The sequence below is a fragment of the Ailuropoda melanoleuca genome, chromosome 4 (assembly GCF_002007445.2).
Source record: "Ailuropoda melanoleuca isolate Jingjing chromosome 4, ASM200744v2, whole genome shotgun sequence".
In the NCBI taxonomy this organism is placed as follows: domain Eukaryota; kingdom Metazoa; phylum Chordata; class Mammalia; order Carnivora; family Ursidae; genus Ailuropoda; species Ailuropoda melanoleuca.
Window position 1 is genome coordinate 55,225,717 of NC_048221.1, and position 109,640 is coordinate 55,335,356.

The following is a 109,640-nucleotide window of genomic DNA, read 5'->3' on the forward strand; positions in this document are numbered from 1 at the left end:
ATTGTTTTTGTTTTTTTAAGATTTGGGAGAGTGAGCAAGTGAGAGAGCGGGGGAAAGGGCAGAGGGAGAGAATATCCAAGCTGACTCCTGCTGAGCATACAGTCTGATGTGGGGCTCGATCTCACAACCCATGAGATCATGACCTGAGCCGAAACCAAGAGTCTTACGGACTGAGCCACCCAGGTGCCCCAGTTGTGAGCGTCTAAAAATGCTATCTGTAACACACAAACTGAGCCAAGAGCAGCCAAGAGGAAAGAATCCAATTGAGGAACCTGAGAAGTGGAAATGTGGAAAAGTGGAGCGAAGTAGAATCCAAGAGCTTGGTCAGTGGTACTTCTGGAAGCAAAACCTACACCAACCCTCTGACTGAGAAGCTTCAATTCTGTAAATTTGGTTCTAGGTGGCGGAGATACTCAGTTCCAGCCGATGACCTGTAATACTGGAATAAGGGCCCTCTGCTGCCACCTCTTCCTTTCTGTGAAAAATCAGAAATCCAGAACTGTGATATCTAAGTACTAGCAACTACAGCAACCACACAACAGAGAAGAGCACGGAGGCTATGCTCCACTCCTATCCGGCAGGCTGTGCGCGGTCCACAGGCACAAAGAGCTTATCGCTGCTCCTCCACAGGGACAGTTTTCTCCACTCAAGAGTCCCCACACCCCATCACTGTGACTAAAAAACCAAAACCAAACACCAGGGGCAGGCACGCAGGGCTGGATGTGACAAGGCCTTTGTGCCTCGAAGGCACCACGTGTGCCCAGTTACGGAGGGCTCTTTGGCTTGAAACGCGGGCTATGATTAGCTAGCATGGTCTCTATTGAGCCAAGGGTCTAGAAGAAGGAAGAAAGACAGGGCAAAGGCAGATGATCTTTGTTGTTACATTTTATTGGCATCACGTTCATCTCTTTACAGAAGAACTTGGCCCACACCCTAGAATGTAGACCTTTGGAAAAAGGGGAAGTGCTCCGTTAAGCAAGCTAGAATGCAGGGGCAGGTCCTAGGGAGGGGACAGAACTGCCAGGGCTCCATACCAAAGAAACAGGTTAATGAATAGTGGGCAATACTGGGAGTTGGTGGGGAAAAGGAGAAAAAGGTTTGCTAACCTAAGGATACCACAACCCTGAAAGGAGTGCCTTCTAGAACAAAGGTAAAATCACTAGGACAGATCTGTTAGGATTTTCCTTTTCCTCTTATCAGTAGGATGCTGACCTAATAGGGGAGTTTCGAAGTGTGGAGCAGTGGGGGTGGAAAAAAAGGAAAAATGAGAATTTTAATTTCTGAAACAACAGCCATTTATCCATTGCACACACCACTGTATTATGCAAATCAACCTTTTGGAAAATTTAGACACAGAAGGGAACTAGACAGTTTTCCCCCTGGAGAGATGAAAAGCTTTTTGGCTCTTAAGTCTTTGATAAAAGGCGTACATAATTCTTGTGTCTACTGTACAGAATACTGCCTCTAGCTGGATTTCTGAATTCTGAGTTGCTAACACTCTGCAATCCAGACAGGGTTCAACCCTCCATCTTACATGCCTGCATTACAGGACTTAAACACATAATCCAAGAATTTCTTACACTAATTTATACATTTTTAATTGGTTGCATATATTAACATGTACTATAAGATTCTTTTCTAAGAAGCATTACATAATAAATGGATACTGTAAAAAGATCTGATTAGTTAAAAGTAACAAGCATTAACAGATACATACAAAACTCAGCCTGATCAGACTGGGTGTGAGCCTGTAATGAAGCATGGGGCACCAGCCTTCCCAAGTGGTAGCCTTCACAGGAGGGAGGGGTGGGGGTGACGGGTAAAAAGACCACAAGACCGTTAAAAAAATCAGATAACTAATTAGACACAGATTAACTGTAAACAGTTCTCTCTCCCCAGTGGACAAAAAGAATAAGCTTCCAATGCCGACTCCACACCAGAACGATTTCTACAGCTTGCCTGTCCTGCTGCCATACGAGGGCTGATGTGGTGGGTGGGCAGAACCCGATGGAGTCATCACAGGCCTGGGCTGGAGTCTGTCTGCTTGTATCAGGGGTGTGTGTGTGTGTGTGTGTGTGTAAGGGGGAGTGTGTCTGATGGGGTTTCTTTTGGCAGCTGGATTCGAGAGATGACTTTATGTTTTGTTTGGAAGAGGAGAGGGGGCTTGTGTTGGAAGGCCTAAGTGTGTTCTTTGTTTGTGAAGGACTCTGTGCTCTGCTCTCACTGCCCCTTCAGCAACTGCAGCTTTCCGCCGAGGCCTTGGCCCGGTCGTTCTTGTCCAGTTTGATGGGTTCGGGGAATTCATTGTACAGCTCCACCTCTGTTTCCTGGGCAGGGAGAGAGAGAAAGGTCTGTTACTCAGGGTATGGGGAACTTCCGAGCTCAGCGGCAGCCTCAGTGGAGCTCTTCCACGGCTCTCAGTGCACAGGCAGCTGGGGGACAGACGGGACAGTGAAGGGAGGGCTCTGGCAGAAGGTGCTCCATTCTCAAGGGCCGAGCAAGGGGAGGACAGGTTTTGTGATAACCCTGGGACAATGTGGAGAGAGAAACCAAGCAGGAAGAGCAGCAATCGACACGGAGCAGTCAGGACGCAGCTGACTCACGCTCTCCACCAGGACGGAAATCTGGTGGCTTGGGGACCACAGCCAGCTCACAGATGCTTTCTGAGTGCTCCGCATCATACCATCGCCAACGCTTCAGAAGTCAGACTCCAACACAGGCTGGATTCTGGCAGCTCTTACCACTCCACAAGGCAAGTGTGGGCTGGGGCATGAGTACACCTGCCCTCAGTCCCAAGACTATTTGCCATTCATTTGTCTGGACTGACGGTCCATTTTCTTTTTCTCTCAAAGGTTTAGGAGGGTTTTGCCTCTAAATGCTGCATACTTAGAAACCAGCTCTGGATGAATTCTATCACCAATTGTGGTGGGAGGTCACAGGAGATGGACTGTGGTCAGTTTAGTATGACTTTCTGCTGAATGACATGTGTCCAGGGAGGAGCAGCTGTCCACTTCCTGGTGTAGGATAACAACTGTCACTTCAACACTGAGCACCTATGTGACAGGAACTGTTCTATAAAAGTAAAAACCTCTATGAACACACAGGAAAAAAAAAAAAAGCAGTTTATTGACATATATCAGAGAGTGTACAATTCAGTTGTTTTTAGTGTATTCGCAAAGTTGGGCAACCATCACCATTAATTCTACAAATTTTCTTCACCCCACAGAAACCCTGCACCCATTAGCAGTCACTCCCCAGCCCCATCAGACACCCTCAAGCCTTGGCAACCACTGACATCTACTTTCTGTCTTAATGGATTTGCCTGTTTGGGATATTTAATTTGATGGACATTTGTTTGTTTTGGCTACTATGAGTAACGCTAGTATGAATATTCATGGACAAGACTGTGTGTGGACAGGGTTTTGTTCCTCCTGGGTATACACCAAAGGAGTGGAATTGCTGGGTCACATGGTGACGCTTCGTGTTTAACTTTTTTGAGGAACCGCCAGACTGCTTTCCAGAGTGGGGGCCCCATTTTACATTCCCACCAGCACCCAGGAGTGTATTTACTATGAAAGGCAAAGGATGTGAAAAATGATAGTTTTACTGAAGGACAGCACACAAGACCTAAAATAATAGCTGTTATGGACTGAATGTTTGTCTCTCTCCAAAACTCCTACGTTGAAGTCCTAATCCCCAGCGTGCTAGTATTAGGATTAAGAAAGTACTGAAGGTGAAATGAGATCCGAAGGTGGGGCCCTGATCCCACAGGATCGGTGTGTCCTCATAAGAAGAGACACGACAGAGAGGGGTTCCCACTCGCTCTGCGAGCACAGAGGAGAAGCTGCGCACACAAGGAGAAAGATGGCAGTCTGCAAGTGGGGAAGAGAGCCCTTAGCAGAAACTGACTCTGCTGGCACCCTGAGAAGATAAAAGCCCGCTGTTCTGCCAGCCAGTCTGCAATACTCTGTAATGGGACCCAGAGCACACTAGTCAGACAGCTCTACTGAGCAATCCCAATTAGAGTCTCAGTGAGATTTTGTATTTGGGAAGGGTGAGGAAGGAAAAAGGTGGAACTGGAATAAAACCTCAGTCCAAATGGAAAATGCACCAAAATAGCCAAGGGAAAGAAAAACACAAAAAAGTCTTTTTGTCAGTCACTAGTCACTTGTCTGGGGGAAACTTGCCCAGCCGAGGTCAGACTACAAGAGAAAGGCAGTCAAATCAAGATGGTCCAGGCAAGGAACGTGCACGCTGCCGAACAGACTGGGGAGACCAGCAACCGATGCCGGTATACACGAGCATTTAGTACACAAAGGTAATGCTTCAATCCACTGGGGAAGTGGTTTATTTAACAATTTGCTACTCATATATGAAGCAACTGGCTATCCCTCTAAAAGAAAAAGGTGAGTCCCTATTTCCTGCCATAAGCCAAAATAAATTCAACTGAATTGGACAACAAATAATCTAGACACAGGAAACCTAGACATTTAAAATGACATACCTAACAAAAATTACTTTTAATGCCTCAGGGAGACAGCAGAGTTGGAAAAGTCACTTGCAATACAGGTCAAGTTAACTCCCGGTCAAAGGAGGCTCACGGGAAGTAACGGGCACCCGGGCTAGTGCCACGGACTGCTGGTGCGCAGCAGGGGACCCAACGACCGGCAGCATGGCAGGAGAGTTCCAGATGGTGCCGGCCACGTGCTGGTGAGCAGGGAAGAGAAAGGACTGAAGTCCTCCTGCCCTCAAGGAAAGCGATCTGGCACCATCTTCTGAAAGCACACGCACCTTTCATCTAACACTCTTACTCCTGAGAGGCTGGCGTGTAGGAACAAAAAAACATCATAATAAGGCTACAGGGACAGCAATATTCAGAGAGAAAAGGTGACGGTGATGCCAGTCAACAGGGACCTGGTGGAAACAATTACCCAGACCTGCTTAGATTTGCACCCAAGTGCAGGAACATGAGGAAAAGCATACTCGGTTACTGACCTAGGTGCGAAGGTGGGGGAAAGGGCGGGAGGCAAAGGCCTCAGGCCTGCATCCTGTTATCAGTGTTGCTCAGCAGAGGCTCTCCAAGCGTTTTGGGTAGATTGATTCCTTTCATCACAACACTCAGTGCAGCCTCCAGCCCTTGGAACAAGCCATTCTAGTTATTTCCCTGCCCACAGGTCCAAATGCCCTGTCCTGATGAGAACTGGTGCTTTCTATAAACCCGGTTTCCTGGATCAAGCAGAACCTGACTTGCCGTTTACAGCCACCACGTGCTTCCTCAAATGTCCCCCGCAGCTTCTGGCCTGCACACCTCACCTCTGACGCTCACCCACTCCCCAAGTCTGCCCGTCACAGATGACTGATGGTGCCTCATGATCTGTCTTAACTCGCTGGCCCCAAAGCTGCTGATTCAAAAAAGCCTTCAACTCCCTCATACCAACAAGAAGCAATGGTCTCTTTTCTGGAACAGTTGAGAAAACGACATAAATCAGAAAGAAAACCTCACTCAAGGAATATAATTCCTAGAACTTCTGGTTAAGCTTTCCTTCTGGTGATCAAATATAACTAGTCCTGAGAATGCCAAGAGTGAGCCCATCTCATTCCACGCTCACAACCATCCTGCAAAGTATTACTTGACAGACGAGGATACGGAAGCTCAGAGACAATCAGAAAACAGGAAACTAGAGCTAATGCAGGGTAGCAGGCCTGGGATCTGAATTCAAGCATACCCCCTCCTTCAACAGAAGGAGCCATCTGACCGAGGGCCCCCTAGTGGTCCCACTCCTAACAGCATGCAAGGAGAGTAAGAACATACCCAAACAAGGGTGGCCTCAGCCTGTCTTCATGCCCTTGCATTGTATAGGTTATTCACAAACACGTGGAATTTCTGGAAGCTTTAGCAGAATGCCTCATTACCTTCCCAGATAAACACATGGGTTTTCCTAGTTACACAGAAAAAAGAGCTAAGAAAGATTAAGGACAAGAAAGCCAGGCAGAGCCTAGGTCAACGGTCAGTCACCAGAGGGAGCCAGACAGCTGCCAGAGACCCACCTGTTTAAGTGCATTCCGTGCAATTGTCTGGAACGCCTGCTCCACGTTGATGGCCTCCTTGGCACTGGTCTCGAAGTAGGGAATGTTGTTTTTGCTGTAGCACCAGGCCTGTGCCCGCTTTGTGGCCACCTGGAAGAGGAAGCAGCAAGCACAGGTGAGGGAGCAGACCAGGGATGAGGGCGTGTAGGGGTTAGAGGAAGGGAGCTGCAGACCTGTCCAAGGTCACACTGCGGGCTCTGTGTAATACAGCTAGGCCTCAAACCCAAGCCCACTCTACAATCCATAGTTTCTGACCCTTAGCTACGCTTATAGCCGGACGACGAAAGGAGTAAGCGGCTAGCCCGGGAAGTACCGAATCGTTTCTCTTGGGACCTCAGAGGTCCCAGCCCAGGGAATGCCTGGCAGCTTGGTCTTAAGGTTTGCAGTCCCTTCCCCATTACTGCTAGTGTTACATCACCTGTGCCACAGCATTCTGCAGCTCTCCCCGACACCTCTGCCTCTACCCTAATTCTTTCCCCCACCCCTAGCCCACTTTCAGGCACGAGAGGATTGTCACCTAGGAAAGGGAGAAAAGGAGATCAATGGCCAGAAATAAACCAAGCTATAATTAAGAGTCTATGCTCCCAAGAGAAATGCTATTTCAAAGTAAACCAGAGCATTTTACTCAAAGCCCAAAGTGCAAACTTCTGCACACACGGAGATCCAGGCAGGTCCCTGAGGTGCAGGAGCACTCAAGAATGACAAAACCTAATTCCCTCCTTTTGAGAGCAGAAGGAGAACGGAGGCTCAGAGGGCAAAGACAATGGCCCAAAGTCAGAGCTGGCCCGAGACAGCATGAGGACTGAAACCAGGTCTCCTGGGCCCTGGTCCTCAAAGGCAGCTGAGTAGAAGGTAGTTCACGTTCCCACAGGTACCTTTCTGGAGCCAGTCTGGGCTTCGCACAGAACCCGCCAAACCACAAGTCACCTTACACGCCAGTGTCTCTCAGTGGAGAGGAAAACAGCAACGGGCCAACCAGAAAGCCACCATTTCCCAAGCTCCTCCTGGGTGCGAGGGCTTTTGGGTACACCATCATCCGGGCCCAGAGTATTCTTGTTATATAAGTCAAGATTCAGACTCCAAGAAATATTCCCACATTAAAAGTGTATGAGCCAGGCTTTAAATGCAAGTCTGCCTTTATATGCAAAAGACCAAAATGCAGACTTCAACTGGCCTCAAGTCAAATTATTTCGTGGGGACCAAAACGATGGGCAGTATAGACAACACCATAAAATGGACTTGCTACTCCGTTGGCATAATTTCGAAGGGAATACCACTGCAGATTTTCACTGTCCTTGTTTTGCCACAGGGGAAGCAAAAATGGTATGCTTTTACTAGATTAGGAAACTAGGCCCAATTCCTTGGGCTGGGCAGGTAACTAGTTAGTTATCCCTCCCCTCTACCCCACTACGGGGGCGCGCGCACACACACACAGATATACTGGGTACTGGTCCTTAAGGCACATGGCTTTTTACCAACTGAAACTAAAAACAGTACCTGTCATCTGAAACTTAGCTGCCACTTTTACAAGGCCCAGTAGCCACGACCTAAATGAGGGTAGACTCATAAGCCTCCACATTGAGGATTCTATCATTAGCACTTACTTGTCTGTTTTCGAGGTCAATCTTGTTTCCCAACACAACGAAGGGGAAGTTTTCAGGATCCCGGGGACTGGCCTGGATGAGAAACTCATCTCTCCAGCTATCAAGGGTTTTGAACGTGTTGGGGGCAGTAACGTCAAAGACCAGAACGCAGCAGTCTGCGCCTCTGTAGAAGGCCACGCCGAGGGACTGGAACCGCTCCTGGCCTGCCGTGTCCCAGATCTGCGAGAGACGACACATTATTCCCTGGGGGGCACAGCACTAGGACTGGGGGACGCCAGAGGAGCTGCTGAGAGACAAGCGACTTCAGATTTCAGAATTCAGGAAGCTGAGCGCAGCACCAGAGCACCCACAGAGCCCTGACGGACAGCATGTATGAGTGCATGTTCTGTGGAGGGCTGACACCGAGTCTGAACTCTTCTAGAAAACATTTTTTATCTTGATCTGGGTGGTGGTCCCATGCATGAATAGATATTTATGTAAAATTCATGATGCAAACTTAAGATTTATGTACTCTGGGAACTTTCTGGGGGTGATGGAAATACAGGGAGGTGATTACACACTGAATTGTACATTTAAATCTACGTATTTTACTGTATATGAAGTTTACCTAGAAAAAAAATCAGTATGTTTTATTTATATTATGACTCAATTAAAAAAAAAAAAGTCAAACAAAACCCCGGACACACAGAGATGAAGGGAAAGACAAGAACATACTTTAAAATAGAGGAGAAAGCCAGCTTTTAATCAAAAGAACACCAGGTACTACTGACCATCTCAAAGAACGTCATATGGTTCATTGCCACGTTAGGTTCAAGAACAAGGATGGATTTCCTTACTGCCCTAGATCCCTAACAAAGCCACCGTGCTCGGCCTGTGAGACGGTGTGTGTTCTGAGGAATGGCCCCATACCCTCCAGCAAGTCACCTGGTTTAAGATTTGGGTCAGAAGCAGCACACCATTACTTCTAGCTGACATGGATGGGTCTTTAACTGCTGGAGTCGCTGTTTGCCGGGAACCCCCTCAGCTTCAGAACAACATTAGAACCTGGACCGTCCTTTATAACCCAAATAAATGCCAACTCTACGTCCAAACCACCAGCCAACTACTCCAAAGGCTCAGAGTTTGAACCAAAACGGGAGTGTGGATCGGGAGTCCACACTCCTGTTTTATCTCCAGAACCAAATTTTACAGAAGGATGGCTGAGCTCCTCTGTGCAGCCCTTCTCACGCGGTCAGTCCTGCCTCCCTCCAAGTAATCTGGAACACCTGGGGAACTGTACCAGTAGATAACCAGTGGATAACCAGTAGGACTGCTGGTGATGTTTGCTCTTGTGCTTTCCTGGTTTCCAATGCCATACCATGAATATGTGTCTCTGTGGAAAAAAAAATGAATTCTTTCTAACAGGGAGACTGATCGATGGAGTGGGACTCAAGAGCCTGGTCATACAATAAGAAAAGTAGAAACAGACAACTACTTCTATAAAGAGAAAGTAGGGGAAAAAACCAGAACTTAAAACTAGGCTTGGACAAATTAAAAAAATTTTTTTCCATTAGAGAAAGTTAACACTGTTACTATGTAAACATTTGGGTAAGTAAAGCCAAAGCCAAAAAACCCCCGGAAACACTTGGCACCCCCCCCTCCGCCCGAGGCCATCTTCATTAGCTCATCTGTTATTCTAGGTACCCACGCTGTGGTTTTAGGAAGCTGAAATCTTACACCACGGATCACTCTGCGCTCTCCTCCATCGCCCCTCTCTGCCCATGTGAAACATCACAGCACTCTGACTGAAGCTGACACCTTTATTACTGCCCAACAAACTCAACGAACAATTTTATTCTTGTTTTTTAAAAACATACTGCTGTCAAATTTCCACAATTGTAAGGATCTCAGTAATGAATGTTAACTTACAGAGCCTCTTCTCTATTCCCGATTGCTTGTTTGGGACAGAATCCCAAGAGGAGATTACGTAAGAACTCTAGGACTCTTGATGGAACCAAATGGGTACTTGCAACTCAGATACAGAGAAGGCAAAGCACGGCATTAAGAAGTCAAACTGAAAAACTACACAGTTATTCTTAGCAACTTTCAAAAATTAATTTTTTAAAAAAGATTTTATTTATTTATTTGACAGAGAGAGACAGCCAGTGAATGAGCCTGATGTGGGGCTCGATCCCAGGACTCTGGGATCACGTCCTGAGCCAAAGGCATACGCTTAACGACTGAGCCACCCAGGCGCCCCTCAAAAATTAATTTATCTTCACATCTAGAAAAGTACAGTCCTATGACTGTGATCTTTTAAAATTTTTAATATTTTAATTGAAATATTTTATTTTCTAAAGCACACCAATATATCTATTTACCCGTACTCCAATGTGACAAATGTTAACACTGCCACTGTTAAGTCAGGTGTTTTTTGTTTTGTTTTTCTGTTTATTTTAAAAAAGATTTTACTTATTTATTTGAGAGAGAGAGAATGTGACAGAGGGAACATGAGAAAGGGGAGGGTCAGAGGGAGAAGCAGACTCTCTGCTGGGCAGGGAGTCCAATGCGGGACTCGATTCCAAGACTCCAGGATCATGACCTGAGATGCAGGCAGTCGCTTAACCAACGGAGTCGCCCAGGCACCCAGCTGTTTGTTTGTTGTTTTGTTAAAGAAACATAACCCTTCCTCACAGCATTCCCTTTCCTTCCTCCCCAGACGTAAATGGCTCCTGAAGAGTTAACTGTCTGCATAAATAGTATGATCCTATACATCTTTTTGCAACTTGCTTTTTTTCTTTCCCAAAAGTTAATGGCTACATAGCATTCTACTGTCTTAGTATGTACACTCTACTCCCTGGTCATCTCAGCAGCAATTAGCATTCTTCCTACACTTCTCTTCCTGTGCCCAGAGCTAAGTTTCACCTAGGCTCCCTTTCTAGACAGAGAACTGCGCATGCTCAACGGAGAGCACAATGGGAGTCTCTACTGAAGAGGGCTGCACTGACACACTACCGCCATCGGCTTGAGAATATTCTACTCCCTATATTCCAGCCAAAGCTTGATTCTGTTAGCCTTTCCCCCCCATGCCTGTACATTTACAGCAGCATGTTTTATTAACTTTAAAGTAAAATGTGGGGCGGATGGGTGGCTCAGTCGGTTAAGCGTCTGCCTTCAGCTCAGGTCATGACCCCAGGGTCCTGGGATTGAGCTCAGAGTCTGCTTCTCCCTCTGCTCCTGCTTCCCCATCCCCGCTTGTGCTCTCTCTCTCTCACTTGTGCTCTCTCTCAAATAAAATCTTAAAAAAAAAAAAAAGGAATGTCTGTGTTATACATTTAAATCACTTTAAAGAACTCTAGCTATGTCAAAAGGTATCTATATAAAATGAGGAATATGTTAGAATTAAAAGGCTATCTGGTTTGCATTTTTCTTAAAATGTACATAAACTCTCACTTCCAACTCAGTAACTTTAGTGTGTCGTGTCTGAATATTTACTTTCTACATGAGGGACTTTTTGCTTTTAAAATGTTGTGGTATGATCACCCCTTAGTTCTATTGATGATAAATATATCTGTTGCTGTTTATGATCAATAATTTTAAATGATACTTTATATTGAAATAGGACACTTTTTCCCCCATATCCATGATTTACTTACTTGATAACCACAAGTTTGTTCCTCTTAATCCCCTTCACCTGTTTCTCCCATTTCCCACGCCCCACCCCTCTGGGCACCACCAGTTTGTTCTCTGTACTGATAAGTCTGTATTTGTGGTGTTGTTTGTTCCTTTGTTTTTAGATTCCACATTAAGAGAAACCATATAGTATTTGTCTCTGTCTGACTGAATTCACTGGGCATAATACTCTCTAGTCCCATCCATGCTGTTGCAAACAGCAAGATCTCATTCTTCCTTATGGTGAGTATCACATCTTTATCCACTCAGCTGTAGATGGACGCTTGGGCTGCGTCCATATGAAACAAGACACTTACTGAATATTATTGTTTTACTTCAAGTCTAATTTTAGTTCTAGAGAAGGTGGTGCTATCTCAAAGGCTTGGACAAGGTTTTCTTTTTCTCTTATTCCAGGAAGATCATTTAACAGCAAACATCTGAGGTTTCTTAAGTGACGCGGAGCTACGATGCCTCTGTCTGTGATACACCCACATGAAATTTTTTCCATTTCCAACAGGCTTTTATGTAAATTTTCAAGTTTACAAAGTCTCTCTGAACAGCCAGGCTCAATATGATGACACTTGAATGACCCTGTTTTTCCAGCATGCTGTTAGCCCTCCATGGGATCAAATCCAACGCTCACGATTTAAAGCCGTAGCTCAACTGCCTGAATTCTGTTTGTCCAGAGGCCCTGCGGAGAGGATGCTGTATTCCTTCTGCCAACTCTCCTGGCCCTGGTAGCGCAACACAGCCCCACAGCGCAGGGCTGACATCCACTTTATTCAGCCAGCCCCACAAGCATCTGGAGTCACATGACCATGGGAGTTTCTTTAAGCCACCCAACTGCTGGGGAATTTTTCCAAAGAACATCTTTTGATAGCACTGGAGAGGGAGGGAGGGAGGGAGGGAGTGTTCCCCATGTCTGTAGCAGTGCCACCCTGCCCCGTCACCTTTTTAAATTTGTAATTCCCTGAAATCAAGCTACTGGACATTAAAAGTTTCTTCTGATAGTTGCCTGTTGATGTCATTTGTTCAGTTATCCAGGGAGTTGCTGACTGGATACTATTATGCATTACCAACGTTTTTTCTGGTCTATGGTCTTTGTTATTTGGGAATCTTGTTATTCAAATGTTTAATTTAATGTGGTCTACTATTGGATCTTTACTCTTCTATGATTTGTGCTTTCTCTATTTTAAACACCTTAGGTAAAACAATTATTTTCATTTCTGAAGTTTCATTTTGTACTTTTTTCATTCAGGTCTTGGACCTTCTGGTTACTCCCCACTCAATTTACTGGGTAACTCCCCTTCCCCTACTCTTCTGGAAGCCGCCTCTCTACTCAGTGTCCACCCAGGTGTGCCCTGTCTGTGTGTCCTCTGTTCCCTTGATCCGCATGTCTGTGACAACATCACACTGTTTAAATTACCATAGCTTCATAGTAAGTTACCTTTAAATTTTTCTTGCGTACTTGATTCCATCTAATGTTTAATACTGATGATTTCTAGCTTCTTCCTGAACAATGTAAGGAATTAAATATCCACAGCAACCACTAATCTTCCCCAACACATTAAATTACATAGGTCTAATTCTGGTTTTCTGTCATAGTTTGGAAGTTACATACTCCTACTATTAGGGTCATCATTCTAACAATAAATATATGCATACAATTAAAGTCTATCTCACTTTATCTTCTTATCTCAGAACTTTCTAAATGGAATCACTTTCATTCTGCCTGAAGTACATCTCTTAGAATTTTTGCCATAGAACCTAAGGATGTATGCTTTCATTCTTCGAGGATATTTTTAGCAGGGACATAACGCTGTGCTGCAGGTTTCTCTCAGAATATATTCCACCGCCTGTTGACTTCCACTGTTACTGCTGGAAGTCAACTGTCAGCCTCATTCCTGTTCCTTTTTAAGGTGATCTTTCTCCTCTGGATGCTTTCGAGTATGCCTTGTTTTTGCAATTTCATTATGGTATGGCGAGATTTCTTTTTTATTCATCCACCTTGGAATTTGGGCTTCCTTAATCTGTGGACTGATGCCACATCAATTCTGGAAAATTCTCGGCAAATACCGTCTTTGATCTATTCTCTTTCGAGATTAAAAGGAGGTGTGACCTGTCTACTGAATCCTGTTTGTACCCCTCTTTCCTACCATTCTTCCTTTCAGCCCTCTTCTGGCATGTCTTATCTGCTACTAAAAACATTCTTGGATTTCCACCTTTTGGTTACTGTATTTCATTTTTAGAAATTCTGTTAACCTACACCACCTGTTTAGTTTCTTCTCTCCAGATATGTACGAGTGCCTTATTTCTTTAAATATAAAAACCACTCTGAATGATCAAGGAGCTTTCCATTGGTTCTTGCCTTGTTTTCTTATCTGGATCATCTTACTAACACTGCTAAAAGCCTGTGAAAAATACGCGAGGATTCCTCAAGATCTAGAATGATGATGCCTCTGTCCAGAGATCATGGTTTTCATTTACTTCTAGTCTTTCAAGCTGGTTGCAATAGCATGAGGGCCAGCCTTTTGTTCCAGCCTTTCAGAAACATGCCCTCTCCCCTACTGTTTTCTGACTCCAGTGACCTGTGGCTCTCCAGATGGTGTTCCCCCCAGCAGTGCAGCACTGCAGGGTCCCAGCCTGGTAGGGTACATGGGGCTCTCCGATAATGGCCCCACACTCAGGAGGAGCTAGGCTGACTCTGGAGTCAGCCCACACTGCTGTCGAAGCCACAGCCTGGCCCTACAGCTGTTTCTCCTGGTACACGAAGCAGCTTTTGGTCTGGCTGGTGCCATGTAAAATCGGCAGGTGGTACTTCACGTCAGCATCCTGAAGCCATTCCATTCCCTTCTGCTTCCTGTTGTCCCTGAGAACTCCTCTAACGGTTGTTCCTTTGTAAGGAATCTTCCTTTTCTCTCTAGTTGCTCTTACAGTTTTGCTTTTGGTGTTCTGCAATTTTGAGTCTTCTGGGTCATTTGCTCAGTTTTCACAGCTTAATATTTTCTTCAGTCGTGTTTAATCTGCAGGTTAACTGTTCATTTGGTTTATCGCAACGACCACATTTTCACTTCTTCAAGTTCTAAGTTCTCCATATCCTCATTTTTTTATAGTATCTTTTTTCACGATGGTTTCTATTCCTTTTTTTTTTTTTTAAAGATTTTATTTATTTATTTGACAGAGATAGAGACAGCCAGCGAGAGAGGGAACACAAGCAGAGGGAGTGGGAGACGAAGAAGCAGGCTCAGAGCGGAGGAGCCTGACGTGGGGCTTGATCCCATAACGCCGGGATCATGCCCTGAGCCGAAGGCAGATGCCCAACTGCTGTGCCACCCAGGCGCCCCGGTTTCTATTCCTTTAAAAAAAAAAAATCTCTAGTCATTGTGAACATTTTTTTTGGTACATTATTTCCTCATGTGGCTACGAGCTCATCTTCTGTCCTGAGGTGGCAAGTCTATAGAATGGTCTCTTTCTCTGCTTTTGTCAGGAATGACAGGGATTTATGGGTTTATGTCAAAGGCTTCACCATTTCTGTCCCATGCAGAGTAAAAGCTCAGAACCCAGAGAGAAGCACAGTGGGACTGAGAGTCTCCAAAGCCCCAAGCCTACTTCACACATGAGCTTTGCCACTTCCTTAGGTTGAGGGTATTTGGTCCTGTTTTGGTCCATCTTTCCAAGGTCTTGGGTGAGTGTGAGAGAGAGAATGAGAGAGTGAGAGAGTGAGAGACAGAGAGAGAGAATGTGTGTGTGTGTCCCCCCAGGGGGACTCTTCAGTTCTAGCTCCCCTACCTTTTGTAGTCACATCTCCTGCCCGTGGTGAGTGATGAAACTCTAGTCCTGGTTATAAAGTTGCAAAGCACCATGGCAGATGCCCCCGAGCTTATCACTAACTTTTGGTTCCCTCTTCTTTCCTGTAACCTGGAAATTTCTTTTTCTCTCAAGCTTGGCTTATTAAAACTGTAGTCATATTTTGAACATCTCTATGTGTATGCGTGGGGGAGGCAGGAGGCGAAATCCATATTAACTCCACCCTGAATGTGTGAGTCAAGAAGCATCAGGATGGGGCGCCTGGGTGGCTCAGTGGTTAAGCGTCTGCCTTTGGCTCAGGGCGTGATCCGGAATTCTGGGTTCGAGCCCCACATCGGGCTCCTCCGCGGGAAGCCTGCTTCTTGCTCTCCCACTCCCCCTGCTTGTGTTCCCTTTCTCGCTGGCGGTCTCTCTCTCTGTCAAATAAATAAATAAAATCTTTAAAAAAAAAAGGCGTCAGGAGTCCTTATCCTCTGTGAGCATGTCACAGCTTGAGGTCCATGTATGTAAAAACTTCTACCTGTAACACCTGGATCATTCAAACATCTTGGCGAGCCTGGTGTCTGCTACGACTATAGTGGGATAAGAACTATATTTGTCTCTAGAGGCCTAGTCTGCCAGGGACCTCATTTAATATAGGAAGGAACAACTGCTGTGGAGGTAGGAGTTTAAGAAGACAACACCTGGGCTAAAAGTTGGAGACTTCGGGATGAAGACAAAAATGGGACAAAAGGGCCGGAATGGAAGCAGACGGGTGTAAGGACAGGTCTGTGAGAGCAGCACAAGGTTTGGAAGGACTGGCAAAACACAAAAAAGTGAAGAATGTTTGTAGCCAGAATGCAAAGGCTTTCAAAAGATCATATGAAGGAATGTGTATTTTAGCCTAATTGTTGCAAGGGAAAACTTTGAAAGATTAAAGTGATAACACAAAAAAGCTAGGCTGGCTTAACAGAAACACAACTTTGGTGGCTACAGATAGAAGAGGTTAAAAGCCGCCAGAAAAATAGGTTAACTACAAGAACAGCTACTGTAAGAATCTAGGAGAGACCCAAAGATGTTTTGGCCTAAAATACTATGCAGGGATATTAAGAAAGGAATGAGTTAGACATCTGGGAGACACAACTAGACAGAGGCCTGTATGTTGTCAAATTCAGCAAAAACCAAAAAAAACAAACCAAACAACAACAAAAAAAGGAACTCCAATTAAATTTGAACTTTGGAAAAACAATGAAAAATTTCTAGTATATCTCATGCAGTATCTGGGTCATACTTGATGTCCTTGTATTTTATCTGGCAATCCTACCTGTGGCCAATTATCCATGAATATGGTAGCAGGAAATGAAGAACAGGGAGGGAAAATGCCTAGGCATGAACAAAAGGGTTCAGACTGAATGAACAAGGCTTTGGTTGGCCACGTGGAGACGTGTGCTTACCTGCATTGTGACTAGTCTGTCATCCACCATCACCTCCTTTGTCAGAAAGTCTGCTCCTATTGTAGCTTTGTACTGATTACTGAATTTCTTGTTCACATACTGGTTCATGAGTGATGTCTTACCAACTCTGAAATTGGGAGAAAAACCACAAGTATGGGTCAACTAGGAAGGGACAGAAAACAGATTCTGATACTTGCAGCTCTGAAGATACCTATCTTAAAGAAGAACATGGAACTGTAATCACAAGAGAGCGGTGCCAGCCAACTGCCCAGCGGTACTCATTCGAGGTTTTATTTTCTCCTGGGATAAAAATATGGGGTACAGATGTGGGCCAGATGTTGAAAAGGTGCTTGTAAGTTCTGGTACAAGCAACTCAGATGGTAGACTAGTATTATTTTTTTCCTTCCAGAAAGATGTCAGCAAATACTCTCTTTCTAAAAGGAGCTACAGCAATAAGATCGCTCCACCATTCCAAAAATATCTCTGCTGTCTTGGGTGTCTCTCCATTTAGGGGTTGCTATTCGGTCCAAGAAAGTAATCGCACGGGAGGAAGTCACTGGCTGCGAACAGACACACACACCAGTCAGCCACCTGCTGCTTCAAAGCTTAAAATCTGAAGCGGAGAAAGCATCACTATTCCACCAAATCAGAATCTGCCTCAGAGTAAGCTCTCTAGAGATGTTTTCCAGTAAGAAAACTCAGCAAGAGACAATGTGTGGATTTTTTTGATGATGAGATTAGTTAGGGCAGGCTTTAAAGCCTTCTTTAAAGTCAACGGGAATGCCTTCCTTTCCCACTAAGGAACACATTCATTTTCATATGCAGAGGACCTGGAAGTACAGTTATGGCTTAAGGCAGTGTTCTCCAACCCGGGCCACCTGGATCTGAATTTTCTGGGGAGAGGCCAGGAGGTCCGTGATCAAATAAAGGCCTGGTGATTCTTTCCAGGCAAGTTTGGGCCTAAAACAGTATCCTTCAATCGTGACAGCATACTAGAGTCACCAGAAGTAAGGTCACTTCAGATGTTGAGTCTGAAAAGCCTCCCACAGAACTGGAACAGCTACTGAAGAGCCGGTTACTTACTTAGCGGCAGCTCTAGGAGCAAAATCCAGCCCCCAGCCCCAGGTTCTTTTGAACATGCACCCGAATCCAGCACAGCAGTGGGAGGATACGGCACAGCACACCCCAACCCCACAACTGGTAGGCATGAGGTCAGCGGCAACAAATCTACATAAACACAACTCCCTTGTCTAATCAGCTTGGAAAAATTCCATGAAACTATTGAGTTTAAACAGCTACCCCTTCCCCCAAATCTTGCCAAAGATCAGGGAACGAAGGGTTACAGAGCAAGAGATCATTCAAATTTCTGCTGTGCCCGAAACAGGAGGAGACCTAGGGCCCTACTGCCACTGCTATTAGAGAAGGAATTGCCAAATGTCAGCATGAAGGGCACCGGCTTCAAGGAGGTCACGTTTAACCCAGGCCAACAAGTTAGTTCAAACGGTGAGAACCACTTACCCAGAATCTCCCAGGATGATAACCTTCAGCAACACTTTCTTCCTAGAGGTCATCCTTCAAACTAAAAGGAGAAAGGAGAAAGGAGAAAGCACTGTGAGCGTGACGGAAATACCAAGGCACAATGTCCCCCAGTGTCAGGATCGCCAACAGCCCCAGGAGCACTGAGCCCTGAGCTTTCCTGCTGGCTATTTCCTTGCCATCCAGGGGGACTGGACAGAGAGCAGCATCAGTCATTAGAACTCTGGACCCAAACTGCGCAAAAGAGTGAGGCAGGCTCATTCCGCCCCTCGGAGTAGTCTAAAAGAACAGACTCCCCCTCCTAGATGCTGGATCAGTGTGGATTAATGCTCCAACTTATTCAACAGCTCAGTCCTGCTTCATTCAAGTCTCTGCTCACACAGCACTTCCTCAGAGGTGATCACTTTATCTAAAAGTAGCACACCCTCTCCCCATCTGCTCTCTATCCCTTTACATTGCCTTAGTTTTCTTCAAGAGCACTGACCACTACCTGACATCTGAATCTATTACATTTGTCTTCTCCCTTTTCGAATAACCTCCACCAAGACAGTTTTATTCCCTACTGCATCTCCAGTGTCAAGCAGAGAATGATTAAATATTGGGTTAGCGGGAGAATAATACTTGACCTGTAGCTCTGGGGATCACCCTTTCCTAGAAAACCTTTCAGGCAGCCTTCCCTACCCCTGACCAGACAATATGTAAGATGACTAATATTTGCTCATCTCTATTCCAGAAATTTCCCCTATTTACTTATCAAGACAGGGTTCCTGTCTTAATTATCCCTTAGTCTCCTGAACCTGACTCAGTAACTTTCAGAAAAGTAGGAGTCCGAAATTCTGGACCCCAATGTTAGCAACGTATCTGATACCGCTGGACGGTCACCCCCGAGACAGGTGGAAACCCCAGTGGGAGGCCTGTGCTCAAGAACCAGGCATTCAAGATTGAATGTGTGAGCCCTCTGAGACTGACACCTACACCCGAGAACCCTTAGCTCTGGCCCATTATCCTCAGGAGACAGTGAAACAGCCAGGGCAGGAGACTACAAGTAATAAGGCAAGAGTCAATATCTACCTCCTGCCTTCAGTGGAGCTGGGGGAAATAAGTGTTTACATACAAAAAAGGTAGGTAAGGAAGTGGGTTCAGTAAAGCCTGTTGTTACTCTTGTACAGTTTGGGAGAACAAGGCAGTCAGAACTAGGTCTCAGAAAAGCTACTACTTAGTTTCATTTTTATTTATTTTTTAAAGATTTTTATTTATTTATTTGTGAGAGAGAGGGAGGGTGAGCGCGCACAAGCAGGGAGAGCGGCAGGCGAAGGGAGGAGCAGGCTCCCCACTGAGCAAGGAGCTCCATGTGGGGCTTGATCCCTGGACTCTGGGAATCATGAACTGAGCTGACGGCAGACACTTAACTGACGAGCCACCCAGGCATCCCTTAGTTTCATTTTTAACCACCTAGCTTCTAGAAGGTTGAGGCTGGCTATAGTGGCTGTGACTTTGTCCTTGTCGCTAGTACTTGCTTCTGTTAATAGTCTTAACATCAAATATTCCTTTGACTGTATTAATGTTTAAGTAGTCATTTCTGCCTTTTACTTAATATACCAAAAATCTGGGGAAAGTAATGCTGTAAAGAACATCCTTGAACTTCAGTTTGTGGGACCCAGCAACAGCCATGGAGTGTGTGTGTGGGGGTAATGACCCTCTTAGATTCAGACTCACAAGACCATCACAGGCCATACCTGGCACATGTCTACTGAGGAGGACTGGGACAGGAACGCAGCTTGCTGGCTGTTCTTTCAACAGTGCACACAGCAGATGGCTCAGGTATAGGGAGACAGTGTGGGTTCAACCCGATTTAAAACCCTCATTGTTGAGGGGATGCAATCATCTCTTTTAAGAGCTCTGCTGGCTCCTTGCGAGGAACACATCCAGCACAAGAGCCACTGTGCTCTGTGAGGCCCAAGCATGGGGCTCTATCGGGTACTGACAGCCTCTCCCTGTCCAGATGCAATTACCAACCAGGAGACATTTTACCATAAGCCACAGTGCCCAGCAACAGAAACTGCCTTTATTGGGTTCCCAAGAAACAAAGTTAACCATAGGGCAAACTCTTACACAGGCAAAAGGGTTTTGTTAAACTTAACTTACAGATATTGTTTAGGAATGGGGTTACTGAATCAAAAGTATAAACATTTTCATGACTTTCACTACTTCACTTTCTTGAAGGATTTCCCAAATTCACACTGCAGCCACTGTCGCAGTGGCTACCAGCAGTGCAGGACTTCAATTTAAAACCGACAGTCTTACTGAGACCAAGGAAATCTGAATAAATGAAGAAATATCTCCAACAGAAGACTAAATGCAAAGATGTAAATTCTCCCCTACTGAAACAATCCCAAGGACTTTTTTTGGAACTTGAAATAATTCTAATTTTATTCATCAAAATAAATTCACAAGAGTCCCTCCCATTCCTCCCCCAAAAGAGTAATGACCAGAGGACAGAGGACTTGCCTTAACAGTCTTGGAAAGTATGTTATAAATATACAGTATTAAAAGTATGGAGCTGAATAAGACTAAACAGAAAAATAATCCAGAAATGAATATGGACAAATATGGCATTATAAAATTCAGTAGCAAAAGGATGAAAAAAAAATTCACAAAGTGAAGGCAGCCAGAAAAATTCTGAGAATTAAGATCCTTACACTTCATGCTCCAAAAGAGATTCCCAAAGGAGTAAAGATTTAAATGTAAAAATGAAGCTGAAAAGAATACAATATTAGGGGCGCCTGGGTGGCACAGCGGTTAAGCGTCTGCCTTCGGCTCAGGGCGTGATCCCGGCATTATGGGATCGAGCCCCACGTCGGGCTCCTCCGCTGTGAGCCTGCTTCTTCCTCTCCCACTCCCCCTGCTTGTGTTCCCTCTCTCACTGGCTGTCTCTATATCTATCGAATAAATAAATAAAATCTTAAAAAAAAAAAAAGAATACAATATTAGCAGGTTTTTCCTGGATGGTGGAATTACAAATAGCTTTGTTTTCTTTATATTATTTTATTGTGACCTTTGGAGGAACACATTACCCTTAAACTGAAAAAGCTATTTCCATTTTGGAGAAAAATGTTAATCCGCTGATTTTTCAAGTAAGTTTTCTCATTACAAAAACAGTTCGTATGCATCATGAAAGATGAACTACACACGGATGAGGGTTTTCATTTCCACTTACGGTCTGTCGAACATTCAACGAATGGTACTCAACAGTGGATCTGAAGAAACCCCACACATGGTTTCACCAGGATGCTGAGCGCTTTAAACTGGCAAAGTTTAGAGCTATGTTTTTGTACTTACTGTTCTCCAGGATCAAGAATGGAACACCTGTTTCTAGAAAAGAGCTAAGAAACAAAACAAAACCTGAGCACAACTTTTGCTACAAGAAGCTGCCCAAGCTGCAATGGCTTTAAAACCTCCACTCGCAGGTTCGTCTGTTACTGATTTCCATCATCACCTTTATGGATTTCTGAAGACCGAAATCACTTTTTGAAATCCTACAAACTTAGGGGATGCCTGGCTGGCTCAGGAGAAGCATGAGACTCGATCTCAGGGTTGTGAGTTCTAACCCCAGGCTGGGCGTAGAGTTTACTTAAAAAAAAACCAAACAACCCTACAAACTAGAAACTTCTAATTGGAAAACAGTTTCTAACGGAGAGACCACTCCTTTTACAGGAGAAACTGAAGCAGGCAAAGAGGAAAAGAAGAGTTGTATAAGGTCCCTAGCCCCTGTGTTCCTTGGAAATGAACGTTTTCAATAACATCCATTAATCCATTTATATCTGATATCTTCTAAAACCTTTTTATTTTTATTTTTATTTTTTTATTTTTTTTATTTTTTTTTTTTCTAAAACCTTTTTAGAATAAGGTGTATTCAGAACACATTTCCTTCCTTCTGCTTTCAAACCAAGCCTCATCAGTGTGCTTTGGAACGATTTCCTTGGAAGAACAAGCAATACTAACTATTCCATATGCTGAATCAATTCTTTCCCTCAAAGGTAATTTTTCCTTGCATAATAAATCAAAAGCTAGAATTTTCTTCTTAGCCTGGAGTTATCACTTTCTTCATCTCTGAAGCAGAGAAACCAACTGGCCATAAAGGCAGACACAACAAAGAAACCCCAAGTAGGTAGAAAGGTCAGGAAAATAATACCCAAGGGTCCGGGCTGGGAAGGGCCAATGAGGTCAGAAAGGGCCCGACAGAGAATGGTCAGGGGGAGGGCAGCGAGAACAAAGAACTGGTATGGGAAAAACTGGAGAAGCAGGGAACGGGCAGAAGTCGGCAGTCAGCAGGCCACTGCAAAGTCTGGCCAAGGCAACTTTGTGTGGTGATCACAAGCTCAAGATGCCTGCGCTCAAGTGGAGGTGAGACTAGCGCGTTGCGTATCAGGTAGTTGAAAGCAAAGCGTTTGCAAAGCCATCAAGACAACAGTGTAAAACACAGGGAACGAAGGTGAACCAGGTGTTGTATCATGTCCAAGATCATGCAACAATTGAGTGGCACAGCTGGAACTGTCAGATGTGTCAGCCCAGGCCCCAATACTCAACAATCAGGCCATTCTGTATACCAGCTCTCACCTCAAAGAGGATTCTAAATCACTAGAACTGGGGATCAGTCTGCAATCAGGCATTCTGAAAAGTTCCCTCTGGCAACTGAGGCACACACACCACGTTTGGAAACTACTGACTTGAGGTCCCTAACTGCTGTTCTGATTTACATGTATGTCTGATACAGTGATGGCAGGAATGTTAGAGGTGCAAGGCTGGGGCAGTTAAACCAAGTGGTTTTCTAGAGCCCATTAAACATTTTTATTTGCTTGGTGTTGCCAAGTTGCCTACCTCTCTAATAGCTAGAACCTAATAAAGCAATTGGCTTTTCTCCTACCCTGTCTCTCCCCCACCCCCAATTCAAGTACTGAATTATAGAAAATTCAGAAAGGTACACAAAAGAATGAAGCAAAGACAAAAAAGCACCCACAATTGCAACTTCTAATTCTCCTTCAAATGGTTGAGATTATACTGTTGCATCCTGTTTTTTCTATATTAAATATCATTCCGTGTTACTGACATTAAGGTTGCATGATACTGCAGCATATGGATAATCCCACTATTATTAAGCATACAATTAAATTATGTATATTATCTGATCAGACACACAAATGTGTTATCACTCAGCAAAATAGCATGAATATTTAAAGGACCTTGAAATATACTGATAAAATTATTTTCCAGAACAGCTTTATTAACACCCACACCATCAGTGAACTAGTATTTCCATTTCACCATACCCCAGCTATCATTAGCACAAATCACTGTGAATCATACAGCTAGTAAAGAGGGTCAACTGGTTCCATGTGCACCTCTTAGATCAGCAGAGATCAAACATTTCAACCAGGTATCTCTCAGTTGTCTCATGGTCTTTACCTATTTTACCTACCATAATGTGATTTACTGGGTACACAGTCTAAATATAGTATTGAGAAGGCAGCATCGCGGGGACATAAATTTCAGAAGTTGTAGGCTTCTGAGCAGATTCAAAAGTACTATTCTAAACTATAACCAGCATGAAACCTCTCCATCCCATTTTCTTCCAAGACTCTGTGCTCTGTACCTGACCATTACAGAAAACCCAGCAGGGGCACCTGGGTAGCTCAGTTGGTTAAGGATCTGCCTTCCACTCAGGCTCATGATACCAGTGTCCTGGGATCAGGCCCCCACCTCCCCCACATCTGGTTGCCTGCTCAGCCGGGAGGCCTGCTTCTCCCTCTCCCTCTGCCCCTCCCCTAGTTTACACACACACACTCTCTCAAATAAATTGAATCTTAAAAAAAAAAAAGAAGAAGAAAAAGAAGAAGATGAAGATGACCACGACCACCACCACCCAGCAGTCATCTTGTCCTCAAAACCAATGAACTCAAGGCTCAGAGTGAGGTAGGCAAGCAACACGTGCTGATAAGGTTTTGGAGAGGGTCACAGGGGAGGGACCGGGAAGGCATCTACTACCACCACTGTGCTGGTCGCCAAGCTGAACAGTAACGTCTGCCGTAGGTAGATTCTTTAGAACTTTTCAAACCGAGGTATCTGATTAGGGCCTAAAGAGCGAAAGAGCAGAGGCCTAAGAAAGAGGAAGAAATAAAGACCACTTCCTAAGCGCACACTGCGCCAGGCACACTACACTACAGGTCATGCGTTAAATCCTCACAACGAACCCATAAGGTCGAATTCTCATTTAACAGATGAGGAAACAGAAGTTTGTAGGTGGTCACTGGATTTGTAAAAATACTCAAGATGTGAGATGGGAGCCCAGGACCAATTACAGAGCGCTTCATCTCAGCCCTTACATTGGGTTGATCACAAGATCAAAAAGCCACGTCATGCTTCAAAATAATCCACAGGGTGAGATGGAGTGCGCAGCCAAAACAAGACGCGCACGAGCTGGTAACAGGCTGAGGGATGGGTGCGGGGGGGTGCACAGCGCTGTTCACGCTACTTTTGCACATATTTGAGATTTTCCAGAATAAACTATTGTAAATGCAATTTGTATTTTTAACAAATTAGGAATATCTGTGGGAAAAAAACATCAAGAATGTATAAATTTATTTTCATTAATAAAAATACTGTGACAAACTTTTATGGCAAATGTGTCCCAGATTCAGGCTTGATAATCATCTTTGGTTATCTGTGATAATCAGCCTTTGGTTTGAGAGCAAACATACTGTTAGTTTTGCCATGATAGAAATCTTAGGTTAGAAACATCTGGCACATACCTTCTAAAAAGGAAGCCTAAATAAAAAACTAGGTTATTGGGGCACCTGGGTGGCTCAGTTGTTAAGCGTCTGCCTTTGGCTCAGGGTGTGATCCCAGGGTCCTGGGATCGAGCCCCACATCAGGCTCCCTGCTCTGCTGGGAGCCTGCTTCTTCCTCTCCCACTCCCCCTGCTTGTGTTCCCTCTCTCACTGGCTCTCTCTCTGTCAAATAAGTAAATAAAATCTTAAAAAAAAAAAAAACAACCCAAAAAACAAAACTATGTTATGACTTTGGTAATAACTTTTTTTTTTTTTTAAAGATTTTATTTATTTGAGAGAAAGAGGGGGAGAGATTGAGCAGGGGGAAGGGCAGAGGGAGAAGCAGGAGGCTCCCTGTTGAGCAGGGAACCTGTCGAGAGGCTTGATCCCAGGACCCTGAGTTCATGACCTGAGCTGAAGGCAGCCACTTAACTGACTGGAGCCAGCCAGGCATCCCAGAAGTAATTTTTTTTTTTTTTGAAGAGGCTCTGCCCAACATGGGGTTTGAACCCATGACGCTGAGATCGAGTCATGTTTTACTCACTGAGCCAGCCAGGTGCCCCAGAAGTAACTTGTTTTAAGATCAGATTCAGAGAGAGAGAGAGGGATAATATGAATTTGGATTCCCACAACAGAGCAGCTCAAGATGGAAAGAGAAATGTTGGAACGAGAGAATTTTCTGGGGCGCCTGGGGGGCTCAGTTGTTAAGCATCTACCTTTGGCTCAGGTCATGATTTCAGCGTCCCGGGATCAAGCCCTGCATCGGGCTCCCTGCTCAGCGAAGAGCCTGCTTCTTTCTCTCCCACTCCCCCTCTGCTGTGTTCCCTCTCTAGCTATCTCTGTCAAATAAATAAATAAATAAATAAATAAATAAATAAATAAAATGTTTTAAAAAAAGAAGAAAAAAAAAACAGAGCGAGTGAGCATTTTCTTTCTTTTTTAAAGTAAACTCTACCCTCAAACTCATGATCCCAAGATCAAGAGTCACATGCTCTGCTGTCTGAGCCACCCACGTGCCCCAAGAGCAGAACTTTTTTTCTTTTTTTTTTTTTTTAAAGATTTTATTTATTTATTTGACAGAGAGAGCCAGTGAGAGAGGGAACACAAGCAGGGGGAGTGTGAGAGGAAGAAGCAGGCTCCCAACAGAGCAGGGAGCCCGATGTGGGGCTTGATCCCAGGACTCTGGGATCATGACCTGAGCTGAAGACATATGCTTAACGACTGAGCCACCCAGGTCCCCCCGCCAAGAGCAGAACCTTCAACAAATAATATCACCCAGCCAATTCCAATGGCTAAAAGGCACTATACAAGGGTTCTAGAGTAGCAGGAGACAGCCATAAAAGGTCATAAAGGTAAATAAAAATTCTCAACAGCACCTCTAGTGGAAGTAAGGAAGTTTGCAGAAGGTAGGTTTACTTGATGAGCACAGGAACCACAGATAACAAGTGAAGGAAGACTAGTTACAAAAAGGCCTAAGATCAAACGTTACCAAGGGGATCTCTCGAAAACTCACTGTGTGCTTGTCATCAGGCTAAGCATCTTATCTGTATCATCTCATGTGGGTATGCATGAAGATAAGGATAACTTAGTGTTACTTATGGGACAGTTTAAGTGTGTCCTTTGGGGATGGGAGCTGGAGCGTGACTACTTTAACAATCCAAGGGTTCGCAAATCCAGGAAATACTCTACTAAAAAAAAATTAAAAAAAAAAAAAAGGATAAAGGACAGGGGCGTAACAGATTGCCTGCGTTAAAAATAAAAATGCCTTCAAAAGTCTAGGCCCAGAAGAAAGGCAAGAAAATAACACCTCGAATGATGTTTTGAAAGCTCCAAAATTAAAACTGAAGCCGTAATTTCAAACAGTAGCAAAAATGTCCCTCCAATAAGGAAACGAGAAAGATGGAAACTGGAGTTGTTTGGAAACCCCATGATCAGATGGTGCCAGAACCAGGTGCAGGTACGGGAAAGTGAACAGTAGAAGAATGTAGGCCAGAGCCGCACGCTTCCAGGAGGGGACGCAAGGCGCAGGAGTGGAAAGACTGCCAGCTTGGGAAGGAGGAGAGAAGGGGATGAGTGGGAGGTCTATGACCAAAGCCCTTTGTGTAGAATCATGAAGTCACTTTGGGGGAGCTCAGCATAGTGCTGGTGTTCTAGAAACTCAAGACAACAGGATTAGAATGGAAAGCAGAATTTAGGAACCAGTCAGTACGGACAATCACTATCTCTGAATGTGCAACACGCATTTAGGCAAGTAAGTTACCTTTTTACTTTCAACTAGCTTTTGTCTTGTTTTTATTGAATAAAGTCACTTGCCTGGTCTGGAACACCTTCCCTGCCCTTCAACTGGCTAAGTTCTTAATACACTTCATTCAACACAAGTGTATTGCAGAATAATCCTAAAATCTGAAATCTAGGTTCTCTGCTCCCAGGGCACCAGAGTCTGTAGTTCAGTTTTTTCTTTCCCTTTCAGGCCCCTTCCCTTCAGCAGGAAGCCTCCTCTAGCCTCCCCAGGGCCCAAGAGAGACTCCAGCCTTCCTTCCACCAGTTTCCATTACATCCACCCAGTAAATGAAGAGATACTGTGGGTAGGAGTAAGCTGTGACCAACCCAGAGTGGAATCTGTCCGAAGAGGAAGCCCACACCTGGGACACGGAAGGCTGGGGGTAGTGGGCAGGGCCTGTGGAATTTCTTGCCGTGCTGAAGCAGTTTGTACTCTGGAAAGTTCAAGAGCCACTGGTTTAATAGAGTCAAGAATGTGGTCAGGAACATGTATTTCCAAGTCAAGGAATAATACGAGCTCAGTTGAATTTTATCATATTCCCCTTTCCTCCTAGAGGGCCTGGAGAAATATTACAGTCAAATCTTTAAAAAAATTTTTTTAAGTAAAGGGACGCCTGTGTGGCTCAGTTGGTTAAGCGTCTGCCTCCGGCTCAGGTCATAATCTCAAGGTTCTGGGATCGAGTCCCCCATCAGGATCCTTGTTCAGCAGGGAGCCTGCTTCTCCGTCTCCCTCTGCCTGCCGCTCCCCCCGCTTGTGCGTGCTCTCTGACAAATACATAAATAAATACAATATTGAAAAAGTAAGTAAAATAAAAATTCTAAGTAAAATCTACCCCCAACGTGGGGCTTGAATTCACAACCCTGAGATCAAGAATCATGNTGGTTAAGCGTCTGCCTCCGGCTCAGGTCATAATCTCAAGGTTCTGGGATCGAGTCCCCCATCAGGATCCTTGTTCAGCAGGGAGCCTGCTTCTCCGTCTCCCTCTGCCTGCCTCCCCCCGCTTGTGCGTGCTCTCTGACAAATACATAAATAAATACAATATTGAAAAAGTAAGTAAAATAAAAATTCTAAGTAAAATCTACCCCCAATGTGGGGCTTGAATTCACAACCCTGAGATCAAGAATCATGTGCTCTACCAATTAAGCCAGCCAGGCACCCTTATTTTTTAAAGATACACTGTATTTAGACATATCTCAAATTTCACTGCTAACTGAGGAATGCTTGTTTGTGCTAGATTTTATGACTTCAGTCTAGATGCCTGTGCTAAAATGGGAATGTCAGCATTCACCAGACACACAGGGCAGTACAAAGAATAATAAGAGATGGCTGGCCTTGCCTTCTAGAGGTTTGCTGTCTGGTAGGCAAGAAGACCTAATCATTCCACAGGGCAGTATAAATAACAGTACTTTAAGGGAGAGAACACTACCAGCAGTAATACTGGAACATTTTCAAAAGCAAGACTGAACAGCTGTATACACAATGCCTAAGAAGCAGCGTCCAATGCGTCAAAATTAATTGGTCAGGATGTTTTACTTGTTTTCCATCTCTTACAAGCTTCAGAGAAGTTCTCAGGAAGCCCAGGGGGAAATGTTAAAGGACTGAAATGAGAAAGAGCAGACTTTGAAGGGTCAGGTCTGAGGAGCAGTTGGACCACCAGAGGGAACAAGAGGAGGTGTCGGGGGCCAAGACAGCTGGGATGCCCACAGGGCCCGAGAGCATGAATCCACCAAGGCTGGAACTGGCGCCAAGAGCTAAAGCCCAGCCTGCCACGGGAACTCTAGACAACCATGCGAGGTAGCTATCTAGTCTAGCCTTATGGTATATTTCTCTAGAACATGCATCATTTCTACCCCCATATGCCCTGTATCTCGGGCCTGCTTGCCACTCCTCCCCCAGGGTCCCACCCCCTTCCTGTACCAGGAGGCTGCTCCTCTGGGAGAGGGCAACGTCTAGGCAATCTGGAGAGCCTGTCTTCCTGGACAGCACTCCCCACACTCCAGAGCATCTGGGTCCCAGGGCCCCCTTTCATCACACTGAACCGTGACTTGCTGCACATCTGCCTGCCACCCAAACGGGGACAGAGGAAGAGGAAAGTTCTCCTTGAAGGCAGTCTCTCCTCCATCCCTGAATCTCCAATTCCAACAGCGTGTGCTCCACATGAGGGCTCGGTAAGCTACTGACTGGACAGTGTACATATACTGTATGGTGGTGACTAAGCACAGGTGGCTATTTAAATGAAACTAAATGAAGTCAAATACAGTTCCTCAGCCACACTACCTACATTTTAAGCGCCTGACAGTCACCTGTGGCTGGCACCCACCATACCGGACATACTGCAGATAAGGAACATTTCCATTATCACAAAAGTTTTATCGTGCAGTGCAGGTCTAAACAATTCTGGAGTATTTCACTAGGAGATGTTCAACTGAACATCTCAATTTATGGCCATTCTTTGTTTCTTTACCAGTTTAACTTCTGTCTTCTTTCATTCTTTTTTTTTTTTAAAGAAGTTATTTGAGATACAGAGAGTGAGAGAGACAGCCTGCGTGTGCATGAGTGGGGAAGGGCACAGAGGGAGGAAAAGGGAGAAGCAGAAGCAGGCTCCCCACTGAGCAGGGAGCCCCATGCAAGGCTCCATCCCGGGACCCTGAGCTGAAGGCAGACACTTCACCGACTGAGCCACCCAGGAGCCCCGTCTTCTTTCATTCTTGACAACACAATAAAAATACTGGTTCTTCAACAGCAAACTTTATTATTTTTTTTGAGATTTTATTTATTTGTCAGAGAGAGCAAGAGAGCGAGCACAATCATGTGAAGGTGCAGAGGCAGCAGCAGACTCCCTGCTGAGCAGAGAGCCTGATGTAGGCGGGAATTGACTCCAGGACCCCAGGATCACAACCTGAGCTGAAGGCAGACACTTAGCCGACTGAGCCACCCAGGCGTCCCAACTGCTAACTTTAGATACTACTTAACGTCTGAATTTTTCATTAGATACTACAGCAGGATAACACTGCATCATAACTACTTCAAAATACCTGTAGCCGTTTGTCTTGGCAGACCAGGGGTGCGCAAACACTATACTAGGTTCTCTGCAACCCACTAAAGTGGAGGTTCAGTTAATGGTTTCACATTCACTGGCTTACAAGGAAAGAAGTGAGTACAGGAGCAAAGGAACGTTCAAATCAAAACACGCAATACTGTCAATAACATAAGGAACACTAAGGACCAGAAACCGAGGGCAATGATCGACTGGAACAGCTCTTACAGATTCCCTGCCTGTATAAGGTGAAATTATGAAACATCAATCAAATCTTAAAACCCTTCTGTGAGAAGCTGGGAAACTTTGGCAGTGACAGTTTAGACAGTTTCATCAGATCGGAGAGGGTCCTATTAGTTACTGTATACAATTCCGTGAGGCAGTCACAAATGTACTCTCAAGCACATTTATAGGAACCATGGTGCACTGAGGTGCTTCATATGGCTGGATTTATATTCCAAAACAATTTCTTCCTAACCACTTCCTGAAACAAGATGTCAAAGTAAAAGAAATGCAGTTTGGTAAATGATAAACTGTCTCCACACTGGAACTTTTAAAAAATTAATTTATTATTTGAGAGAGAGAGAGAGAGAGACAACACGAGCGGGAGGGGTAGGAGAGAGACAAACCCAAGGAGACTGTGCTCAGCGCAGAGCCCAACTCAGGGCTCAATCTCAGGACCCTGAGATCACGACCTGAGGTGAAACCAAGTCGGATGCTTAACCAACTGTGTCACCCAGATGCCCCGACATTGAAATTTTTTAAAGCTCTAAAATAAGTATAACAAATAATGTAAATGTAATATCATACCTGTTCAGGTTAGATGCCAAAAAGTTAACTCCCACCATTCATGGGACACACGACCCAGAGGTCCCAAATAGGGAAGCCTAGGCAACGTTGTACGGTACTGCCACTAAGAAAGAAGGAAAGAAGTCAAAGAGGCAGGGTGAGTTATATCAGATGGAAAGCAAATGTATCCTTTTCCCTCCCAGTAGAGGAAGGGTGGAGACCAATGGCAGGCAGATTCCACCAGAACTGACCAAGACACTATTCAAATGAGGGTGAGGTGAAGAGTCTCACTAAAGCCAGGCAGTCTGCCAGTCCCCATCTTAACACGAGCTGTGGCCAGAAATCATGGCACACTACACATGTCAAGGCTGCATTAGTACCATCTCTCCACTCTTGCATTCGAGCTATTCTCCGATGGACACACCCCAATCAGAGCTCTCCCTGCATGGCAGCCCACTCCTCACACATTTAACTGAAGGTTATAAGGACTCTCAACGGCTGCTGGGTCTTCAGGATATCTAAGAGCCCTTTAGTTCCAAAGGTGTTCCAGTTTCTCTGAAAAAGTAAACTTCCATTTCAACTTTTTCATCACCATACCACACCAATCCCACCTCTCCAAAGAATAAGATCTGTTGAAAAACAAAAGCCAAAAGGCACAAAATGAAGTCACTTATGCTAAGCCCAGCATCACCAAACTGAGACATAATTACAGTTCTGGCCTCTCCCAGAAATGGAATCTTAAACCAGTCAGTCAGGAAATACCTGGTCAACACTGGTGAGGTAATCTGTCTGACAGACCCCTGCCATCCCCCACAGGAAAGTGATCTTCTCACAACCAATCCACTCATTACTAGTATAACTTCCCTGTCCCACTCTCTTCTGCCTATAAAAGTCTTTTCATCTTGTACAGTTCCTTGGAGTTCCCTTCTCTGCTAGATGGGATGCTGCCTTACTCATGACTTCTTGAATAAAGCCAGTTAAGATCTTTAAAATTTACTCAGTTGAATGTTCTAATAGATAAAAGGAATAAAAAACGGTGGCTATATAGCATTTCTCTCTCTGATATTAGAAGGAGGGAGGGAAGTTAACTCTATGGAAAACACAAGTTAGAGCAGCACTCTTACAGAGTTTAAGGTTCTATAGACTTCTAAACCCTTGATTCTTTCTTCAAGTCAGATGCTAGGGATGCAGGAGTACTGCAAGTCTGACAACTTGTCTGAAGGGCTGAAGCTCAGCAGCTATCATCCTCAGAATAGATACTCAAAGTAGAAAATGCTTTTAAGTACATCAGCTTTAAGGGGCATCTGGGTGGCTCAGTAGGTTGAGCGTCTCAGGGCATTATTCTGGAGTCCTGGGAATGAGCCCGGCATTGGGCTCCCTGCTAAGTGGGGAGTCTGCTTCTGCCTCTGCCCCTCCCCTTATGCTCTCCCTCTGGCTTGCTCTAATAGATAAAATCTTTAAAAAAAATTAAAAAAAAAGATATTTCATATCATGTCTCCAAAATACATGAACAGATTAAGCCTAATATGTAATCACTGGGACTTAAATTCAGAAAGCCATTTTTAAGCAAGTATTTAAAAACTTGAATATGAAAGAAAAGAAAGTAGAACAGTATTATAGATTCTGATATTCTGTAAGCAAACCTGAAATTAAAAGCAGCATGGGATGTCTCCAGTGGGAAACTACGCATTATTTAGACACTAAATCTAGAGCACTTCCTTTTGTGTTGACTCTAGCCTTCCACTGCCTGTGACCCAACTGTAAGTTGTAGAGAACCCTTGTCTGTGGATACGCAAATGAATTCTAGCTGGAGAATTCTCTTTCTCCTGTAGAAGAGCCAGTTTTATGTTCATGTGCATGTTCCTTTCAACTTTACTGACCTACACTTAACATCTGTTCTTTGTATTCTTTGGTTGTAACATTTTCCCCATTTTCTTCAATTAATGAGTTAAAATCTTTGACGTGTTCATTTTATATTTAAATGACAGTCATGATCTTACCTTTTCTTGAAAAGGACCATAGATTTACCAGCTAACATTTTTTTTAAAAAGACTTTATTTATGGGGCGCCTGGGTGGCACAGCAGTTAAGCGTCTGTCTGCCTTCGGCTCAGGGCGTGATCCCGGCGTTACGGGATCGAGCCCCACATCAGGCTCCTCCGCTATGAGCCTGCTTTCTTCCTCTCCCACTCCTCCTGCTTGTGTTCCCTCTCTCGCTGGCTGTCTCTATCTCTGTCGAATAAGTAAATAAAATCTTTAAAAAAAAAAAACCAAAAAAACTCTAAAACTCAGCAAGAAAACAAACAGCTCAATAAAATAAATAAGCAAAAGATTAACCAGATACTTCACCAAAGATGAATAAACATGTGAAAAGATGAGCCACATTATTACTCATTAGGGAAATGCAAAAACCATAAGCTTAAACTACCAACCTGCTTGAATGACTAAAAAAATTTTTAATGACCATACCAAGTACTGGTGAAGATATGGAACAATTGGAGGACGTGGAGCAGTATTGCTGGTGGGAATGTAAGACAGAAAAACCATTTTATTTTTATTTTTTTTAAAGATCTATTTATTTATTTATTTGACAGAGATAGAGACAGCTAGCGAGAGAGGGAACACAAGCAGGGGGAGTGGGAGAGGAAGAAGCAGGCTCATAGCGGAGGGGCCTGATCTGGGGCTCGATCCCAGAACTCCGGGATCACGCCCTGAGCTGAACGCAGACGCTTAACCTCTGTGCCACCCAGGCGCCACAGAAGAACCATTTTAAAAATTAAACATACATTTTGGGGTGATGAAAATATGTTCTGGAATGAAATAGTTGTGTTGGTTGCACAATCTTGTGAATATACTAAAACATGGATGCCCGGGTGGCTCAGTCGGTTAAGTGTCTGCCTTTGGCTCAGATCATGATTGGGATTGAGTCCCACATCCGGCTCCTTGCTCAGCAGGGAGCCTGCTTCCCCCTCTGCCTGCTGCTCCTCCTGCTCGCACTCTCTCTCTTTCTGACAAATAAATAAATAAAATCTTAAAAAAAAAAAGAGTACTAAAACGAACCTTGAAAGGATGACTTAACAATTCCCCTCCTAAGTATCTACCCAAGGGAAATGAAAGCATATGCCCAGACAGACTTGTACACAAATGTTCATAGCAGGTTTATTTGTAATAGCCAAAAACTGGAAGCAAATGTCCATCAAACTGGAGAATGGAGAATTGTGACCCGTCTATATAATGGAATACCATTTGGCTATAAAAAGGAATGAACTATTCATACATTTAACATGGACGAATCTCAAAATAATGCTGTTGAGTGACAGCAGTCAGACACCTCTCCCCCAAAAGTACATCCACAGTATGTGCGTATACATAAGTACATACACAGATTCCACTTAAATGAAATACCAGAAAATGCACACTAGAAAGGAAGTCAGTGGTTGCCTGGGGATGGGTAAGGAAGGGGCAGTAGGCAGGAAGGAGGATTTATAAAGGGGCATTAGGAGACTTTTGGGGTAATGGATTCGTTCATCATCTTCATTGTTTCACAGACACATGCATACATCAAAACTCAACATGTAGAGTATAAACACGTACAGTTTACTATATGGCAATTATACCTCAATTAAGCTGTTCTATAAAAAAGAGAAGGTAATCAGAGGCTATTCGCAGAAATTTGAGGGGATGACGTGGAAGAAGCAGTGACCCTGCGATGCTGCACTTCTTACTTCATTCAGGATTTCGAATCTGGGTTCCGGTTTGGGCTTTTCTCAATGTTCTGCTGTACACACGTTTGTCACGTGTTCTGTTAGCACCTAGAGTCACATTACATACAGAAACCTTCCACCCACCCAAATCTGCCCAAGGGGAACATTCTCTTCTGCTCTCAGACTCAAAACTATTTCCTATGTTCCTCTACCCAACCCGTTACATCTGGTCTAGTCCTACCCATAACTAATCTTCCCCAAAACTCTTTTTTCCATCTGCACAACCCCAGTTTGAATCCTCATTACTTCCTGCCTCTTTATTTCCTCAGCTTCAGAGTCACCCTGCTCTATTTAGCTTGCTTTGCTATAAACACATAGTGTTAGCTACCACAGTCAGAGCTCCTTGGGCTAACTCTTCCAGCCCTCCCAGGCGTGGCCCCAGCTCCCTTTTGATCTATTTGTTTACGACATCCAACTTCCCCTTCTATTGTAACCTGCCTGTCCGTACTTTTCCAGGCCCAGCTCCTATAAGGAGCATCTCTGTTGCACTATGACCCAAACCCAGCGACTCCTGATTAGACTAGAGGCAAACAACTGACTGAAGAGAAAGTCAATCCACAGTGGGGGCTGAACCACTCAAGATTCTCAATGGAGGGGCGCCTGGGTGGCATAGCGGTTAAGCGTCTGCCTTCGGCTCAGGGCGTGATCCCGGCGTTACGGGATCGAGCCCCACATCGGGCTCTTCTGCTATGAGCCTGCTTCTTCCTCTCCCACTCCCCCTGCTTGTGTTCCCTCTCTTGCTGGCTGTCTCTATCTCTGTCAAATAAATAAATAAAATCTTTAAAAAAAAAAAAGATTCTCAATGGAATCTGAATGCCACCATGCAGCGTGGTTAAGCTGTGCCACACACTAGGCACAAGAACTGCAGCAACCGATTATCAGGGAAGTCAGACCCAGCTGGAAGTTGAAAGAAAAGAAGAACCCGTTTTATACCCACTAGGATAACTATAATCAAAAGGACAGATGGTAACAAGTGCTGATGAGCATGTGGAGAAACTGGAACCCCATACACTGCTGGGCCAAGGTGAACTGGTGCGGCCTTCTGCAAAGTCCGGCAGTCCCTCAGAAAGGTAAACACAGAGTCACCTTATGACCCAGCAATTCCATGCCTAGAGATGAGCTCAAGAGAAATGAAATGAAACATACATCCACACAAAAACCTGAACACAAATGTTCACAGTGTCAATATTCACAATAGCCAAAAAAGAGGAAACCACCTAATGTGTACCGACATTTGGTGATGCACAGAGAACAAGCTCTGAGTAAGCAAAATCATTTGGACCCTTAGGGAACCTGAAGAAATCAAAACGGGAGAGATGAGAACCCAGGAGGTGTTCCACAGAGATTACAACCTTCCCCCTCCCATTAAGCTGGCTGGAAACGAATTCCCTAAGATTCTCTCCAGTATCCTTCTGGTAATTCTTCCCAGCCAGTCCACGTGAGTGATGAGTTGTGCAGAGACAGCCTGGACTGCACGCACTGTTCCCATCCCCGGAAAGAAACAGCTCTCTTAGCCACAACTTTCTCACTTTGCCAAACTCAGTTCCTTTTCAGTGCCCTAGACTTTTCTACTTCTGACTCTGCCGGTGACACTGCTTTTAACCGGAATAGCCCTCCTGCCCTTTCTTCCACCTACCTTCCCTAACCCAACTCGAAAAACACTTAAAAATAATGCCTCCTAAACTGAACAAATCCGTCTTCAGTTGGCCTCTCCACCTACACACAAAAAATTAACATCAACACTGATGTGCTCCACTGAATACAGACACTCAAAAACAGCAGCCTCAGTATGTAACAAATAAATGTTTGCCAAATTGCATTACTTCAGAGGACAGAACCTGAACTAGCTGTTTAACAAGTTAAGTTTTGAGGGGCCCCTGGGTAGCTCAGTCAGTTGAGTGTCAGACTCCTGATTTTGGCTCAGGTCATGATCTCAGGGTCGTGAGGTCAAGCCCCACACAGGGCTTGGAGCCTACTTTTAAAAAAAAGAAAAAGAAAGAAGAAATACAGAAGGAATGACTGAAATAGAAAAAAATCATTTTGCAACCCTTAATGAAAATGAAAGGTTCAGGTCAAGATCATCAATGATGCTAATGCCACAGGTGAAAGGTGGGTGGGGAACTAAAGATCTACATGTCACCAGAACAGCACCTCACAGATCACTTCTCATCACAGAGGCTGGGAAGGAAGAGCCATACACAGCTGTGACCATCTCAATATAGTGATTAAACTTATCTTCACTAATAGTGGGACAATCAGACATTATGAAACATTCTCATCAAAAACATATAACCTAAATTTACCCAAGCTGCACAAGAAATATCAGGGGTAGAGGAACATATTAAATATCAAAGGATGCAACCTGCCAAATCCAAAATGTCGAACATTCTGTTAAGACAAGTGGCTCAATCTTTACAAAGTTAAAGGTAATGACATAAAAGGAGGGAGAGGGAAGGGACCACACGCTAGATGAAAAGACCTGAGCATTTAGGGGTGAATTTACTTTGTTTCTTTTTAAAAAAGCTTTTATTTATTTATTTGAGAGAAAGAGCGTGTGAACAGGGGTGAGAGGGAGAGGGAGAAGCAGACTCCCCACTGAGCAGGGAGCCTGATGCAGGACTCGATCCCAGGACTCCATGATCTGAGCCGAAGGCAGTTGCTTAACTGACCGAGCCACCCAGGTGCCCTGGTTAAAGAGTTTCTGATACTGAATCCCCAAGATCCCCCAACTTTTTTTTTTTTTTAAAGATTTTATTTATTTATTTGACAGAGAAAGACAGCCAGCGAGAGAGGGAACACAAGCTGGGGGAGTGGGAGAGGAAGAAGCAGGCTCCTAGCAGAGAAGCCTGATGTGGGGCTTGATCCCAGAACGCCGGGATCACGCCCTGAGCAGAAGGCAGACGCTTAACGATTGAGCCACCCAGGTGCCCCGAAGATCCCCCAACTTCACCATGGGCTGTTAGACCTGTCAGGGAATGTCAACATGCAGAAACCAAACCTTCTGAAGTAGTTCAAGGTGTGCTGAACCAGTTGTCAGTCCTCCCCAGGCAAGAAGGTCCTCACTACTAATTCAGATTTAAGTAATCCTTCACACATCATTATGTTATTCCCTCCTGGTTTGTTTGTTTGTTTTAGAGGGTTGCAGGTGTGTAAGACTTCAGACAGTTAAGGAGAATGGGAGAGGTTTGTAATAAAGAATACATTAACATGGTTTGCTTATTAGTTTATTGTGTTGGGGAAGAAGGGCCTGAAAGGGAATGAATACTAGTAAACATTCTAATTCTTGGGGAAGGGTGAGCGAAACCCTTAAGTTTCCATTTTTTTTCCTTCCCTTGTCCTTTCCCCTTTCCCTTTTTTCATCTTTAATCTTTCACACAACAAAACCTAACTGTAGCCTAGAACAAACTGCCCCATCCTTTTTAGCTCAATATTTCCAGAAGTATCCACACCCCAAAAGGTTTTCAAATTTACTAGCATAAAGTTAAAGAAAGCATTCTTACTGCATTGTATTTTATATTATTACTTACTGTGGTAAAATATGCATTAACATAAAATTTACCATTTTAACCTCCTTAGCTTTATAAACAAATTCTCACATCTACAATTTCATTTTCTTCCTCACTTGTAAGATAGACTTCCTGGCCAACTCTTAGGGTTGTAGGGAGGATTCTATGTGCAAATAAATAGGTAAAGGAGCTTTGTAAACAATAAAACACTTTACACAGATACATGACTTACCCGAAGTCACTATGGGACTGACCGTAGGGAATGACATGATCTTGCCTTGCGCCCCCCCCCAAAAGAGGATTAGATTTAAAAAGATTTCAGTTACCACTAGTTCAAAATGTTTTTGAGTCTGTCAACCTAGAAACTAAGTGTTTTCCTGTAGCTCTCAGTCACCCCAAAGCTACCCATCCTTTCATTTCTACATCTCACTTCTGTTATGGTTGCTGGATGAACTTCCTCACTTTTACTCAAAGGCTTAACCATCAAAAGCCTGTTGGTTAGGTGACTAAGCTGACTTTCTGCCAGAGTGCATCTGGCTGTTCACAAACCAGACACTAGTTCTCTGAACTGTAAGAAGTATCTGAGAAACATGGGACGCCTGGGTGGCTCAGTCGAGTAAGTGTCTGCCTTTGGCTCAGGTCATGATCCCAGGGTCCTGGGATCGAGCCCTGCAGTGGGCTCCCTGCTCAGTGGGGAACCTGTTTCTCCTTCTCCCCCTGCTTGTGCTTGCTCTTTCTCTGTCAAATAATAAGTAAAATCTTAAGGAAAAAAAAAAGTATCTGGGAAACAGAGGTATGTAAAGGATCAGTTTAAGGATGCTCTGGGACCTGTCCTTAGGAAAGAGTGACTCTATTATTAATGCCAAGTTTATTAGTCAGGGTTGTCCAAAGAAACAGAACCAAGAGAACCACTAAGATGGAGGAAGAGAACCTAATGGCTCTTTGGCCTCATATATAAGCTCATATTTTGTCAATTACCTTCAAGTGAGATTTAAAATACGTTGTTAGGGGCGCCTGGGTGGCACAGCGGTTAAGCGTCTGCCTTCGGCTCAGGGCGTGGTCCCAGCGTTCTGGGATCGAGCCCCACATCAGGCTCCTCTGCTATGAGCCTGCTTCTTCCTCTCCCACTCCCCCTGCTTGTGTTCCCTCTCTCTCTGGCTGTCTCTATCTCTGTCTAATAAATAAATAAAATCTTTAAAAAATAAATAAATAAAATATGTTGTTAAAAATAAACTTCATATACATAAGATTTACACATGTAACAATGTTTAAGATCTCATAAATATATACAGGATCATATATATAAACATATGGAGGCCAAGAAGTCCCAAGATCTGCAGTCTGAGGGCCTGACAACCAGGAGAGCCAATGGTATAAGATCCAGTCTGGGTCTGAAGGCACGAGAAAACCTCCAAATAGAGTGAATTCTCTCTTGTTGAAGCTTTTTGCTCTACTCAGGACTCTTAACAATTGGATGAGGGAAATCTGTTCTGCACAGTCTACAGATTCAAACGTTAATCTCTTCCAGAAAGACTCTCACAGATATATCCAGAGTAATGCTTTAACTAAATAACTGGGCATCCCCTCCCCAGTCAAGCTGCCACATACAATTAACCACCAGGCCAGGGCTAGATATGAAAAGCTAACAGCTCACCCACTTGAGGTTTCAGGTAAAATGGGGAACTGTAATGCTTAAGCACAGGCCCATCTCTTTAGGCTGAAAAGGAAATGCTAAACGAACAGAAATGTCAAAAGTTTCACAACACTTTGCTTCTATTTCAAAAGTTACCAAAGAGAAGGTTTAACGGGACTGAAACTGTGCTAGTTATTAAGACTCTGGCAAAACAAAGGTCCGCCTGCCAAACTGGATCATCAATGCACAGCTTGCTTTGGACCACATTTGAGAGACACCGTTGCTAAATACTAATTCAAGGTGCAAACACAAAACTGCGGTAACAAAAAGGAAAAGGGACGAACACTCCATATTCCATAACTACACAAGCTTTTCCACCACACTACACTATGAGGTGGTAATATATGATTTATGAAATCACATTTCAACGTCAGATCTGTCAGTTAAGATGCAGTTTGGTTTTGAGAGGAGAGTTTGTATGAAGTGAAGGTACTGATCTTAATTTCCTCATTTGTAAGAACATCACACTGTGGTGCAACATCACCATCTATTTCCAGAACTTTTTTTCAACACGGCAAACAGAAACTCCACACAGATTAAGCAATGATTACCCAGGTCCTGCTCCCCCAGCTCTTAGTAATCCCTATTCTACTTTCTGTCTATGAATTTTCCTTCTTTAAATAGCTCATGGGAGTGGGATCATACAATATTTGTATCATGTATGGCATATCTCAGCATGATGTTTTCAAGGATCATCCACATTGTAGCAAGCATCAGAACTTCATTCTTGGGGTGCCTGGGTGGCTCAGTCATTAAGCGTCTGCCTTCAGCTCGGGTCATGATCCCTCGTCGTCGTCGTCGTCGGGCTTCCTGCTCAGTGGGGGGCCTGCTTCTCCCTCTCCCTGCTGCTCTCCCTGCTTGTGCTCTGTCAAACAAATAAAATCTTACAAAAAAAAAAAAAAGAACTTCATTCTTTTATATGGTGAATAATATGCTGTTGCGTGTAAACAACACATCCTGCTTATCCTTTTTAATTAATTTTCTTTAAATTGAAGTTAGTTAACATCTAGTGTATTTTGCTTATTCTTTTATCTGCTGATGATGTGGGTTGTTTCTATTTTTTGACTCTGAATAATTCTGCTATGAACAACAGTGTATCAGTATCTGTTTTGAGATCCTGATTTTAAATCTTTTGTCTATATACCTAAAAGTGGGTTTGCCAAGACATACAGTAACTCTGTTTAAACTTTTAAGGAACAACCAAACTGCTTTCCACAGCGCCAGCACTGTTTCAACTTCTTAGCAGCAATACACAAGAGTTCCCATTTCTCCAGATCCTCACCAACATGTGTTTGATTTGACAGAGAGAGAGAGAGAGAGAGAGAGAGAGCGCGCGCGCGCGCGCGCGCGCACGAGAAAGCACAAGCAGGGGGAGTGGCAGAGGGAGAATCTGAGTCCCTGCTGGGCTCAACACAGGCCTTGATCCCAGAATTCTGGGATCACGATTTGAGCTGGAGGCAGACACTAACGCTTAACTGACTGAGCCACCCAGGTGCCCCTCACCCCTTTTAAGTAACAGCCATCATAGTCAGTGTGAAGTGGTATCTCACTGTTGGTTTAATTTGCATTTCCCTAATGACTAATGATATGCATTTTTCTGTGTACGAATTAGCCATTTGCATACATTCTTTGAAGAAATGTCTATCCAGGTCTTGTGCCCATTTTGAATCGTGTTTTTATGTTGTTGAGTTGTAGGAGTTCTTACATATTCTGAATATTAATCCCTTATCAGATATATGATTTACAGGCATTTTCTCTCATTCTAAGCACTGTCTTTACTCTCTTGATACTGCCCCTTGAAGTACAGTTTTTAATTTTGATGAAGTCCAATTTACCTGTTTTTCCCTGTTGTTGCCTGTGCTTTCAGTATCGTATCCACAAAATCACTGTCAAATCCAATGTCATAATTTTTCCCCTATGTTTTCTTCTAAGAATTTCATAGTTTTTTTTTTTTTAAAGATTTTATTTATTTATTCGACAGAGATAGAGACAGCCATCGAGAGAGGGAACACAAGCAGGGGGAGTGGGAGAGGAAGAAGCAGGCTCATAGCAGAGGAGCCTGATGTGGGACTCGATCCCAGAACACCGGGATCATGCCCTGAGCCGAAGGCAGACACTTAACCGCTGTGCCACCCAGGTGCCCCAGAATTTCATAGTTTTAACTATACAGATTTAAGTCTGGTTTTGATCTAATTTTTGTACATGGTGATAGGTCAAGCTCATTCTTTTGCAGGCAGATGTTTTCCCAGTACTATTACCATTTATTGAAGACGCTGTCCTTTTACCACTAAATGGACTTAGCACCTTTGTGGAAGTTCAACTGATCCTATATGAAGGTCAATTTCCGGGCTCTATATCCCACTGATCTGCACATGTATCCTTACGCCAGTACCACAATGTTTTGATCATTACAGCTTTGCAGTAAGTTTTGAAAATCACGAACTGGGAGACTTCAACTTTGTTTTGAGTTTTCAAGATTGTTTTCACTGTTCAGGGTCCCATGATTTTCTGTATGAATTTTAGGATGCATTTTTCTATTTCTGCAAAAAACAGTCATTGAAATTTTAATAGAGATTGCACTGAATCTGTAGATGGCTTTGGGTAGTAATGCCATCCTAATAAAATTAAGTTTTCTAATCCCAAAACGTGACATGTCTTTTTATATCCTCTTTAATTTTTTCCAGCAGTTTTAGAGTTTTCAGTTTACATCTTTCACACACCTAGTTAATTCTTTAAAATCAGTTTTTTAAATTTTAAATCCAGTATAGTTAACACGCAGTGTTACATTAGTTTCAGGTGTACAATACAGTGAATTAACACGTCCATACATCATCCAGTGCTCATCACAAGTGAGCCCCTTAATCTCCATCACCAATTTCACCAATCCCCCTGCCCACCTCCCCTCTGGTAACCATCAGTGTGTTCTCTATAGTTAACAGTCTGTTTCTTGGTTCGTCTCTTTCTTTTTTTTTTTGCCTTTGCTCATTTATTTCCTAGATGCCATATATGAGTGAAATCAGATGGTGTCTGTCTTCCCTACCAAGCTAATTTTACTTTTTTTGATGTTATTTTAAGTGGAACTCTTTTCTCGGTTTCCTCTTTGGACAGTCCATTGTTAGTATATAGAAATGCAACTGGTTTTTGCATGTTCACTTTCTATCCTGCAACTTTGCTCAATTAGTTTATTAGCTCTAACAGGTTTTTATTTTTTAGTATGAAATCTTTAGATATTCTACATATATAAGATCATGTCATCTGCAACACAGATAATTTTACTCCTTACCTTTCCCATTTGGATGTCTTTTATTTTTCTTGCCAAACTGCTCTGGTTAGAACTTCCAGTACTGTTATGAATAGAAGTGGTGGCAGTGGGCATCCTTGCCTTGTCCCTGAACTACATCAGAGGAAGAGTTATAAGTCTTTTACCACTGTGATGTTCACTGGGTGCTTTTCATATATGGCTTTTGTTATGTTGAAGTAATTGTCTTCTATTCCTAGTGTTTGGAGTCATGAAAGGCTGCTGAATTTTGTCAAAGGCTTTTTCTGCATCGAGATGATCATGAGTTTTTCTTGTTCCTTTCATTCTGTTAATGTGGTGTACCATACTGATCACTTTTTCGATGTGCAATCATCCTAGCATTCTAGGAAAAAATCCCACTTGCTCATGGTGTATAATCCTTTTAATAGGCTGCTTAATCTGATTTGCCGGTATTTTATTCAAGATTTTTGAATCATTGTTTATAAGGGCTACCAACCTGTAGTTTAACTTTTTTTGTAGCGTTTGCCTGGCCTTGGTATCAGAGCAATGTTGGCTCACAGAATGATACAGTAAGTGTTCCCCCCTCTTTGATTTCTGGCAAGAATGTGAGAATCGGTGTTAGTTCTTTAAATGTTAGCATTCACCACTGAAGACATCAGGTCCAGGGCTTTTCTCTGTCAGTAGGTTTTGGGTAACTGATTTGATCTCCATACTTGACAAGTATGATTTTTATTGAGTCAGTTTTGGTAGTTTGTGTTTCCAGGAACTTATTAATTTCATCCAGTTTATTAAATCTGTTGGTGTACAAGTGTTCATAGGACTCTCTTATAATCCTTTTTTTCCCTGTAGAATTGGTAGCAACATCCCCACAAAGTTCATTTCTGATTTTTAGAAATAGGAGTTATTTTTTTCTTAGTCAACCCAGAGGGAAGTCTGTCTGCTCTGATCTTTATCATTCCCTTTCCTTCTACTAGCTTTGGGTTTGGTTTGTTCTTTTTCTAATCCCTTAGGAAGTCAAGTTAGGCTGTTGATTAGAGATGTTTCTTCTTGGGGCACCTGGATGGCTCAGGTGGTTAAGCATCTGACTCTTGGTTTCGGCTTAGCTCGTTAATTCTCAGGGTTGTGAGACTGAGGCTGGACTGGGGCTCTGTGCTCAGCCTGGGGTCTACTTGAGATTCTCTCCCTCTCCTCCCTCTCTACCTACCTACTCGCTTGTGTGCGCTCCCTCTCAAATACATAAATAAAATCTTAAAAGAGATGTTTCTTTTTTTTCAATGTTAGCATTTATTGCTGTGAATTTCCCACTTAGTGCTTCTTCACTGTGTCCCTTAAGTTTTAGTATATTGTGTTTTCATTTTACTCATCTCTAAGTATTTAAAAACGTCCCTTGTGATTTTACCTTTGGCCCCACTGGTTCTTTAAGAGTGTGTTGTTTAACATCCACAAATCTGTGAATTTTCCAGTTTTCCTCCTGTTACTGACTTCTAACTTCATCTTGTGGTGGTCAGAAAAGAAATTCTGTATGATAACTATCTTGCTACTGAGCTTTAAATTGTGACCTAACACCAGGTGTGTCCTAGAGAAGGTCCCCTGTGCACTTGAGAAGAATGAACGTGCTGTTATTGGGTGGGGTCCTGTATGTGTCTGTTAGATCTGGTTGGGTTATTGTTATTCAAGTTCTCTATTTCCTCACTTCTCTGTTCTCTACCCACTCTCGAATAACATTGTAAAATCATCTCTCTCTCCCTTCAGTTCTGTCAATTTTTGCCTCATGTATTTTTTTCATTGTAACAGTTTTTACTTATTTTTTTTTTTTAAAGATTTTATCTATTTATTTGACAGAAAGAGACATACGCAGGGGGAGTAGCAGAGGGAGAGGGAGAAGCAGGCTCTCTGCTCAGGGACTCAATCCATGGTCCTGGGATCATGACCTGAGCCAGAGGCAGACACTTAACTGAATGACCACCAGGCGCCCCTTAACAGTTTTTACTTAAAGTTGCATATAAGATTACTCCTGGGGCGCCTGGGTGGCTCAGTCTTAAGCATCTGCCTTTGGCTCAGGGCGTGATCCTGGCGTTCCGGGATTGAGCCCTGCATCAGGCCCCTCTGCTGGGAGCTTGCTTCTTCCTCTCCGACTCCCCCTGCTTGTGTTCCCTCTCTCTGTCAAATAAATAAATAAAATCTTAAAAAAAAAAAAAAAAGAAAAAGATTACTCTACTCCTGCATCTTCTCAATTGTTTCTTCCTTATATATGCCCTTTTCCTTTCCTACTTGGCAAGACTTGGCTTTATGTTCAAGCATCTTTTGGCGGTCTTTGTCCAGTTTTAGTCTAGTAATAACCACCTTGCTAGAGTGAATGCCCACATGGACAGCTGTGCCATTCACCTTCTCTCACCGTACTCGTTCGGTGTAGATGACGTACTTCTTCCTGTAAACCTGGGCTACTCTCTCAATTTGCTGACCTTTGTAGTGTCCTCATGCAATCTGCACTTCATCATCCTTTCAGAAAGATGGACATAGATTGAACGTTTTACTTCTGTCTCAGCTCTTTGAAAAAGGGGAAAATATGATCTTCCTGCGAACATGGGAAGGTGCACCGAAACGCCGTTCGCGGTTCTTGCTCCAGTCAGAAGTCACAAAGGGCTGAACTTCATTTTGGCCGCTGGTGCTTCAGCCATGGCTACAACGGGAAGGGCTGCTTCATATAATTTGATGACATGTCATTAGATGTGTAAACGTTTACCATTATTTTGTCTTCTTACAAAATTTTTTTGATTTAAAATCTATCTTCACTCATCTTCTCAGTACAGCCACCCCAGCTCTCTTTTGGTTACTATTTATGTGAATTATCTTTTCCCACTCTTTCATATTAAAATTTTTTGTGTCTTTGGATCTAAACTGAGTCTCTTGTAAATAAATAGTTGGATCAGGTTTTTCTATCCAATCTGTCAATCTGTCTTTTCGGAGTTTAATGCATTTATACTAAAAAAAATTACTGATAAGGAAGGACTTATTTCTGTCACTTTGGTGACACTTTGTGTTCTACAGGCCGAATAGCTTTTTTGTTATTTTGCACGACTATCTTCTTTTGTGTTCAACTGATTTTTATGTAGTAAAACATTTTAATTCCCTTCTCATTTCCGTTTGTGTGTATTCTATAGCTATTTTCTTTGTCATTATCCCTCAGCTTTACAGATGTTAATAAAGTACCTTACTGTGTTGTATGCAACAAAACCCTTTCCTATAGTATTGTGATGCCAACAGACTTGTATCATCACTTTGAGACCACAGTTTAAGCAAAAGGAAATGAATACTCTTAAGTGTAAACACTGAGGTCTTTAATGCCAGAAATTATTAGATTTCCAAACTAGAAAGGAAAAGCCCATTGAAGCACCACAGATTTTAATTTTCAATAAAGTAACATTACTCTCTAGTAATCTGCCTAAACAAAGAGCTTTTTGGAGTTCCTTAAGGAAAAAAAAAAAAGAGCAGGTACCTGGGTGGCTCAGTTAGCTAAGTTTCTGACTCTTGATTTCAACTCAGGTCATGATCTCAGGGTTGAAACTGAGCCCTGCACTGGGCTCCTGAGTCTGCTTCGGATTCTCTCGCACCTTCTCTCCCCACTCTCTCAAATAAATAAATAAATAAGTCTTAAGGGGGGGGAAGCAAAAAGTCTTAAGACCAAAAAGTGAGAAAACCATTGTAGATTATCTCAACCATTAGCAGTCCATTCCTTGCCCTGCACCATTGTGATGGAATTACAAACATCCACTTGGGCCCCTGGCTGGCCCTAGGTTTTTAGTTCTTATAGCTCAGAAGGCTGATTTTTGGTGACCTGATGGACTTTGGTAAACTGACAGACTGTTTTCTCCTTTTTTTCTTTCCATCTTGTTTCTTTTTTCTTTATTCTACATTCTTTTACTTTTCCCATTTTTTTCTATTTTCCTTTTTCTTATTTTTCTTTGTTCTATTTTCTTATTTTTCTTCATTGTCTTTTCTCATTTTTCTTTTTTCAATTCTTTTAGTAGCAGTTAGTAAGCGTAATTATTGTTTTACATCAGTATTAATGTCGTTAGCACATCAGCATTGCCAATTAGCACGGTTAGCAGATCACCATGCAGCAGGGCGCTGCAGCCATCTCTGCTACCAAATTACCCGTATCTACGACTATGAGCTCCTCCAAGACCACTGGTCAGGGTAACTTCGCCAATGGTGAGGTTGGCCCAGCACATCCTGACTGGGACAGAGGCCGTGAAGGTCATTAGGAAGAGTCAGCAGAGCTCCTCCAGTTTCCAGGGACTTTTCTATGAAGCACACAGCACAAAGGCCTTGAATCACACCAATACTGTAAAGCTGAGGTGACTGACACTGAGGAAGCACTATGCCTTGTCTCGGAGTATGTCAGTGGAGACATGTTTGGTTATTTACAATGGACCATGGCCACATGACAGAGAAAGAGGCCAGAGGCAATTCCAGCAGCCAGTATCCACTGCGTAGTACTGCCACCAGAATGGTATAATCCACAGGGACCTGAAGCCAGAGAACCCACTTTGTGACACTCAGGTGAAATGTAAAAATTACAGACTTTGGCCTCAGCAACGAGTTCACCACTGGCCATAAGCAGAACACCTACTGTAACAGCCTCCCTTATACTACCCCAGAATCCTTCCTGTGCCAAAAGTATAATGATCCAAGGTCACCTGGGTGGCTCAGTCGGCTGGCTAAGTGTGTCCAACTCTTGATTTCAGCTCAGGTCATGATCTTAGGGCTGTAAGATCGAGCCCCACATGCCCAAGCATGGAGTCTGCTTAAGATTCTCTTTCCCTCTCCCCCCGCCCCCTCCCCCCCCCAGCAATTACAACAATCCACTATAGTGGATGTGTGAAACACAGTAATCATTGTCACCATGGTCACTGCTGTCCCTGCCTTTTGTGGGAGAGGACTTCAGGGAGCTATGGAAGCAGATCCTGAGGGGGCAATACCACATTCCAATATTCTTATCTCCTGAATGTGAAAACCTCGAGAAAATTGATGACCCTCAACCCCAGTGATAGAGGAACGTTAGAAAATATTATGAGGGATCCATGGATAAGTATGGGCAAGGAGAAGAAACTCAGATCTTACACAGAGTGCCTCATGACAATAAGGACCCCCAGGGTGCCCAAGGTGATGATGAACATGGGCTATGGGTGGGACCAGATCCAGGGCTTATGAACAGCATGGAGGTATGACAGTGTGATGGCCGCCCATCATACCGGGTAATCCCAAGCTCAAGAAACTCAAGGTGAAGGGCCACCCCCTGTCATAGTAAGTCCCTCCTCCCCTTCTGTAGGCCCTAACAGCTGCATTCTTTCCCCAACTTAGAAAGTTCAGCAGATGTCTGACAATGCAGTAAAAGCCTGCTATTCTCACCTGGTTCTTCAAGGCAGAAGAACAGTGGCTGGAGGAGCACGAGAACTCAAGAGTAGAAGGCCACAGTGCCTGCCAGTCCCCCACCCAGTCTGGAGTCAAGGACCACCATCCCCAGCTCAGCCCCCTAGCAGTGGCCCTGGGACCTCCTCCTCCATCCCCAGCACCAGAGGAAACCAACTGTCGTCAATGTGTGTCCTTAAAAGGAAATCCTCTGCAAACCAGGCAGCCTGATGGTACCACCCAAACCTCTCCCTCTGGTCACAGCCAGGGCCAGTGGTGATGGCTGGGGTCCTCAACTTAGAGACACTTCTGTTTTAAGCTGCCCAGCAAGAATCAGAAAGGCCAAAAAAACAGAGTGAAGCCCATTTAATCTCTCATGGTAGATGGCCAAGGCAGAAATCAAATCAAAGACCATGGGGAAGTCGAGGTGCACTCCCTGAATTTTAAATGAAGAGAAAGAAGATGCTGAGCTCCAGCGAGCCTGACAACACAATACAGATTAGCCAGAGACTAGGCACAAAAAGCTGCAGATGGGAGCAACGTAAGAAGTACATGCTGTGTGTGCAAGATGCTTAGGGAAGAGGGCTTGGTTATTACTGATAAGGAAAGATTTACTTCTGCCATGTACCATGTTTTCTGTATGTCTATTTTCCCATTGTTCAGTTCTTCATTTACTGATATTTTTTTGTATTTAGTTGAATTTTAATGTAATTTTTTTAAAAAAAGATTTTATTTATTTGAGAGAGAGAGAGAGAATGTGCATGTGCATGCAAGTGGGGAGAGGGGTGGGGGAGAGGGAGAAGCAGACTCCTTGCTGAGCTGGAAGCCAGACATGGGGCTTGATCCCAGGACCCTGAGATCAGGACCTGAGCCGAAGGCAGATGCTTAACTGTCTGAGCCACCCAGGCGCCCCAATGTAATTTTTATGTATCATTTGGTTCCCTCTTCTTTCCTCTTCTGTATATTTATATTTTCTTAGAAGTTACCTTGGGGATTACAATCAACATCTTAAATTTATAATAATCTAGTTTAAATAATATCAATTTAGTTTCAATAGTTTATACTCTGTTCCAATCTGTCCTTTCTCCTTTACGTTGTTATCATAGATTACATCTGTACGTGTTGTGTGCCTATTATGAGAAACTTAAAACTTTATTTTATTTATTATTTAATAATAATTAATTATAATATAATTAATAATAACTAATAATTAATAATAATTAAAAATAAAGTATTATTTAAAAATATTTTACTTACTCATTTGAAAGAGAGAGTGTGAGAGACAGAGAGAGGGAAATGGCACAAGTGGTGGGGAGGGGCAGAGGAAGAAGCTGTCTTTTAAATCATATATTTAAAAAAGGACCAAACAGGCACTGGGTAACTCAGTCGTTAAGCGTCTGCCTTCGGCTCAGGTCATGATCCCAGGGTCCTGGGACTAAGCCCCACGTCCGGCTCCCTCCTCAGCAGGCCTCAGTCAGGAGCCTGCTTCTCCCTCTGCCTGCTGCTCCCTGCTTGTGGCTGTGCATGCATGAAGGAGCGCACTCTCTCTCAAAAATAAATAAATAATTATTTTTTAAAAGGACAAAATAAAAGAGAATATTGACTTTTATACTTACCTATACCAGTATTATTTCTTCTTACGGCTTTGAATTAGTGTCTAGTGTCTTTTCACTTCAGACTGAAAAACACTCTTCAGCATTTCCCATGGGGCAGGAGCAATGGTAATGAATACTCTCAACTTTTGTTCATCTAGAAATATCTCAATTTCTCCTTCATTCTCGAAGGATAGTTCTGCCAGATACAGAATTCTTAGTTGGTAAGGTTTCTCTCCCCCCCTCAGGACTTTAAAATATGTCATCTTTACTGTCTTTCAGGCATCCATGACTTTTTTTTTTTTTTAAGATTTTATTTATTTGAGAGACAGAGAGAGCCTGAGCAGGGTGGAGGGTCAGAGGGAGAGGGAGAAGCAGACACCCCACTGAGCAGGGAGCCCGACGCAGGCCTGGATCCCAGGACCCCAGGATCATGACCTGAACCGAAGGCAGACCCTACATGACAGACCCACCCAGGTGCCCCTGGAATCCATGATTTCTGATGAGAAATCAACTTTCAAAATCTTATTTAGAAACCCTTATATATGACAAGTTGATTCTCTTGCTTTCAAGTTGTTGCTTTGCAAATTCAAGTTACAACTTGACTGTAATGTGTCTTGGCGTAGATTTCTTGTTTATCCTCCTTAGAGTTCATTAAGCCTTCTTAGATGTGTAAATTCATTAAATTCTGGAAGTTTTGGACCATTAGATTTTCACAAATGTTTTGTTCCTCTCTATACATTCTCCTTCTGGAGCTCCTATGAACTGCATATGGCATGCTTGATGATGTCCTGCAGGTCCCTCAGGCTGTGTTCACTTTTCATAATTTTTCTCTTTCTGTTCCTCAGGCTGAATAACTTTGATGGTCTTACCTTCAACTTGCTGATCTTTTCTTCTGTCTGCTCACATTTGCTGGCAAACCCCTCTAATAAATTTTGTTTCAGGGGCATCTGGCTAGCTCAGTCGGTTGAGTGTCTGACTTGATTTTGGCTCAGGTCATGATCTCAGGGTTGTGAGACTGAGCCTTGTGTTGGGCTCCCTGCTCAGCAGGGAATCTGCTTGAGATTCTCTCTCCCCCTCTAAAATCAATAAATAAATCTTAAAAAAAAAAGCAAGGAAAAAAAAAAAACTTTCATTTCGGTTACTGTGCTGCTTTTTCTGTTCCAGAATTTGTTACCTTCTTTTAATTTCTTTCTTGATGGTCTCATTTTGTGCAGACATTGTGTTCTCAATTGCCTTTAGTTCTTTGTCCATGATTTCCCTTAGCTCATTGAGTATATTTAACACAGTTGATTTAATGCTTTTTTTTTTTTTTAAACAAGGTTTATTTTAGACAGAGAAAGCATGGGCAAGCAGGGGAACGGGAGAGGGAGAGAGAGCAGCAGACTCCTCGCCGAGTACGGAGCCCAAAATGGGGCTCTAGCCCACAACCCCAGGATAATGACTGGAGCCAAAATCAAGAGTTGAATGCTCAGCCACCCAGGCACCCTGATTTAATGCCTTTAACTTATAATTCCAATGTCTAAGCTTCCTCTGAGATGGCTTCTGTCCAATTCTTTTTTTTTTTTCCCTGTGAATGGGCCACACTTTCCTCTTTCTTTATATGTTTCATATTTTTTTTCTTGTTGAGAAATGAACATTCTGAATATTATAATGTGGTATCCTGGAAATCTCACTCTCCTGTACCTCAGGGATTGCTGATTGTTGTTTGCTGAGAGCTGGAATTGTCCATTTGTGAGCACAGCACTCACTTACGAAAGATCAGCAGTCTATCCCTTCATGAAGCACATCTCCATCCAATCAGGTTCCAGAGTTCCAAGATAGTTGATTCCAAATACTCTTTCCAGGTCAATGGCTGACTTGGTAGAGGGACTGACCTCTAAAGCTCCCCACTCAGTCTTTTTGTGTGACATTACTGTAGACTACAGTCTTTTAATTTAAACATCAGTGAACTAGTCCAATTTTCAGACCTTGACCAAACTCATTCAAGCCCTTGAATCACTGCTAATTCTCTCAGCAGAAAATGCCAGGTACGTGCGTATTTTTTGGACCTAAGTATGATTTGTTTTCTAGTTTTGGTAAAGGATTAGGATGAGTCATTCCTTCCTTAAATTTAACATCTTTCTTAAATCTCTTGTGACCACAGAAGACCATCACAGGAAAGGAACTGATATGTGGCAGAAGGCAAAGATAATCTAATAGCATGGACTTAAAATATCAAACTAGTGGTTCCTGGGTTTAAATACCGTTCAAAATACAAGTAGTAGTATGTAGTGTTAAGAAGTGGTTGACTGGGAGTATGGCATAGAATTTACTTCAAGAGTCTTTACTCTGGGTACAACTGTCCAGTGTTCTGAAGGTACAGCTGGAGTTAATACTTCTAACTCTGTGCTCAGAACACATTAGGGACTTGAATATTTGCTAAAATATTTAGCTTCCTTTGTATTAAAAGAAGTATCTTTCTGAAAGCATACATAAGGAAGGATAGAATGCTCCATATAGGTAAACTACTTAGCTCTCACTCCAGAAATCTTCTCTCTCTAAAACATGCCTTTTTTTTTGGGGGGGGGTGCCTGGGTAGCTCAGTCAGTTGGGCATCAGACTCTTTTTTTTTTTTTTTTAAGATTTTCTTTCTTTATTAGACAGAGAGAGAGAGGGAGAGCACAAGCAAGAGGAGCGCGGCAGGCAGAGGGAGAGGGAGAAGCAGGCTCCCTGCTCAGCAGTGAGCCCGGTGTGGGGCTCGATTCCAGATCACGACCTGAACCAAAGGCAGACGCTTAACCAACTGAGCCACCGGCACCCCGGGGAATCCAACTCTTGATTTTGGCTCAGGTCATGATCTCGGGCCCCATGTGAGGCTCCATGCTCAGCACAAAGTCTGCTTGTCCCTCTCCCTCTGCTCCTCTCCCTGCTCTCTCTCAAATAAGTAAAATCTTTAAAACATATATTTTTTGAAGCAATAAATTTGTATCAGTAGGATAAGCTGGGAGTTTACAATGTTTGGGAAATCAATGTTCTAACAGTGAGCAGTTCCCACCAAACAAATTCTTCCTCCAAAAACAGCCAAACTACCTCAACAATTAACCTGCCAATGGCTGTGAATATGAATGAGTTCACTATGAATATAACATAATCAACGGTTAAGAGCAGTAGGGGAAGTTGGGAACTTCTATTCAGTATCACCAGAAATGGATACAAATCAGGGTACCACACCATGCCAGCACTGCCCATAATCTTTGGTTAATGGGTAATCCTACTTTTTCAGGAGCAGTTAGCTCTGTTTCCTCTTTCAGCGTCGCTGCTGTGCTTGCCCATGCCTATCCCTATCTGTCTAAAACCTGTCAAATAGGTGTCCCTGCTTTTAGAGCCATAGTCACCATCTTGGACCAGGCTTGCACATATCCTACCCATGCTATTTTAGCTGTAAATCCTTTCCACTAGAATAATGCCCCTCATATTTTTGTCATTTCCTTTCAAATATGTAAATATGGACAGATTATCATGATGAAATGTGGTCAATATGAAAATGAGAGTACCACAAATCTGTTTGCCTTTAGCCACATCACAATACTTCCACCTGGGCTCTTGAATAGTGACATACCCGAAAAACACAAAGCCTGTCACACTGAGAAGCAGTGTATACCATGCCACCTTTCTTACTGTATTCAGTCCCAATCTGTCATCCTCATTTTCAAGGCCTACCATCTTACCATCTTCTCAAATCTATCACCTCAAATCAATCTCTGCCAAGAATCTAGACACCCTACTTCCAAGTTCTCCACATTAACATACTGCGAAGGTCATGGGTCCACTTCTCTCCTTTCCTTGATGCATCTCTCAGCCAAGAAAACCCAAGTAGTGAAAAGAACTCTGCGCCTACTTCACAATGCACATGCAAAACACATAAATGCACATAGGCACATTCTAAAATGTAGTTAGATTTTTTTAAAAGTACGGTACAGAACAAGGTATGTTCCCATTTGTGTTTATTAGCTTGAATCCTATGAAAATGTCATTTTTGTAGGTCAAAACCAAGCAATTTTATGGAGTTCACTGTCTCTAAGGTAGGAGAGATTAAGGTAGAAAAATATTTGTTTTCAAGGTTTCCGTGTGTAACAACTGGATGTATGAAGTTTATCACTACCTCTTCACATCCAAAAACTGAAAACACCTGTCCAGAAGCCTACTATCAAATCTTTGCCACACGACATCATCGCCTTTTGTGGGTGGCTCCTCGTGTGTCACACAGTCAAAAAAAAAATTCCTCCAGGACAGAAACTATCTTACTCCTTTGGCATTTCCTTAGCATAGCACCCAATACAAAGCAGCCTTTGGATGCTTGCATGTCTGAATGACTACATGTCCACTTCCCCTGTCACCAGGGGTAGACCCTGTTCTCTACCACAATAGTGGGAAGCAGAAAAACCAACTCACTTCTCAGACTCTGACATGCACTGTTTGATTTTGGCCTGTGAACAAGCACAGGTGAAGTTATTCATTAACTGTATACACCATCTGTCTAGGGAGGGGTACATTACAAGGGTGACCAACATGAGCTCCTCCTCACTCCCAAACTCACAAGGGGAATCTTGCTACTATCTCACCTCTCCAGTGGGCTTACAGAAGTTTGGTCCCAAGGTTCCACCCTTCACAGAAACAGCACACCTTTCTCTCCCCCAGGTAGATCACGGGTGCTTTTTATCTCCAGATGACTTTATGGGCACACAGAACTGGCAAGGCACAGAAGACTGCCATTTGGCAGGGGCAGGTAGCCAGTCACATGTAGACAGGATTTCATGTTGTTGTCATGCAGAAATGATTAGCTACAACTTGAGAAGGTAATAAGCAAGGGGAAAAAAGGAAGAACCGGCTGACCAAGTGTACTTTTTTCCCCTTCTAAAACACAATCGTTTCTCCCAATTCAGACTGCTAACATTCTTTCAACAGCCCCAAAAATAAAGACTGGCCCGATGGTCTACTCTTTATCTGTAAAAATTGACTAACTCCCTCCTATTAGTTTGTTACAATTAATTAAAAAAAGGAAAAAAAATTTAATTCATGCCAAGTCTGGGACACTCGTATGGAATCTGCTATTACAACCTCCACTAGAAAATGACAAAGAAATCTAATTTGTCAAAGTTAAACAAGAAAAGTTGGTAAAAAATCCATCTAGAGTGCAGATTATGAACTGTTATGTTCAGAGCTGCAAGCAATGATCACAGAAGGCAAAACATGAAATGCATAAAAACTTCTTCATGAACATAATTTAAAACCTAATACTTGCTTTCCAAAGTCTATTTTCAACTCATCACTTAAGGTGGTTGGGTTACAAGGAATGAAAGATATGTACCACTGCCCCACCAAACCCAAGGCTCCTTGGGGGTCAGAAACCAGGTTTTCTACTGTTTGTCGACCTACTACCTTGCACAAGGCTTGGGATGTGGTGGCGCTCAATAAAACCTACTGACTGTATAAACAATTATACGGTATTTGTCCCAGATACAAAGGGGAGAGATTTTAGCTGCCTCCTTCTGCTAGGGCACCTTAGAAATAGCTTCTTCTAAATTTCTTGGTGGATGAAACCGCCAGACAAACTGATTAGGGGACCAGGCAAAGGGGTAGAAAGAAAACCGATTTAATGAGAAGCAAACATACTTTGAGCCTAACTCTGACAAAGTTCTATGAAAAGATGGAAAACTGCTGAGCTTATCAAAATGTATTATGAAGCAGAAGCAAGTAAGGCAGTGGTACTGTCCCAGAGACAAAGAATGGATCAGAATATTTAAAAAAAGATACATGTAGGTGGGTAATTAGTGTGTGATGAAAAGATTTCTAGTCAGTGAGAAAAGGACGACAATATAACGAAATGCTGGCACAACCATACCTTTGGAAAGATTCTGATGTCATACTGCATCACACATAAGAATTCCAATGTGCTTGGTACTAGGGAAAAACATTGTTTTTATTGCCCCTAGGATGGGGAAAGCCTAGTACATTAACATGAAACCCCAAAACCAAAACAAATCAACAATGTTGACTACAGGGAAGTTTCTTTACTACAAAAACACACCATTAACCAAACCAAGCCATGATAAACAAGCCTGGAATGTTTACAACACAAAAAAGGGTCAATATTCTTGCTATATAGGAAGTTTAGGTTCAAACAAACAAAAACCCACCTCATTTGCGCTTTAGAGAAAACAGTCAATTCACAGAAGAAAAATAAACGGCTAATATTTTTTAAAAGCTTAATCTATTCATCAATAAAATGGGAATGAGGTATCATTTAAATTTTTCCCACTAGTTAAACTGTCAACCATTAAGAAAATTGACAATTGGCAACTATATAAATAGAATTCTCAAGCTACAAGCTCCTCTTGGAGGCAGTATGGTAATGAATACCAAATTTTAAGTATAAACAACTATACCGTAAGGAAATGATCAAATAAGTGGCTTTAAAAAAAAGATATTATTTTTAAGTAATCTTTAGACCCAGTGTGGGGTTCTCACAACCCCAAGATCAAGAGTCACATGCTCCACTGACTGAGCCAGCCAAGAGCCCCTTAAATAATTTTCTTAAAGAGAAAAGTTGGAAGTAACTGATACATTCATTTAGAAGATGGTTAAACTTGGTAAATGCAGTATCACACAGCCATTAAAAAGAGTAATGTACTGGGGCCGCCTGGGTGGCGCAGTTGGTTAAGTGTCTGACTTTTGGTTTTGGCCCAGGTTGTGATCTTAAGGTCATGAGATCGAGCCCTGTGTCGGGTTCTGTGCTCACTGCAGCGTCCGCTTGGGTTTCTCTCTCCCTCTGCACCCCCCCCCACTTAAAAACAAAACAAAACAGTGTGTACTGACAAGGAAAGGTGAGTAATACATACAGTAAAATCTTTAAAAAACAAAGTTATAGAAGAGTGTACTGTATGATCCCATTTAAATATAAACATGTAAGTTTGGAAGTATAGTCATCAAATTATCCAGAAGGGTAATAGAGAACTATTCACTTGCTTCTGTAATTTAGAACCAAGTCCATTTTAGGAAAAAATCTAACCACCTAGGGACGCCTGGGTGGCTCAGTTGGTTAAGCATCTGCGTCCGGCTCAGGTTGTGATCCCAGAGTCCTCGGATGGAGTCCCGCATTGGGCTCCTTGCTCAGTGAGGAGCCCTACTTGTGCTTGTGCTCACACTCTCTGACAAATAAAATTTTTTTTTAAAGATTTTATTTACTTATTTGACAGAGAGAGACAGCTAGTGAGAGAGGGAACACAAGCAGGGGGAGAGGGAGAAGCAGGCTTCCAGCAGAGGAGCCTGATGTGGGGCTCGATCCAGAACGTCAGGATCACGCCCTGCGCCAAAGGCAGATGCCTAATGAGACTGCGCTACCCAGGCGCCCCTCTGACAAATAAATTTTAAAAAATTTCTAAAGAAGAAAAATAGAACCACCTATACTGAGGTTACTCTTGCCCCTCATAAAGTGAATGAGCAGGGCTTCGTGTGGGTGATAGCTTTTGAAATGGCTTAAAGGGTCCTCAAAGTTTCTGATTGTGTCCTCTTGCCAGTTGGGATTTTGCAAAAGCCACTGAAGAATGATCAAGAGCCAAAGAAAGCCAAAATATGAAAGGATCTTGAGGATAGCCAATCCGCTATGCTCATCTTTCAGAAGTGGAAACGGAAGCTTAGTAACTTACTTCAGAGCCATACTGCGGCCCTGCTTAAGGAATTCTCCAAAATCCTACTGCTTCTGGCCTACTGATTTCAAATAATGTGAAGAATTCACAGGTATTTCTTTCTTTCACCCAGAGAACACAACACAGGAGTATGCATGCGTACATCTATAGATATATCCATGTATCTATATGGCTATATACATATATCTCAAAAGCCACTTGGAGAATATATTTTCAGTTCTTTCTTTCAAATGATTAGCTTTTGGGGGAAAACTGATGAATTAGTTTAGTATCTACCCTGAAGCCCCTCTCCGAGGGTACGCAAGACACATATGAAATGTGCGCAAGACACATATATGAAATACAAGTCACAGGCATTCAGTGAAAGCTGAGAATAGTATGGGCTGAAGTGGCCACATAAAGCTTTAAAAATGGAGCCGGTGGTACCTGAGCCAGGCAGGATGCCAAAAGACAGAACACAGAAATGAAGGGAAATGGCAGGAACTAAGCTGAAGTAAACAGGGAACAAAGTGTGGTATGGAACGGGTAAGTAAAATAACTTAGGGTAAGTAAAACAATACAGGGTGTGCTTCAGAGAAAGGACAAAACCAGGAAGATAAGCCAGGGGTGGTTGTGGAGGGACATAACGAAGGGCAATGGAAAACCAAGGGTTCTGCGGGCACAGAAGGAATAGGACCTAAGGAGTAGTTTTAAGACTATCTGATTGCACTTTACAAGGAAGACTGGGGGTGGGGGGGTGAGAAATCAGTTAAAAGACATCTAGTAAGTCTATAGGTTTCCAACACTGAAAACACGGAAGGCAAGGGAACGCTCAGACTCAACTCTTTCACGCCTACTTCTGCAAAGGGTATTTTGAGGCACTTAAATCGAGATTATCACACATCATTTAAAAGAAATAGATATCCATGGGGCGTCTGGGTGGCACAGCGGTTAAGCGTCTGCCTTCGACTCAGGGCGTGATCCCAGCGTTCTGCGATCGAGCCCCACATCAGGCTCCTCTGCTATGAGCCTGCTTCTTCCTCTCCCACTCCCCCTGCTTGTGTTCCCTCTCTTGCTGGCTGTCTCTATCTCTGTCAAATAAATAAATAAAAATCTTTAAAAAAAAAATAGATATCTGAGGATAGAAAGGTGATCTGTGAGTGAGGCAGCTTGGTATCCTTTCCCGCATTTAAACTGTCAGTTGATGGGAACAACAATCTACAAATGAGCCACTGGTTCCCCAACAGCTATTACTACGACAAGCCACTGTAAAACTCGTACTATTTCCCAAATATTTCCAACTCTGTGCTGTCCAGGTTCATGGTAGAATCACACTCTTTGGTTTCCTGTATGGTGTGACTCATTCCGGCCAGTGAGCTGCAGGCCTAAGTGACGTGTCATCCTGGGCTGGAACATTTAATGACAGGAGTTAAGACCCTCCAGTAGTTCTTTTTCACTTTGCCAAGGCACCCAGCAATATTCCATATCGTGTCCATCAACTGAAGTAGTAATGATGCAGAGCTGCTGGAAAACTCATGCTGCACGTGCTGCACGAGCAGAAAATAAACCTACGTTGCTTTCGACCATTTTGAGGTTACTTGTTTCTGCAGAGTAACCTAGCCTATTGAGTCTCATACTGCTGGAAAACTGACTACCTAAAAACTTACATTTCAAAAGAAGCAGAATAATCACGGCATCTTTCATTTCTTTATTTTTAAGATTTTAATTATTTGAGAGAGAGACAGACAGATCAAGACAGGGCACAAGGGCGGGCAGGGGTGGGAAAGGGAAGCAGGCTCCCCACTAAGCAGGGAACTTGACATGGGGCTCAATCCCAGGACCCCAGGATCATGACCTGAGCCGATGGTGGACTTTTTTTTTTTTTTTTTAAGATTTTATTTATTTGTTTGACAGAGAGAGAGACAGCCAACGAGAGAGCGAACACAAGCAGGGGAGTAGGAGATGAAGAAGCAGGCTCCCAGCGGAGCAAGGAGCCTGCTGCGGGGCTCGATCCCAGGACCCTGGGATCACGCCCTGAGCCAAAGGCAGACGCTTAACGACTGAGCCACCCAGGAGCCCCGGAGGGTGGATACCTAACCGACTGAGTCACTCAGATGCCCCAAAGCAACTTCTTAAAAAAAAACAAACTACTCTTAAATAAAACTGAACAATACAATTTACATAGGCTCTTCTTCCAGATAAGATGTTATTTTTCCTACCACTATCAGGGTTAAAGAAGCATCTGACAACTTGCAATATGGAGCACCAGTTCCTATCCCACTACTGGCCTCCATGATACTGAGCATGTCCTTTTGGGCCATTTCCTCATCTGCAAAGAGATGGTCACAATTCATATGCTGCTTGAATTGAACTCCGAAGTGAAGTTTAAACTAGGTTACAGCTGATCTCTGTAAATGACTGTATACACATACACACACACACACACACACACACTTTGTTCCACATATCAGTCATGCGGGGAGGGGGGAAAAAAACTAAAGCAACTTTTATAAAGAAGCAAGTTCCTGAGAAAGCAATTCCTGTTGAGGACTTCAAAGTCCAGCCCGATAGATTCTTGACTAGGATGCGCCCCACTGCTCTCAAGCTTTCTAAAGGCAGGTCCCAAACCAACAGCTGAGTCTAGCCAGGGACCTGGATAATGGTGCCTTTTTTGTTTTTTTTCTTTTTTGGTAAAACAGACTGGAAAGCAGATAGCTAGTATAACAGTTACACAGAACTGTTCTCAATAGCTCAAAGCTTTTGCTAGCAACCCTACATTATCTCAAGCATTTACCCAGTAAAACAGATTGTCCATAAATTGGTAAGAGGAGCCCACAACGGGTTGGCTGGCTAAAGAGGAAAACCAAACTGTTCTTTCTCCATCCCATCCCTCCCAGGCCAACTCTTTTTAATCTGTGTTAAGGATACTTCTGAGGAAGGCTTAAACACATTTGTATTTGAGTCCTAGCCCCACTAATCTCTCAATATGTGTTTCTCTAGGTAAATTATAACATCAAAGTCATTCCTTATTCATAACTGGGGTACCACCTGCCTTACTCAATAGGGTCGTGAGGTTCAAGTGAGAGGTTTATGCCCTATCCTAGCATTATCTAGTGAAGTATCACTTCGTTTAACATACACCCTTCAAGAAGGCACTGGAGTGCCTCCCCTCCCCCACTCCATCTGGCCCCCATACATATATAGCCATTCCCAATTTGGAGATACTGCAGCTACTCCAACTACTTTAGCATCTCCCTACCTCCATTCATTGCTTCTGCCATTCCCTCCAACTATAATGGGTTTCCCAAGTTTCCCCTCCACACCACAACTCCACCCCGCACAGACCTAACCCACCATTTGAACACCTCCAGCATTTTCTTTAAGCTATTTTTATGACTCTCATCTGCCTTGTTTTTACAATTATTCATAAACCTCCAGTGATCTTTATTTTATACTCCCCACAGCTGCCAGCAGTGTTTTCTTACACTAGACAATAAAAATCTGTCAAATGAACATAGAACACAGTTTAGCATTCAGGAAAGTTCTACATATTAATCACTGGCCCAGAAGCATAACTTACATGCTACAAATAGTAACTTACTGTACAAAGTTAGAACTGGAAAAAAATATTAAGTTTACTAATATTTCAAGATCCATCCTAGAATGAGTCATCCCTGCCCTTCAGGAGTTTAGAGTGGGGGAGGGGTAAAATCATATATTATTCCAACCAAACTAGGGTCTACAGCAGATGTACAAAAAAGCTCAAGATCACTCAGCCAGAAAGCCGTTGGTCAAACGCCAATATCTAGATGGTCAGTCAGAACATGCAAACAGGCCTATTTCTAACACATGTATGAAGGAATCCAAAATTTTAAGAACTCAAGTGTCAGATCAAAGAGGTTGAATGAAAGCACTGTTTATTATGACTAAATTTATATCCCACAGATGATACTTTTGGGCCAATTCCACCACCAGGAATGGATCCAGATTATAAATGCAAAATCTAATCCTCAAGGGCAACTGTGGAGGACTAACCACTCACTAGACTGAAACCATTCTGCTTTTCTAACGCTAATGGATTTATAGAACATTTCTAAGAGGTTGTCTCAAACTCCAGAAACAACTTCTCTATTCCCTCAAGGACTGCCTACACTGGTACTGAATGGGGCCATAAAAAAACAGGTTCCTACCAGAGGGGCAAAAAATGAAAAAGATAAGTGTTAGCAAAGATGTGGAATACTTGGAACTCTCAAATACTGCTGCTGGGAGTATAAGCTGGTACAACAATTGGATAACTGACAGTATCTACCAAAGTGTAATAGATAGTGGGCTGGAGTGTATCCCCACCAAATTCATATCCTGAAGTCCTAACCCCCAACACCTCAAAATGTGATGATCTTTGGAGACAGGGTCTTTGAAGATGTGATTGAGGTTAAATTAGGTCATGAGGGTAAGCTCTAATCAATATGACTGATGTCCTTATAAGAAGAGATTAGACACAGGTACTGAGGAAAGACCATGTCAGGACACAGGAAGGCAGCCATCTACAAACTAAGAAAAGAAGTCTTTAAACAAATCAACCCTACCAACACCTTGATCTTGAGCTTCCAGTTTCTAGAACTACGGGAAAATAAACTTCTTTTGGCTAAGCCACTCAGTCTGTGGTATTTGTTACAGCAGCCCTAGCAAAAGAATACACATACATACTCAGATAAAACTCAGCCTTTCCACTCCTCAATATTAACATAATAGAAATGTGTACAAAGATTAATCAGAAGGCAGACACAAGAACATTCATACAGCATTATTTGTAACAGCCATAAAGTATAAGCTACCCAAATAAACATGAATAAATTAATAAATACATTATGATATATCACATAATGGAATACTCCTAAGCAATGAAAATGGAGTTTACAACTGCACTCAATACCAAATCTCACAAACAACAGTGGATCAAAGAAACCAGACACAGAAGAGTACACAGAGTATAACTCCATTTATAAAAAGTCCAAATCCAACAAAATCACACTATAGTGTTAAAAAATAAGCAGACTCATTATCCTGAGAGGAAAGGAGGATAATGACTTGAAGGAGGCACAAGGGGGCTTCAAAGTTTATAAAAATTCTCCAAGTTCACTTATTTGTGTGCTTCTCTGTAAGTATATTCTACTTCAAAGTTTACTAACATAGAAATGAAAAATTACTTAAAAATAAAGGCAATGCTTTACTCATCCAGTATCACCATGAGAAATAACTTTATTCTCGAACTGAATGCATCAAGTTCTTCAACTGTTGTCATTAAACATCTGAAAAACACAGCCTTATGATCCCCAGCTTCCCATCACTGAGTGTTTTTCAGGAGAGATCCCAAAGGTCAAAGATCCAAGAGTGTTCAGTCCCCCCCCCACAGTTAAATTCCCACACCATATTTTATTCAATTTCATGAATGAAAGATACTAAAGTATATATTCATAGGAAGAACATAACCAGTTAACACTGCAGTCTCCCTTTGGGCAGTAAATCGATTTTTTTTTTCTTTTTACTTCTGTATTTCCCTAGGTTTTTTTTTTTTTCTTAAAAAGAACAGACTTGTTTAATAACCAATAAAAGAGAAGAATCATTTTATTTTATTAAAAATTTATTTATTTGAGATAGAGCAAGTGTGTGCATGTGGGCACAAGCAGGAGGGGAGAGGGAGAGAATCCTAGAGGAGACTCCCTGCTAAGAGCAGAGCCCGACACGGGGCTCTATCCCAAGACCCCAAGATCATGACCTGAGCTGGAAATCAAGAGTTGGCTGATTAACTGATTGAGTGACCCAGGTGCCCCAAGAAATGTCATTTTAAATGAACGGTAGTGGGCCAGGGGGGCGGGGGTCACCTGGCTGGCTGAGTTGGAAGAGCGATTCCTGATCTTGGAGTTGTGACTCTGAGCCCCATGTTCGGTGTAGAGATAACCAAAACAAAAAACAAAACTTTAAAATAAATAAATAAATGGTAGTAGAAGAAAAATACCTTTTTTTTTTTTTTTAACAAGGAGTCAAATGCTGAGGTCTTTAAGGCATCCTGTATAATCAAAAAGGCAGGGTGGTACATCAGAAATAGCTATGTGTTTCAGCACACATAGATTAACATTCTAGTAGCTGGACCACCTGAGGACCCAGAACTATCTCATACAGAAAAACAGAAAAGGCTACCCTCTCAGCATACAGAGATGTTGTGAGGACCAAATGAAATCCTATGTAAATGGCAAGCACTACACAAACACTAAAAAGCATTTAAAGACAAATATCACATAAGAAGGTTTCTACAAAATGTTAATACTCTTTTAACAACTGTCAACTGAATGGCAGAGGTCACGGGATTTAAGAGTGGCTGTGAACCTGTGGGCTGTCCAGATGACCCAGAGTTATTTCCGGGGTCCTCAGATCTGTAAGTACATAGAGCACTGTTGATAGACGGACTAAATACCATATTAAGAGGCACTACTCTATTATAAAGTCTGTGCTATTACAATTGGGTTTTTATTTTTTTTTATTTTTTTAATGATTTTTTACAATTGGTTTTTTTTTTTTAAAGATTCTATTTATTTATGTGACAGAGAGACAGACAGCGAGAGAGGGAACACAGCAGGGGAGAGGGAGAGAAAGAAGCAGGCTCCCAGCCGAGAAGCCCGATGCGGGACTTGATCCCGGGACGCCGGGATCACGCCCTGAGCCGAAGGCAGACGCCCAATGACTGCGCTACCCAGGCGCCCTACAATTGGGTTTTTAAAAGGTTAATTCGTATTGGCTTTATCACACATTTTCAAATTACTAGAATTAAAAGTTCATCAAATGCAAATAAACTTTTAATTAAAATTGCATACAAAAATTAGAAACCAACGATGTAACCATTTAGCTCACAATACAATTTTTAAAGGATTACTGAAGTGAGCTGGGTAACTCCAGGAAAGCCAGTAGCAAGCACAAGCCACCTTTACTTGAAGGGTCAGGGAGTGTTAACAGAGAAGCTCCTTCACCGTGTCTGGCAGCAGTCACACAAGCAAGCTCATTTGAGAGCCAAGTGAGGTTACAGAATTCCTAACGCTGCCCAGGTCCCCAGGCCTCCCTTAATATGCTTCCTCAGATCTGCTCTAACCCCAACAGCAAGCAGTCTGAGGCAACCAGGAAACGGACAACAAAATCAGTCAGACTGATCACCCCGGCAGTGATGACATCACCAAAACAGACAGCTCAGGAGAGGCTTGAGGTCCCCTGCATTAAGTACTGCATCCTGAGGCAACTGAACAAGGCCAACACTGTATGTCACCACTGGAACCAACTCCCAAGCTTTCTTCCTCCCCCACAGAGACATTTTGCAAGTAGCTATTCTTAAATTTGTTTTTGAAATCATAGCCTGAGTACTAAAACTGAAACTAGTCAGAGGCACTGCTAAAAAGCCTGTTCTGATTTCACCCACCACACACCACTTTTACCTTTGATTCACAAATCACACTGACCACAATCACCATTAAGAAGTTTTAAAACATTAATGCAAACTCTTTTTCTGTGTTTAGGAAAAGGCAGAAAATAGAAGATGTGAGAACAAATAACTGAAGAGATCAACACGTTGCAAAACGTGACTGCAGCGAACTGCAGATATAGAAGCACAGAGATCTATTAGATGGCATTAACAGTAAATGTCTGGTAACACAGGAACAGAGGACTGAGAATACAATGGCAACCTTACATGGGAGATAAGAGTCAGCAGAAAGCCAGCAGCCGCAAAGCGGCTGGGGGGGGGGGGGCTCCTTTCTAAAGCTTCAGTCTCCTTCGGAGGATGACATCAGTACCAAGGGGAACCACCGTTTAGCCTTACCCAGGAGGACTCCTCCTCCTTAACTCCCCCGGAAAACCTTGCCTAGAACTCCCAGTCCAATACCTAGTCAAATCCTCAGCCTTATTTGTTGAATTGTACAGATGCAGAGTTAAACAATTTTGTCATAGGAATAAGGGTAAATATTCATGTCAAATTTCAGAAAGGAACAGTGCATAAAAAGACCAACACGAGAGTGTGGTCTAGGTTTGCTACGCCTTTGCACAGAAAGACTAATACCAAATATAAGGACAGAAATGATATTAACACAATTCTCTTTGGAGATTTATTAGAAGCTAATCAAATAACCAAAACGTTTTTGCTTCACTTGGTGGTGGGGTCAGGAATCAGATTCAAAGCCATACTTTATTATAAAGCAATGCTCTTTGATTATGGGATTTGAGGGTTTAGGCCTGGTTAGCACAAACAAAACATAACAAAACAAGCAAATGCCCAAGTGATTGCTGACAATTACCTGGAGAGAGATACTAAGAAAACTATTTTTAGAGTGCTTTCTCCTACATTCCATCCTTCTGTTTGTTTACTCATGAACTTCTACGGCAAACACAAAACTCACATCTCCTTTTAAAGAAGGGGAGCCAGAGCAGTTGCAGGAGATGGGGTGGCATAGGGTTTTATTTAGTGAAATACTGACACTATAACTGGTGGGCATTATATTAAACTTTCTTCATCAGCTAAAGAAAAAAAAAATCCAGCGTGCCAAATGTGCCTTTGCTCAAAGAGCACTGCAACAGCAAACATTTGCAGTGTCAAATAGCAATGACATGAACTCCCTCAAGTGAACAACAAAATGCCACTAGAGCAAAAGAAAAAACAAGTTTAGTGTTGAAGGTTTCTCTTCCAAAGACATGATCAATTTGAAACTGTAACACTGTCTTCCATACTCTGAAGAGCAACATACAAGTAATGTTACGATTAACAAAGACTTTAAGTTGGCCAGAACACCAGACTGCCTTCTATGGACTCACTTGCGGAGATGAGAACAACTCCTCTTCCCAAAAGACTCAGGTTCTACCACCAAGCCATTCCACAACAGAATTCTTGGCTGTGATCACACATCATTTTAAAATTCCTTTAGGACAATAACCACACTCATCTCCCTGAGTCAATAACCGGTAATGCCTAATACATGGTACATACTCAAAACATCTCAATGAATGAAAAGGTGCTCATCAATACTCTCCTCTCTAAATCCAAACGTCATGTACGACTACCATACGTATTACTCAAATGTATCAGTTTAGGTAGCACAGTTAAAAAAGTAAAAAGAAATTAGAATACAACAGGGTTGGGAGGACTAAGCTTTAGCTCGGACAGCATCTTCACAAGTACTCACAACTCACCTTCCAGTTCTTACACTCAAATCTGAGCAAACTCTCCCAAGTCTGAAGAGAAACACACTAATAGGAGACTCTATTAATCCATGGATGAGAAGTCATGCGGCTAATCAGCTGCTTAAGTCACAAGGAAGAGACAAGAGCCTGTTCTTTTGGAATCCAAAGAGAAGACAGTATTTTCGACAGGAAAGAACCAACTGGCTAGATACCCACGTACTAAGGTTTTAAGAAAGGTTCACACGGCAGGATTGCCAGGCTTAATTTGTTGGACAAAACATTGACGTAACAAAATTTTTCAGACCCCATTTAAGCACTTTGCTAAACTGTAGAGTTTCTAATATTGGCACTACACTACAAAAAAACCTGTGTTAGAAGTCCACAACCACAAACGGAATATCTTGTGATTTTTAAGGTAGAACTAAGGTGGCTGCAAGGTAGAACCAGAGGAGGCTTTCTAATGGCATCACTAGAAACAAAGGAGGCAGAGAGAGGAAGATACCTGGTGGCAAAAGATCACAAACTTCAGGAGCACTGGAAAGCAGTACAACCCAGAGACTAAGTACAGTATTCCGAAGCCTGCTTGCCTGGGTTTGAATCTTTGCTCCTTACTGGCTGTGTGACCTTGGACAAACAACTTAACCTCTCCGTTCTCTGACAATAATGGTATTTCAAAGGGCTGTTCTGAGCATTAAACACAAAAATCTGTGTAAAGGTCTTGCCTCCCTGCCCAGAACACAACTAGGGCTCAAATGTTTACTATTCTTCTTCTCAATCTTCCACTTTTACGAACCACTAGGCATCAAGATTTGATTTAAGCCAGTAAGAGGTTCCCCCGACGCGGTGGAATCCAAACACAGCTCTACAGCCAACCACCATCTTTCCACCAATAAGTTTGAAAACTTCCTCTGGGATTTACCACAACATACTTAGGACAAAATGCTCCCTGTCTCCCAGAGCCAGAGGCGTCTCACATGTATAAAAGTGCTTGGGGCGAGCCTAAGACACGTGACCTGACTCACTGCCTTGACTCAGTTGCCGTCAGGGAACCTGTCTCACTAACAGGGTCAGGCTGTTCAACTGAAGACACAGATGGGAACGTGGCTCAATCCTGGGCGCCAGTTACCAAGGCCCGCGCGATCGGCGGCACCGGGGCCAGCGTCCCCAGACAAGGCAGCGGGCGGGGTCGGCTCCGGCTCGCTGCTCCAAGGGACTCAGCCCAATAGCGAGTCCCGCCGCGGCGCAGGCCCCCAGTGTCCAGAGGCCACCCAAATCAGGAGACACTCCGGGTCTCGGGTCTTGACGCTACCAGCAACCAAGGCGTCCGGGACCGCCCGCCCGCGGTCGGCAACCCGGCCGGAGATCACACCCGGCGACCTCTGACCTCCCCCCGGGCCGGGTGCGGTCCGGGCCTGCTCTTGGGCCCTGAGCGACGCAGGGTTTCCCCGCCAGGCCTGCGCTGGGCCCAGAGCCTGCCCAAGATAAGGACGACGCGAGGCCCAGGCGACCCAGGAACTCAGGAGGGGGATGGGGTCAGGCCACCGGCCAGGCTGGGCCCGCTGCTTACCGCGGCCGCTCCGCTGGGGACTCCGGGCCGGGCGCGTCGCTAGGGCTCCCGCCGAAGAGGAGGTACAAAGGAGGACAGGAACTGAGGAGAAGTCCAAGTTCCGGTTCCAGCGGACTCCTCGGCACTCCCCAAGCCTTCAACGCCGCCGCTGCCGCCGCCTTGGGCTTTATGGCCAAGACTCCGGCTCCGCTCCCACTTCCGCCACCGCCGCCGCCCCGAGCGGAAGTACCTGTCACGAGACTCTCGACGCCAAGAGTGCGGGGGAGGAGCCCCGCCTCAATCTTGCGTCACGTTCCGGCCGCTTCTGGGCCGAGCCTGGATCACGTGGCATAAACATGTCTGCCCCCAATTGGTTGTTGCCATCTTTGAGGCTCGTACAATGAGAAGGACGGCGCCATGTTGAATCTACAAACCGCTGGCTCAGCCATCTCCCTCCTTACGCCCCCGCCCTTCACGTTCCCCCGGAATAATGAATGCCAGGGAAGAGAGGACGAGAGTAAACTGGCTCTTCCAGTAGTGTCCCTCTGCAGAAGGCACTGATCGGTCAACTAAGTAGTGCTACTGTGTGCCCTGAGCTCCAGGATCAACAAAGCATGCATGCTCTAGAAACAGGCTTTCTCAGGGAGAGGTCTCTGAGTAGTGGGAGATAAAAGAGTGGTTATTTGACAAACTTACATTGGGTTGAGGAAGGGTACCCGTATTTACTGAGCACCTACCATGCCGCTGTACTATACCTTTGGATCATCTCCATTTGTCCTTACTTTAACCACTTAAGGAAACATTATTTTCACCATTTTGCAAATAGGGAACAGAGACCTGCTACAGGTGGGTTTGACCTCACACAGTAAGTGGTAGAGTGAGACGTGAACCAAGGAAGGTTGGATGTCAATATGCATGATCTAGTCAACTGAAAATGGCTGTACCAATTGTGTAACAGAGTGACAGAGACATGGAGGTGAATTAGACATTACCAGAACGTTTCATCTAGTCCAAGAAAGTGGAAAAACAAGAGAACCCAACTAACATGAGGTCGCTTCTTAGTGAGGCACAGATGCACCACGTGGAGTTGTCTCACAAAGTAAACTTTATTTGCAGCAAATAAGGAGATGGCTGGGGAGTAACTTCCAAATCCAAGGCAGGTAGAGCAAGGGTGAATGGATTCCTTTTATTTAGGGTTAGGATGAGTATTTAGAATGGGGAGCTTTGTTATTTTATGTAAAGGCGGGCAAAAGGAGGTGCATGTGTCTTAAGGAAGCATGCTTATACACACATTATGTGTTATGTATATGAGGCTTGTGCTTCTCTTTGGATGGAGATTTTGCTATTACAATGAGATAAAGGTAAGTCTTGGTCACTCTTTGGGCCACTTCATGGTCCATCCACATAGGTGGGAGTAGGGGGTTAAGTTCAAACTGGTCTGGGTGGTCTGGGCAGTTGTTATTGCTTGAGGAGTATTGTTTGTTTGTTAAAGATTTTATTTATTTATTTATTTGACACAGATAGAGAGAGAGAATGTGCACAAGTAGGCAGAATGGCAGGCAGAAGGAGAGGGAGAAGCAGGCTTCCTGCTGAGTGGAGAGCCCCAATGTGGGCTTGATCCGAGGACCCTGAGATTATGACCTGAGCCAAAGGCAGGCGCTTAACTGACTGAGCCACCCAGGTGCCCCAGTTGAGGGGTATTTTGGTTTCCATTAGGGAATGTTATGCCCCTCAGGTCTTTTGCCTGACTTAAGGGATAAGCTGGAAAGAAGAGCCTAAGGAAAAATGTGGGACAAAGGTCAATGAGTACAGCAAGCAGGTAGGCAGTAAAGGTCAGGCTTTCGAGTCCAGCTGGTGACAAGAGCTCAAGACTCCCTGAGCTTACTACCAAAGGTGAGGCAATAAAGCAGTACACTGTAGAGCTCTTAAGAGGGTGGGACACCCTATCAAAGACCCGCCCCATCTGAACACACTAAGATCAACTTGGGAAATTTCATCTCCATCTTCAACATGTTCTTCTCATAGTCTTTTCCTGTCTTGGTTCATGAAAACTTCATTCTTTCAGTTACTCACGCCAAAAAACTTAGGAATCAATCTTGTCTCCTGTAGTGGGTTGAATAGTGACCCACAAAAAGATAAGCCTACATCCTGGAACCTGTGGATGTGACCTGATTTGGAAAAAGGGTATTTGCAAATGTAATTAAGGATCTCAAGATGAGAGCATCCTGGATTATCCAGGTGGGTCCTACATCCAATGACAAGTTTCCTTAAAAGATACACACAAAATACAAACACACAGAGAAAAGAAGTCCCTGTGAAGATGTAGTCAGAGATTGGAGTGAGTAGCCACAAACCAAAGAATGCTGACAGACACCAGAAGCTGAAAAAGACCAACAGAAAAGGGGGGGGTGGGGGTTGATTTTGAATTGTTTGAGAGAATACACTTCTGTTGTTTTAAGCCACCAAGCTTGTGGTGATGTTACAGCAGTCCTGGAAAATAAATTTAACTCCCCTCTCTCTTGTACTCCTCATCCACAGCCTTCAAAAGATATTCAGAACATGACTACTTCTTACTATCTCTGCCATTACCACCCAGTCTGAACCTCCCTCATCTCTCCCCTGGAGTATTGCAGAAAGTCTTGGTTTCCTTCTCCCATGTCACTCCCTATCATTTCTTCACACAGCAGCGAGAGTAATTCTATAAAAATGTCAAACCATCATTCTCCTGCTCAAACTCTTCCCATAAATCAGACTAAAACTAAAAGCTTTGACCTCCAAATACCTCTCTGACCTCATCTCCTTCTAATATCCCTCAGATCAGCCTGCTCAAACTATACTAGTTTATGAAAAGAGAAGGCATACATTTAACTCAGCACTTTACAGTTGCATTTCTTTCTGTCTGGAAAGCTCTTCCTCCAGATACCTACCAGTATAGTCACTCCCTCAGGTCTTGACTTAAATGTCATCTTCTCAGTGAAAATGGCCTTTTCTATTTAAAATGAAAGCTCCCTTTCCTAATAAACACACAGACACAAAACACCACTTGCTATTTTCCTGCTTGCTTTTTTTTTTCTTTTAAGATTTATTTATTTGAGGGGGGGGAAGGGCAAGGGGAGCGAATCTTCAAGCGGACTCCCCGCTGAGCTTGGACCTGGACGCAGGGCTCTATCCTATACTGTGAGATGATAACCCGAGCTGAAACCAAGAGTCAGATGTTTAACTAACTGAGCCACTCTAATGCTTTGTTTGTTTCTTTATATTGTTTACTTGCTTACTGCCCGTCTCTCCCACTAGAATGGCAGTTCATAAGCATAGGCATTTTTGTCTGTTTCACTCATTGCTATATCCCTGATCCCTAGAGCAGTGCTGGGGCACAGTAAGTGTTCAATGAGTACCATTTGCAGAGTATTCAGGGGGACAGAAACTGGAAATAGTCTCAAAGGCCAAGAATTATGGAAATTCTACCCCATTCTGCAGCCATACAAAATGCTAGGTTTGAAGATAAAGAAGCAATTAGAGAACACAGCAAAAGGCAAAGACCCTGCCTTCTAAGAAGCTTACTGAGAAGGCTATTCAGATGTAAAGGTGGGCTATTTATTTATTTTTTTTAAGATTCTATTTATTTATTTGAGAGAGACAGAGAGAGCACGGGAGCAAGCCCAAGCAGGGTGAGCAGCAGAGGAAAAAGCAGATTCCTCACTGGGCAGGGAGCCTGACTCGGGGCTGGTCCCCGGACCCTGGGATCATGACCTGACCTGAAGACAGACGCTTAACCAACTGAGCCATTCAGGTGCCCCAACATGGGCTGTTTCTTATGGAAAAGAAAGGATGACTCAGAAGACACCCATGAGCCAAGAGGGTAGAATCAAGAGCTGCAGAGAATCATTCCCAGGGAGCAGGATTGGACCCTAATCAAAGAGCGGACAATGTGTGCCTAACTGGATTTCAGAATTGCTATGGCCCAGTGGTAGCTGTGTTACTCCTGTTTTCCCCCCTGTTTTTGAACAGAAGTGTCTGCCCTGGGGGCACCTGGGTGGTGCAGTTGGTTAAGCATCTGACTCTTGGTTTCAGCTTAGGTTGTGATCTCAGGATTGTGAGATCGAGCCCTGAGTCAGGCTCCGCACTCAGTGGGAAGTAGGCTTGGAACTCTCCAGTGCCCTCTGCCCCTCCCCCACCTCAAATAAATAAATAAGTTAAAAAAAAAAGTGTCTGCTTTGGTTATCTCAAGCCTGTCAACTCTGTTGGGTTTCTGGAGAGCAGAAAACCTGTCTGTAGCTTACAGGTCTTTGGATCAAGAAGAATAGTACTCAGGAAGCTGTTCTTGAGGAATCATGCCTAATCTTTACCTGGACCCGATTTATATGATAAGATCCATTATGAGCCAGTGACATTTTGGGATGAGACTTTAAGGGTCCTTGGGAGGAGGTGAATATATTTGGCATGTGGAACTAATGTAAATAATTTGTGTCCAGAAGGTGGACTATGGTAAATTAAAGATGGTGGTAAATTCTTTGCTCCTCTTTCGAGATGTGGCACTACCTTCCTTCCTTTTGAATTTGGGTTGAACTTCCTGACTTATTTGGCCAACAAGAGGTAGTAGAAGTGATTATAAGAAGCCTTACAGTTTTCACCCAAAAGTCTTGACATGCTCAGGCAGCAGAAGCTCCTCCTCAGAAAGCAGCCTCCATGCTTTGAGAAGCCCAAACCATTCTAGGTGTTCTTTTTCTTTTTTAAAAGATTTTAGTTATTTATTTGTCAAAGAGAGAGAGAGAGAGTGAGCAAGCTGGGGAGCAGCAGGCAGAGGGAGAGGGAGAAGCAGACTCCCTGTTGAGCAGGAAGCCTGAGGTGGGATTCGATCCCAGGACCCTGGGACCATGACCTGAGCCAAAGGCAGATGCTTAACCGACTGAGCCACCCAGGTGCCCCCCATACAGGTGCTCTTATCAACAGCCTCACCTGAGCCCCCAGCAGGCAGTCAGCATTAGTTGCCAGCCATGTAACTGCACCATTTGGGATGTCCAGCCATGTTGAACTTCAAATGACTGTAGCCCCGACTAAAAGTTGACTGTAATCATACAAGAGACTCCAAGTGAGACCTATCCAGTTGAGCCCAGCCAACCTACAGAACCAAGAGGTGCTAATAAATTCTTGTGTTAAGCTTCTATGTTTTGGGCTGCTTTGTCATACAGCAATAGATAACCAGAATAGAGCCTATAGAAAATGAAGGGGAAGGGAACAGTTATAGGAAAGACCTTTGGTAGAACAGGTTTGGGTTGGGGGAGACAGACCTCAGAGTTGTTAGTTAAGGGAATGACATAATGACAGCTGTTTTAAGAGTCTTTTAAACTGGTGTCCTGCTGGAAGCAGAAGAGGAGGAAGCCCAGGCTGGGACTGCAGGTGAGGCTGGGTGGGCAAGGAATGTCAGGGATTGTGACTTATTGATCTGTGCAGAAAACTCATTTGAGGAAGTTTGTCACATCAGTGAGACATGGATGGGACCTGGTACTATCTGACTGAGCTTGCAAGGTCAGAGAGAAAGAGAGAGAAGATTGGAGCTTGGAAGGTTCAAAGAAGGTTAAAGTGAGGATAGGAGTGAGGAGTTCAGTTCTGGAAATACTGATTCAGAGGACCTCTGTGGGACATGTAAGTGGAGATGTGGAGGAGGCTGAGGCAGAGAGGCAGCAATTAGCAACCTGGGTCCCTCAGCATAGCCTGGGCTGACAATAGAGATTGGAGAGTAGTGATGGGCGTGAATAAAATTACCCATGAAAAAAGCCTAGGAGTGTTTCATTCTTTCAATAAACTATCTCTTATATGCTAAGCATTGTGATAAGCTAAGAACATGAGAAAAGCAAGGCTTCTCCTCTCAAGATCCTTACTACTTTGTGTGCTAAACAACACATAAGTAAAACTCCCCCCCCCACACATAGAATTTCACTTAAATTTCCATCAAGGGGGAACTGATTAAATAAGTTACAATACATCCAGTCAATGGAATACTATGCAACTATAAAAAAAGAATGAGAGAATTCTCTATATATTGATATGGAAATATCTCTAAGAGATATTATTAGGTGACAAAGCAAGATATAGAATTGTACATACCATATGTTCCTTTTCTGGAGGGGGGGAAGAGTGAAGATAGAGTAAGAATATACTTCAGCAAATCAAAAATGTGGTTAACTGGTATATCAATTAAGATTTAATCAGAGCAGTTAGAATAAGAAATTAATGGTAGGGATTAGACCTACACAATTGTTGGAATTGTTAAAAAAGTTTATGAAGGCTATTGTTTCTGTGTTCAGTGTTGGACCCAACATTGGTCACCATAGGTGAGGTAGACCAGCAATCAGGAAGAAAAGCTAGATGTGGAGGAGGACAACTGCACATTGGACCCCATAAGGATAACTAGAACCCACAAGGACCAAATGGAAGCCATGTCATGTTTTCTCACCTCCAACTTCAGTGCCATGTGTGGGTGACCTGCAGCAGAACCTGGTGTTTTTCACCACAAAGCTGCACACATGCTTGGCCCAGGATTCAAAGAAGCTGAGGGGGGAGATGTGTTGGGGACTGGAGGAGGTGTGGGTCTGGGTGTTGCCTCAAGCCAACAAGACCAGCAGACCAGTGACACCATGAGCTGCCCCAGTGGCAGTCGCCCTGCATGATTTTCAGAGTATAAACAGTATAATTGGTCCTTCACTTTTGACTTCCAAAGCTCATGCAAATGTTTCTTCTGACCAATGTGAATACAGATCCACATAGAGAAGAGAATTCTGGGAAATGTAGTTCCAGCTTAGTTGTACTACAAAGCCACCATACCCGATGAATGGGTTAAAGGTGAGAGCTAGATTTTCAGTGCATGCCCTTTATATTATCTTTAAGTTGAAACCATGAGATTATATTATCTCTCAGATATTTAAATAAAAAATGAAATCCATGAAGTGATGAATGGGATGCAGATGATAAGATGGTATAGGGAAGAGCGATGGAAGTTGGAGGAAAGGTGATATTAGACACAGGTGGTAAGAAAGTCTCCCTGAGGAGGTGACATTTCAGCAGACACCTGTTGACAAGGGGGGAGCCAGCCTGACGACATTACCTGAGCAGAAAATGTTATAGGTAAATGGAACAGCAAGGACAAAAGCTTTGTGAAGAAACAAATTGTCCTGCTCAAGGAACAGCAAAGAGGCCAGTGTGGTTGGAGCAGAGTGAGGCAGGGAGAATGTGCGAAGAGGTGAGGTGAGAGAAATGGGCAGAGCAAGTCACATGGGGCCTCATAGTTCATCATAAGAACTTTGAAATATATACTATGCGTATATATATAACTTTGAAATATATACTATATATACTATATGCCCCTGGAAGTTTAGGCAGAGAGTGTGTGCATGTGTGTGTCTATGTGTGAGATGTGTCTCCCTTCACAGGTCGCTTGCACTTCAGTGTCTTCTCTGGTCATCACTCTCTTTTCTCCTGTTCCCACAGTGAAGTCATAACCCTGGTAGGCCCCTGTCATAGCCCCACGACACTGCTTACTTGATGTCTGTTTATCCCTCCGCCCCTCATCTACACTGGGGGGCTCCTCAAGGGCCAGCACTAGTTCTGATCTGCCTTAATGTCCCCAGCACCCCAATAGGCACTCCAAAGCCCACCACACGACTGAACCATTCAAAACAGAGTGAACTGTTGCATCATTCTCTCTGATGCAGGTTTGCATGATTATGAAGTTTTCTCTGGGGTTTGCTATTTAAACATGGCCAGTTTTGCTCAGGGGTTCCTTCCTTGGCAGTTTTTACTAATCCAGGAGTCACTGGCTGGCTGTCCTTCCATGCCCGTTCTAGTCTTCCCTTCTTGGTACTCCCCCAGTCTAAGCCCCTATGCCTTTGAGCAACTCGCTTAAGCAATCTGGGCCTCAATTTCCTCATTCTAAAATGTGTTAATAACCCCAACTCTGACATATTGTGAGAATCAGATGTGAAAGTGATTTATCAAGTGCTGTATCATACATAGGAGAATGACTGAAGTTACATATCAGCCACTGGGTGAGATAAATCTGGGGTGGTAGCTTCAGCTTCAGGCATTTTCCTGCCAGATATGGTGACAAAAACAAAGATTCATTCATTCATTCATCCAAAACAAATCAGTCCTCAGCTTCCAGGACAAGCCTAGGGACACAGAGGTGAACCAGCCACGGTCCCTGTGCTCCACGAGGTCCCAGTTGTGTTTGTGTATGTAGCCAGGGGTGCACCCACAAAAAGACAACCTCATGTCATACTAGGTCCTCTTCCTCTTTCCATAACTAGGCATGGGCTGCTTTCCAGAGCCTTCTTGCTCACCGGGCTACGCTGCAGCCTTCTATCCACAGTAACCCTTTCAGGGATGGTCACTCAACCAGCTCCAGGGCAATCAAGGCCAATATCTCTCAAGTCTGGTTCTTTTTTAGGGTGGAGGAAGGCAGATATATTGGAAGAAAGACCTTTTCTCTGTGGAGAAAGAATAAGACATGTCTAGAATTGCTGGGGGACTTCTTGTCACCTCGAGGGCAGAGCTTACCCGAGAGTAAAGCTAAATAAAAAACAGAGGAAAACAGGGGTGCCTGGCTGGCTCAGTCAGTACAGCATGCAACTCTTGATCTTAGGGTTGTGAGTCTGAGCCCCACGTTAGGTGTAGAGCCTACTTAAAAAATAAAAATAAATTTACAAATAAAAATTAAAGCAGAGGAAAACAAAGAGATGGCGAGGGACACGTCTTAGGGTTAAAATCTGGGCACTGGTATCCAGTGATGCCTAAATCCACCTGCCCCTGTCCCCCTCTCCCCCCATTTCCCCAACCCCATCCCAACTCCATCCTCCAGCCTTCACCACTTGTTTAAGGGAAAGTCACAGCCGCACTAGGGGTTGGTCTCAGCAGGAGCTGCAGCAGCTTCCGGTCCCAAGTCCTGCCTGAATGGGCTCACAGAGGCTTTGGTGACTCTTTTAGTGGCTGCTCAGAAAAGTCTGGGAATACAGCCCAGAGATGTGGGGGAGTGAACATCCCCAATGGGACTCAGGTTTGGGGAGGAGCTGGGAGGTCAAGACTCTGCTTTTACCTTTCCCCAGTGGACGGTTCCAAATGGCTTTCTGGAGATATCTCATGGGACTAAAGTTGTTAGAATTAGCAAATAAAAACAATTGGCCTAAAACATTGTTTGTGTTCATCTGGAATTCCAATTTACCTGGGTGTCCTATATTGGTCTGGCCTATATTGGTATGAGACCCAGCAATAAGCTGTCTGCTGAGACTGTGACTAGTCTGATAACAGCGTGACAACCTTGTATTTCTTTTCTCTTCTCCCCTTTGTCTACCACAGTGGACAGCTTTCTGCCTCTGCCACAAATACAGCATGGTAAATACTACATAAAAGAAGCAAAGGAGTGAGCGTGGCCAGGAGATGCACCTGACGTAGCCTGGGAGACAGAGTGGTCATGGGGGCCTTCCCAGAGGAGGCAGTGCTGAGGTGACTCATGAAGGGTAAGAAAGAATCCACTCGGCAAAGGTAGAAGGAGGTTACTGCCAACAGAGGGACGACTACGCGCAAAGGTTTGGAGAAAAGAGAGAGCATGTTATAACTCATTCCAGAAACTGCTGATGGTTCAGTGTTCCTAGAGAACAGAGTTAGAGGGAAGGAAGCAGGAGCAGGAAGGAAACCTAAGAAGAAAGAGCAGGTTATCATAGGTTATGAATGCCTTTGATCTAGATGTTAAGGGGGCCTTTTCCTGTTTCCCTGGTATTGACTATTGAGATACAAGATTGAGGTTAGAGTTGAGGATATCACATTTCAGGTTAAGGATGTCTGCTAAGACTGGGGCAAGAACAGGCACTGCCCCAGGAGTATACAGAAAAGCGGCAGGACTGGCCCGACCACAGTCACTCACCCTCCTCCCCCACCCCCAATGAGCAAAAGTATGGGAAGAGGTGAGACAGGGAATCCTTGTAGGCCCAGGGTCCACTGGGGAGTACTGGGCTTTTCCCCTTCCCCACCATTGCCAAGGTGAGGGGGTTCCATGAGACTTACTCTTAAAGCTGGGGTGGGGGGCTACAAGCAAGATTGATAAGCATCTCATTTCCCAGTGGAACCCCCCCATTAGGCAGCAGATGTACTGATCCTCCCCTCTGTCTCCCGGGACAGGGAAAGGAGAGGGACATAAGGACAAGGGGAGGCTGCAGGAGAGCTGCCAATGAATCTGTGTGGGTGGGGCTAATGTGCAGGAGTTTCCCAGAGTCAAGGGTTTGGTCCAGAAGGGCTTCAGGCTTGGGTCACTGTATTAACTACCTATTGCTGCAAAAAAACACCCCAAAACGTAGTGCCATGAACCAATAGTCATTTATCATCTCATGATTTCCACGGACGAGGAGTTCAAACGGAGCACAGTGTGCATGACTTATCTCTACTCCATGAGGTCTGGGACCTCAGCTTAAAGACACAAAGCTAGAAGGCAGAATCATCTGAAGGCTTGCCTGGGACTGGACAATCCGCTTCCAAGGTGGCTCACTCACATGGCGGGCAAACTGGTACTGACAAATTAGTTTCTTTCCATATGGGCCACTCCATAGGGCTGTTTGATTGTCCTTATGACATGGCAGCTGACGGCCCCCTGACAAAACAACCCAAAGGACCAAGGTAGAAGCAGTAATGTGTGATATGCCTAAGCTTCGGAAGTCATACACCATCACCTCTGTGGTACTCTACTGGCCACGCGGTTCAGCTTTGATTCAGTGTGAGAGGAAACTACAGAAGGAAACGAACACCAGGAGGTAAAGACTATTGGGCTCAATGTGGAGCTGGAGACCACATCCCTCTTTTGGCTCCTCACCCGGGAGGGTTGGCAAAGGAAGGGGGGATCCTTAAGAGGGTTGGGGGTATTTCCTCAGCAGAGCTGAGGGGTAGAAATAGTTCAAGTCTGAGTCAGATCTCCCTTATGGTTTTGAGGTAGGGGAAGGCCCCACAGGGTTCTGTGCATAACTCACATGTGCCCTGTATGGAAATGCAGGCCCCGTAGATGATGTCCAAGATCACTGAGCATAGCCAGAAAAGCAGCCATGACCCTGTATCATCTATTAAAAAGACCATCTTGGGGTGCCTGGGTGTCTCAGTGAGTTGGGTGGCTGACTCCTGGTTTTGGCTCAGGTCGTGATCTCGAGGTCCTGGGATTGAGCCCCATGTTGGGCTCTGCACTCAGTGAGGAGTCCGCTTCAGGATTTTCTCTCTCTCTCTGCCCCTCTCCCCCTGCTCTCTCTCTCAAATAAATAAATAGGGGCCTTGGTGGCTCAGTCAGTTAAGCATCTGCCTTCGGCTCAGGTGATGATCCTAGGGTCCTAGGATCGAGCCCCGCATCCGGCTCCCTGCTTGGTGGGGAACTTGTTTCTCCCTCTCCCTCTGCCTGCCACTCCCCCTGTGTGTGCTCTCTCTCTCTGTGTCAAATAAATAAATAAAATCTTAAAATAAATAAAAATAAATTTATTAAAAAAAATAAAGACCATCTTTCTCCACTGCTCTCTAGTATCACCTTTCTCATAAATCAGATGACTGTATATTTAAGGGTTTATTTCTAGACTCTGTCCTGTTCCACTGCTCGGTTTGCCTATCTTTATGCCAATACTACATTGTATTAATTACTATACTTACATTATAAGTTCTGATATCTGGTGGCATAAGTCCTCCAACTTTCCTCCTCTCCTCAGCTGTCTTGGTTATTGCTGGCCCTTTGGATCTCCATATAAATTTTAGAATCAACTTGTCAATTTCTACAAAAAAATTCTGCTAAAACATTGACTGGAATTGCATGTCATTAATAGATCGCTTTGAGTAGAATTTCTTTTTTCTTTTTAAAGAGATTTTATTTATTTATTTGAGAGAGAGAGAAAGAGAGAGAGCATGAGCAGGGGACAGAAGGAGAGGGAGCAGCAGACTCCCCGCTGAGCTGGGAGCCCGATGCGGGGCTTGATCCTAGGACCCTGGGATCACGACCTAAGCCAAGGGGAGATGCTCACCAGATTGAGCCACCCAGGTGCCCCCCTTTGAGGAGAATTTCACTGAGTTGTATAGTTATGACTTAAATACTTGTTTCTGTGCATGTTATACTTCAAAAAATATTAATGTCATTTAAAAAATCTGCTACTCAGAGCATATTTCGTATTTGTATTATTAGATGTTGAGATACTACAAACAATTAACACTAAATTTTCAAAAAAATTTTACTTTTTTTTCCCCTGGGGGGTCTATGTTCCTTCAAATCCCATTGTCTGCATACCACCTCCATTATTTTTGACAGTCCACACTATCAGTACTGCTCTTTGAAGATAACTGTCAAAATAAGCATAATTAAACGTTGTTGAGTTACAACTAGGTATTGTCTACTGAAGACTTTGAGAATGAAGTCTGCTCTTTGTTCAAAAGGGGTATCTGCAAGTGTCAGATCAGTGTAAAAGACACATTGCTATCATGTTTATAATTTCTACTTTAGGTAATCAGAAAGATTGGAAAGTAACTGAGAAAGGAATAATTTTATCATTTATTTTGGTGGAATTATAGATTCACATGCACTTTTAAGGAATAATACAGAGAGGGGCGCCTGGGTGGCTCAGCCGTTAAGCGTCTGCCTTCAGCTCAGGTCAGGATCCCAGTGTCCTGGGATCGAGCCCCACATCAGGCTCCCTGCTCAGCGGGAAGCCTGCTTCTCCCTCTCACACTCCCCCTGCTTGTTTTCCCTCTCTCGCTGTCTCTCTCTGTCAAATAAATAAATAAAATCTTAAAAAAAAAAAAAGAAAAAGGGATAATACAGAGAGAGGATTTGTACACTTTGCTCAATTTTCCTCAATGGTGACATTTTGCAAAGCCATAGTACATTACTTTGAGGATGCTGACATCAGTCTTATTCAAAGTTCCTCGGTTTTACTTGGATTCATCTGAGCGTATGTATGTGTGTGTACTAAGTTCTACACTATTTGATCCCCTGTCTAGGTCTGTGTATCCACCACCACACACTGTGTGCTTTTTGATGGTATGTCTTGCCCCAACTTGTCCTCATTTAGGAACCCGGGCTGATGGAGCCAGCCTCCACCTCCTGGCATATCATGTGTTGCTGTGTCACGGGGGTGTGACTGTGGAAAATGTGTTCTGGCCCCCACCCAGATGTGAAAAGTTTTGCTTCCATTTGTGCTTTCTTAGACAAAGCCTGTCATATGGCCATGCCCTAACTTCAACGAGGCAGGGAAGCACGATCTCACTATGGCCCTGAAAGGAGGTGAATTTGAATACCAATGACCGCTATCACACTATATATTCTTCTCCCACTGTGTGCATTTGGGAATATCCTGAAAGGACCAAGTTTCTAATCCATTCTTGGGGGAAACAACGCAAATAGAACACAAACAATTATGTAGAGCTTTCAAATAAATAACACTGGCACTGTGAGAGAGTAGACCAATTTCCCTTCTCAGGGGTCTTTGGAAACCAGGTCAAGCGTGGGACAGTTACTTTGGTCATCTCTCTGCCTCCTGTTAATCAGGCACCAGGGTCTACCCATCTGGCCTTCTAATCCTCTTTTGGGCTCATCCTTCCTTCTATTCTAACCTCTGACCTCTGCATCCCATACAGAACTGCCATTCCAACCTCATCCCAGGGCCTCCACTCTATGTTTCTCCAAGGTCTGCCAAGGTGATCTTTCTTTATTTTCAATGTTCCAGCCAAGTGGAGCTCAATAATGAAACATCGTGATAACAATTAATTTGATATTCAAAGGGAGATTCCAAAGAATTAACTGTTGCTTTTTTTTTTAAGTAGGCCCAATGTGGGGCTCGAACTCAGACCCCAAGATCAAGTTGCATGCTTTATCAACTGAGCCAGCCAGGCACCCCAAGAATTAACTGTCTTGAGTTTTCCTTTCCAGTCCTTATCCAAATACAAAAGGAATTTTTATGTAATAATAGTAATATAGTATACATACAATTTTTGTATTATTTACCTAATATTGTCTTAAATGCATTTTATACGTTATCAAGTAGTCCCTAAGCATACTAAAAGTAGCTCTCACTTTCCTTTTCTCCCCTCATTATGTAAACAATATGTTTATTATTGAACATTTTTAAAAAACCAGGAATCTGTGAATAGGAAAATAAGGTATCAAAAATCACACTACCCAGAGATAACCAGCAATATAATATGTGATATATGTTATTTTTTTTGGTCTATGTTTGATATAACATACTGTACTAGTTAATTTTAGAAAATGTCAAAATTACCTCAAAACTCAGCAGCTAGGGGCTCCGGGGTGGCACAGCGGTTAAGCGTCTGCCTTCGGCTCAGGGCGTGATCCCGGCGTTATGGGTTCGAGCCCCACATCAGGCTCCTCTGCTATGAGCCTGCTTCTTCCTCTCCCACTCCCCCTGCTTGTGTTCCCTCTCTCGCTGGTTGTCTCTATCTCTGTTGAATAAATAAATAAAATCTTTAAAAAAAACCACCTCAGCAGCTAAAACAAGAATTTATTATCTCACAGTTTCTGTGGGTCAGAAATCCAGGAGTAACCTAGTTGGGTGTATCTGGCTCAGATGCTCTCAGAAGGCTGCAGTTGGTGGGTTGGCTGAAACTATAGTCATCTCAAGGCTTGACATGGGTGGGGACATCCTCTTTGAAGCTGACTTTCTGGCTGCTGGCAGGCCCTGGATCTGCATTGGCTGCTGTCTGCAGACATTAGTTCCTTACTACATGGGATCTCCATAGAGCTGCTCATGATATGGCAGCTGGCTTCTCCAGATTGAGGAATGAAGTGAGAGGAAGAGAGCTGGAGAGTCTCTGGTATGGAAGACACAATCTTTTCTTTTTTAAGACACAATCTTTTTATAATGTAATATCAAAAGTGGCATTCCACCACTGCAGCTATGTTGTTTGTTAGGGCAAGTCACTAAATCTGGCCTACACCAAAGGGAAGGGATTATACAAGGGCGTGAATGCCAGATGAGAATCATTGGGGGTCATTTAAGAGGCTGCCTACCTACCGCTTACACAAAACATTATTTTATAACCTACTTGTTTTTCATTTATTTGAGATATAATTCATACACCACAAAACTTATCATTCACCAATTTTAGAATGTACAATTCAGTAGTTTCTGGTATATTCACAAGATTGTGGAAACACTACCACTTATTCCAAAACATTTTCATCACACCATAAAGAAACTCTATGCCCATTAACAGTCACTTTCCATTTCCCTCTTCTCCAGCCCCTCAAAACCATTAATTTACTCTCTGTCCTTATGGATTTGCCTATCATGGATATTATATGTAAATGAATATATGCAATATCTGGATATTACATATATGTATGCATATGAATTGCATACATTATGTGACCTTTTGTTTCTGTGTTGTAGCATGTATCTGTACCTACCTTTCTTCCTTCTCTTCTCTTCTCTTCTCTTCTCCTCTTCTCTTCTCTTCTCTTCTCTTCTCTTCTCTTCTCTTCTCTTCTCTTCTCTTCTCTTCCTTCCTCCCTCCCTCTTTCTTCCTTCCCTCCCTTAATCCCTCTCTCTCTCTCTCCCCCTCCCTCCCTCTCTCTCTCCCTCCCTCTCTTTCTTTCTCTCTTTCTTTTGTTCTTTCCTTTTTCTTTCTTGTAGGCTCCACACTCAGTGCAGAGCCCAACACAGGGCTTCAACTCACGAAGCTGAGATCAAGACCTGAGCTGAGATCAAGAGTCAGACACTTAACTGACTGAGCAACCCAGGCGCCCCTGTACTCATTCTTTCTTACAGCTAAAAAAGATTCCACTGTATGGATATAACATATTTTGTTTATCCACTTATCAGTTGATGGAAATTTCGGTTTTTGTTCTTGTTTTTTTTTTATTTTTTGACTATTATGAATCATGCTGCTATCAACATTCACGTGCTAGTTTTTTTGTGAATTTATGTTTTCAGTTCTCTTGGTTATAAAACTGACTGGTCATTTGGTAACTCTATGTTTAAGGTTTTTTTTTTTTAAGGATTTTATTTATTTGAGAGAGACAGAGAGAGCATGCGCGCACATGAGCGGGGTGGGGGGCAGAGGAAGGGGGAGAAGCAGGCTTCCCACCGAGCAAGGAGCCTGATGTGGGACTTGATCCCAGGACCTCAGGATCATGACCTGAGCCGAAGGCAGTGGCTTAATCTACTGAGCCACCCAGGTGCCCCACTTTTTTTTTCTTAAGATTTTATTTATTTTACAGAGAGAGAGAGAGCGCATGCGCACACAGCAGGGAAAGGGGAAGAAAGGCACAAGGGGAGAGAGAGGGGAAAAGGAGAGAATCTCAAGCAGACTCCATGCTGAGCATGGAGCCCCAGCAGGGTTCAATCTCACAACACTAAGATCATGATCTGAGCCAAAACCAAAAGTTGGGTGCTCAACTGACTGAGCCACCCAAATGTTTTAAGGAACTCTGAAACTATTTTCTAAAGCTGATGCATACATAATTTTACATTTCCTGGTGGAAATGCAAACTATGAGAGTTCTGAATTCTTGATGTCCTCGTCAACACTTGTTATTGTCTTTTTTTTTTTTTAAACTGTAGTCATCCTAGTAGTGGTTTTTCACTGTGGTTTTGTTTGTATTTCCCTAATAACTAATGAAGTTGATTATTTCTTTATGTGCTTATTTTTTTTTAAAGATTTTATTTATTTATTTGACAGAGAGACAGCCATCGAGAGAGGGAACACAGCAGGGGGAGTGGGAGAGGAAGAAGCAGACGCCCAGTGGAGGAGCCCAATGTGGGACTCGATCCCAGAACACCGGGATCACGCCCTGAGCCGAAGGCAGACGCTTAACGACTGCGCTACCCAGGTGCCCCTCTTCATGTGCTTATTATCCTCTTGTATACCTTCTTTGGAGAAATGTCTATTCAAATACTTAGTCCATTTTTCAATTGGGTTGTCTTTTTATTATCAAGCCATGAACGTTTATTTATTTTGGCTAATAGATTCTTAGTGGATGTATGAATTGAAAATACTTTCTTTGATTCTATGAATTGTCTTTTCACTTTCTTGACAGTGTTCTTTGACACATAAAAGTTTTCAATTTTTATGAACTCCAATATATTTTTTCCTTGGTTGCTTGTGATTTAGGTGTCATATCTAAAAAAAAATTGTGTAATCCAAGGTCATAAAAATTTACATCTATATTCTCTTTTTATAGTTCCAGCACTTACATTTAAGTCTGATCAAATTTAATTTTTGTATATGGTGTGAGGTCAGGATCCAACTTCATTCTTTTGCTGTAGCCCAAGTACCATTTTTTGAAGACTATTTTGTCCCCATTAAATGGGCTTGGCACACTTGTTGAAATCAATTGATTATATTGGGGTGCGTGGGTGGCTCAGTTGTTAAGCGTCTGCCTTTGGCTCACGGCGTGATCCCAGAGTCCTGGGATCAAGCCCTTCATCGGGCTTCTCCGCTGGGAGCCTGCTTCTTCCTCTCCCACTCCCCCTGCTTGTGTTCCCTCTCTCGCTGGCTGTCTCTCTCTGTCAAATAAATAAATAAATAAAAATCTTTTAAAAAATCAATTGATTATAGATGTATGGGTTTATTTCTGGACTCTCTCATCTATTCAATCAATCTGTATATCTATCCTGATGGCAGTACTACATTGTCTTTATTTCTGTTGTTTTGTACTATGTTTTGAAATCACAAAGTGAGAGGTTCTCCAAGATTTTTTTTTTGGCTGTTCTGGATCCCTTGCATTTCCATATGAATATTAGAATTGGGTTGTCAATTCTGCAAAAATCTCCACCCCAAACAAAAAAGGACAGTTGGATTTTTTTTTTCTTAGACAGATTGAGAGAGAGAGAGTGCATATGAACATGGTGCGGGAGGGGCAGAGGGAGAGAGAGAACCTCCAGCAGACTTCCTGCTGAACACAGATTCCCAATGCAGGGCTTGATCCCATGACCTGACCCAAAATCATGAGCCAGATGCTTAACTGACTGAGCCACCCAGGTGCCCCGAGACAGTTGGATTTTCATAGGGATTTCATTTTACTTGTGTATCAATTTGGAGATGATTGCCACCTTAACAATATTATGCCTCCCAATCTATAAACACAGGGTGTCTGCCCATGTATTTAAGTCTTTTTTAATTTCTTTCAACCATGATTTGAACATTTCAGCATATAAATTTTGCTCTTCTTTTGTTAAGTTTCTTCCTAAGTATTTTATCCCTTTTAATCTATTATAAATGCAATTTTCTTAATTTCATTTTCAGATTCTTTATCCTTTGTGTATATAGTATTATATTTTTGTACGTATATCTTGTTTCTTGCAACCTTGTTAAGCTTGCTTATTAGCTCTAATTGCATGTGTTGTGTGTGTATGTACATTTGTTCTTTAGGAGTCTCTATAGCAAGATCACATCATTTTTCTTTCCAATCTGAATACCTTTTATTTCCTTTTCTTGCCTAACTGCTCTGGCAAGAACTTCCAGAATAATGTTGAATGGAAGTAATGAGAGCAGATGTCCTTGTCTTGTTCCTGATCTTAGGGGAAACCTCTCATTCTTTCACCATTAAGTATGATGTTAGCTGTGGGTTGTTCTTAAATGTCCTTCGTCAAGGTCAGGGAGTTCTCTATTCTTATTTTGTTAAGTTTTTTTTTTTTTTTTAATCATAAAGGGTGTTGGATTTTGTCAAATGCTTTTTCTGCATTTACAGAGATGATCATGTGTTTTTTTCCATTTTATGTTATTAATATGGTGTATTACCTTAACTGATTTTCATATGTTGAATTAACTTTGCATTCCTGGGATAAATCCCACTTGGTCATGGTATATAATCCTCTTTATATGCTACTGAATTCAGTTTGCTACTATTTTTTTAAAAGATTTTATTTATTTATTTATTTATTTATTTATTTATTTATTTATCAGAGAGAGAGTGAAAGAGAGAGAGAGAGCACAAGCAGGGGGAGTGGCAGGCAGAGGCAGAAGCAGGATCCCTGCTGAGCAAGAAGCTTGATATGGGACTCAATCCCAGGGATCATAAGCTGAGCTGAAGACAGACGCCCAACCCAACCCAACCCTCCAAGCCACCCAGGCATCCCAGTTTGCTACTATTTTGTTGTGGATTTCTATATCTATAATCACAAAAGATGCTGGTCTGTAGTTCATTTACTGTTTTTACTGACATTCACTTTTATTCTTGAATAAATGTTTTTCAGTTTCTTCCAAGCCTTTGGCTAATTTCTACACTCCTCAAAAAGTTGGTTCTGATCATTTTTGCCAGTTTTCTGGTTGATTTTATGGAGGAGACAATTTTTTGTGTCCCTACATTGCCATTTTCACTGACCTCACTCACACGTACTTGTTTTTTAAACTTGAAAATGAACCCTGAACTTTTTCAAATATGACTAATTATTCTAAAGTATGATGTTCTCATGACTGAATTGCATTCCATTCCATGAATAAATTATTGTTTCTTTAAGAACCACCTCCCAACTGTTAGACATTAGGAGGTGGAAATCTCCAGGGATATGCCAGAGCCAGTGTGCACTGACTCTCAAGATACACTTGTATACATCTCTTCCCAATTCTCTGTTCAGTGTTCATTGGTAGCTTGAAATCAGCCATGGTGGAAATGCTTACACCACAGAAATTGGCAAAAATACAAAATGTTTCTCTCCACTCCCAACTGATAGGTAGTTGTTAAACAATTAACTGCACATCACTGGGTGCCAGTACCACAACAGAAAGCCATATTAGGACCACATTTTATTCATTTGTGTATCCTTAAGACTCAGCAGAAGGCCAAGCACATCGTAAATGATCATGATTTTTGTTCTTTTTGTGTACCTGCTTCTTAATAGAGTCAGATTTCCAATTTGAGTACTATTTTATAATCTTTCTTGATTCAGCAAAACTTCAAAGCTTATTATACATTGACACATAATTGTCTTATTTTAATGGCTGCAATTTTCCTTTGAAGGAATGAATCATGATTTCTTTAATCCCTCCCATGATGATTTATTATTAGGTTATCTCCGATGTTTCACAGTGATGGACATCTTTGTGTAATGATGATTTTATATATTGTCACAACTCCCTTAAATCTGGGAACAGGTTATCTTGTTAAACAACAACAACAACAACACCACTTGAAGGGCACCTAGGTGGCTCAGTCAATTAAATGCCCAATTCTTGATTTTGGCTCAGGTCATGATCTCAGGGTCATAGTATTGAGCCCTGTGTCAGGCTCCACACTGAGCGTGGAGTCTGCCTGTCCCTTTCCCTCAGCTTCTCCCCCCACTCATGTGCGCTCTCTCTCTCAAATAAATAAATAAACAAACAAATAAATAAAATCTTTAAAAATAAGCCCACCTGAGATAGAGTAAAAAACACATATGACCTCCTAGATCATTAATTCTTTTATATAGTGAGTGTCTGTTCTAGGCCTAAGTCTAGCACCTGTTACAGGGACTCAGGAATAACACTGGCCTGGGTCTCACATTTACAAACAGGTCCTATGTTCAGAATTTTACCGATGTCTCCATAGGAAATCATACCTGTAAAATGGGGGTACTCATCATATAATTCTTTTATGAACCAGGTTCTGGTTCCGAACCAGGAATAATCAGGGTGTACTTTCAGTTGCTCTAATAGAGAACCTAAATACTTGCACATTAGAGAGACAGAGATTTCTTCTTCATCTATTAACACTGCTTTGCAGTATCAGGGAACCAGCCTCCAAATATATCATTGCTCAACTGTCCCTGGGCATGCCCCAGTCTGCTCAGCCCAATGTGGCTTACTGCCATTGGAAGTAAGAAGATACCTTTTCCCTTTTAGAGCTCCTGAAGTTGTGTATATCACTTGCTCTCACATTCTATAGGCCAGACTTCTAATTCTATGGCCACACATAGCTGCAAGGGAGTCTGGGAAATGTAGTATTTGACCTGGTTGACCATAAATACATCTAAAAATTGAGGATCATGATAACATAAAAAGTAGAGAACTGATCTGGAGTAAAATTAACATTTTCTCCTACAATTTCTAATACCTTTTAAAATGAATTAATTCTTTTTATGTTCTACCAATTTATAAATTAAAATTTTTCTGTATTCATTTTGAAAATATTCCAGTTAGGAATGCATCACCATTTTTATGTTAAAAGCATTAAGTTGGTAAACCTACACCTTTAAATAGTACCAAAAATTTTGCTACCCTTTTTTCAGTCTTCTTTCACTTTTTTATATGCCAGAAGCTAAAAGGAATTGGCCGCAACCTTGCTCAGCTGTGTAAACAAAGACAGGTGAGAACTAGTCTCTGCCCTCTTGGTCTAGTATGGGAGACAAATATATAAATAAATCATTAGAGAAAGTATACATATAGAAGCCTAGAACAAGACTTTTCCCCAGGATGTAAGAGAACTCTTCTAAAAAGAAGCAATCTAGGGGCAGCTGGCTGGCTTAGTTGGTAGAGCATGTGACTCTTGATCTTGGGGTTGTGAGTTCAAGCCCCACATTGGGCATACAGCCTACTTAAAAAAAAATAGAAGAGGCAATCCAAATTCATCTGGTAGGGAAAGTAAGAGTGTTACAGACAAGGGGCTCATCTTGAGCAAAGACGTGGAGTTTTGGAGGTACCCCAGCAATTCAACTGAACACAGGGTGGGTGGGTTGGTAGGGGCCGGAGATGAGGCTGGGAAGATCAGCTGGGCCCAGGTTTTGGAGATGCTTCATTTGTCTGACTGTGGTAGGTATGATAAACTGACTCCCACTATCCACTCCAATCTCCTAATGTGACTTCACATGCTCCAGAGGCTAGAAAACCAAAAATTTCATTGCCTTCCTCGCAGGTAGAATTCTGGATAAGAGTTAGCTCCACCAGTTAAACACACTGATGCCTCTAGGAGTGAGGCAGAGGCCATCATTTTGCTTCTCTGGTTGTAATTGCTGGCTGGCATGCCCGGGGAGATACTAGGTTTCAGCAGCAGTTCAGCTTTGTGGGAGCTAAAAGAGATTGAGAGTTGCAGCAGTGGCAAAGGCTTCCTTATATCTGGCAGATCACAGTTCAGGTGACAGCCTCCTGACTCCTCTGCTTCCTAGGGGAGAGACTGCATCTCCTCTGGTAGGCCAGTTCTGCTGTGTCATTTTGGTTCTGGTTTAGAGGCCGAGCAAAGCCATTCCTCTAGGCCCTCCAATGATTTTGTAAGCATCTAATCCTCTGTATTAAATCCCCTTCTGATTAAAATTGCTAGAATGGGTTCTGCTTCTCATAATTGAACTCTGATTAATGCAGAGGATAAGCAGTTGGAACTGACTATCCGACTGCATTCCACCTAAATGTAGCCTCAATTCAGCCTCTGGCTTATGTTCTGGAGAGCCTGTTGCTGTTATGCCCAGGAGGCAATGTGGTCACCCCCCACCAGAAAGCTCCCATACCCCGGCCTGCAGTAAGTGGAGAATAGGCCACTTCTGAGAGTGAGTTAGGGTAAGTGTAAAGACAGCCTTCTCTGCAGAGATCCTGCTTCTGACATATCAATTGTAGGGGTGGGAAAATTTTCCCTTTTTCCCTTCTAGGTTCTTTGGCTGATCTAATAATCAAACTGACATAAGACAGATTAGTAGAAGAAAAATAAATTTACTTTCATACATACATAGGGAGCCTGAAAGACAGGAGACTCAAAGACAAGTCAGGCAATTGAGGCTTATGTGCCATCCTGAGCTAAGGAATGGGATGGGGGTCTGGGGCTTCAAAGGACAAGAAGAAGAGCAGATGTTTGGTAATTAGGTGTTTGCCCTGCCATACAGATAGGTCTTTCAGCTGAAAAGTTATCTCTGGTAGGAGCCCTCTTTCTCAGCCAGGCTTCCCCTATCTAGATTATTTTAGGTAGTTAAGGGAGAGGTAAAAGTTTTTCGTCAAGTCTGCTGGGTTCAGCAGACTTGATTGCCTTCAGCTCAAAATAATCCATATGCCAAGGTGGTATATTTTGGGGTAACACAGTCGGCTCTCTCTCATGGTCCTCCCTTCCATACCCAAAGGTGGGGGTTGTACAATCCTGGTCATGACTCACGCCACTTCAGTCTCTGCAAAAACACACTGAATGGGTTAAAACACCTTTCATTACAGGCATTTGGGGCCCCTTTCATTTCCATACAAACAAAGCCATGGACATTAAATCAGAGACTGTAGGGGAGGGGAGGGGAGAGGTACTGGTGGTAGTGCATATGCAGAGGAGAGAGGGATTACTCTGCATCATTCCCATTAACACTTTATTTTTTAATTTTAACTTTTTTGCCTGTTTCAAGTTTTTATTTTAATTCTCATATGAACACTTTTAAGTTTAATCATTGTTCATTTCTTTTAAGGTAGAGTAGAAAAATATAATACATGGAATAAAGCCCATTTCATGAGCAGTATTTCTTTAGAACATGTTTAAAAGGCAAACCAATTAGGGGGAATTATAAGGTAAGTAAGAGTAGAGCTGGCATGATGACATGGCCCAAAACATGCAGGTGGCATGGCATTTCCTATGATTTGGAATGCCCACTGCAGGATCACAGTGAGTCCTCCTGATGACTGTAGGAATTGCTTATTTTTTGCCCCCACTTTAGAATGGAAAGTGAGGGTCAGGAAATAGAAATGACCTGTCAGGGTCACATGGCTGCAGTGGTCAGTGACAATGTTGAGATTCATTCCCGGCCAATGTTTTCTTCACCCCTCTACCACCCTCACTTTATTTGTCACATACAGACTCTGAAAGCCACCAGTAAGGATAACTTTGGAGAAGTGAAAATTCTTCCAGCTCACTTCCTCCTGGTGGCTGTGGTCATCCACCAGATCCCAGTTCCCCTCTGATGGGGGTGGTCTGTTGCAGAGAATGCTCAGGAGATCTGCCAGGTTTCGGGCCTGGACATCTAACTTGACTGCCTCATCCAGCATGCCAAGCTGGAAGGTTCAAGACCACAGAGATGGGAGGGGCCTGTCTGGGTCTCTGCTCCTTCTCCTTGTCCTTGTCTCTGGACTATAGTCTATATTTTGGGAAAATAAAAGAGAAAGGACAGTGGGGATAGCACAGGGGGTTGGGAAGCTGCCTGAGCACAGGCTGAGAGTTCCTTCTCCAATGTCAGTGACTCATGTGGCCCCAGGACTCAAGGTCAGAGCTGTTTGAGGCAGCAAATGGAAGAGGAGGTAAGATCCAAGCCAGCCTTCCCAAGGATCCAGTGGCCATCGGTGTGCCTCCTGGACCAGAAGTTTCGATGCTGTCCTGGGCTGCAGGCTGGGGGGCCTTCAGACCCAACCAGCAGGGAAGGAGAAGGTCTTTCTGGGCATGCTACAGCGCATTGCTCTTGCTCCAACCCAAACAACTTCTGTTTCATGTCTCAGATTCTAAAAACAGTTTGAGAACCATTGCCCTAGCATCTTCTAGGCCTCTGGTTTGAAGAAATGCTTGCAGGGCCTCATTCAGCCACTGGCTCTGAAGATATCCAAAGCAGAAATGGATGAGTTAGAGGAGGAGAACAATGGCAAGTGGTGACAGAGGAGCCTGGAGAAGCAGGTGAGCAGAAAGGATACTGGGTCCCAGAAACTAGACTTTATCAAACCTCTTCTGAAGCACGTCCTGTCATTTCCCTAACTAGCTTAGGGGGAAAAAAAAAACAACATCTCTCTCAAAGTATCTCCCCATGATAACTTACTAATTACAAAACACTGACTTTCCAGTGGAAAAGTCTGGTGGACATCTACTTTAACCAAAGGATCACACTTAACATCAGCAATATAGAGATAAAGTACTATCAGGGACCTCCTGATAAGATGAACTGAGACAGCTCACATAGCATTTCTGCCAATAATGTAAAGCTTGGATCTATCTAACAAGAAGGAAACATCAGGCAGGCCCAAACTGAGGGACAGTCTACAGAGTAACTGGCCTATGCTCTTAAAAAATACCTAGGTCAGAAAAGACAAAGAAAGGCTAAGAAATTATTCCAGATTAAAAGAAACTAAAGGAACATGAAAAAAATGCAATGCCTGGTCCTGAATTGGATCTTGGGCTGGGGGAAAAAAGAGCCATAAAGGACATAATTGGGACAATGGAAGAACGTGAATATGGGCTGTGAAGTAGATGACAGTATTGTAACAACGTGAAATGAATTTTGGTAACTGGTTTTGTAAAAGAATGCTTTTGTTCTTTGGAAATAAACCCTGAAGGTAGAGGTAAGTATAAAGCTGTTTTCAATGTACTCTTAAGTGGTTGAGAAAGAGGGAACAATTAGGGAAAAAACTTATATAAATAACACATACTTGGGGTGCCTAGCTGGCCCAGTCAGAAGAGCATGCAACTCTTGATCTCAAGGTTGTGAGTTCGAGCCCCACATGGGGTGTAGACATTACTTAAATAAGTAAAACTTCATTTATTCATTTTATGAGTAAAACTAAAAAAAATAATAATACATACTCAAGTCAAACAACAGAGAGTATAAAGGAAAGGTAAGAATCTCTCCCAGTCTTATGGCCTCCCGGACATAAGCACTATCTTTGATCTTTAAAGTAGTTTTAAACATTATTTATTTATTATTATTAAAGCAATACGCATATGGTTAAGAAATAATAGTACTCAAAGGGCTTTAATAAAAGCCAATGCCGACTACTTCCTGATCTCGATGGTTCTCCACAGAGCAATCACTCTTAACTATCTGCTTTTCTGGTAGTTACCTCTATGACTCTAAATAATCTATTGATGGATATATGAATGATGTTATCAACATCCTGCTCTGTGTGAGGACTTAAGTCACCTGTGCCCTCCCATCCCCCACTCTTTCCAATAGAGTTTTTATCACTATTTTTAGTTCTTGTAACTCTAGGTTTTATGCTTTGTTCTGTTAAATCTAGACAGTATCTAAGTTCCAAGTTGGTCAGATATGGCTATTTTGGCACCTACTCTTCCCTTTGCCTCATTCTCCTACATCCCTACTTCCGTGATCTGTGATTTTAGTTTTACACTGTCAAACTGGATAGTGTTATGTTTTTTTTTAAAGATTTTATTTATTTATTTGACAGAGAGAGACAGCCAGGGAGAGAGGGAACACAAGCAGGGGGAGTGGGAGAGGAAGAAGCAGGCTCCTAGCAGAGGAGCCTGATGTGGGGCTCGATCTCAGAACGCAGGGATCACGCCCTGAGCCAAAGGCAGACGCTTAACGACTGAGCCACCCAGGAGCCCCGGATAGTGTTATGTTTTGTTCTGTCACCACAACGGTCTTCCTTGCTGAGTCTGTAGGCTGGCTTTCAAAGTTGGAAAGTCAATAAACATTGCTCATATGATTAGGACTACATAAACATTTTTACCTATACAACCAAGCAGTATACTATGGTTACATTTCCTATCTTGGGCAGCCTTTGACTTTTCTTGTATTCAACTACTTTTAGGGGCACCTGGCTTGCTCAGTCAGTGGAGTGAGCAACTCTTGATCTCATGAGTTCGAGCCCCACATGTATAGAGTTGTGTGTAGAATTTACTTAAAAAATAAAATAAAATAGGACCGCCTCCGTGGCTCAGTTGGTTAAGCATTCAACTCTTGATTTCAGCTCAGGTCATGATCTTAGGGTCGTGAGATTGAGCCCCGCATTCGGCTCCATGCTCAGCATGGAGTCTGCTTGAGATTCTCTTTCTCCCTCTCCCTCCACTACCACCCCTGCTTGCACTCTCTTTCTCTCAAATAAATAAATAAAATCTTAAAAAAATAAAGATAAAAGGAAATAAAAATCAACTATTTCCACTTAACTGAAAGGTCTTCCATTTTTTAAAATGACCATATAGTAATTTGAGCCTGTAGATTTAAATGTCTTAAATTAAAATTTTTATTGCGGCGAAGTACATGTAACATAACATTTGCCATCTTGACCATTTCTAAGTGTTTAATTCAGTGCCATTAAGTACATTCATACTGTTCTGCAACCATCACCACCCACCCGCAGAACTTTTTCACCATTCCATACGAAAACTCTCTACCTATTAACAAATAACTTCCCATTTGCCCCTCCCCAGCCCTTGATAAGTACTGTTCCACTCACTCTATGAATTTGACTATTTCAGGAGCCTCACATAAGTGGAATCATATGAGAGGGAGCAAAATACACGATCCCAAAATACGTCACTTTGGCATGTGGATTATTTTGAGCTGAAGGCAATCAAGACCTAGTGGACTCAAGAAAAACTTCTATCTCTCCCTTAACTTTTTAAAGGAATTTAAATAGTGGTCCTGGCCTAGAAAGAGAGCTTTCACCAAAAGGTAACTTTTTATTGAAAGATTTATCTGTGTAGCAGGGCAAACACCTAATTACGTAATATCTGCTCTTCTTATTGTCCTGTGAATCCCCCTTCTCCCCTTTGAAGCCCCAGGTCCCCCTCATCCCATTCCTTAGCTTAAGATGGCATGTAAGCCTCAAATGACTGACTTGTTTTTACAATCTAATGGTCTTTGTGGGGCCCCCATATGTATGTAATTAAATGTTTTTCTCCTGTTAATCTGTCTTATATTAATTTACCAGCCGGGGTAGAGGAAAGATTTTTCCTCCCCAAGAGTTGGCACAGTTGGCAGGATGAACCACTAGCTGGACACTTGCTTTGAAGCTGCTGCAGCAGAGAGAGTCTGGGATCTCTGAAAAGCATCAGCAGAAGGTAAGAATTCTTACCACTTCAGTCTCCCAGATCTCTGCCTGCGGGGACTGGTGGAAGTGAGAGTGGTGACTCTTTTTCTCCCCCTTTTATCCTTTTTTCAATTTAGGTAAGTGGGAGAAAATATTTGTGCAACTAGTTCCTTGGATTTGTTGGCTCTGCTGAAGAATTGTTAGGAGTACTCTTGATTTTTGTTGATCCTTTTCCTACCAGAGATGGTCACTTTTCCTTTATCTCTGTTGTGTCATTTGTCACGAGGAAGAAAACCATAGGGCAGGCAGAGCCTTGTAAGGCTATTGTTTGACCTGACCTCACAGCACAGTGAGTCTGGGGTTTTCACCAGACTAGCATTCACTTACAAAAACTTTGCTGTGGGTTAATGTGCACGTGAGGTAAAGGCTGTTGGTAAGGGACATCTTGGAAGCCAAAGCCACAGAACTGGTGGGCATGAACCTAGCACTTTAAAGCTATTAAGAGTGATTGCCACCTAACTCAAAGACTCCTGTGTTAGGGTAAGTTGGTCACAGAACAGGTCAGACTGACCATAGGTTACCTGTCAACCTCAAAAAAATTTCTGTGTAATGAGGCACTTTGTAAACCAGCACACAATCCCCAACCCTGGGGCACATCCCTCCTACATATTAGTTTGTCTCTGAGACCCAAGGCTTAGCTAAAGCTGTTAATGTGCATTTGACAAAAGCCAAAGGAGGTTTTCCTTTTGCCTTGTTCTGTCTCGAGAGCTTGGCTTTATGAAAAGTGAGGACATTCTCTCCGGTCTCTGCCAGCTGGAGGATGCACATACTGGTGTGCATCTGGTGGATAGCCATGTGCTGTGGATCTCATAAGCAGAATTCTCTTTGTCCAACTGTACCAGCTTTCGAGGGAATTTGTCATAAGGGGTCCTGGTCCATAAGGGGCCTTTGTTGTCTCAACCTCTGTTGTCACTAATTTGGCTGGACAGGAATGTGAGTTACCCCATTTGCAGCTAGGTCTTTTTCAGGCTAACTTTGGGAGTGAACTTTTTGGACCTTGTTAGGGCTGCATTTTTTGTACTCTCCTTTGGAAATACCTCTTGAGTTCATGGTTAGGTCATAAAAAAGCTTATTGGTTTAAGTTGCTATTGAAATTAATATAAGATCCTACTTGTCAATGGCCAGATGAGGGAGGCTCTGAATTGGCTACAATTAAAAGAAAAAAAATTGGTTTAGAGAGCTCTCGTCCTAAACAGTTATCTTATTGGTACCTATACAAAGACCAAATTAAAAAGAATTACACACAAAAAAATTATAGTGGCTAGCCTTTAACAACTCTTAATATGATGAAAGAACACGAATTAGACTTAAAAATTAAATCCAATGTGAATTCCTCTTCTTAAAATCTGGTCCTGTCTGCCTATTTTAACTTCCTTTTTCCTACAAGATTTACAGAGAGTACTCTGGCCTGATCTCTAGGGCCATGATATATAGGTTACTCACATAAATGCTGAAAGTCAGGAAGTGAATTTAGCAGAAGCACCTGGGATGGGGAATAGGGCTTTGTTTGCTGAGCTCTACAATCAAGCTCTGCCAGCATCAGGCTTTCCTACCAATGTCCTTTGCAGGTATATTCTAGAATCCCATCCAAAGAATTCATGTTCCCAAGGTGGCAGAAAATAGAATTTCACATTATCCCTTCCTTCGCAAATCCAGACCTGTTGGTTTTTGATCCTTTCACCCCGGAGATAATTACTGCCTTCTTGATTGCCTAGTTTTGTGTCCTAAGAACTTGGTTTGGCTTTCTGCCTGCCTGGGACATACAGGTTGTTGGTTCTTTCTTTTAGCTACATTTGGGAGTGACTCTGGATCTTGGGAAGGTAATATCTTTGGCACCCTCTTTGAGGGCCCCTCTTACATCTAAGGGGGGAATTTGTTTAATACTGCCAGAAATATTTACTGTTTTTTTTTTCTGGCTGAAAACTGACATGATACAGGCAGACCTTGGAGATATTGCAGATTTGATTCCAGACTGCCACAATAAAACGAATATCACAATACAGTCAAATGGAGTTTTTCGCTTCCCAGTGAATGTAAAAGTTATGTTTACATTATACTTCAGTCTATTAAATGTGCATTATATCTAAAAAACCCAATATACACACCTAATTAAAGTATTTTATTGATAAAAAAGGTTAACCCTCACCTGATCTTTCAGGGAGCCATAATCTGTTGGTGAAGGGTCTTGACTCAATGTTGATGGCTGCTGACTGATCAGGGCGGTGGTTGTCCAAGGCTGAGGTGGCTGTGGCAACTTCTTAAAATAAGACAACAATGAAGTTTGCCACATTGATTGACTCTTCCTTTCATAAACCATTTTTCTGTAGCATGAGATGTTGTTTGGTAACATTTTACCCACAGTAGACATTCTTTTGAAACTACAGTCAATCATCTCAAACCCTGACACTGCCCTATCGAGTAAGCTTATGTACTATTCTAACTCCTTTGTTGTTATTTCAACAACCTTCACGGCACCTCCATGAGGAGTAGGTTCCGTCGCAGGACCACTTTCTTTGCTCATCCATAAGAAGCAACTCCTCATCCATTCAACTTTTATCAGGGGATTGCAGCAGTTGGGTCACGTCTTCAGGCTCCACTTCTAGTGTTAGTTCTCTTGCTGTTTCCACCACATCTGCAGTTACTTCCTCCCCTGAAGTCTGGAACCCTCAAGGTCATGAGGATTGCAGTCAACTTCTTCCAAACTCCAGTTCATATTGATATTTTTGACTGCTTCCCATGAATCACAAATGTTCTTTTTTTTTTAAGATTTTATTTATTTATTTATTTGGCAGAGAGAGAGAGAGTGCGCGCACAAGTAGGGGAAGCGGGAGAGGGAGAAGCAGTGGGCAGCCTGATGTGGGGCTCGATACCAGGACCCCAGGATCATGACCTGAGCCGAAGACAGATGCTTAACCAACTGAGACACCCAAGTGCCCCAAGAATCACAAATGTTCTTAATGGCATCTAGAATGGTGAATCCTTTCCAGAAAGTTTTCAGTTGACTTTGCCCAGATCCACCAGATCCACTATCTATGGCAGCTGTAGTTTTACATAGTGTATTTCTTAAGTAAGAAGACTTGAAAGTCGAAATCACTCCCTGATCCCTGGGCAGCAGAATGGATGTTGTGGTAGCAGACATGAGAAAACATTAATCTCATACAGCTCCACAGGAGCTCATGGGTGACCAGGTACATCGTCAATGAGCAGTAATATTTTGGAAGGAATCTTTTTTTCTGAGCAGCAGGTCTTAATAGTGGGCTTAACATATTCAGTAAACCATGTTGTAAACAGATGTGCTGTCATCCAGTCCTTGTTGTTCCATTTATAAATCACAGGCAGAGTTGATTTAGCATAATTCTTAAGGGCGCAAGGATTTTCTGCATGGTAAATGAGCATTGGTTCAACTAAACGTCATTAAGCTGCATTATGCCCTAACAAGAAAATCAGCCTGTCCTTTGAAGCTTTGAAGCCAGGCACTGACTTCTCTAAGCTATGAAAGTCCTAGATGGTATCTTCTTCCACTGGAAGGCTGTTTCACATACACTGAAAATCTGTTGTTTCGTGTAGCCACCCTTCTTCGCGAATGGTCTCAGCGCGATCTCCTGGAGAACTGGCTGCGGCTGCTACATCCACACTTGCTACTTCACTTCGCTCTTTGATGTTATGGAGACGGCTTCTCTCCTTCACCCTCATGAACCACGTCTGCTAGCGTCACACTTCTCTTCTGCAGCTTGCTCACCTCTCTCCGCCTTCACAGAATTAGAGAGAGTTGGGACCTTGCTCTCCATTAGGTTTTGGCTTAAGAGAATGTTGTGGTGGTTTGATCTTTTATCCAGAACACTAAAACTTTCTCTGTATCAAAAGAAGGCTGTTTTGCTTTCTTATCATTCACAGATTTATTGGAGTAGCACTTCTACTTTCCTTCAAGAAATTTTCTTTTGCATTCACAACTCTGGCTGTTTAGCCTAAGAGGCCTAGCTTCCAGCCTCTATCTCAGCTTTCAAAATGCCATAATCATTAAACTTAATAGTTTTTACCTTTAGATTTAAAATGAGAAACATGTGACTCTTTTTCACTTGAATACTTAGATGCCATTATAGGTTTATTAATTGGCCTAATTTCAGTTCTGTTGTGCCTCAAGGAATAGGGTGAGCCAAGGAGAGGGAGAAAGAGATGGGGGGAAATGGTTGGTTGGAGGAAGCATCAAGAACACACATAACACTTATCAATTAAATTTGCTGCCTTATGTGGGCGCATTTTGTGGTGCTCCAGAACAATAACGGTAGCAACATCATAGATCACCGATCACAGATCGCCGTAACAAATATAATGATAATGAGACAGTTTGACATATTTTAAGAATTACCAAAATGTGGCACAGAGACATGAAGTGGGGAGGGTGTCAATAGATTTGCTCTATGCCAAGCTGGCCACAAATCTCCAGTTCTCAAAAACCACAGTATCTGCAAAGCTTAATAGAGTGAAGCACTACAGATGAGGCAAGCCTGTATTTAAAAGGAGGGTTTTTTCCCCTTTTTTTAGGCCTTCTCTCCTAAGGTAGAATAAACCAATGTACCAGATGGAAAGAAAAACACCCTAATATAGGTGTATGAGTGTGTCAGTCCTTTATTATCAGGCTACAAACCAATTCTTGGAGGAATTGAGGACAACCCTTCTTACCTCACAAATCTTTGCAAAACTAGAAATACAGCTCTAGAGGCATTGCACACTCCACCTGTTCCTTTTTACCAATCCGGAAACCTAAGCACTACAAAAATTCTTATCTTAGGAAACTAAAGTTCTTGAAAGAACTCGCAATAAGATTACTTGTCAAGAGCAAACACAAATCTTAAGTGTCTTCTAAAAGGCTTTAGCCATCTGAGCAGACAAACTTATTCCAATTGTTCTTTTATAACATGAATTTTACATTATCATACCTATTTCATGGCTAAAATTTTAAAATGAAACTATAAGGTTTCTGTGTCTGTCTGTGTTCTTATATATGTCCAAATATGTGTATTGTAGATGTATAGCATTTTATCCCTGTCGATGGTATCACCAAAATTAACTTGTAAAAGAACTTTATTTAATTGGCTTAAAGAAAATGAAGTGCTTATATAATTGAGTTCTCAGAAATATAACAGAAAGTAACCCAAATACTTCTTAGGTTCAAGTGATCTGGAAAAATATTTAGTATTAAAGTTAGTTTAAGCTTGTTGGCTTAATTAAAATAGGCATATCTTCAGAGTTTTCAGCATAAAATATACTTTTATTCTACCTAGGTTTACCAAAAGTCAAACAAGCTCATGCCATCTCTGTTACAGAATTTGTCAGCAAGAAAGATAACTTAAGATGATGGTTAGCTTTTTAATGTCTCATGAAATTTTCCTAACAAATCTAAGCGTGTTAAGAACAAGTGAATTAAATAGATGTAAGATAAAACTTTATAAATCAACTTTCCAGCAAAATTTATGTTTTATGGTATGTCTACCTAGTTTCCCCAAATCTTTTTGGTAACTTAAAACTTTAGAATTTTGCTAAGTTAAATTAAATAATGTATAGTCATTAAATATCTAGATCATTTCCAAATATAAAATATTGAATATATTTTTTAAAAGATTTTATTTATTGACAGAGAGAGAGAGAGCACAAGCTGGGGAAGCAGCAGAGGGAGAGGGAGAAGCAGAAGCAAGCTCCCTGCTGAGCAGCGAGCCCAATGCAGGGCTGGATCCCAGGACCCTGGGATCATGACCTGAGCTGAAGGCAAATGCTTAATCAACTGAGCCACCCAAGCACCCAAAAATATTGAATATTAATTATTACCTCTTCTGCCTATAAAAGCCTTCCTTTAAAAAAAAAGATTTATTTACTTATTTTGGAGAAAGAGAGGGCATGCAGAAGGGAGGGGCAGAGGGAGAGAGAGAATCCCAAGCACAGAGATGAATGTGGGGCTCCATCCTGCAACCCTGAGATCATGACCCGAGCTGAAATCAAGAGTTGGATGCCCAACTGACTGAGCCACCCAGGTGCCCCAAAAGCTTTCCATTTTGTATAGCTCCTTGGATACTTGTTCTATTCATGAATCTTGCCAATCAGATGTTCAAATTTTACTCAAATTTTTAAAAATGGAATTAAAGATATTTGGGTCTTTTGGTAAACGTGTCATGTTGAAAGATTATACTGTGAAGAAGCATATGTTTCTAGAAATTATGACAGCTATTCATAAATTTGCCAATCTAAAGAATACTGGTACTATACAATTCAAAATTGCTTATTCTTAGTTTTCACTAGAAATTAAGATTTCTAACAGTTAAGAATTCTAATTAATATATGTAATTAAAGTTACTAGAAATAATAAGGGAAATATCTCCATATGCAAGGAATGTAGGATGTGTGTTTTTGGTAAAAGAAGGTATGAGGAAAGGAAATGAATTTTTGTTGAAGGAAAAGAAAGTTATAGAAGGTTTATGGAAAAACCACCTTAGAAAGGAATTATAATGTGTAGTCATACTTGCTAATGATAGAATAAATTTAAGTTGAATTTCATTTTATTTTTTTAAAGATTTATTTATTTTGGGGGGGGGAGAGAGAGAGAGAGAATGTGCATGTGAGCAGTGGGGGAGGGGCAGAGAGAGAGAATCCCAAGCAGATACCCTGCTGAGTGCAGAGCCTGACAGGAGCTCAATCTCATGACCCTGAGATCATGACCTGAGCTGAAACCAAGAATCTGCCACTTAACTGATTGAGCCACCCACACACCCTAGTTAAGTGAGATTGATTGATTGATTGATTTTTAAAGATTTCATCCATTTATTTATGAGAGAGACAGAGAGAGCACAAGCAGGGGGAGCAGCAGGCAGAGCAGGCAGACAGAGAAGCAGGCTCCTGCTGAGCAAGGAGCCTGACGTGGGACTCATCCCTGGATGCCAGGATCATGACCTGAGCCAAAGGCAGATGCCCAATGGACTGAGCCACCCAGGCATCCCTAAGTGAGTTTTAATATAAAAAATAAGCTGGTGCAAAATTAGAACTGATTTTCTCTCTCTTAAAAGGACAAAGTTTTCTTGGACTTTTGGATTACTGTTGGTAACAGACTGCAAAAGTTTACCTTTTAAATAATCTGCCTAGAAAGCAGAGAGATTCTGTGCTTTATCAAAATAATTTTGTGCTTTATTAGGTCTTTCATTGGTTTTGCTCAGAACTACATAACATTTTGTATTTACCCTTAAAACCTTTTGTCATTTTGGTTCAATAGATAATTACGTATTGTTTCACAGTGATCTGTGATCCTATTTGGTCAAGTGTCTAAACCATTTGATATCTTTGACAAAGTTTCCAGAATCAAATTCTCAGTAAAATGTTTTTTGGGGCACCTGGGTGGCTCAGATGGTTGAGTGTCTGCCTTTGGCTCGGGTCATGATCTCAGGGTCCAGAGATTGAGCCCCGCATCAGGTTCTCTGCTCAGCAGGGAGCCTGCTTCTCCCTCTCCCTCTACTGTTCCCCCTGTTCTTCCTGCTTGTGCTCTCTTGCTCTCTCTGTCAAATAAATAAATAAAATCTTAAAAAAAAATCTTTTTTGACTTCGGGGGCACCTGGGTGGCACAGTTGGTTTAGTGTCCAACTCTTGTTTTAGCTCAGTTCATGATATAGGGGTAATGGGATCAAGCCCTGCATTGGGCTCTCCCCTCAGTGTGGAGTCTGCTGGAGAGTCTCTCTCCCTCTGCCTCTCCCACTTGCTCTCTCTCTTTCTCTAAAATAAATAAATAAATAAACAAATCTTAAAAAAATATATATATCTCAAAACTAAGCTTTGAGAATTTCCAGAGGGTCCCTGGAGCATCTCAAAAGATTTGTTCTCTCTCCTTATAAAAAGTGAGCCGTTAATACCAACTGGGCTTATTTGGTATCTTGAATTACAGGGAAGGATTATCAAATAAACAATGATGCCTTCTTAGATTATATTTTATGTTATTGATATTATTAATATAAGTATTCTAGAAATAATTTGAAATTCCTAAAATTCTGATATGTACCAGTATGTTATCAGTCATAATTCTAGTTACTACCTTAAAATACTGTATGTCATACAAATAACCACATTTATATGTTAATTCCACTATAATGAACTCTCATCAGATCTTTAACAATGGTCATTTAAAATGTTTTTGTCATTTACAAATAGTTGTTATACTCTGATGCTCTGCAAAGTATTCTTACAAAAGTACTCTTTCTTCAAGGAGGTTCAAGAAAAGAACTTTTGACAAGTTCAGGTTTCTGATAACTTGAGATTATAAAACTGGGCTGGGTAATGGGGGCATCTGGCTGGCTCAGTCGGTAGAGCATGTAACTCTTTTTTTTGTAATTAAAAATATTTAAAAACAGTTATTAGAGAGAGAGGGAGAGAGAGAGAGAGCACGAGCAGGGGGAGAGACAGACGGAGAGAGAAGCAGACTTTCTGCTGAGCAGGGAGACCGATGTGAGACTTAATCCCAGGACCCTGAGATCATGACCTGAGCCAAAGGCAAACACTTAACTGTCTGAGCCACCCAGGTGCCCCTTCTTTAAAAAATTTTTTTTGAATCTTTAAAAAATTTATTTGAGAGAGAGAGAGAGAGAGAGCACAAGTGGGGGTAGTTTTTAAATTTTTTTTAATTTTTAAAAATGCATTTATTTCAGGAAGAGTGAGGGTAGAGCATGTAACTCTTGATCTCAGGGTTGTGAGTTCAATCTCCATGTTGGGCATGGTGCCTACTTAAATAAAATAAAATAAAATAAAATAAAATAAAATAAAATAAAACAAAACCTTTACCAAAAAAACTGTGCTGGGTAAGAATTTCCAGAGCCAATGGAAAAACTGGATTCAGGTGGAACAAGTATTAATTATTTGGAAATGATGGGAATGCAAGCTGGTGCAGCCACTCTGGAAAACGGTATGGAGTTTCCTCAAAAAGTTAAAAATAGAGCCACCTTACAACCCAGCAATTGAATTACTGGGTATTTACCCCAAAGATACAAATGTACTGATCTGAAGGAGCACCTGCACCCCAAAGTTTATAGCAGTAATGTCCACAATAGCCAAACTCTGGAAAGAGCCTAGATGTCCATCAACAGACGAATGGATAAAGATGTGTGTACACACACACACACACACACACACACACACACACAGGAATATTACACAGCCATCAAAAAAAGAAAATTTGCCATTTGCAACGACGTGGATGGAACTAGAGGGTATTAAGCTCAGTGAAATAAGTCAATCTGAGAAAGACAATTATCATATTATCTCACTGATATGTGGAATTTAAGAAACAAGGCAGAGGATCATAGGGGAAGAGAGGAAAAAATGAAACAGATGAAACCAGAGAGGGTCACAAACCATAAGAGATTCTTAATCTTAGGAAACAAACTGAGGGTTCCTGGAGGAGGAAGGGTGGGGGGTTGGGATAATGGGACATTGGGGAGGGTATGTGTTGCAATGAGCACTGGGTATTATATAAGACTGATGAACCAGAGACCTGTACTTCTGAAACAAATAATATATTATATGTTTATTAATTGAATTTAAATTTAAAAAAAAGAATAAAAAACCAAAAGGGATTTGAGATGAAAAAAGTTAAAGTGGAATTGATCAAAACAAAAACGATTATTTGGAAATGAATGATTATAATTTTTATGACTTTTGGGGAACATTTTATGGCTTTTTGTTTCTCCAGATTTAAGGAAACCTTTTTCTCTTTTCTCTTAAGTTATCAACAATTTGGTAAGATGTACCTTTGTGAACAGACATGAAACAATTTTTCTCCCTACTTGATCCCTCTAGAATTTGGTAACTCCTAGTGAGTGAATATTCTTATTTTCATGGCAACAGAATTATTTGCATAAGGTCAATAAGAATCTGTTCTCCTTGTAATAGGGCACAATTGGAAACATAGGTTATATTACCAAGGCTTTGACTGGAATGTCACATTTGAGAGAGATGTACATAAACTCAGATATGACCAGACAGCTTTTTTAAGAAGTTTTTTTTAAAATTTAAGTGATCTCTATGCCAAACATGGGGCTTGAACTCACGACCCTAAGATCAAGAGTCAGATGCTCCTCTGACTGAGCCAACCAGGTGCCCCCTGACCAGACAGCTTTAAGGAACTAATATTGACTTTATGGAGCCAATAAAGTCCCATGGAAAAATTGGCTTTGTACCTTGCTTACAGGATTCCCAGCAGCCTTACCAGGTGAATAAGGAAGGTCACATCCTGGCAGATGCAGGACCCTTAAGATATTTTGAAGACCTCAAAAAAAGAAGAATTCACCCAAATCTGTAGGTATTGCAGATACAATCTGATGCTAGTCGTTAGTATGGCTTGTTAATCTCGAGAAGCTTTTAAAAGTTCATCTGAGGGGCGCCTGGTTGGCTCTGTTGGTTGGGCGTGTGCCTTGAGCTCAGGTCATGATCCCAGGAGCTTGGGATCGAGTCCTGCATCAGGCTCCCCGCTGAGCTCCCTCTACCATTCTCCCCATTTGTGCTCTCTGGCTCTCTCTATCCCTCTGTCAAATAAATGAATAAAATATTTTTAAAAATAAAGAAAAGTTCAATCTGAGATTCCTTATGAAAAATTCCAGCACAGTCTAAAAGTCTTAAAGTCTAAAATAGGCTCTTTTAAAAGAGACTATATGGTCAATCACTATTCTTGTTGCACTTATGTAAATGATCAGGTCAAGTTGATTGAAACCAGACCTGATTTGCAGATGCATTAGTCTTGCTGTCGTTATCTTTGATAAAAATGGGGGTGATTGTAGAGAGTAAAATTATGTTTCAGTAATACACCTTTGTGGACATCAAATTCTAGTGCTGTTAATTGTCTTTGAGATTTTGCTTATTACCTGTAAACTGGACTAGATCCTGAATTTTTCTAGTTTCCTCCAATATTTGGCTAAACTCTCCAAACTAACGTTTCCAGCTTTCCTCCCACCCTTCTGACATGGAATCTTTGAGAACTAAAAGTGCCATTTTTCTGAAGCCATGCAAGCTAAAGTTGGACAACTTGATATAAACTTCAAAGAAATCACTTCAACAGCTCAGGTATGGATAATCTTCATGACTGTTGCGGTGTGGTCTCTCAGTAAGATCACCAGTGACATTCAAACTACAAACCAGAAAAATCTGTCAGATTGTCTCTCTGAAGATATTTTGAGCCAGACATCTAGAAATCTTCCTGTCTCACTGTCTTCAGAACTCAGAAACTGGGATTATAATCTGTTCCAACCATTAATCATTGTTTTTCTTTTATTTCCATAGAAATGCCTCTTGTACCCTAGCCCTAACTTTGGAAGCCCACCTGAATCACCACCTCCTGAAATGAGATACAACTGTTTAACTGAACTGACATATTCTCAGTATTAAGAGAGTGGTTCAGTGAGATGGAGCAATCTACCAACTCAACTTCAGGATTGTGACACTTCTTGGGGAAGTTTCCAAGGTGGGACTGAGGGGAGAGGCAAACTATGTGACTCCAAAATATGCCATTTTGGCTTGTGGGTTATTTTGAGTTGAAGGCAGAAAACTTTTATTTCTCCCAAATAACCTAAAAGAATTTAGATAGAGGACCTGGCCCAGAAAGAGAGCTATTACCAGAGATAAGGGGTTTTTTTTCTTTTTTAAAGAGAGAGAGCTGGGGAGAGGCGCAGAGGTTGAGTAAGAGAGAGAATCTTTTTTTTTTTTAAGATTTTTTTTCAAATTTATTTATTTGACAGAGAGAGACAGCCAGCAAGAGAGGGAACACAGCAGGGGGAGTGGGAGAGGGAGAAGCAGGCTCCTAGTGGAGAAGCCTGATGTGGGGCTCGATCCCAGAATGCTGGGATCACTCCCTGAGCCAAAGGCAGACGCTTAACGACTGCGCCACCCAGGCGCCCCCAGAGATAAGTTTTTATTTGAAAGACCTATCTATATGGCAGGGCAAACATCTAATTACCAAACATTTGTTCTTCTTATTGTCCTGTCACCCTCCTTCGCTTTGAAGCCCCAGGGCCCTATCCCATTGCTTAGTTCAGGATGGCATGTTAGCCTCAGCTGAAGGGCTTGTCTTTGGGTCTCATATTCTGATGGGGCTTCTGTATGTATGTAATTAGATGGTTTTTCTCCTGATAATCTGTTTCTTATCAACTTAACAGCCAAAGAACCTAGAAGGGTGGAAGATAAATTATCCTCCAACACATGCAATATTCGTTCTTTCATCCTTTGGCTTATTGTGCTTAGTGTACTTCCCTCAAGGTTCATCAGTGTTGTAGCATGTGTTAGAACTTCCTTCCTTTCTAAGGATGAGTAATATTCTATAATATTGTATGTATACACTAAATTTTGTTTATCCATTCATTCACTGATGGACATTTGGGTCCATCATTTGGACCACCTTTTGGCTCTTAAATGAATAATACTGCTATGAACACTGGTGTACAAATAAATGTTTGAATACCTGCATTTAATTCTTTGGGAATATACCTGTAAGTGGAATTCCTGAATCATACGGTAACTCTAAATTTTGATGAAGTCCAGTTTGTTTCATATCCACAAAATCATTGTTGAATCCACTGTCAAAAAGTTTTTACGCTATGTTTTCTCCTAAGAGTTTTGTAGTTTTACCTCTTACATCTTACATCTTTGATCCACAGTACGTAGATTTTATAATTTGTTAATTTAGTGATTTTCAAAAAGTATAAACACAGGGGCTCCTGGGCGGCTCAGTCAGTTAAGTGTCTGCCTTCAGCTGGGGTCATGATCCAGGGGCCCTGCTGAGCAGGGAGCCTGTTTCTCCCTCTCCCTGTGCCACTCCCCCTACTTGTGCTCTCTCACCCTCTCTCTCAAATAAATAAATAAATTAATTAATTAAAAAAATCTTTCAAAAAAATAAAAATACCCTAGCTTGCAGGACTCTACATGATTTGGTTTACACTTTTCTGGTTTCAACAGATTCTAGGAACGCTATCCACATCGTGCTGTTTCTCAATCATGCCAAGCACGTTCAAAGCATTTATACTTGCTATTCCTTCTTCCAGGAGCCCACTGCCTTCATATCTCTGATTATTCATCCCCTTCTCAATGAGGTCTTTCCTGAGCACCTTATCTAAAGTGCCATCTCATTTCTATCCCATTATCCTGCCTTTGTTTTCTTATTAGCATTTGTCATTGCCTAACATGTTATTTGTTTTTTCCTGTGTCCCCCAAAGAGAAAATAAACTTTAGG

At 42.6% G+C, this 109,640-nt stretch overlaps 1 protein-coding gene and 2 pseudogenes across 2 annotated transcripts; all 3 read right to left on the minus strand.

Annotated features, from left to right (window-relative positions):
* Nucleotides 1-869: 869 nt before the first annotated feature.
* RAB7A (RAB7A, member RAS oncogene family) lies at nucleotides 870-68,945 on the minus strand. 2 transcript variants are annotated; one of them, XM_034658869.1, is made up of 7 exons: nucleotides 68,721-68,945; nucleotides 31,071-31,173; nucleotides 18,101-18,161; nucleotides 16,583-16,709; nucleotides 7,692-7,910; nucleotides 6,049-6,177; nucleotides 870-2,327 (listed from the first exon to the last, which is right to left on the minus strand). In XM_034658869.1, exons 3-7 carry the CDS (start codon nucleotides 18,151-18,153, stop codon nucleotides 2,232-2,234), a joined length of 624 nt encoding a protein of 207 aa, XP_034514760.1. In that variant the 5' UTR covers nucleotides 18,154-18,161; nucleotides 31,071-31,173; nucleotides 68,721-68,945; the 3' UTR covers nucleotides 870-2,231. The 2 variants fall into 2 exon arrangements, with proteins under 2 accessions (XP_034514760.1, XP_002917684.1); XM_002917638.4 differs by lacking the exon at nucleotides 31,071-31,173 and having other exon boundaries at nucleotides 68,721-68,944.
* LOC109489376 lies at nucleotides 10,217-14,563 on the minus strand (annotated as a pseudogene).
* LOC105236929 lies at nucleotides 45,125-47,501 on the minus strand (annotated as a pseudogene).
* Nucleotides 68,946-109,640: the final 40,695 nt, after the last annotated feature.

What these genes read in the sequence shown, in the direction of transcription:
- RAB7A (XM_034658869.1), bottom strand. Translation starts at nt 18,153, where the DNA reads ATGACCTCTAGGAAGAAAGTGTTGCTGAAGGTTATCATCCTGGGAGAT. An exon ending in ACAGACTAGTCACAATGCAG is followed by an intron (nt 7,911 to 16,582) that starts GTAAGCACACGT and finishes CGTCTCTCGCAG; the next exon opens with ATCTGGGACACGGCAGGCCA. An exon ending in TTGACCTCGAAAACAGACAA is followed by an intron (nt 6,178 to 7,691) that starts GTAAGTGCTAAT and finishes TTCCTCTTCCAG; the next exon opens with GTGGCCACAAAGCGGGCACA.